This window comes from Pinus tabuliformis, chromosome 7 (genome assembly GCF_031772625.1).
Source record: "Pinus tabuliformis cultivar Carrire ecotype Pingquan chromosome 7, CPIR1, whole genome shotgun sequence".
NCBI classification, from domain to species: Eukaryota; Viridiplantae; Streptophyta; class Pinopsida; order Pinales; family Pinaceae; genus Pinus; species Pinus tabuliformis.
Genome location: NC_142293.1, coordinates 2,049,773,622 through 2,049,917,800, shown reverse-complemented (window position 1 = coordinate 2,049,917,800; position 144,179 = coordinate 2,049,773,622).

Below are 144,179 nucleotides of genomic sequence, written 5' to 3'. Positions count from 1 at the left end.
TACTATTCACGTACTTCAAGTAAAATGTTAGTTTTAGTTCATTTTTCATCCATATATATGTATTTCTAAACAATTTGATGGAGTTTTGAGCAGGTTGAATGACTGATGAAAGAATCTAATGTGCTAAACAGTGAATTGAACAACTTTGACCACCGAATCTAAGCATAGTTTTTTCGTTTCAAGCTTGTGTAAAAATGAAACTGACTTCCAGCATAGTTTTGTTGTTTCGAGCTTCTGTAAAAATGAAACTCACTTCAAGCATAGTTTTGTCGTTTCGAGCTTGTGTAGAAATGAAACTGACTCCAAGCATAGTTTGTTCGTTTCAAGCTTGTGTAAACATGAAACCGAATCCAAGCATAGTTCCCCATGGTTCAAGCTTGTCAAAAAATGAACCCATTTACAAGTAATTAACCTTTGAGATTTCCATTCTATCAACCTTTTGAACCTTAGTTGTGTACATCCCATCACCACCATCCCTTTGGCCGATCATACGCTTCCACTTGGTTGTTTTACCCTTTTTGAGGAATAGTCGCAATGAGTGGTCTTATTAGCCAGCCTCTTCATAGAAATCAACATGTTATGAGAAGTTCCAACATCACCAGAACCAGTTGCTACCCTAGATACCACTCATTCCTCAAAATAGATTCCTCTTTAAACACTTTTCAGACTCGTTAAATATGAAAATATTTTCGAGCGCTTGTCCTTTCCATCTCGTTAAAGTGATTGGAAATTTCATCCCTCCTGTATTGTTTTATCCTTTTTCGGACCTGAGGGATTATTTTACGAAAAAGAACTTATTGAGTTTTCTTTTTTTCCCTTTTCAAACTCTCTAAACATGAAAAGGACTGAGTTATCCTTGTCATTAAACTCGTTAAAACAATAGTGACAAACTTGTCCTTCTAGACGAGACCGAGTTTCACTGTCGCTAGACTCATTAAAACATAATGACAGGTTTTCCGGAAGGGAAAATTATAGAACAAGCATATGTTATCCTCCTCAAGCTTGAAAAAAATAAAGAGGTACTGGTCAGCAATGACTGGGGAAAACAGGGAAAAACTTGAAGAACTTATGGTAGTAGGTCGCTCTTGAACATGACACTTTCACTTCATCACCATTATTGAGTTGGGTTGGGTTATTCCGTTCACCGGTCATCTCAGCATTGGTCTTTCATACCATCCATATTTTGGGGTTAATGCTACCGATTCATCTCAGTGTCACCTATATGTTCAAGAGAAGTCATTTGGTTGAGAAATCACCATCCAGTTAATGTCTCATCCACTGTAATACCTCCAACCTTCAATTTTTCATGACCACCATTCTTGTACTGTGTGTCGTCAGTTCACTTTTCACCTTCAGAAATCATTTGCTTCATTTCGTGTCGTAGATGTGGGATACATCAAAGCCCTCCTATGACGAGTCACTTCTTGTCGACATCAGCTCATCATCCAAGAAGTTCACTTAGAAACAACCCTTTTAGTGCTTTGAAGCTTGCATGCATCAATGGCAAGTTTCTCACTTCCGGCGACAGGTTGACATCAATGGCCTTCGGTTGAAAGATTTTGCGTGGTGTTCGACATCAGATCATATATTCACACCACGTGAATTGTATTGTAGTACCATGAGGGTCATTATCATTATCGATGATTCCTCTCACATCTGTTAATAGCTTACATCATTGGCTAGTAATCAGGTGATGTCTTCCCATGTTCGACTTCAGAACATCTCTTCACATGGATTGACTTGTACATCAGGTAAACATTGAATGAGTTTGAAGACCCCAGATCTAGTTTCATCTATCCGAGCTGCGATATATTCAGGGATATGAAAACATCAAATGTACAAAGGCTCTACACAGATGGTCATCCTACCCATGGATGATGACTCTATATCTGAAGAATCACCAGTCTGTATCTACAGATGACTATCTGATCTATGTACATGAAATGAATTTATAAAGATGAGCATGGGAATGCATCCCTCAGCTAGATCATGAAAATTATGTTATGATGATGTATTGTATTGTAACTTATGTAGGTCACCTTCCAGTTCGAAACTTCGGATCCTCATAATAAAGCATTTCACCCGACATCAATATTTACGACTTCATGTTTTAGGGGGCAACTGTTATAGACATATTTGGGCACATAAACCCAAACTTATATGTCGATAAAATAGGGCTCATCAACCCCTAAAATAATTGTTTCATACCCTAAAAGAACATAGTCATCTGAATTGATCATTCCCCAAAAGTTCCATCTGAGAAACCATCCAGAAATGGCCTAAATTAAACCATGCCGACTGCTCCACTGGACAAGTACGATGCATACTGAGTGGTACATTGCCAGGGTGCGATTCATATTGATTAGGCCTTCTATAGGGTGTGATGGGCGAGGATGGAAAAATTTTCGAGACAGTTTGCTAGGAGGTTGCTCATGGAATCTTCTAGAAACTTCTCCTGTGCCACTTGCCTCTCTGAATTCGCCCAAGGATGAGTAAGGGATCTAAGAAATCTCCAAATGGAACCAATTTAACAAGTGGAATGACACTAATCAAACCCCATGGATGACTCACACCCTTGCACACATCTATAAATGGATCCCTCATCTAAGAGATCTGGAGGCAGGAATATTGTGAATTGCAAGGAAGTGCTAATAGTTTGTAATTGAGGAGAGAACATTGTATTGTTGGTGTGATCTTGCTATTTCATGAGGTGAAGAGGGATTGAAACTGGGAGGATGATGTTGGATCATACAATTGGGTTGTAATTCTGCCTTCTATTAATAAAGTTCTTCAAGTTTTCTTCCATATGATTGTGCAATTGTGAATGTTATCATTTGTGAATGCTATCATTTGTTCATTATATATCTGATTATGTAATGTTTATGTTGTAATAGATCATGATTCTTTGACGGTTCTTTGTTGCTGTACTTGTGCAGGTACTCTCCAAGCGTGTTAAGTATGGGGAGGAGTTGTTGGGTCTATCAAAGGGGAGAGAGAGCAAGCAAGGGATTAAGCGGAAGTTCCAGGTTGGTTCCATTATCTTTCTCTTATGTATTACACATAGAAGAAATCATTGGATTTCTTTAAACTGTTGTTTGTAGGGTAGCTACCAAACCTAGAGGGCTAGTCATTCGACAAGACACTAGTTTTCCCAAAAACATTCACATTCATGTATGGGTTGGGAAATCCATTTGCCTTATAGTTAATCAAACCTCATTGAAAATATGCATGGTTTTAGGTATTATCGTTGAGTCAAATTCTGCCAAATCATTATAGTGTCGTTATGTGTTCAAGAGAAGTTCAACCTTGGTTCAAATCCCTAAATTCTACCAAATCATTATAGTGTCGTTATGTGTTCAAGAGAAGTTCAACCTTGGCTCAAATCCCTTTGTAAAATATTTTCCTTCATTCGTGTCGGCCATCCTTGAGTCAGTCCTTGCAAACTATTTTGAAAACTTGACCACATGTTTCGTGTCGTAGGCTTTCCTACAACGGGTCACTTCCTATCGACTTTAGCTCATTATCTAGGAAGGTGATTTAGAAACCTTCAGTACCTTGAAGCCTGCATGCCTTAATGGCAGGTTTTTCACTTTCAACAATAGGTTCTCATCATTAGCCTTCGATTGAATGATTCTATGAGTGTTCAAACTCAAATCACATATTCACACTTCATATTTTGTACTAGGAGTACCTTGAGAACCATTTTCATTATTGGTGGTTTATCTCGTACTTGTTAATGGTTCACATCATTGACTGATAATCAAGTGGTTTCTGCCATGTTTGACTTCGAGACATTCAATTTATGAGAAAAGTGTTTTGGCATAAATCACATGAAAAAATTTTGTCGATGCATTTTGAACCAACTAGTTTGGTTCATCGTTAGGACAAGTTGAAGAGCCTAATCATGGATACATATTAAATAGGGAGAGAAGATCATCCAATGGTTAGGTTTGACCATCAACAGCTATAATAGAACCATAAATGGCTAGATTTGTTTAATGATATTAAAATGTGAAAACTAATATTATTATAATATTTATCATGTGTTATTAAGTAAAAAGTTAATAACTAGAAGGGAATTAATATATAATAAATAATATTATATTATTATTATAATAACATTCTTCAGACATGTGGTGTTTCCATGGGCTCACCCCTATACCCTATTGTTGCTAATCTTTTTATGGAAGACTTCAAACCCAAGGCTTTAGCCTCGGCCCGTCTCCTACCCAAGATTTGGAAAAGGTATGTAGATGACACTAATGTCATCTGGTCCCATGGCCAAGAGGAGTTAGATCTCTTCTTCAATCATCTCAACTGTCAATCCTCTGCCATTAAGTTCACCATGGAACAGGAAGTCAATGGTTTCCTCCCTTCCTTGATATTCTTATTTCAAAGAATAATGACGGTTCCCTCTCCCACCAAGTGTTTCGGAAGAAAACACATACAAAGAAATATCTTCATGCCAGTTTCCATCATTTCTCAGCACAAAAATTGGGCATTCTTAACACCCTCGCTACTCGTGCCCTAAGGATTTATGATGATAAGAGCTTCAATAAAGAGAAATCCCATCTCCTTAATGTCTTTGTGGAGAATGGTTATAGTATAAACCTTGGTCAGAAGGCTTTTCTTAAAGCCTCCAAAAATTCGGTAATTAAAAAAGAAGCTAAAGAACGAGTCCCAGGTATCCATCTTCACTTTGTCCAAGGAACCACTGATAAGATTGCTCAGATTCTTAAGAAACATAATATTCCCTCAATCTTTAGACCCCTCAACACCATTTGTAAATCCCTCCGATCGATGAAGGATCCTATCGACCCTAAGGACATGAAGGGTGTCTACATTATTCCTTGTTCCTGTGGGACCCCCTATATTGGGGAAACAGGACGCTCTATTAATCAAAGGATTAATGAGCACATAGTAGACCTAAAGCATGGGAGAACCAAGTCTTCCACACTAGTAGAGCATGTGGAGAAGAGCAAGCATCATGTTTGTATTGAAGAGGCCAAGGTTATTGCTAAGGTTGTGCAGTTCCATCACCAAAAATCTAGGGAGGCAATTGAGATTGAAAGAAGGCCAAGAAATCTCAATAGAGATGATGGCTAGAAGATCAGTAGTTTCTCGATCCCTACCCTCTCTTAGTAGTCGTGTCTTCCCCCTCCTCCCCACCCTCTTTTATTGACTTTTTCTAGCTTTCTAGGTTTCCCATTATTATCCCTTATCCTTCTTTATTTAGCCGTAATTTCTTCTATCCTCTTGGGAAATCTCCATTGGTTTATCTTATTTTATTTTAGTTTAGTAATAGTCATGTTCATGACTCTCTTGAATAACAAAATTGTCAGCTTTTCTAATATATTTATATTTAAATTACAATACCTTTAATAATATTTCTAATATTGTAACATTATTATATTAATATAATCAATCCTCGCTTGTACTAACACCCCTAGATCTATTAATATATGCTCCCATTAGATAACTTCACTAATAAATTGATATTAATTAGTTACCCTAACCATCAATAATAATTCTAATATTTTTATCATAACAAAGTACAATAATAACTAATATTATTTTTAATATTAATTCCATACGATTACTAGTTATACTAGATTAATATTATTATAAAATATTTCCCCTTTTCATGTCTAATCTGAATAACCTGGCACAAATAATATAAATAGGAATTAATATTATTTATTTACCTAGATCTAGTAACTCTTATCCCCATTGGATAAACTTCACTATTAAAATAAATAAATTAAATATATAAATAAATTAAATTAAATTAAATTAATAAGAAGATTATTATTGTAATGTTATTATAATAATAATATAATATTATTTATTATTTATTAATTCCCTTCTAGTTATTAACTTTTTACTTAATAACACATGATAAATATTATAATAATATTAGTTTTAACATTTTAATACAATTAAACAAATCTATCCGTTTCTGGGTCTATTATAGCCGTTGATGGTCAAACCTAGCTCTTGGATGATCTGCTCTCCCTATTTAATATGTATCCATGATCTGACTCTTCAACTTGTCCTGACAATGAACCACATTGGTTGGTTCAAAACGCATCGACAAATGTTTTTTCATGTGATTTATGTCGAAACACTTTTCTCATAAACTTGATATGGATCATAGAAGCCTCAATTCAACATTCGAGACATTCACTCACATGGTTAGAATCATACTATGGATCGAGAGATGGAGATCAAGACTCTAGATCTAGTTTCATCAATTCAGGTTGTGAGGAGATTTTATATTCATGATTATGTAGACAGATGGTTGTGCCCATGCTATGTCTACCATCTATATGATCTTAGTTTTTCCATGCTTGTTCATTGAGTTCACTTTACTTTGAGTATGGGAATGCCTACCTCAAAGATGATTTTTGATATATATTTTGCATTGTGTTCCCTTGAATGTCCCTTGCAGGTTTTTGACCATTGCCTCTGATTTGATCCTTGGAATGATAAAGAACTTCAATATTTAAACTTATTTTTCAAACTTCGCACTTTATGGAGAAATCTATTACATGTCAATTTTTCGCCATGACACTTGATCAGTTTATGGATATTTTTACCATCCATGAACACATTGAAACCAGCTTCCTTAGAAGTCAAACAACTCAAAATATGTTAAAGTACATGAGAAATTTGGGTCAAATAGCCCTTACACCTTGTTAAGTTCCATCTGCGCCAATTTCTCTACAGTTTCCCGTGCATGTGCTGAAATTGACTCTGAGAACAGCGTAGAGCTGCGCTCTGTCTCCAACTATAAACCCGTGCAGGTGAGTTCTAGAAAGTAAAAATAAAAAGTACATTCTAGAAACATAGTTGGTCGAATATTTCCCAACTGAATGCTTCCAAGTGATGATTATTCGAACTATAACCCTCATAAGATGCATCTCCATCCCTTTTCTCATGGTAACCTAATCCTTCATTAAAGGAGGTTCATCCTCTTCTTAGGGATCTGAAACTTCCCCCTCTTTGATCTATAAAAGGACTAGAGGGTTGAGGGATGAAGGAGGTCAGAATTCAGAGAATACAAACTTATGTTGTTGGTTTGAGATTGGAGAGCTTGTCATATGAGGAGGAGATTGAAGGCATTTGGGAGGGACCTCTCGGAATCAAGGTGAATGTTGTAAGCCTCCTCTTATCTTCTAATTAATACAAATGAGCACTTTCTCCTATTGATTTTTTCTTTTGTGAATGATGAATAGTTCACAATTGTTTATTATATTCATTAAGGAAAATTCAATCCCTAATTTCCTTGATCATTAGGCTAAGTTGTTTGAATTATTATATCACATCTGATTTTTATCCTTTTATGGTTTATGTTTGTAGGTCCTATCAAGAATTGAAGAGCTGCATCAAGTCACAATAAGGGATCTTCGTCTGGCATTTCGTGAAACTGGTAAGAGGTCTATCCATTAGCTAAACTGCTTATAATTCAGACAAGTTCAACTTAGGAAAAGAGTCAGTTCATTTGTCATGATTGTTTCTAGTTTCCATTTAGGATCTAGGGAGATTTCTCTTGTCTGCAAGAGGGATTGTCCAGTGTAACAAGAGCGTTCTGCCAGAGGCAGTCTCCAGGTGAAGCTCCTCACCTGTGAGCTGTATAGTTTGAGAATATATCTTGTTTTCTTCCAATTTTAACAGTTGTAATGTAATGTTTAACATTTTAACTAAGTCAAATTACATAAAAAAAAAATAAAAAAAAAAAATTTAAAAATAAAATTAAATAAAAAGATTAATGTAATGTAATGTAAACATTTTAACTTGGTCAAAATAAAATTAAAAAAAATGAAAATGAAAATAACCCTATAACAATAAAATAAAATTGGCCCATGGTATTGAGAACCCATGGTATTCATGTGGAAGGTAGCATATTTAAAGGGGGAAATTAAATCAGCCTAGATCCATCTTAACTCTGGATCTGCAAAGCCTAGAGAGGGATCAAATCTGTTGATATGCAAAACTTTTTTAGAGTGAAAGATGGATCTACGTTGGTAATAATAAAGTTATAATTTAGTTAGTTTTTATGGTATTTTTATTTTTTAACATGGTGAGATGTATAAGTGTTTTGATGTTTATTATGGATTATGGATTGATGTTTATCTACATTTATGATCAATTTAATTTATATGACTACCCTAGTTTGTAAAATTTCATTCACCAATCATTAAGGAGGTCAACGTATAAGGTAATTTCCTATCAAACTCCAACTCTATATGCTTCAAATGTTGTTAAATGCTTATAACCCTTTACAATAAAATTTTATAATTAAACCTCTATATAAAAACATGTCAAATATTTGGGTAAATGGTGTGGAATGAAATAATGTTTTTAAAAAATGTTTAACCAATACACTATCTATTATATCACATTCTTTCATCAAATAATATTTATGCAATTTCCATATATGGGTAAGTGTTATAGTCATGTAAGCTTGAAAATATTTAATAAAAATTGTATACACAAAATTTTATTATATAAAGGATAATGTAGCCTTTTAATAAATTTATATACTTATAAAAAAGGTATATATATAAATTTGTATTTTCATTTTTTTTCAAAACTGAGTTTAAATATAATTTTGGATTGATAAGAATATTTTTAATGGATGCATTTTAGTTTTTGTGTCATAGTATTTAATAACTAGTACAATTATTCATTTTAATTGTATTACGTAAATGTGAAAATGTAAACATGTACTCACATGATGCCATTTGTTATTTAATAATTTGCATGGTAATTTCATAATTGTACTAGGTAAATGTGAAAAGATAAACATAGATTTAGAGATGCAACCTAGTTAATATTTAAAATTCGATTCATTGATGTAGATGAAAAAACAAGAATATGTCAAGATCTTTCATTTATGAACATAAGACTAGTACAACCATATTGTTGACTTATTATCATTGATGTCAAAACAATGGTTAAGCATGGCCTTGAAGTCAGAAGAAAACCCTAATGTAAATATGGTTGAGGAGGATATTAGTGGCCACCTACCTATTCCACCTAGACCTCTAGTTGGTTTCATGTGTTTCCTTGTTTATTTCAGCATTTACTATTTTTAGCAGTTTTGCGGGTCTTGAATTTCGAAGACATTTTGACCCCCTAAACGATGTTTTTCTGAGGTCTGTTATAGGCACATAGCCATAGGCAAGGGCATTCTGAAAATCCTGTAGTACTCGGGAAGACCTTTCCAACAAGGTATCATATGCACCAAACAGATATAATATGATCGAGTTACAACCCAGGGAAGTTGGTTGCCCAACTAACCCCAACAGGGCCCACAAACTCTTGGCATTACATCTCCTAGGGTTAGGGTTTTGGTTTTTAGGGTTTTCTCTTATTTTTTAATAATAAATAGACCCTTGAAACTCATTGTATCATAGTTCACAGGCATGTAGCCACCTGTTGTGCTCCACAACAACCCCCCAATTCATAACATTTTATTTCCAAAATTATCATATGAAATGGGTCCCTTTAGAGTTTAATTGGTATCAATATTTTATTATTCAAAAGGTCCGACAACCAAATGAAAAAACTATATAAAACCTTTTAAAAAAACCCATTTTGATCAAATAAAACAATCCTTTTTCATTGCGATAAAGCGATCGCAAGATCGCATATCGCAATGACATAAGGGAGCATAAATAAGTGGCACATTGGTCTCTGCCGATGCGATATCGCTATCAGCTATCGGCAATACTTTATGCACATTTTAAAGCGCCCCATGCCATTAGCCCTGATGCGATGCGCAATCGGTGATCGGCGATACTCTACACGCAGTCTTAAATTGCTCCAAGCCTTTCACCCCGATGCAATGCGATATCACAATCGGCAATCGGCGATACACTATCGATGCACATTGTTATGACCATTCACCCCGATGCGATGCGATTTCGCTATCGGCGATCGGTGGTACGCTATCATATGTTTATATAATACCAATTCTCCCGATGCGATGCGATATCGCTATCAGTGATCGGAGTTTCAAAATTGTCAACACAAGGATTTAAGTGTTCCCGAAACCCGATTACGATATAGCACGGATTTCAAAAAAGCCGTTAAATGGAGGGATATTATGATCAAATCATATTTAAAGCTTAATCTGCTAAGCAATGATGCTCCTGCGCCCAACCGCCAAAACGCCCACAGCACGCTTAAATGGGTCATTCAGCCGAATAACGATATAATGCGCATTTAAGATTGCCAGGTTTTAAACGGCCATTTAATGAGATCGTAAGTCCTAAAATCCTCCCATAGATTGTATCTGCGCCAATTTTAAAAGCTAATTCTTTGTTACGCATCAGTCACCATAGCTCATTACTTTGAAGTTTTCATTGCAATTCTTCGTGTTACGTTTATTTGCGCCTCTGTGCAGAATTCATCCAAAGGAGAAAGCACAAGCAAAATGGGGAAGAAATCAAAGAAGACCACAGGCGCTTCCTCTACACCAGCTACAGGAAAAGTTCTCACTGACAAGAAGAAAGGATTAATTTCGGATACAACATGTTCAGGTCTCGGCAGAACTACATGGCAGGGTACCTATAACCTGATTGAGATCGAAGAACCAGCAGTGACAGTAGTGGAAGCTACTGCTGATTCTACTCGGAAATCCAAACGTACTCTCAAGGATTTGGCTGAATCCTTCCTTCACCGGATAGCAGCCAGGGAGAAAATTCTCCCATACACAGATGTAGTACATTGGGCAATTGAAGAAATACCAATTATGGAGAGAACCTTCAGCACCAGAGACGGGACAATTTTCGGGTCGTTCAAACCTGAGGACTTGAGGCAAATGTACCATTTGCCTAAGCCAGAGAAGATATATAATAAGGCGTTCCTGGAGAAATTCACGAATGAGAACGAAGTTGAATCCGAACCCATCCGGGATTGGAGATCAAATCCAGCGAAGCACAAGCATGAATCTTCCGGTAAGTACTCAGTTGATTCCCTGGCTTCTCCTTATTGCTATGCCGGAATTATGATGTGTAGATTGTGGGGATTGCATGACTCCTCTAATTTCACCATAGAAATGGTTCCCTTAATGGAAGCGGCAGTAAACAGTCAAATAATGGATTGGGCCACTATTCTCTTAGATAAATTAGCCAAAGTTGTTCTTGATTTTAGAAATCAGACTGTCATCTCTGAAAGGAAAATCCCCCCATTCTATTACAGTGCATATATTTTAGACACTTTGTGTTTTAATTCTGAATTTCCCGTTCTCGGCTGGAGGTGGACGCCACAAGACCCCACGGCTATCCACATATATCATCAAAAATTATGGAAGTCTTCTTACAAGCAACATTTGTACCAAGTCTGCAATGGCTTTATGGTGCCTATTTATTATTCTATTTTTGATAAACCCATTCCCAAGATTTCCTACCAAGCTTCGTTTGATTTAACAGCGGTAGCGAGTTGGTTTGGAGAGGAAAGATTCACTTATGTTAGAGTTTTCGGTAGCCAAGCCGAACCACATGTTCTCCCTTTGTATATACCAGATAAACTGTTGGATACAGAAATTTCTTACCAGATTACAGCTGAGAGTGTTACTCAAACTCTCAAGAAGAATAAGAAGTAGGGTTGGCCCTCATTTCCCTTAAGATGTGGTGTTTATACTCTACATGACCTCAAACATGCTGAAAAAGAAGCCACGAAGATGAAATCATTAACTCTGGCGACTCTCCCAAATAGGTCGTTTGATCCAAAGAAAGTTGCCTATAGAACACTAGAACAGGCCAAATTGACAAAATATGAGCATAAAGAAGATATGTTTGACGACCTATTCATTGCAGCCAAATCAATAGGTCATGCTAAAGAGCTCGCTAGAATGAAATATAATGACGAGGGGTTAAATGAGTTTAATAAACTTAGAGAACAGAGGTTGCAAACTCTGCCTCCAGATTTACTATCGACAACCCCTGCGACATCATCAAGCGAGCCTGATCGGCAACAATCAAAGGAACCTCCAGTAATAACAAAAGAACAACAGAGGCCACAGGAGGAAAATCAGAAGAAAGAACAGGAGGAGAAACAGAGAAGAGAAAAAGAGGAAAAGCTAAAGAAAGAACAAGAGGAAAGGCAGAAGAGAGAGCAGGAGAAAGTCCGAAAGGAGCCCCAAGTCGAAAAAGAAAAACAAACCACCATTGATGTCAATATAGATACTCATGTTGACCCTAAATTGATTAAAGAATGGGAGCAATTTGACTCCATTATCAGTGGTTTGGAATGCTCAAAGGACACAGACACTTCTAAGGTAGCTGATACACCAGAAATCACTTCACCACAGGTTCTAAGCGGAACCAGTGGCCCACCCATTTCTAAAGAGGTAGAGGTAATACCAAAAGACCCCTCCGACCAAATTATTTTCCAGATAGAAGATATTCCTCCCCTGGATGTCTTCTACAGCCCAAGGCATAAAGCAGTGGTTAAGCGACAAAGGAAAAGAAGAAGGATTGATCAACCTTCCCTTTTCCCAGAGCAAACTGTCACGGGCAACGTAGTTTGGAAGGAGGAACATGACCCCTCCAATAACCTAAAAAAATTGTCACAGTATGCAGGTGCTTATTCGGCGGCAACGATAGATAAGGCATCGGAGGTAAGTCTTCTACTGAAAACCAAGGATCAGGAAATTTTCTCATTACAGGCAGAGTTAGCTGAGACAAAGTAGAAGGCAAAGCAAGCAGAATAGCAATTGTTGACACAACAGCAAGTGAACAGTCAACTAACTCAACAATTGCAGGCAGAAAAGCAAAGGATCGACCAAAGTGCGATCGAGAAACAGAAGGAACTATCAGAGGCATTGGCACAATTGAAGGCAGCGAACGAGCAAATGATGAAAGCAAAAGATGAGCGAATTGCTCAATTATCATCACAGCTCGAAAAAGCGAAGGGCATTCCACAGGTGGATGAATTTAGAGCAGAAGCATTACAAATAAATAATGCATTAATATCCCAAATTAAGCACCTGTGTCAACAATTAGCCGAGGCAGAGCCACTGTGTGAATTAACAGAATCTATAGGTCAGCAAGTAGACAAGGCCAGGACAGAATTGGATCAAGCTGAAGAAATGTTAACTGCATTCATTGAATGGCAAGATTCTGACCAAGGACAAGTAGCCAATTTACCCAGGATCTTAGAATCACACAAAGATATACTCTTTACTGAATGCCAGTCCCAATTGATGAAAGCAGAGAGGGCGATTTCAAGATGTAAATCAACCTATAACAATTTAGTCGAGTTGGTCAATAACACCCTCTATCTGTCTAACATGATTTCCCAATGCACACTAGGAAAGTTGACAACAATGAAATCATTGGAGCTATCATGTTATCCAGATTTGGAAGAAAAGGGGAGGTTAATCGCTGGGATTAACAGTTTAACCTGGGACACGTATTGGTTCTTCCTGGTAAAGCCGCATACACAGAGAGCCGCCCTTAAGTGCCTAACAGATGCAATCGGGTATATGATTCCCGATATTCAATATGCCACCTATGCCACCCAACTCAGCTCGTGCCTCAACAAACCTCCTGAAGTAGAGCCAATGCTTGCGATAAGTCAGCTCAGATATAAAGGAAAGCAGCCTACCTGATGAATTATGCCACCGACTGCCAGAACGCTGAAGAAAATCATATCAAGATTGATTGATACCAATTAAATAGGATTTCTGTTTCATAGATAGATAGATTAGCTAAGTATTTATAGACCCTTTCATTGTTTTGGAAAGGGTCGTAAAGTTTTGTACCAGACTTAAAGATTGAAGTTTGCACTATTGTGCTTCAGTCAATATTCTTTTATGAAACTGGACCAATCGTTCTTAATTTGATAAGGAAGCTTTTTATGCAATTGTGCACTATTGTCTTTGTATGGAAATGTTTCTGCGTTGAAGGAGGAACTACAAGTAGCGATTGATATCGGGAGTGTCAAAGCAGCTCATATGGTATTTCTATCTATGTCTGAATTCATTCCTGTTATGTGAATTGTTATTTAATTATCCTTGCTGTTGTTGATTATATGCATGCGCTTTAACAGCAATTCTATATTCTTTCCACTATTGGATGTTTTATGAAATGCTTTCCTTTTAATCATGTATATGTCGATAATATAAATTATGAGTGTGGTAATATCACTTTAATCGCTTTGCTTAACTATTTATGCACAGCAATCTTGAATGAATTAACATCTATGTCTGATAAATGGAGTCATCTATATGCCTGTCTTTAGACATAGACCATCAAACGCTACACTCTAAAGCTCAATAGATTCCCAGGATAGGTTATAATTATTTTATTCTTGTCAATAGATTTAGTTATTCACCCATCGCTAGCTTAGTTTTATAAATCATCCATTCATCCCGTTTATCTACTTTTGGGAAATTGGTCCCATTATCCCCAATCGGAGCCACTATTCCAAACGGAAAAGGAGCTGTACTAAGGTCCGGACTGGGTGGTTATCCCCAATGTTGTTGCAGCGATTTTCGAGGCATCAACATTTTTGGCGCTAGAAGGAGGGCCATCAACTGTGAATGGCACATAAGCCTAAACCTATAAGCCATCCTAAGAGTAATTCTCCCTCCGAATCCCCTCTATCTTCCTATTTGCATACTGGTTCTCCAGTACCCAAACAAGAAGAAGAGGAATCCACTACCACTGCTCAAACCCATCATACTCCAGAGGAATTGAGTCTTGAGTCACCTGAAGTTCAGTCTCTTATCCATAAACTTGAGAGCTTCTCGATCTCACCACAGAAATCTGAGGTATCACAAAGCAGTGCGACTTCGCAGTTTAATTTACCTCACCCTCTCACTAGACTTCAGAGCGAAAAGCTTAGTATTGAACCCACCGAGTTCCCTTTACCCAAGAAGAAAAGGGCGAAGAAATATACTGAAGGATCCGACAGTGAAGGGCTCTCTTCAACATCCTCCATTGCATCTTCCCCCCTGCAAAGTCAACCATCCACTCCTCCATTACATATTGTTGTTCATCAGGGATTAGGTACTGTAACATCCCAACCTGCTCACTCCTCAACACTAGTTCCTTCCCAGACATCTGGAATTACAACAGTAGTATCATCTACTACCGCTGTTATAATGGCAGATCCATGGACCAGGCCTGGTGCAGTCAATATGCCTGCACCATTGCATCCATTACTAGATGCTCCTGAAAAATGGCTACCCAAATTTAATCCAAATGATGGGACCCAGGCTGAAGAACACATTAATAATTTCATGTTGGCAGTCAACCTGAAAGGAGTAACAGAACAAGATGTGGTAGTTAGACTCTTCCCTTACACCTTGCAAGGATCAGCAGGATCCTGGTATTTCTCTTTACCTTCTGGTTCTATTACCAGTTCGAACACTTGCCAAGAGCAGTTTCTTACCAAATATGGAGATGATAGGTCTTTGGCTACCCTAATAAACGATCTGTCCAATCTTAGGATAGAGCATCGGGAACCAATTAAGGAATTTAATGCTTGATTCAACAAACTCCTGAACAAAATCCCGATGGCCTCCAAACCAAGTGAACAAATTCGAAGCGAATGGTATATAACCGCCTTACCTGCCAATATAGCCATTTTTGTAGATAGGGCTGGCAAACCTACCTTAGCCGAAAACATGAAAGAAGCACTTGCTGTGGAGAAACGTATCAATGCTCTAGAGAAGAAGGCTGCTCTGGAAGACAAAAAAGCCAAAAAAGTCTCTTTTAAAGATGACTCAAAAAATAAAACCCCAAAAGACCCATACGACATGGAAGGTTTGCAAAAGGTCCTAAAAACTTTATCAAATGAAATGGTTGAAATAAAGAAACAGGTGGCCGAAACCTCAACCAAAAGACCCTTTAGGACTTATAAGAGAAATGAATCAAAGCCCCCAAATGTCATATGTAATGAAGACCCAGAGCAAGAAGAAGAAGAGGGAGAAGAAAAAATCGCACCGACTGATGAAGTAGAAGAAGTAGTAGAATGTCATGGAATGTGGGATTTTATACTCCCCAACTCCGACATCGATAATGAATAAGAAGCATTCCTGGTCACTACTAGGAGCAAAAGCACTTCTGAACCTGTTCAAGTAACGTCAAAGAAAAGAAGTGCAGGTGCTACTACAACCAAAGAAAAAATACCTCCAAAGAAATCACCTGTAGCAGTTCCCCAAAACCAGCCTTCAACTTCTAACACTCCTTCAACATCTAAAACATTAATGGTATCTGATTCAATGGAGTATAACATTGTTGATGACATGAAGAAAACTAAAGCAAACATTACTATGTTTGAGCTTAGTAAATTAAAGCATCAACAAAAATTACTTCTCAAAGAATTGAATGCTGTTCCTTCTACACCTCTTCCCAGTGCTAAAGCTACTAATGATTCAGGCCAACCTCCCCCAGGTATGGTTGAAGCTACCGATTCAGTTCTGATTGGAGACAGATCAAATTCTCACGCTCCACCTTTCCTTCTAACCTATGAGATCTATAACAGAAACCTGCACAATTGTTTGATTGACTCAGGGGCATCTTCTAACATAATGCCAGCTTCAGTTTGAGCTAAACTGAACATTGAACCCAAGAAGTCTACTATTCATAGTGTACAGTTGGACAGAACCAAAGTACAGGTTGTAGGAGAAATTAATTCCGTAACTATTAGGTTATCTGCTGATCCCAGAGTAGTGCAAAGAATTGATATACTGATAGCCGATATACCTGAATTTTACAGTTTAATTTTGAGTAGGGATTGGTCTGAGAAATTGCATGGGTATATTTCTACTGATTGGTCACATATGTGGCTTCCCTATAAGGGTAAGCCAAATCAAATAAGGATTGATCGCGAAAAACATATGACCCATACAGTTACTGAATTTGAGCAAGAAAACCAGCCCGTAGCATTTAACAACAACATTTTGGGGAATTATTCATCTGAGTCATTCTTTGGTAAATTTATTGCCCAGTCATCCCCTTTCTCAGTCAATCATTTTTCATCTCAGATTGAGAATCTTTCACAAACTGATAGGTCTAGATGTTTCAATGATGCTGAGAAAACTGTAAATACAATTGTTAATACTTCTTTATTTTGGTCTTTATATTTTGATGGCTCTAAGTCCAGTGAGGGCTCGGGAGCAAGTTGTATTTTGGTTAGTCCACTAGGAGAAAAGACAATGCTGTCATGTAGGCTTGAATTTGAATGCACTAACAATACAGCCGAATATGAAGCCTTAGTCTAGGGACTGTATAAAGCAATCGGTCTTAAAGTGCAATATTTGAAAGTATTCAGCGATTCTGAAATTATTGTTAAACAGGTGAGGAATGCAATCCATTGTCTTTCAAATCACCTCAAGCATTATCAATCGCTAGTACAAGATCTTACCTCGCACTTTTCCGCATTCAACATTTCCTCCATCCCGAGGTCTCAAAATTCGGCAGCCGATCTCCTAGCCAATGTAGCTTCCAAACTCCTACCCTTTGAAGACTACAGCCCAGATAGATTTTCAGTAGAATTGCTTTTTAGGCCTTCAATTCCTGACAATGTCACTAATTGGAGAGTATTTTACCATGATGAGGATATTTTACAATTCTTAACTTCTGAAAAGTCCTATGATAATCAAATTATTGAGGAAAATGAGCATGACTCACAAATGAGAGAAACGCCTCAGGAAAATGCAATTCCTAAGCCTGTGGTGAAGTTGGAGGATCTTTATGATATAAAATATAGGTTTAAACCTGTAACTAATGCAAAGCTCCAAAGTTCTACCCTTAGGTTTGAATTGATAAATCTTGGCACCGAGCAAGCTCCTCAAAACATTAACTTAGGACTAGGGCTTTCCTTGGAAGAAAAGGAGGTATTCATTAGACTGTTAAAGAAAAATAAACAGGTCTTTGCTTGGAAATATGATGATTTGAAGACATATGATACATCCATTATCCAGCATACCATTCCTATGCTTCCCGATCAAAAACCGATTCAGCAGAAGTTAAGAAAAATACATCCAAACTTAGAGAGCCAGATAAAATCGGAACTTAACAAACTCTTGAAAGCCAAGATTATTTTTCCTATCTGACACTCAAACTGGGTCTCTAATATGGTGCCAGTCAGAAAGATAAATGGCGACATTCGGATTTGTATTGATTTCAGAAATTTGAACAAAGCGAGCTTGAAAGACAATTTCCCATTACCTACTATGGAGCAAATACTCCAATCAGTAGCAGGCTCTGAACTGATGTCCTTTCTTGATGGTTTCTCAGGATATAACCAAGTCTTGGTCCATCCTGATGACCAGCTTAAAACCACATTCAGAACAAAATGGGGAACATATGCATATCAGAAAATGTCTTTCGGACTTATAAATGCAGGAGCAACATTCCAAAGAGCTATGGATACAGCTTTTAAAGGGTTGATTAATAGAACAGTAGTCGTCTATCTAGACGATATTACTGTATTCTCTAAGGAGAGATATAATCATTTGCATGACCTTAATCAAATTTTTCAACGTTGCAAAAGATATGGTATTTCTCTTAACCCTAAAATATCTTTCTTTGCTCTTGATCAAGGGAAGCTCTTGGGTTTTATTGTGTCCAAAAATGGCATTTATATCGATCCTAATCGGATCAAAGAAATCTCTGAAATCTCTTTCCCACACAATAAAAAATCGTTGCAGTCATTTTTAGGCCAGATCAATTTTGTTAAAATATTTGTTCCAGATTTTTCTCAAATTATTTTGCCACTTCAAACAATGATTAAGAAAAATTTAGTCTTTAAGTGGGGACCAGCAGAAAAAGAAGCTTTTGATCTAATCAAGCAATCAATAATCAATGCCCCAGCTTTAAATACTCCAAATTTTTCTAATCATTTTACATTGTATACCATCGCATCCAACTTGTCTTATGTTGCAGTACTCACGCAGCTAAATGATCACAATCTTGAAGCGCCCATTTCATTCTTTAGTTCAAATCTTCAGGGTGCCGAATTGAATTACTCCGAAGTAGAAAAACAAGCCTTTGCTGTATTTAAAGCAGTCAAACATTATAGACCCTTCCTTTTGAAAACTCACACAAAAGTTATAGTTCCTTTCCCTGCAGTTAGGCAACTATTAATCCAAAAAGAACTGGGTGAAAAAAGGGCAAATTGGGTCATGGCGCTGCAAGAGTATGACTTAGAAATTAGGCCAGCAAAGATTGTTAGGGGCCAAGGTTTTTGCAGGTTACTGGCAGGAGCATCCAATATTCCAGAATCAAGCGATACAGGTCAAACTGAAGAAATCAATCAGATAAGTGTTACTGATTCTGAGTCTCAATATGCAGACTTAATCTTTTATTTGAAAAATGGTTATGCACCCCCTAACCTGTCTTACAAAAACAAAAGGGCCATTAGGTTGAAAGCAAAGAATTTTACAATTATTGATGATGTGCTTTTTAAGAAGAATTATGATTCCATCTTATTGAGATGCCTTGAGAAAACTGAAGCACAAAAAGTTTTGCAGGAGTTACATGATGGACCAGCAGGAGGACATTTTGGAGCTAACACAACAGCTCACAAAATTATTCATGCTGGATACTATTGGCCAACTCTGTTTAGAGATGCCCACGAGTATGTAAGGAAATGCCTCAATTGTCAAACTTCGAGTGGAAGACAACGCAAACCAGCTTTCCCTCTACAACCTGTCAACATTGAACAACCATTTGAACAATGGGGATTGGATATCATTGGGGAAATTACTCCACCGTCTTCCAAACAACATAAGTATATCCTTACTGCTACCGATTATTTTACTAAGTGGGTTGAGGCAATCCCTTTGAAGACAGCAAATTCTGAAGCAATCATTGAATTCATAGATGAGTTCATCATTACCAGGTTTGGTGTCCCAAATGATCTTGTTTTTGATAATGCATCTTATTTCTCAGGCATTGCTATGTTTGATTTCGCTATTAAAAGATGATTTAAATTAAAATATTCTGCTAATTACTATCCCCAGGGTAATGGTCTAGCGGAATCAACTAATAAAAATCTGATCAAAATCATTAAGTGAACTATCGAATAGAATCATAAAAACTGGCACAAATCCTTAATGTTTGCATTATGGGCTGATAGGATAACACAGAAAGCTTCTATAGGATCTTCTCCATTCAACCTTGTGTATGGGAAAGAAGCAGTACTACCCACAAATCTTGTTCTTCCTTCTTTAGCCCTAGTACAGTTCATTGAGGAAAGTCCTTCCTCTTCTATTCAGCTTAGACATGATCAAATTCTAAAATTAGAAGAGGAAAGAGAAAAAGCCAGGCTTACTCATGCCAAACATCAACAAATCATCAAAGCAGCTTTTGATTCAGTCTCATCCGGTTCAAAACAATTCCAAGTCGGCGATTTAGTTCTGAAATGGGACAAAGCCCATGAGGACAACGGTAAACACACCAAGTTCCAGAAGATGTGGCTTGGACCATTCCAGATCTATGAAAAGATAGGCCATTCGACCTTTATATTGCAAGATTTATCAGGTTCGAAAGATTTTCTCCCTGTTAATGGCCTTATCTTGAAGAAATTCTTTAATTGAGGAGGTCACCCCTTCTCCTTTCCTTTTAGTTTGATAAAGTTTTGTAGTTTGTAGGATTTTGTTTGGAAAATAATGTTGTAAAGTATCTTCCATTGACCTTCGTTGTTTGACAACTTGATCTACAGAAGTACTATGGATATTTGCTTTTAAATAATAGAAGTCTCAACCAAAAGAGATAATTTCTTGGAAATTAGGTATCATTGTATTCTAAAAGCATACTTCAAGTTTTGTGAACTCCTCTCAAAGTATAGAAGTATTGTAAATCATTCTCTGTTTTTAAATGGGTCTCAAAAAGGTTATCAATATCAAGATAGAAGCTAATCCAACCTCAGCATCTTCAACTCTTACCCTGTCATCCATTTACTCTTAAGGAGAAAATTGTTCATCCCATTCACTAAAGTTTATGATTACTTAGAGTGTAATTCTAAAATATTTGATAGAAAAAGATAAGAGGTCTTATTACAAGCCTGCTTACCATGTTCATAGGGAAATAGTTTAACCGACATTACCAATACTACATACCAAAACAGGGTAATGGCTTAGAATTATAAGACAAGGGGTCTCATCACAAGCCAACTTGTTCGGTTAGATTACTACCAGTGATGGCATTGCCAATAGCTGGCCACCAAACCAAGACAATGGCTTTTTATCTTGTTAATAACAAAAAAAGGAAATGTAATACAAAATATGAAAACATGTTTTGAATTCATTCTGTTAATCACACTCTTAATTGGATGGGACAATGGACAATAACATGGTTAAAAGGTATCCCTGTCGAAACTATGAACGTTTGCTGGCAGCAGAGGCTCTACCTATGACAGATGAGTTTACTACAAAAAGTTGATTCGGAAAGGTTTTCTGTTTTATCATTATAAACCAATAAAGGCCTATTTAAAACTTAGAATGTATTTATTTTCTTAAAAAAGAGAGGAAGTTAGCAAAATAGTTTCATCTTACTCGGAATGCATATATACCTAGTTATATTAGAATTTTCTCCTTGGATTAGAACTCTATTTTGAAAAAGTTTAAGTATTTCTATGCTTTCCAGAGATAACTGGTTCTTCCAGCGAATCGCCAATTGTTGTGCTCCACAACAACCCCCCATTTCATAACATTTTATTTCCAAAATTATCATATGAAATGGGTCCCTTTAGAGTTTAATTGGTATCAATATTTTATTATTCAAAAGGTCCGACAACTAAATGAAAACATTATATAAAACCTTTTGAAAAACCCATCAAATAAAACATTCCTTTATCATTGCGATAAAGCAATCGCAAGATCGCATATCGCAATGACATAAGGGAGCATAAATAAGTGGAACATTGGTCTCCACCGATGCGATATCGCTATCGGCTATCGGCAATACTTTATGCACATTTTAAAGTGCCCCACGCCATTAGCCCCGATGTGATGCGCAATCGGCGATCGGCGATCGGCGATACTCTACACGCAGTCTTAAATTTCTCCAAGCCTTTCACCCCGATGCGATGCGATATTGCAATCGGCAATCAGCGATACACTATCGATGCACATTGTTATGACCATTCACCCCAATGCGATACGATTTCGCTATCGGCGATCGGTGGTACGCTATCCATATGTTTATATAATACCAATTCTCCCTATGTGATGCGATATCGCTATCGGCGATCAGAGTTTCAAAATTGTCAACACAAGGATTTAAGTGTTCCCGACACCTGATTACGATATAGCGCGGATTTCAAAAAAGCCGTTAAATGGAGGGATATTATGATCAAATCATATTTAAAGCTTAATCTGCTAAGCAATGATGCTCCTGCGCCCAACCGCGAAAACGCCCACAGCACGCTTAAACGGGTCATTCAGCCGAATAACGATATAATGCGCATTTAAGATTGGCAGGTTTTAAACGGCCATTTAATGAGATCGTAAGTCCTAAAATCCTCCCATAGATTGTATCTGCACCAATTTTAAAAGCTAATTCTTTGTTACGCATCAATCACCATAGCTCTTTACTTTGAAGTTTTCATTGGAATTCTCCGTGTTACGTTTATTTGCGCCTCTGTATAGAATTCATCCAAAGGAGAAAGCACAAGCAAAATGGGGAAGAAATTAAAGAAGACCATAGGCACTTCCTCTACACCAGCTGCAGGACAAGTTCTCACTGACAAGAAGAAAGGATTAATTTCGGATACAACATGTTCAAGTCTCGGCAGAACTACATGGCAGGGTACCTATAACCTGAACGAGATCGAAGAATCGGCAGTGACAGTAGTGGAAGCTACTGCTGATTCTACTCAGAAATCTGAATGTACTCTCAAGGATTTGGCTGACTCCTTCCTTCACCGGATAGCAGCCAGGGAGCAAATTCTCCCATACACAGATGTAGTGCGTTGGGCAATTGAAGAAATACCAATTATGGATAGAACCTTCAGCACCAGAGACGGGAGAATTTTCGGTTCATTCAAACCTGAGGACTTGAGGCAAATGTACCATTTGCCTAAGCCAGAGAAGATATATAACAAGGCGTTCCTGGAGAAATTCGCGAACGAGAACGAAGTTGAATCCGAACCCATCCGGGATTGGAGATCAAATCCAGCGAAGCACAAGCATGAATCTTCCGGTAAGTACTCAGTTGATTCCCTGGCTTCTCCTTATTGCTATGCCGGAATTATGATGTGTAGATTGTGGGGATTGCGTGACTCCTCTAATTTCACCATAGAAATGGTTCCCTTAATGGAAGTGGCAGTAAACAGTCAAATAATTGATTGGGCCACGATTCTCTCAAATAAATTAGCCAAAGTTGTTCTTGATTTTAGAAATGAGACTGTCATCTCTGAAAGGAAAATCCCCCCATTCTATTACAGTGCATATATTTTAGACACTTTGTGTTTTAATTCTGAATTTCCCGTGCTCGGCTGGAGGTGGATGCCACAAGACCCCACGGCGATCCACATATATCATCAGAAATTATGGAAGTCTTCTTACAAGCAACATTTGTACCAAGTCTACAATGGCTTTATGGTGCCTATTTATTATTCTATTTTTGATAAACCCATTCCCAAGATTTCCTACCAAGCTTCGTTTGATTTAACAGTGGTAGCGAGTTGGTTTGGAGAGGAAAGATTCACTTATGTTAGAGTTTTCGGTAGCCAAGCCGAACCACATGTTCTCCCTTTGTATATACCAGATAAACTGTTGGCTAGATAAATTGCTTACCAGATTACGGCTGAGAGTGTTACTCAAACTCTCAAGAAGAATAAGAAGAAGGGCTGGCCCTCATTTCCCTTAAGATGTGGTGTTTATACTCTACATGACCTCAAACATTCTGAAAAAGCATCCACGAAGATGAAATCATTAACTCTGGCGACTCTCCCAAATAGGCCGTTTGATCCAAAGAAAGTTGCCTATAGAACACTAGAACAGGCCAAATTGACAAAATTTGAGCATAAAGAAGATATGTTTGACGACATGTTCATTGCAGCCGAATCAATAGGTCATGCTAAAGAACTCGCTAGAATGAAATATAATGACGAGGGGTTAACTGAGTTTAATAAACTTAGAGAATAGAGGTTGCAAACTCTGCCTCTAGATTTACTATCGACAACCCCTGCGACATCATCAAGCGAGCCTGATCAGCAACAATCAAAGGAACCTCCAATAATAACAAAAGAACAACAGAGGCCACAGGAGGAAAATCAAAAGAAAGAACAGGAGGAGAAACAAAGAAGAGAAAAAGAGGAAAAGCTAAAGAAAGAACAAGAGGAAAGGCAGAAGAGAGAGCAGGAGAAAGTCCGAAAGGAGCCCCAAGTTGAAAAAGAAAAACAAACCACCATTGATGTCAATATAGATACTCATGTTGACCCTAAATTGATTAAAGAATGGGAGCAATTTGACTCCATTATCAGTGGTTTGGAATGCTCAAAGGACACAGACACTTCTAAGGTAGCTGATACACCAGAAATCACTTCACCACAGGTTCTAAGCGGAACCAGTGGCCCACCCATTTCTAAAGAGGTAGAGGTAATACCAAAAGACCCCTCCGACCAAATTATTTTGCAGATAGAAGATATTCCTCCCCTGGATGTCTTCTACAGCCCAAGGCATAAAGCAGTGGTTAAGCGACAAAGGAAAAGAAGAAGGATTGATCAACCTTCCCTTTTCCCAGAGCAAACTGTCACGGGCAACGTAGTTTGGAAGGAGGAACATGACCCCTTCGATGACCTAACAAAATTGTCACAGTATGTAGGTGCTTATTCGGCGGCAACGATAGATAAGGCATCAGAGTTAAGTCTTCTACTGAAAACCAAGGATCAGGAAATTTTCTCATTACAGGCAGAGTTAGCTGAGACAAAGCAGAAGGCAGAGCAGGCAGAACAACAATTGTTGACACAACAACAAGTGAACAGTCAACTAACTCAACAATTGCAGGAAGAAAAGCAAAGGATCGACCAAAGTGCGATCCAGAAACAGAAGGAACTATCAGAGGCATTGGCACAATTGAAGGCAGCGAACGAGCAAATGATGAAAGCAAAAGATGAGCGAATTGCTCAATTATCATCACAGCTCAAAAAAGCGAAGGGAATTCCACAGGTGGATGAATTTAGAGCAGAAGCGTTACAAATAAATAATGCATTAATATCCCAAATTAAGCTTCTATGTCAACAATTAGCCGAGGCAGAGCCACTGTGTGAATTAACAGAATCTATAGGTCAGCAAGTAGACAAGGCCATGACAGAATTGGATCAAGCTGAAGAAATGTTAACTGCATTCATCGAATGGCAAGATTCTGACCAAGGACGAGCAACCAATTTACCCAGGATCTTAGAATCACACAAAGATATACTCTTTACTGAATGGCAGTCCCAATTGATGAAAGCAGAGAGGGCGATTTCAAGATGTAAATCAACCTCTAACAATTTAGTCGAGTTGGTCAATAACACCCTCTATCTGTCTAACATGATTTCCCAATGCACACCAGGAAAGTTGACAACAATGAAATCATTGGAGCTATCATGTTATCCAGATTTGGAAGAAAAGGGGAGGTTAATCGCTGGTATTAACAGTTTAACCTGGGACACGTATTGGTTCTTCCTGGTAAAGCCGCATACATAGAGAGCCGGCCTTAAGTGCCTAACAGATGCAATCGGGTATATGATTCCCGATATTCAAGATGCCACCTATGCTGCCCAACTCAGCTCACGCCTCAACAAACCTCCTGAAGTAGAGCCAATGCTTGCGATAAGTCAGCTCAGATATAAAGGCAAGCAGCCTATCTGATGAATCATGCCACCGACTGCCAAATCGCTGAAGAAAATCATATCAAGATTGATTGATACCAATTAAATAGGATTTCTGTTTCATAGATAGATAGATTAGCTAAGTATTTATAGACCCTTTCATTGTTTTGGAAAGGGTCGTAAAGTTTTGTACCAAACTTAAAGATTGAAGTTTGCACTATTGTGCTTCAGTCAATATTTTTTATGAAACTGGACCAGTCGTTCTTAATTCGATAAGGAAGCTTTTTATGCAATTGTGCACTATTGTCTTTGTATGGAAATGTTTTTGCGTTGGAGGAAGAATTACACGTAGCGATTGATATCGGGAGTGTCAAAGCAGCCCATATGGTATTTCTATCTATGTCTGAATTCATTCCTGTTATGTGAATTGTTATTTGATTATCCTTGCTATTGTTGATTATATGCATTCTTTAACAGCAATTCTATATTCTTTCCACTATTGGATGTCTTATGAAATGCTTTCCTTTTAATCATGTATATGTCGATAATATAAATGATGAGTGTGGTAATATCGCTTTAATCGCTTTGCTTAACTATTTATGCACAACAATCTTGAATGAATTAACATCTATGTCTGATAAATGGAGTCATCTATATGCCTGTCTTTAGACATAGACCATCAAACGCTACACTCTAAAGCTCAATAGATTCTCGGGATAGGTTATAATTCTTTTATTCTTGTCAATAGATTTAGTTATTCACCCATCGCTAGCTTAGTTTTATAAATCATCCATTCATCTCGTTTATCTACTTTTGGGAAACTGGTCCCATTATCCCCAGTCGGAGCCACTATTCCAAACGGAAAAGGAGCTGTACTAAGGTCCGGACCGGGTGGCTATCCCCAATGTTGTTGCAGCGATTTTCGAGGCATCAACACCACCACATTTCTTCTTAGAGATAAGCTACCATTGCCCAAGCTAGTTTATTTACATTATGTTTGTAAGCATATTTTAGTATTCTTATATTAATGAAATGAAGTGTTATTTATTATACATCTCTATATTTATGGGTATATCTATAATTTGTTGTGTTCTTGTTTAATTTCAGATCATTCCAAATCAGAATGAACCTTTCCATCCTTGGTACCCTTCCACTCATCCTTCATGGCCCAAACATCCTCCTTGGGCTTATGCTCCTCAATATCCTCCTCATCATATTAACTCTCCTTTACAACCATATCCACCTCAATATTCCCAATGGGGCAACCTCTCACCAGGGTGGAGGCCTCAAACAACCCAACCTCCTGCTTTATTTCCTCCACCTCAACCTCAACCTCAATGACAACTCCCTCACCATACCCCACCTAAGCAACCCAAAATTCCTACTCAACCCAATCCGAACCCCAAAAATAAGAAGGCACAATAGGTTTATAGTGGGGAGACATCCTATCCTGCTTATGTTATGGAAATCCAAGAGATCAACCTTTCTTATGGGAAGGTTCTCCCATATAATCACCCAACTTCTCCACCTGAAGAGCTTGAAGAGGAGAAGGAAGAGAGTGCCCCTCAAGATAATGCACCCCCTTATCCTGAAAGGTTGGTCCAATCTAAGCAACACACCCAAGAAGAGGCTAAAATTATGGGATAATTGAAGAACCTTTGTGTCAAAATAACCTTTCTCGGGGCCATCAAGGATGTTTCCATTTACAACAAACTTATCAAGGAATAATGTTTCAAAAGTCTTGGGAGAAGAAGAAGAGATACCCCCACTATCAATGTTGTTGGACAACTATCTGATCAGATGCTTGGAAGGGTAATCTTCCCAAAGTACTTGGATCCTCGTATCGTAGTAGTGCATGTGCACATCGAAGAAATTATGGTCCCTAATACCTTGATTAACCTTGGGGCTTCCATCAATGTGATGACCAGGGAAACCATGCTCAAGCTCAACCTCCAAGGGGCCTTGAGGAAGACCACGACAATATTGCAACTTGCATATAGATCCACAGTAGCTCCTGAGGGATTTAATGAGGATGTACTAGCCTCCATTGACTCTTTGGAGTACACCACTGATTTCCTTGTCCTCCATCCCAAAACCAAGTTTAATGGTTATCCTCTCATCCCAGGAAGACTTTGGTTGGATACTCTTGATGCCTGCATTAGCTACAAGGGTTGCCTCATGACCATTAAGAATGGGCACCTGTCAAAAAAACTTGTGTTGTACCCTCCCAAAGGACCTTGTATTGAGCATGGTCTTCCCTTGTGGTTATAGGATGAGGAAGAGGAATAATTTTATCAAAAATCCCCCTACCCAGTTTGCACACTACACATTCTTATACGGGGGAAACCTAATGAAGATGACCCTATTCACCATATCTTATAGAACCAACCTCCCACTACCATACCAATTGATGAACTAAAAAAGGAACCTAAAAGTAGTCCTTGGATTGATTTTTGGTCTGCCGACTCTAGACCAGAACATGCCAAGTTTGTGGAAATTATCCCATCCATAACTTTAAAGACTAACCCCTCTCTCTGAACCGAGTAGGAAGAACAATTATGTAGTGTGTTGAGGCAACACCTCAATGCTTTTGCTTGGGATTATAAGGATATGAAGGGTGTGCATCCCTTAGTCTTTACTCATCATATCTACATCAAAGAGGGATGCAAGCCTATGCGCCAACCTCAAAGAAGAATGAACCCATCTCTTAAGGACATTGTGAAAGAGTAATTATAAAAGCTACTGGATGCAGGGTTCATATACCCCATTTCAAATAGTGTGTGGGTGTCCCATCTCATTTTAGTCACCAAGAAAAATGAGAAGTGGAGAATGTGTGTTGGCTACTAAGAACTTAACAAGGCTACAGAGAAGGACAATTTCCCTTTACCTTCATTGACCAAGTCTTATATGGCCTTGCAAGGAAGAAATTCTTCTCCTTTGTTGGGTGTGGAACCCGATTATCTTCTTTACTCAGAGGTATCACCGCATTGGACCCAAGTTCGTAATGTGGAGGCAATGCTGCCCTTAATATTTGCGCTATAAGGGGGCTCCAGGGGAGGGTGGGGGGGTAGCGATCTTTAGGAGGTCCCCCCCCCCCCCCCCCCTCTAGCGGGGGATCGGGGGAAATGCCCCCGAAGCTAAAAATAGATGTAAAATTGCCTTATGAAATGTTGTAATTTCATAGTCAATTTGGGTCGTTCATTAGGCGAAATCTAACGGTAGAATTTATGTTTAATTTATGGTTTTTTTCCCTGGAAGGCAACCCATTGCTATATATGAGGGAATTGTATTGCGTCTATGTAGATCTATATTCTCAGTGAGAAAGAGAGAGGAGAGTGTGTGAGAGCGAAAGGGAATTATAGTGGATTTTTTGTGGGTTGTATCTCTTCAATTTGCAAGGATAATATAAAAGGAAGGGCTAGCTATTTCTCTATGGATGTCACCCAAATTGGGTGAACCATGTATATCTATGTCTCTCTTGTTTTATGCATTTTCTATGTTTATATTTTTGCAAGATATTTTATGTGTTCCATTGTTCTATAATATATAATTTTATAACAACTGGTATCAGAACCGAAGGTCTATTTGGCTGATAAACGTGTAGGAGATAAGGGTTCCTTGTTCGAGTGGGAGAAATGGTGGAAGTTGGCAGGTTTAGGGTCGAAAAATTTAACAACCAAAACTACCAGCTATGGAAGATGCAGAAGGAAGATTATTTGTACCAGAAAGATCTGTACCAACCATTGAGTGGAAAGGAAAAGAAGTCGATAAGTATAATAGACACAAAATGGGATATTCTCGACAGAAAGACACTTGGAACAATACGGTTGTGCCTAGCGGCGTTGGCAGAATTAAATATTTCAAAGGAAACAACAACATAGGGTTTAATGAAGGCATTGGACAAACTATATGAAAAACCCTCGGCCTCAAATAAGGTATTTCTTATGAAGTGTTTATTTAATATGAAGAAGTCAGAAGGTGGATCTTTTGCTAATCATTTAAATGAATTTAACACAGTTACCAGTCAGTTAAATTCTGTAGAGGTAAATTTTGATGATGAAGTTAGGGCTCTATTATTTCTATGCTCATTGCCAGAAAGTTGGAATGGTTTAGTTATGGCCATTAGTAACTCTATCTCTGGATCTAGTACTCTAAAGTTTGATGATGTTGTCGGTGCAATCCACACCGAGGAAATGCGATGGAAAATCTCTGGTGTGCTTTTACTATAGAGACTAGAGGAAGAAAAATGGAAAGAGGAAAGAGCCCAAGATATCGTAGTAATTCAAGGAAAGGAAAATCATACTCCAAATCGGGGATAGTATGCTGGAAATGTGGGAAGAAAGGACACTTGAAGAAAGACTGCAAGTCTTGAAAGGGAAAAGAAGGAGACGTGTAACAAGAAAACAATCATGAAGAAAATGTGACAAGTGATGTGTTGCAAGATGCTTTGATTCTTTCATTAGAAAATATTATTGATGTCTGGGTCGTAGATATAGGGGCCTCATTCCATGCCACAACTGATAGGAAACATTTTCATGATTATGTTCAAGGAGATTTTGGATAGGGTCGATTGGGTGATGATAAACCCTGTAAAATCATTGGAATGGCTACAATTTTCATAAAACAGAAGAATGGAAATCAATGGCTGTTGAAGGAGGTAAGGCATGTTCTAGATCTGAAGAAAAATCTGATTTCAACAGGGAAGTTGGGAGGTGAAGGCTGTGTGACTACTTTTATAGATAAAACCTGGAAAGTCACTAAAGGAGCCCTCGTAATAGCAAAAGGAGAAAAGGTTGGTACATTGTATTTATGCAATGGTATTTCTAATTATGTTAATGCTTTAACCTTTACAGGAGAAGATATGGCATTGTGGCATCATAGGCTCATGCACATGAGTGAGAAGGGGATGCAAATTCTTCACTCAAGAAATTTGTTGCCAGGTTTGAAGCACGTTGATTTAAAATTATGTGAGAATTGTGTTTGTGGAAAACAGAAGAGAGTAAAATTCCTCAGAGTTGGGAAAGAAAAGAAGAGAAAAAAATTAGCTTGTGCATAAAGATGTATGGGGACTTGCTCAGCACCATCTCTCAGTGGCTCTTGTTATTATGTTACTTTTATTGATGATGCAACTAGAAAAACCTGGATTTATTCTATTCAAAATAAATCTGATGTTTTTGATACTTTCAAGAAATGGAAAGCTTTGGTTGAAAATGAGACAAAAAAAAGGTTGAAGTGTCTCAGATTAGACAATGGAGGTGAATATTGCAGCAAAGAGTTTGATAGGTACTATTCAGAGAATGGAATTCGTAGAGAGAAGACAGTTTCAGGAACACCACAAGAAAATGGTCTTTCAGAAATTATGAACAGGAAAATCATGGAGCATGCAAGGTGCATGAGATTGCATGCAGGATTTCCTTTACAATTTTGGGCAGATGATATAGATACTAATTCTTATCTAATAAATAGAGGGCCTTCAAGTTCCTTGGATGGTGGTATTCCAGAGGAGGCATGGACAGGTAAAAAGGAAAACTACTCATTTTTAAAGACTTTAGGATGTGAAGCCTTTGTCCACATTAATAAAGAAAATAGAACAAAGCTTAAGGCAAAATCAAAGAAATGTACCTTTATTGGATATGGTGTTAATGATTTTGGTTATCGCTTTTATGATTATGAAAAACACAAAATCATTAGGGGCATAGATGTCATATTCAATGAACAGGTTTTGTATAAGGATCAGATGTAGGAAAGGAAACATGAAAAAGAAAACAAAGAATACACAGTTCTTGATGACATCACAGAAAAAGTGAAGGTGCCTGAAAATCATAATGATCAACATCCAAAACAACAACATCAACCAAAAAAGCAACAAGCACCTCAAAAACCTGAAAGTAGTGTTAGAATATCTACCAGGATAAGTAGACCCCCTGAACGATACTCTCCTTCATTATATTATGTATTGATGAATGATTTTGGTGAACCAAAATGTTATGAAGAAGTAGTCCAGGTAGAAACCAGGAAGAAGTGGGAGCAATCCATGAAAGAAGGGATGGACTCCTTAGCACATAACCAGATTTGGGACTTAGTCAGGTTGCCTGCAGGTAAAACAAAATTGCATAATGAATGGGTTTACACGTTGAAGGAAGAAGATGGAGGTAGAAAAAGGTATAAAGCTAGACTTGTGGTGAAGGGGTTTGTACAAAAAAAGGGTATAGAATTTGATGAAATATTTTCTCCTATTGTTAAAATGACTTCATTCAGAACTATTTTAAGTCTAGTAGTAGCTAAATATTTGCATCTTGGGTAGTTAGATGTAAAAACAACCTTTCTCCATGGGGATTTGGAGGAACATGTATATATATATATATATATATATATATATATATATATATATATATATATATAGATATAGATATAGATATAGATATAGATATAGATATAGATATAGATATATATATATATATATATATATATAGATAGATATATATATATATATATATATATATATATATATATATATATATATATATATATATATATATATATATATATATATATGCAACAACCACAAGGATATGAGGTAAAACGAAAGGAGAAACTAGTGTGTAGGTTAAAGAAGAGCTTGTATGGCTTAAAATAGGCTCCAAGGTAGTGGTATTTATGTTTGAATAAGGTTATACTAGATGTCACTCTGATCATTGTGTTTGTTATGAAACTAGCGCACAAAAGGATAGAAAACATAGATGAACGCCTTAGAAATAAGCCTCTTCAAGGGGGCAACCTCCTTTATAATACACAAATGAACAGTTCTTTGATGATACAAATGACAAGACATCCTTTCTATATATAAGAGTCTAAGGGGTCATAATATAATCAGAGCCGACATAACAATAATAATTTAAGGGAACACTAAAAATAGTGGGCTTCTATGGGGCACAATAATAACAACATGGGGACTACATGGGTACAACAATATAATAAGGAGGTTGTACTAATAACAATATGGGGTTACACTAGTAGTATAGGGGCCTAACATGCCCCTCTCCTTCAAAAAGTGTTGTCCTCAACGCTTGAGTATTTCTTGATGCTTCTATATAAAATTCTTGTCCTCCCATGTGGAATCTTCAGTGGGTATGTTCTTCCACTTGATGAGATACTCTGATATTGATCGATTTCATAGCTATCGCATTCTTGTTTTTGTGACTTCTCCAAGTTCCAATATGATTTTTCCTTCCTCTTCAAGTTCTGGCAATATTGTTTGAATTGGTATCTTCTGCAACTTTTGGATGAGTGACCACACTTCTTCGTCCTTCTTCCATTCATCCCTTGCTTCATTTATCCAATCTAGTTGGATAATAGAAATAGAAAAAAACAATGCTTCCACATCCTCATCCTTTCTTGAGAGTGCATTTGCAACAAAATTTTTCTTCCCTTTTTTGTAGATGATGTCAAAGTCATAACCCAACATATTTGTGACCCATTTTTTCTGTTCTTCTAAAGATAATATTTGTTCTAAAAAGTATTTAAGACTATCATGATCCATTTTTACCTTGAAGTGTCTTCCCATTGGGAAAGGTCATCGTTTCTTAAGTGCATGTAGTATTGCCAACATTTCCTTCTCGTAAATAGCTTGCTTGAGATGTATTCGTAAAAATACCCAATCACCTATATCAAAACTTTTTTCATTGCGATGTTGATCTACCTGTTGTTTCATTCGATTTTGCACCAAAGTGGCATTATCCTTTAAAAGTTGGAGAACTTGTTGTTGATGCTCGATGTGATCTTTCACTTCTTGAACCTTTTTCTTCTTGATATGTCCTTCTATCTTGAGAGTTTGACGAGTGGTAATTTCTTCCAATGCTTTACAAGATTTGGTCGAATTCATTTCTTGATGCTCGATGTGCTCTTTCACTTCTTGAACATTTTTCTTCTTGATATGTCCTTCTATCTTCATAGTTTGAGGAGTGGTAATTCTGGCCAATGCATTACAATATATGGTTGGATTCATTTCTTCTTTCTCAATGTGATCTTTCATTTCTTGAACATTTTTCTTCTTGATATGTCCTTCTATCTTGAGAGTTTGAGGAGTGGTAATTCTTGCCAGTGCTTTACAAGATATGGTCGGATTCATTTATTCTTTCTTTGGGATTGGCTCCTGGTGTATATCCTCTTCTTTTGATGTTTCTTGATCCTTTTCTTCCTCCTCTTCATAATCTATGTAAAATAATTTCTTCTCAGCACACTTATGACCTTTAGTGCATTTGCTATCACAATTGTAAAAAAGCCCTTTTTCTCTTTTTTTCTCCAATTGTTGTGGTGTAAACCTTGTAGGTTGTGGAAGGCTAAGAGAAAAAACACTTCCATAATTATAGTTGTGAGTGGTGGGATTCCTTGTTTCCATAATTTCGCTTTCAATTTTTCCTGCCCACCTGAATGCCCTCTCTAATGAATCAGGTTCCCAAAGACGAACCTCATGTTGAATGTTGTCCTTTAAAGTACCTATGAAGACATCAATCCTTTGCTTCTATGGAATATCATTTACCCTTATATTCAATTTTTGAAAGTCCTCAATGTGCTCTTCCATTGAACACTTTTTTTTGAGATTTATCAATTGGCTAAAGAAGGTGTTTCTCTTTGTATCGTCATAATGTGCTATCATTTCCTCCGTGAAAATTGACCACGTAACAAGTGGTTTACGAGAAAAAATCCCTTTATACCATAAAAATTGATCTGGTTCTAAATATGAAGATGTAATACGTACCTTTTTTAACAGTTGCACCTCATGTAGATCAAAATATTGCTCCATCTGTAGTATCCAATTTACTGGATCCTTGCCATCAAACTTCCTCATATCACCTTTTCTTGATTTTAGGAGCTTGATCTTGAAACGACTGTAACTCTGAAATTTCGGATCTTCTAGTTTTGAAATCATGACCTGCAGTGGGCCTCTACATCCTCTTTCTAATGCCACCAGTCTGATCAAAATTGGATTCTCCAAGAAATAGTTATGCACAATCTCCCAAGATGACTTAATTATATACCTTTTTAGAAGAGAAAATTTGTATGAAGCGCCACATGTCACTATTTTGACCTTCGGATCTAAACAATATACACAGGAAACTACAGGTCATCCCCTTTCTATAACTTCTTATGAAATTTCAATCTAATGCTCAAAGAAACAGTTATGCCTATTTTTCCCAGGTCACCTGTTTAGAATGTAATTGGGAGTCTGCAAAAACCCTAACTTCCTCAGATCATATCTCGGCAAATGCAGCGAGACAAGCTCTGAAATTTGGACTCAAAGTTCGAAACATTTTTTTCTCAAAATGGGTTTTTTTTGTAGCTTCTAAAAGATTGCAAAAAAAAGGTTATAGAAAAAATTCCATGATGGCATGTTTGGAGCAGCGAAACCCTAGAATCCAAAGCTTTGATATCAAATGTTATGAAACTAGCTCACAAAAAGATAGAAAAGATAGATGAATGCCTTAGAAATAAGTCTCTTCAAGGGGGCAACCTCCTTTACATTACACAAATGAACAATTCTTTGATGATACAAATGACAAGACCTCCTTTCTATATATAGGAGTCTAAGGGGTCATAATATAATCAGAGCCAACATAACAATAATAATGTAAGGGCACAATAATAACATTAGTGGGCTTCTATGGGGCAAAATAATAACAATATGGGGACTACATGGGTACAACAATATCATAATGGGGTTGTACTAATAACAATACGGGGTTACACTAGTAGTATAGGGGCCTAAGAGTGTTTATCTCAAAAGGAAAAATGATGGCAACTATATTATATTGTTATTGTATGTAGATTGTTGAAAATGGCAACAAGAAATGCTAAAAACAGAAATGCTATAAATAGCAGTTCAGGTACCAGTGTCGGACATAGCAGCAAGGAATGAAAAATGGAAGTGCTAAAAATAGCATTGCTATAAATAGCATTTCGGGATGGATTCCAATTTTAGTTAGTCCCTAAACTAAAATTGAGAAGTAATATTCAAATTTGATCTTAATAGATATTTGATTAATAATTAATTAATTCATCTTGAGTTAATTAGTTGGAGAAAATCAAACATGAAGTCTATGTGAAGACATGTAACAGTTTCTTCATTGATTGAAGAATTTATCCCTCAGTTAAAGAGATAAGGATGAGTTGTAATTTGAGTTGTAATTAGTTGGCTCAGTTAACTGAGTCAAGTCCAGTTAGATTAGTTCTAACAGTTTGTAGAATTAATTGTGAGTTTAGTTAGTTAATTCTTGCATGCATGTAACTGTTGTACTTTAGATAACTGAATATTGTCTCATAAATAACTCATGCATCTCATTTCAGATAGAGACCCAGTTGAGATCAGATGGAGGGGTAGTGTACTATCAGTTGTAGGAATATTCCATTGTGAATATCTCTTACATGCAGAAGGAATTCTTTCCTTGAGGATTGCACAGTTACTTCTTCTTGTTTAGTGAGTGTGATGAGGCCAATTCACACATGTGGCTTCACTGGACCCCAAGAAAAACTGCGCAAGGAAATAGTAGGCTTGGAGGGCTGAGGAAAGGCATATTTGTTGCCTGGATAGTCTGTGAGCTGTATTGTCTGATTGTGCTGAGAGCTGGATAGTTTTTTGAGCTAATTCTTTGTGTAATCAGACATATTTTCCACTTGTATGATATACAGAGATTAGGGTTTTAGGTCGAGGCTTTCCCCTAGTTATTCTTCTGTGTTCATGTGATTGCTTTCTCTTCATCTGTTGTATGTTTTCTATTGATCTTGCTCATATTCGATTAAGCTTCCGCTAAATTGGTTGTAGAAGTAAATCTTGTATTTTGCTTTAGTATATTGCATAATCTGTTGCTCTACACTTGGAATTTCTACATGGTATCAGAGCAAAGGTGATCAAGGAGAGAATAGTATACAAGAAGGGAGAAGTTCGAAGTTTGTGGTTCCTGAATATAGAAATCTACTTCTTATCACATCTCAATTTCACCAATGGAGTTCAACAGTTTAAGGCTCAAGTATGCCTTTGATGGCAGCTCAAATTATATAGCCTGGAAGGATTGCATGGAAGCAGTATTAGAGGATAATGGTCTAAAGGACTTCATTGATCAAGAAGTCCCCAAGCCCATAATGGCTAATGCTACAGAATTAGCGGAATGGAAGAAATGTGTGGCTAGAGCAAGGAGAATCCTTCTGGAGGGAGTTCGACACCACATAGTCTTGAGTCTCCATGGGAAGGAGACACCGTTTTTGATGTGGAAAACATTGAAAGATCTATATTAGAACAACAGCGATCAGAGGAAGTTGGCATTGAAAGACAAGATTTGGAAAATAAAGTGTGAAAAGGGTGACACGATCTCTATGTATCTGAACAAGCTCACCTCCTGCAGGGATAAGCTTGGAAGTGTAGGAATCACGACTATCAATGATGACATGGTGAGTCTTGCTCTCCTCAGTCTTCCTAAGAGCTGGCATAGCTACCAACACCTGGTAAATGGAAGAGAGAAACTGCCAAATTAGGAACGACTTTGGTCGGATCTGATGCAGGAGGAGATAAGAAGAAGCACAAGAGATGATTCTTCATCTAAGGAGGATGAAGAAAATTGTACCTTAGTGAGTAAGACGAAGAAAGGGAAGGAGAAGGATTCTCATGCCAAATCAAGTTCTTCCCATGGTGGGAAGAAGTTTGACAAATCAAAAGTGCGATGCTTTTTTTGTCATGAAGTGGGCCATTTTTCTACAAATTGTCCACTGAGGAAATCCAAGAAGGGAGTCGTGGAAGGATGAGAAGGTGAGGCATTGGCCTCATAGTTTGAGTTGGATTTCACCCTCTTCACATGAATGGTTTCATCCATGGTGGGATGTGGTTGGTTTCTTGACAATGGAGCTTCTTTCCACATGACCGACGACAAGAGTTTGTTCAGTACCTTGGAGGAGAAAGATCTCCAGATACTCATAGTGATGGGTAATGATGAAAAGTATAGTGTTTGAGTTGTAGGCATGGTTGTTTTTGAGAAGGAGCATGGAGCTCGCATTACCTTGACCGATGTCAAGTATGTGCCACGACTAAAGAGAAATTTTGTGTCGATCGCAATGCTAGAAGACAAAGGCTATGATGTAGTCTTTAGTAAGGGAAAGGTTTTCCTTCGCCACATCACCACGAGACAGGTGAAGCAGATAGGTTCACGAGTTAAGAACCTATATGCCCTTGAGGTTCAAGATGCATGAAAAGCCTTGAGGAGCAAGGCAAATGTTGGATACTTGGTGGTTGAGAGGGAGAGTAAATTACCTGTCAACATGCAGTGCCAGAAGAAGTCTCAGACAATTGTGGAGGAGCCACAATTGGTGAAGCAGCTTCAGGAGGTTGTTGAGTAGCCACAACTGGAGAAGCCGAGAGGAGACTGAGCGGAGGCATCCACTCATGTAGAGACCTCCAGTAGGGGGGAATTTCGAGCCAAGTGGGCAGAGGGACCACATGCATCCATACCTCCAGTTTGGAGGTGGGGTGATGTGGAGTGACAGTCTCAAGAAGGCTAGAATAGGGGCATGATCATTGAGGTACCCAACCTATTTGATTAGACCTTGTTATGGGAGCCTCAACGAGGAGTAGTAGGACTAGCTAAGTGGGTAGAGACAGATGCAGATGGAGCGACATAGAGAGCTACAGTGCAGGAGTCCCATGATTGTGCAGAGCTAGCAAGTTGCAGCAATGCGAGAGGCGCGGGAGTGTTGCACCAGTGCAGGACGGCACAAAGAGGTGTGCAATAATGCGAGATGCATGGAGTGCTACAGAAGCTCAGAGGTCAGAGTGGGAGCACTTGTCAGTGGTAGAGGGAGCTTCAGCATTAAAGGGTGTTTCTAGCTCAATAGAGAGGTCAATTGGGATTTTTTTTGTTTCTAGAGTTGCTGGAGTAACAATACTTGGATGAATTGTTACATGCAGAACATTCCAAAGGTTCAAGATCGGGTTCAAGTTGAATGCCTTTCTTGTTGAAAGGGAGTGTTGAAAATGGCAACAACAAATGCTAAAAATAGAATTTCTATAAATAGCAGTTTGGGTACCAGTATTGGACATAGAAACAAGGAATGAAAAATGGAAGTGATAAAAATAGAATTGCTATAAATAGCATTTCGAGATGGATTCCAATTTTATTTAGTCCTTGAACTAAAATTGAGAAGTAAAATTTGAATTTGATCTTAACAGCTGTTTGATTAATAATTATTAATTCATCTCGAGTTAATTAGTTGGATAAAATCAAACATGAGGTCTATGTGAAGACATGCAACAGTTTATCCATTGATTGAGTAATTTATCCCTTAGTTAAATAGATAAGGATGAGTTGTAATTAGTTGGCTCAGTTAACTAAGTCAAGTCCATATTAGTTCTAATAGTTTGTATAATTAATTGTGAGTTCTGTTAGTTAATGCTTGCATGCATGTAATTGTTGCACTTCAGATAACTGAGTATTCTCTCATAAATAACTCATGCATGTTAGTTCAGATAGAGACCCAGTTGAGATAAGATGGAGGGTAGTGTACTATCAGTTGTAGGAATATTCCATTGTGAATATCTCTTGCATGCAGAAGGAATCCTTTCCTTGAGGATTGCACAGTTACTTCTTCCTGTTTAGTGAATGTGATGAGGCCAATTCTCACATGTGGCTTCACTAGACCCCAAGAAAAACCACGCAAGGAAATAGGAGGCTTGGAGGGCTGAGGAAAGGCATATATGTTGCTTGGACAATCTATGAGTTGTATTGTCTGATTGCGCTAAGAGCTGGATGGTTTTCTGAGCTAAGGCTTTGTGTAATCAGACATATTTTCCACTTGTATGATATACAGAGATTGGGGTTTTAGGCTGAGGCTTTCCTCGGGTTATTCTTTTGTGTTCATGTGATTGCTTTCTCTTCATCTATTATATGTGTTCTATTGATCTTGCTCATATTCGATTAAGCTTCCACTAAATTGGTTGTAGAAGTAGATCTTGTATTTTGCTTTAGTATATTGCATAATATGTTGATCTACAGTGGGAATTTCTACATAGATGACATGCTTGTTGCAGGTTCTAACATGCAGGAAATAAATGTGCTCAAAAGAAATTTGGAAAACTTATTTTCTATGAAGGATTTGGGTGCTGCAAAACAAATACTTGGTATGAGAATAACTAGAGATAGGAAGAATCGTAAATTAACATTGTCTCAGAGTCAGTACATACAAAAGGTGTTGAAAAGGTTTAATATGTAGAATACAAAACCAGTTAGTATACCTTTGGCTAACCATTTCAAACTAAGGAAATGTGCCCCAAGACTTAGGAAGAAATGGATTATATGTCTAAAGTTCCATATGCAATAGCAGTTGGAAGCTTAATGCATGCAATGGTTTGCACAAGGTCTGATATTTCACATGCAGTGGGATTTGTAAGTAGGTACATGAACAATCCAGGAAAAGAACATTGGATGGCGGTGAAGTGGATTCTCAGGTATTTGAGAGGTACCAAAAATAAAGCATTATGCTTTGATGGTTCAAACATTGCTCTACAGGGATATGTTGATGCAGATATGGTGGGTGATAGAGATAACAGGAAGAGCACAACATGGTATGTGTTTACTGTAGGTGGAAAAACTATTAGTTGGGTTTCAAAACTGCAAAATTTTGTTGCACTCTCAACAACGGAAGCAAAGTCTGTTGCTGCTATAGAGGCTAGTAAAGAAATGATTTGGTTACAAAGGTTTCTCGATGAATTAGGTAAGAAGCAGGAGTTGGGCAAGTTATACAGTGACAGCCAGAGTGCCATATATCTTGCAAAAAACTCTCCATTTCATTCCAATACTAAACATATACAGCTCAAGTACCATTTCATACAGTCAACGTTGGAAGATGGATAGTTGAAGCTGGAAAAGATACACACTAGCTAGAATCCTGCAGATATGTTAAAAAAAGTTGTAACCAAGGAGAAATTAAGATTCTTCTCAGTTTCAATTGGTCTTCAAGTATGACGATGAAGATGAGAAACAACCAGGTCCAAAGTGAAGTCATTTTCTAGCAAATGAAGCAGCGGTGGAGGTGCTATAATCAGTCTCCAAGTGGGGGATTGTTGGGTGTGGGGCCTCATTATCTTCTTTATTCAGAGGTATCACCGCATTGGACCCTAGTTTGTAATGAGGTGGCAATGCCACCCGTAATATTTTTGCCAAAAGAGGGGTGCAAGGGGGGGCAACGATCTTTAGGATCCTCCCCCTGGCGGGGGATCAAGGGCAGCACCCCCGGAGCTAAAAATAGATGTAAAATTGCCTTGTAAAATGTTGTAATTTTGTAGTCAATCTAGGCCATTTATTAGGCAGAGATCTGATGGTATAAGTTATGTTTAATTTAGGGTTTTTTTTCCCTAGAAGGCAACCCCTCACTATATATGAGGGAATTGTATTGAGTCTATGTATATATGTATTATGAGTGAGAAAGAGAGAGGATATTGTGTGAGAGCGAAGAGGGAATTACAATAGATCTATTGTAGGTTGTATCTTCAATTTGTTGGATAATATAAAAGGAAGGACTGGTTGTTTCTCCGTGGACGTAGCCCAAATTGGGTGAACCATGTATATCTGTGTCTCTCCTATTTTATGCATTTTCTATGTTTATATTTTTGCAATATATTTTGTGTGTTCCATTGCTCTATAATATATAATTTTCTAACATCCTTCCTGGATGGATTTAATGGGTACAACCAAACACAAATCAAACTTGAAGACCATGATAAGACCACATTCACATGTCCTTGGGGTACCTTTTCTCATAGGGTACTTCCATTCGGTATGTCCAATTCCCCTACTACCTTCGAGAGAGCAGTTCTAAGTAGCTTTGCTAAACTTTTTCATGAAACTGTAGACATATACATGGATGACTTCACTCCTTATGGATGTGACTTCCAAGAATCTCTTTCTAATATGTGCAAAGTCTTAAAGAAATGCATTGAAATGAATCTTTCATTGAGTCCTGAGAAATGTGATTTTTTTATGAATGCAGGGACTGCCCTTGGCCATTCCATACTCAAGGAATGGATACAAGGTGATCCAAACAAATTTTCCATCATTAAAAGGTTACCTATCCCTTAAAAAACAAAGAGATGTTCAAAGCTTCCTTAAATTAGCTGGGTATTATAGAAGGTTGATTAAAGACTTTAGTAAATTGGCTTCACCTTTGTTTGGACTACTAGCTAAAGATTCAGACTTTTGTTGGACAAACAACTGTAAAGAGGCATTCGAAATGCTAAAAGAAAAGTTGACCACTACACCCATCCTTAGAGGCCCCAACTAGGAATTACCTTTCCATATACCCACAGATGCATTAGATAAAGTTGTAGGGGTTGTCTTAGGACAAGTGGAAGACAAATTGCCTTATGCTATCTATTTCATCAGTAAGAACCTTTCTAATGCTGAGTTAAATTATACAATCACTAAAAAGGAACTATTTGTTGTGGTACATTCTTTGAACAATTTTAGGCATTACATCACTGATTATCAAACTTTTGTTCACACTGATCATGCAACCATTAAGTATTTAGTGAATAAACCTAATGTAATTTCTAGGATAATTAGATGGTTGTTGTTATTGCAACAATTTGATTTGACTATTATTGAAAAACCAGGAAAATAGAATGTGGTTGTAGATTTCTTGTCAAGATTAACCTTGCCTGCAGACAAGGAAGAAATGGTAGATGATCAACTCCCAGATGAGCACCTCTTTTCCATCTCGGTGCTCTCTCCTTGGTTTGATGATATAGCCAACTACTTGGTTGCTAGGATGTTCCCTCCTAATCTATCCTCCAAGGATAAAAGCAAGATTGTTAGGAAAAGTGCCCCATTCACTTGGATTGGGGGAAATATTTTAAAAGTGGGGCAAGATCAGATCTTGAGGAGATGTGTGAGGGAAGAATAGGTCTTTTACATCCTGTCATCATGTCATTATGGACCTTGTGGAGGCCATTTTGTTTCACAAAAAATGACCTTCAAGGTTCTATAGGTAGGTTACTATTGGCATACTCCACATCAAAACCCAAGAAGCTACACCACCAGGTGTTATCAATGCCAAAGGATGGGTAAGACCACTCCTAAGGGTGAAATTTCCTTATACCTCAAGTGACTCTAGATAAATTTGAGAAATGGGGTAGGGAATTCATTAGGCCCATTAATCCCCCAACCATTGTGTGCATAGATTACTTGACTAAATAGGCTGAAACAAAGGAAGTTAAGGCAACAACTGAGCAAAAGGTGGTTGAGTTAATGAGGGAGAACATATTCTACAGTTTGGTTTTCCAAGAGATTTGGTCATTGATTAAGGAACACAATTCACATAAAAAATGATCAAATATCTCATGAAGAAAACCACATCAAGCAGAAGAAATCCACTGCCTATCACCCTCAAGAAAATGGTAAAGTGGAGGTCACAAATTAAGCATTGGAAAACATCCTGACCAAGTTTATTAGCAGCAGTAGAAAGTATTGGGTAGATAGACTTGTAGAAGCCACTTGGGCCCACAACACCACTTGGAAGACCACCATTGGATTTACTCCATTTGAACTACTCTATGGGAAGAAGGCCCTGTTGTCCATTGAATTTGAGTACAATACCTTAAGGATGGAATCTCATTTAGACTTGGACCTCACTGCAACACAACAAGAGAGGCTTCTCCAACTCAATGGTTTAGATAAATTCAGGATGCAAGCTCTCCTACACACTAAGGTAATCTAGCTACAGAGGAATATTTGGCATGACAAACACATTAGGGAGAAGAATTTTCAAGAAGGTGATTGGGCCCTACTGTATGATTCTAGATTCAATAATTTCAAGGGAAAATTGATGACAAGATGGTTGGGTCCTTATCTGGTGGAAATATGTTATGAGAATGGGTATGTCCAAATCAGAATAATTTTTGGCTTATATGGGCCTGACCCATGTTTGGAAGAAGTATTTAGCCAAGAAAATCCCACAGCTTCCAGCCCTTTCAGCAACAGCCCGCGGAGTGTGGACTGAGGTCTTGTTACACTAAAAAATGTCACCTTGACTACTTACAGTTAGTATGGCTCAAATCAACAGTCATGCTACCCTCTTAGGCAAGTCTCATGCCTCTGTTATCCATCTCAAACTCAAAGAAGAGAGAAAGTCTTGTAAAAATTATGTTTATCTCTGGGGTCGCAGGTTCTCTCTAGTCTTACCTGCGGGGACGCGGACCTTGTTCACAAAATCTGCGTCCATGGACGCTCTGTATGTTAAGGGACAGGTGCGTCCCTCTGTAAAAGGCAAAATGCGCGAGTTTTATCTTGAAAAAGTTACTTGTGGTTACTTCTAGAACATTCTAGAGGTCGGTTTGATGAAATGGATGCGCCGCCAGTTGGTTCATGTATCTCTATTAAGGGGAGTCTTATCCCATCAATAAGGGAGCTATCCCACCCAAAGAGGGGGATGATCCCATTGATGGTGGACCAGAATAACCTCTTTACAGCACTATAAATAAAGGCATTGAGCCAGGAGGACAGGAGGTTGGAGCTATACATTTTCTTTGGGTAAATGCTGCAGGATTTAGGTCTTCCATTAGAGCCTTTGTGAGGAGAGATTGTCTTCACTTGATTCTACTTGGGAGAGGGTGAGCTTTGTCAAAGAAGAGGAAAACCCTTGATGGACCCTGGGAGGAACTTGCACAACACCAAGGCCAGGTTGTAAGAGTTTCTTTGTTTAGTTATTAATACAAACTGGTTTATTTTTCTCAATAGCTTATGTTAATGAGTTATTTCATGTGTTCCTTGGTGTGCATGTTGGATATATGTTTTATTATATGAAATGCAAGTGCTTGGTAATTGTTTGATCTTTTGTGGTTGCAGGAATTGACTTGAAGGAGGATCTCATCCGGATCGTCAAGAACGGACTTCAACAACAGCGTTTTGGAATAAGGTAAGCCTAAACACTTGTAGTTTTCATGTCATAAAAGGTGTATTTAGAGAAAGATCACTCCTTTTTGTCTTGTTTGTCATTAGAATGTCTTAGACTTCTAGGAAGGTCAGTCGTGTCCGCACCCTTGACAGTTTCCGTGTGACAAATTGGCGACTCCGCTGGGGAATCCATTAATGAGAGAGTCTTTTCCTTTATATGAACTTTGCTTTGAGAAAATCATTTTTATTTTTCTGGTTTTTGACTGTGAGAATTAGTATTTGGGTGGCTTAGCTTTAGATTTAGTTAGATTTGGTTTTTCTTAACTTTTCCAGAAGGACGCACCCTCTGAGTACTGCACAGTGCGTCTTTGGACGCGCTGTTGCCGTTTGCACAGAGCGGGCCCGCGCCTGTTCTAATGGGTTGCCTGCGTCTTCCTGTAAAAATTTAGGAAAACTCCATTTTTGCTTTAATTGCTTTTAGATTTTGGTTTTTCTTAGTGTTTTCTGCCCAGATCCTTTAGTACCCTGTCAAAAATTTTCACCTAAGCTTGTTCCTGCTCTTAGCTTTCATCAATTGGGTGTTTTGAGTCTCTTTCTTGAGAAATTCTTAATTTGATTTCCTTTGGTCATTACTTGGAGGTTTCTCTCAGTCTTTTCACAATTTTGCATCTTTTTGCTAAATTGTGTATGAGTGTTAATCGCCTTTGAGTGTTTTTATGTTTTGATCTTTGGAACTCTCACCCAATTTTCTCGACTTGCACTTGATTGGTTTTTAGATTACATTAGAATCATCTTGTGTTTGAGAATTCTCTTGCATAGATCACATTTGCATAATTAGAATTCTCAGTTTCAGAATATGAATGAAAAATGTGCATAGATTACATTTGCATACTTTTCATGTGAATTGTGCATAGATTACAATTGCATAGTTTACATTCTGAAAAAATCAATTGTAGATTTAGATCAGCTTTCTTTGATTTGAATTTACACAGAAATAAAAATAAAAATAAATTGTTTGGGAATTGATTTGCATTAGTTTTTCTTGATGAAATTAGTGCATTAGAGAATTTGTTATATTTTCTCTTAGTGATCAATTTTTTGCATTGTTGGAAGTGAATGGAAACTCTCTCCTTACTTTAGTTAGGATTCATCGAATTGAAAGGATTGCATTATCATATTCGATTGCATTCAGTTGAGTCGGGTCATAACACCATTGGTTTCATCTCCATTTACCCATTTGAGTAATAACAGCCTTAATAACACAGCGTTTAATTAAAATTCATCTAGTAATTTTTACATTTCTAGGGCTCTGAAACACCAACATAGCTTAGGTTAGGGTCTTGGAGTAGGTGAGTACTTAACTCTCCAAGACTACAAAACCAAACAGATAGTCTATCTTGAGTAGAACAAATCCAATTGTTTCAGTTACATTCTGGGAAAGCTCCTCTTAAAGGAGAAGCACGAGCTCGTGTCCGAACCAGTGAGGGGATCATTCCTCCCTCGTTGGGAACGACGCCAGACAGTACGTATTACAAACGGTAAACCTCGGATTAACCATTGTCGAGGAGCCAGGGGTCACTTATCGGTAAACCTTGGATTGTTATCAAGGAGCCGGTAAGGGGATTGGAGCTTGCTACTCTGCCCTTGCGTGCTGTTGGAGCCTAGACTGTTCCCCCAGGTGTGATTGTTGTGATTGGTAACCTTAGTGGCCATAATATCTAGGATTCTACCCAAGGTGACGGTGGAGGGAAGGTCCCACTGTACCTGGAGCAGACGTCGGTTATACTCACTTGGATTTTCCGGGGGGTTCACTTCACTTCGAGACGGTTAAAGTGGAGGAACTTGGTCCGGTCTATTCATTAAGCAGGTTGTTGGGGTAACTGTTCCACCCACCACTTCTGTACTAAATTCGGCGATGTTGGACTTCATCACCAACTAGTGTTTTCGGTCCGGAAGGCTACTGTTTATGTATGGTTTGACTCCTAGATTTGATAGCGCGTGTTAATTTGTTTGTTTTTACTTTTAGAGACCATAGGTGTGAATTGTGAATTTTAGTTGTTAAGTGTGAATTGTGAATTGTTAATTTTAGTTTTAAATTGTTAATAAAATTCACTGAAGTTGAATATAATGGCAAATGTTCCAGAATTTATCAACCTAGGAACCCCTCCTAATGAGAATCCTAGTACTTTTCCTTACTTTGGAAATGTTGGTCCTCCTTATATGGCTACTTTGTCATTACCTGGATTTACAATAGGATTACCGATATGGTTATTTTCAACTTCGTTGGCCCAAAGTACTCCAATTGTTCCACCTCAACCGGATGCTTCACCTCAACAGAGTTCACCATCTCAACATCACCAAGCTTCTGTTGACCCTTTACCTTCTTCGCCTAATTTTTCTTCCTCCATTTCTTCCTCTTCGCCTGGTAAAAGCCTTGATGCTAGTAACCAGGAGGTTAAGAAGAAGAAGAAAGGGAAGAAGAAGAAGAAGAAGAAGAAGAAAGATAAGAAAGAAGTCAACCAACCAACCATGGCTGTAAGTGTTAGTTGTGTTGAGGAAAATTCCGACATGCACCGTAAACCCAAATACCCTTGCAAGCTTTGTAAGGGTGACCACTTCCTTGTCAATTGTCCTGGTATTCCAAAGGTCTTGGAAGTATGGTCAGAAAAATCTCATCAACTTTCTGTTGATCCATCAACCAGTGATAGTCAGGTTCCTGGGGAAAAGGGTAAAGTTAGGCTTCCTTGTAAGTTATGCAAAGGGAGTCATCAAACTCACATTTGCCCTCACATAGATGAAGCCTCAACATTGTTTGAAAAACTTACTGTTCCACAGCAAGAATTTCCAACTGGTTACCGTAAACTTTCTCCCAACCTACCGTCAACTGACAGAGTGATTGATCTAAATTCAAGTACAGTCGATCACACTCTCCCATTGGAGAGTGAAACTCATGTCACTCAGGTTGATGATCCATTAGTTGATCAAGTGGTCGATTCAATTTCACATTCGGTCGATCACACTCTCCTTTTCGAGAGTAAATTTCATACCGCTGATGTTCTTCTTGTTACATCGGATTCTTCTATGCCGGGGGGCATTTCACCTGTTTCTACAGAACCCCCTCCAAGTACTGAGGTCTTTTCCTTTGATTGGAATAGACTGACAGAACCTCGTCTTCCTTCCTCCATCCCTTTCCAAATCATTGTCAAGGCTGGTGGTAGGGACATACATCGTACTCAGGTAGATGAAGGTGCTTCTGTTAGTATTTTATCCTCAGCTGTTTGGAAAGCTTTGGGTTCCCCTCAGCTTGCGCCTATTACGCAGAATCTGAAAGCTTTTAACAGAACAATTAGTGAACCTTTAGGGATCCTTCCTAAGTTTTCTATTACCTTGGAAGGTAAAACTGTTTGTGTTGATCTTATGGTAATTCGAGGTCCCTTGGATTTCAATTTACTCCTTGGGCGAGACTATGTTTATGCAATGAAAGCTGTCGTATCGACACTCTTTCGCGTGATGTCTTTCCCTCACAATGGTAGTATTGTGACTGTAGACCAGCTTTCGTTCCCTAGTCTTTTTTCAACTACCAATAATATGACACCCCTAAATGTTCCTGATTCTAAAGTGGTATCTACCCTGCCACGGGTTAATTATGTGGCAACCGGTCCCATGATTTCAGTTACCGATGTAAGTGAGCCTCTCACTGTTTGCTCATCTTCCTTTGATTTAGCTCCGGTAATTGACATGGAAAACTCTATGGGATTACTTGAACACGATGTTCTTATCCCTTTTGAGTCCCTTGACATGTGTTCCTTCCCAAGAAGTATTCTTCCTTCGGATGAAGACCTCTTGGAAGCCATGATCAAGGTGTGTCCATTGACATGTCTTTCCTCCAGTTGGAAGCCATGATCAATGTTACGAGGATAGTTTGTTCCTCTCTCAACCTCGTTAAAAAATGAAATTGGATGTTATGAGGAAAGTTCCTTTTACTGTGTCAACCTCGTTAAAAAATGAATCAGTGAGCGTGAGGAAAGTTCCTTCTACTGTGTCAACCTCGTTAAAAAATGAATCAGTGTGAACGAGGATAGTTTTTTCCTGTATCAACCTCGTTAAAAAATGAAATAGGCTAGTATGAGGACAGTTCTTTTACTGAGTCAACCTCGTTAAAAAATGAATCAGCTAGATTTTAGGATATGTAGGTAGATTGTAGAGAGTAATTATGAGCATAGTTCCTTATCTTGTGTCAAGCTCGTTTAAAAAATGAAACAAGGGTTTTGAGGATAGTTCTTTTCTTGTGTCAACCTCCTTAAAAATGAAACAACTCCCTTTTCAAGTTAAATATTGAAAGTAAACCTTCATTTCATCCAGCCGGTTGAATGCAATGAAGCCTGGGGGGCATGTACCTTGCTTTGCATCATTATGCTAGGGGCATGTGAACTTCTTGAGCATAGTTCCTTGTCTTGTGTCAAGCTCTTTAAAAAATGAAACAAGGGTAGGTTAAATAGGTAGATTGTAGAGAGTAGTCATGAGCATAGTTCCTTGTCTTGTGTCAAGCTCATTAAAAAATGAATCAAGGATTTAGAGCACAGTTCCTTGTCTTGTGTCAAGCTCGTTAAAAAATGAATCAAGGTTTTTAAAGTAACGTTTTTTGTTAGGTAGATTGTAGAAAGTAGTTATGAGCATAGTTCCTCGTCTTGTGTCAAGCTCACTAAAAAATGAAACAACTCCCACGAGTCTTTCCAAGATTTTGAAAGTAAAGCTTCATTCCATCCACCTCATTGAATGCAATGAAGCTTGGGGGGCATGTACCTTGATTTGCATCATTATGCCGGGGGCATGTGAACTTGTAACAAGCATAGTTTTTCGTTTCAAGCTTGCATAAACATGAAACTGAATCCGAGCATAGTTCTTTTCCTGTGTCAAGCTCGTTAAAAAATGAAACAAATCCTCCTCTAATTGAGTCGAGAGTTTGACTAGACCTCATAGATGTTAGGTTGTACGTTTAGGTTAGTTATTTCAGTTTTTGCATAATTTTCTTACAGTTTTAGGTCGAGTCTTTCAAATGATCTCGTTCTTGAACCTTCATTTCATCCACCTTAGTTGAATGAAATGAAGCTGGGGGGCATGCGCTCTAACAGTTACGCTTAGGGGGCATCAAGCATAGTTTCTCTCTGTTTCAAGCTTGTGTAAAAATGAAACTACTTTGAAGCACAGTTTTTATTTGTTTCAAGCTTTTGTAAAAATGAAACCTATTTCGAGTCAATTTCGGTTATTTTCAAGACTCGTTAAACTCATGAAAATCTCGAGATTATTTTGCTATCTTTCATTCTCGTAAAACAAATGAAAATGCCGAGTTCTTTCCGTCTTTTCCTGCTCGTAAATTAAATTGAAAGTCAGCCATATGAGTACATTTTTATCCCTTTTTCGAACTCATTAAAACTTATGAAAAAAAGAAAACCATGAGTACATTTTTATCCCTTTTTCGAACTCGTTAAAACTTAAGAAAAAGTGAAACCTTGGAGTCATCTTTTAAGCCCTTTTCTGACTCCTAAAAAATGAAAAGATCGCCGAGCGTTTCTTTTACACTCGTTAAAACGGAATTAAAAGACGGTCCCCTTTTAGCTCTTTTCTGACCGCAAAATCAGGAAAAGATTGCCGGGTTTTTGTCGTTTCAAACTCGATAAGGAAATAAAACGACGTGTCCTTGATCGCTTTTTACTTTTCAGGTCAACGACACTATTATGAAAGTACTCCTTGGTCGCGAGATCAAGCGGTTCCCCCAGGTATTATTTTATACTTTTTCGGGCTTGAGGGACACAAATATACGAAAAAGTTCAACATGGAGTCTCCTTTAGTTTTTTCAGACTCTCTAAAAATGAAAAACGCCGAGTTTCTCCTATACTGGGCTCGTTAAATTTTTACAGTAGAGGACCTGTTCAATTAGAAACAGGAACGAACCACTCCTTCCTAGGGTTCGAATTTAAACTAGGTTGGACTCGTCCGAAGGATGAGCTTATAATCAAGCATATGTTATCCTCCTCAAGCTTGTTAAAAATAAAGAGGTACTTGCCAGAAATGGTGGGGGAAAAAAGAGAAGAATGAACCTATTTGTCACCTTTTGTCTCAGAAGAAACTTTATTACCGCTCTTGAACACGACATTTTTCATTCACCTGGGTTGGGAAATCGTTTACCTCACAGTTGACCAAGTCACGTTGAAAGTCTTTAACCGGGTTCCGGGGATTAACTTTGAGTTATTCGTCACCAAGCCATCTGTTGTGTCGTTATGTGTTCAAGAGGTCTGCAAGAAAAAACTTTCATCTGCAAAATACTTGTCATCCATTTGACCATCCCTGAGTTAGTCCTTACAGCAACATTTCTTCAACTTGAACAATGATTTCGTGTTGCGGGCTTGCCTGCAACGGGTCGCTTTCTATCGACATCGACACATTATCTAGAAAGATGACTTAGGAATCGACAGTACCTTGAAGTCTGCATGCATCAATGGCAGGTTTCTCGCCTTTGACGTCAGTTTACATCATTGACTTTCGATCAGAGGATTCCGTGAAGTGTTCGACATCAAAACATCTATTCACATTTCACGGGTTGTGCTTGGTACTTTGAGAACCATTGACATTACTGGTGGTTTCTCTCACGCTTGTTAACAGTTTACATCATTGACTGGTAATCAAGTGGTTTCTACCATGTTCGACATCGAATCATTTAATCACATGGCTAGAATCGTACCAATTCGAGAAGTAGAAGTGAAGACCCTGGATCTAGTTTCTACCATCCAGGCTGCGAGGAGTTTTGTATTCATTATCTATGTAGACTAATCATAAACAGATGGCTGCGTCCATACTGTGTCTACAAAAGTCTATAAAAATGATGTACTGCAAGATCATTCCTGTATCAGAATAGTTAGTCCATTAGTTAAAGTTTTGAATCTGAGTATGGGAATGCCTACCTCAGTGGTGATATAATCTTATCCATGTATTTTGTGTTGAAAATTGCAGGTTCCAACCAGGCCATCCACAAGGCAATCCTTGAAATGATAAAGCGCTTCACCCTTCCTAGAATTACAAAACCCTATTCTATTTCAGGCTTCGCACTTTAGGGGGCAATCTGTTACACTAAAAAATGTCACCTTGACTACTTACAGTTAGTATGGCTCAAATCAACAGTCATGCTACCCTCTTAGGCAAGTCTCATGCCTCTGTTATCCATCTCAAACTCAAAGAAGAGAGAAAGTCTTGTAAAAATTATGTTTATCTCTGGGGTCGCAGGTTCTCTCTAGTCTTACCTGCGGGGACGCGGACCTTGTTCACAAAATCTGCGTCCATGGACGCTCTGTATGTTAAGGGACAGGTGCGTCCCTCTGTAAAAGGCAAAATGCGCGAGTTTTATCTTGAAAAAGTTACTTGTGGTTACTTCTAGAACATTCTAGAGGTCGGTTTGATGAAATGGATGCGCCGCCAGTTGGTTCATGTATCTCTATTAAGGGGAGTCTTATCCCATCAATAAGGGAGCTATCCCACCCAAAGAGGGGGATGATCCCATTGATGGTGGACCAGAATAACCTCTTTACAGCACTATAAATAAAGGCATTGAGCCAGGAGGACAGGAGGTTGGAGCTATACATTTTCTTTGGGTAAATGCTGCAGGATTTAGGTCTTCCATTAGAGCCTTTGTGAGGAGAGATTGTCTTCACTTGATTCTACTTGGGAGAGGGTGAGCTTTGTCAAAGAAGAGGAAAACCCTTGATGGACCCTGGGAGGAACTTGCACAACACCAAGGCCAGGTTGTAAGAGTTTCTTTGTTTCGTTATTAATACAAACTGGTTTATTTTTCTCAATAGCTTATGTTAATGAGTTATTTCATGTGTTCCTTGGTCTGCATGTTGGATATATGTTTTATTATATGAAATGCAAGTGCTTGGTAATTGTTTGATCTTTTGTGGTTGCAGGAATTGACTTGAAGGAGGATCTCATCCGGATCGTCAAGAACGGACTTCAACAACAGCGTTTTGGAATAAGGTAAGCCTAAACACTTGTAGTTTTCATGTCATAAAAGGTGTATTTAGAGAAAGATCACTCCTTTTTGTCTTGTTTGTCATTAGAATGTCTTAGACTTCTAGGAAGGTCAGTCGTGTCCGCACCCTTGACAGTTTCCGTGTGACAGGTCTCACCTGAGGTAGTAGGGGAGGGTGTTGGAACCAGGTTTCCGCACCCTTGGGATGTCTTGATGTGGTCTAAAAGGTTCTCACTTCATTCTGCAGTCACGCGCTGCTCTATTTCCGCACAGATCCGGGACAAGGCTATTCCTCAATGCTTATTACTTAATGAGTTATTATAGATGTGATTTACTTGTTACAGTCTTTAAGAAAACATTTAATCGAGATAACCAATGCGCGCATTCAAAAGAGATACATATTTGCATAAACCCATAACATATGAAATAACAAATAGAAATATTAACCATTCATTAATCAGATCCACAATATTCCAGATTTAACACACTAATTTGGCACCAACTTATCTTTATTCACTTTGTCAATACAACTAGATCTTCCCTGCGCACTCAGCTGCAGGGGTGCACGCACACAGCTGCAGACTCTACCAGGCCTCTGCGCAAACAATTGCAGAGCCTCTATCTACCCACAAATACCCTCGACTTGGACTTACAGATGCACAATATTCTTCACAAACCCATAGCACTATGATCATTCAAAAACTCCACTAGAAACTGCTCTCCTAACCATAAAGACTTGCTCTATTTATACATTCCCATGGTCCGTGGACCATGGGCAGGCCGACTCACTTCCTATTATTCTACATTATCTTTGGGCGGCCAACCCTTTGACTTGACTTGTTTACAGTTCGCGCTCCGTGCACTTTGCAGAATCCTTTACCCTGTCTTTTCCCAAAATTGCGAGCTATGAGCCCCAAAACTGTTGCGCGGGCCCTCTGCTACCCAATAGTCCCCCAACACAATCATTGTGACTCATCTCGAGTCACACTGCGGGTGCGGTGTGTAGGTTTTAGCCCCATACAAAAATTACCTGCATATGAATTCTAAAACAAAGAAAATAAACAATGCAAGAGCATAACACATAAAACACATATATACAGAGATTTTCCCCTGGATCCCAAAACTGGGACTACCAAGTTGATTTTCCATTATGTTCCTTTCAATGTTATAATACATATTTATTCATGTCGAAGCATCCAATACCATGGACCAAAAACCATGCACAAAACCATAGGTGGGTCCGCCCAACCTAACATAGGGTCCAAAACCAAAATTTTCTAGGGCACTGCCCCAAACCCCATAAAGTGGGGTTACGGGTATGCCTCAAACCCCCTGTGACCCCCCCCCCCCCCCCCCCACAACTACAAAATCGGCGCAATGAAGGGGGGCTCTGCCCCCCTCTAACTATGTGTGCTAGTCGTGGAAAGAATATAACACAACCCAACATTCTCCCACTTGTTGTTTTCTTTCAACAAGGGGGCCACAAGAGAGCTTAGTCATTTTTCCAGCCCTGAAACGCCCATTTTCTCTCTACACCAAGAGAACTTCTCAGAGCTCACAGATTTTGTGAATGCATCTGTAGTATTCTTCAAAGTGTCCACCTTTCCCAGCAACACCTTTTTGGCTTCTATCATATCCCTCACAAAGTGATATTGAACATTAATGTGCTTTGTCTTTGAATGATATGCGGGGTTCTTTGCCAATAAAATTGCACTTTTGCTATCACAGTATATCCTTATAGCTCCCTGTACTAACCCCATACTTGAACACAATCTCTGCAACCAAACTACTTCCTTGCTTGCATGAGTGGCTGCCATGTATTATGCCTTTGTAGTTGATAGTTTCACTGCAGATTGTTTCTTACTCATCCAACTAACTGCACCTCCAAAATAGGTTAAACACATACCCACTTGTAGATCTTCTCTGATCCAGATCTTAGGCCCAATCTGCATCAACAAAGCCATGAATATCCAACGTTTTGTCCAATCCTGATCTTCCTTTGCAGCACAAACCATAATCACTAGTGCCACACAAATACATGAAAACATGCTTCACTACTGTCCAATGCTCCTTCCCTGGTTTTGACATAAACCTACTCAATACTCCCACTGCATGTGCAATGTCTGGTCTAGTACAGACCATTGCATACATTAGCTTACCAACTGCACTTACATATGGAACACGGGACATGTCCTCTTCCTCTTCTTGTGTCTTGGGACACTGTTCAACAGATAACCTCACATCGACAGGAATAGGAACCTTCACTGGTTTACTATCCTACATATTAAACCTCTGTAGTATTGTCTCGAAAAACTTCCTGTGGTTTATCCAGATTTTCCTCTTTGCCCTGTTTTAACTTCCATGCCCAAAATACAGTTTGCAGCACCAAGATCTTTCACATTGAATTTGGAGGACAATTGGGTCTTCAAATCCTGGATAATTTCTTTGTCATTTCCAACCAGCAACATATCATCCACATACAAGACCAGATAAATAACATGGTCACCAATTAATTTAAAATACACACAGTGATCTACTTTTCTTTTGGTGAAGCCAAGTCCCCGTATAATGTATCAAATTTCTGATACCACATCCTTGGTGACTGTTTTAACCCATACAAAGACTTCTTTAACTTGCATACCAGTTCTTTCTTACCCTTCACCACAAATCCTTTAGGTTACTTCATGTATATTTCCTCTTCCAGATCCCTGTGAAGAAATATTGTCTTCACATCCATCTATTCTACCTAAAAGTCAAAAGTAGCAGCAACAGATAAAAATAATCTAATAGAAGTTACCTTGGCAACAGGAGAAAAAATATCACCAAAATCAATTCCTGGCACCTGGGAATAACCTTTTGCTACCAACTGAGCTTTGTATTTATCCACCTTTCCTTCTGCATTTGTCTTCTTCTTGAACACCCATTTTCTACCAAAGGGTTTCCTTCCAGCTGGCAACTCCACCAGATCCCAAGCCTCATTTTTGTGCAAAGATGCCATTTCATCAACCATGGCCTCTTTCCATAGTTTTCCATCCTTTGAATCTACTGCTTCCTTCACAGTTTTGGGATCATCGTCAGTAATAGATAAAGAAAAATTTGAACAGAAAGCAGATGGACTATACCTTTCTGGCTGCCTTCTTTCTCGAACTAATCTTCTCACACTCGGAGTTTGTGGCTCTTCATCTTCTGATTGCTCCTCTACTGTAGAGTCTGATTCTTCCTCCTTAAGCTCAAATTCTATCTTCTTAGGTTCCTTTGGTTGGACTTCATTTTTAATAACATATTTTACCTCTATGAACACCACATCTCTGCTGTACATAGCCTTCCGTGTGACTGGGTTCCAAAGCTTATAACCCTTTAAACCATCCTTATATCCAATAAACATGCACTTTCAGATTTACTATCCAACTTGGTTCGTTTCTCCTTTGGAACATGTACATATGCATCACATCCAAATACCCTCAGATGTGAAAGAGAGGGTTTCTTACTAGTCCATACCTCTTGTGGAGTCTTATCCTCCAACGCTGATGAAGGTGATCTATTGAGTAGGTAACATGTAGTATCCACCGCCTCTGCCCAGAATTCCTGTCCTAACCCGGCACCACTGAGCATGCTTCTTACCCTTTCCATCAAAATCTTATTCATTCTTTCTGCAACTCCATTTTGCTAAGGTGTATATGGAGTAGTCTTCTGTCATGCTATACCACACTTCTTATAAAATTCTTCAAATTCCGTGCTGCAAAACTCTCCACCATTATCTATCCTCAGCACCTTTATCTTCTTCTCTGTCTTATTTTCCACAAGAGCCTTAAATTCTTTAAACCTGTTAAAGGCTTCAGATTTCCTCTTAAGGAAATATATCCATGTATTCCTTGAGAATTCATCTATAAATGATACATAGTACATAGACTTACCCAGTGATGGAACCTTCACAGGTCCAAACAAATCATTGTGCACAAGTTCTAATATATGTTTCGCCCTCTTACTACCAGAGGGGAAACTCACCTAATTCTACTTCCCATATAGACAGTTTTCACAGAAATCAAAATCTAGAGAGCTATTACTCGTACCTTCTACCATACCTTTACCATGAAGTATTCAAAGGCCCTTTTCTCCAATATGTCCAAGCCTTTGATGCCACAACATGGTCTTCTCTCCAGAGACCACTAGATTTTCTGCTCCACTTTCAGGAACCACGGAACTGTTGCACCCATCAATAACAATACTACCTTATAGCTTGTACAATGTTCCAATTCCAACTCCCCGCATCAATACCAGTGCTCCCTGAACCATTTTGCAGGTATTCTTCTCGAACAATGTTTTATCATCTAGCTTTCTTATTGAAATCAGATTTCTGGCCAATGCAGGAATATGCAAAACACCCGGAAGTGTTCTAACCCTTCCACTTTGCAACTTCAACTTTACTCTTCCACGACCAATGATTCTAGCCTTCCTATCATCCCCTAAGAAGACATCACCACCATCGTATTTCTCATACTCGCAGAACCACTCTCTATGGGAAGTGAAGTGAAAGGATGCACCTGAGTCAATCAACCATGCCTCATGATCTATATGTGTACTTGAAGAAGCCAAGTACACATCCCCACCTTCATCTGAGGTGGTTTTTGCCTCTGCAGAAGGAACATCATCAGATCCCTTTCCTTTATCAGGGGCTTTATATTTACAGTCCCTTTTGTAGTTCACTTCCTTTCCGCATTTCCAGCACACCACCTTTATAGGTTTTCCTAGAGATTTAGATCTCCCTCTAGATTTAGATCTCCCACTCGATGACTTATTTTTGTTTTTGTTCTAGGACCGTCCTCGTACAGACAAGGCATCACCATTTTAGCTCTCCATATTTCTCTATCTCATCTCCTCCGTTAGCAAACATGAGACTATTTCATCAAACTACAAGGCAGTTGCATTGCTACCTATTCCAATAGCCAGACTATCCCACAAATCGGGTATAGAACACAACAAACTAATTCACTTATCTTCATCTGAAATTTTAATATCAACAGATGCTAACTGAATTACCACAGTATTAAATGCATTCAGATGCTCTGTTACCGAGTCTCCATCTTTCATCCTCAAGTTATACAGCTTTTTCTGTAGGAACAATTTATTCACTAGAGACTTAGATTGGTACAAAATCCCTAACTTGTCCCACAAAACCTTCGTCGTAGCTTCCCCTGATACATTCAACAATATTGAATCTGAGACACACAATTGTATTGTTCTCTTTTCCTTCCGATCCAACTTCTTCTATTCTTCATCGGACACTCTCGTTGGTTTAGTACCCAGATCTACCATGACCCACTGATCTTTGTCCACCAACAGATCGTTCATCTTGAGTTTCCACAACTCAAAACATTGACCATTAAATTTCTCAATCTCTATCTTTCCACTGCTCACCATCTTCTTTCACCACCAGAATCGATCTCATAGATCTCCCACTGAACAGGGTCTACCACAGGCCCGAGCGAAACCCCTCAGCAACAAAGGTGTCCCCTTCAAGCCAAAACTGCTCTGATACCAAATGTAGGTTTTAACCCCATACAGAAATTACCTTCATACGAATTCTAAAACATAGAAAATAAATAATGCAAGAGCATAACACATAAAACACATAAACACAAAGATTTTCCCCTGGATTCCAAAACCAGGACTACTAGCTTGATTTTTCATTATGTTCCTTTCAATGTTATAATACATATTTATACATGCTGAAGCATCCAATACCATGGACCGAAAACCATCGCGTCTAATACCATGGACCGAAAACCATCGCGTCTAATACCATGGACCAAAAACCATCGCGTCCAAAAACATGTGCGAAAAACCATGCACAAAACCATAGGTGGGTCTGCCCAACCTAACATGGGGTCCAAAACCCCCTCAAACCCCCCCATGCTACACAATTGGAGCAATGAAGGGGGGCTCCGCCCCCCCTCTAACCCCCCAGTTAACTACGTGGGCTAGTCGTGGAAAGAATATAACACAACCCAACATGGTGATCTTGGCATGTAGGTCGGTTAGCAACTTCTGCATGTCACATGTACTTTCAACAAATTCTACCACGAACCTCTGTACCTATTCCACGTGAGCCACAGATGCATCCGTACAACTTGCCGCGATATTCTGAGTTGCCTCCTGCTACGAAGCGTCCTTTTGTCCCTGGCATGTCTTTTCTACTAGTTGATGGAGTTGTTGCTGGCATTCCTTCTTCTGTTGTGGTGCTGCCATCTTGTCTAGAACGTCCTTGTCTAGGGCGCACCACTCTAGAGGCCATGCTGCGACTACCTCATAGATGGCATTGTCTATTGCAATGAATGGAAGGGTAACCCATACTCACTTTGGATCCTTACGCACCCAGATATATAGGTGGTGCATGTCCGCTTTGAACTCGGTTGTGCTTTGGAAATTGTGGTATATTGTTGGAGACATTCGTGGTCTGCAAGCGATCCTTGTCCGGATACTCCCTTCCATGAAGGTCCAAAAACCCTTGATGTCAGAATAGCTTGCTATTTCCTTGGTAGCCTAGAGCGAAGTATATCGTACTGCTTTAGGGAGGCTATCCTCAATGTTGGGGAACTAGCTTCCCTGCGGCAGGTCTCCTACAACTAGAAGGATTGATAGTAGCAACCATTCATAATGAAATGTCTTACCTTTATCCTATGCTTCCTGGCAATTTGTCAAAAATTCGTCACATAAAAATTGTGCCAAATTGAACTGAACCCCTTCTATGCATTGTGCTGCAAGTGCAATGACAAGAGCTAGCACCTCATCTGCGTGAAACTTTCTCATGACTTTACTGGCTAGAAGCTAAGTGGTGACTCGTACTGTGCGGTTGTTTATGCTTGCTATTAAATGCCCATGCTTTCCTTTTTCCAATTGATACTTGACCTTCATTATATTGGCGAGGCCTACCTCACTACTTGTGCTTGCTATGTGTGTGGGGTCATTCCCTTTACCCAACAGGTGCATAATTTGGTGGACTAGGTCAGCTATGATCAAAATCAGCTCTTCCAACCATAGATACCCATCGTGTATCAAACAGAGCAGCTGTCGAATCACAAAAATGGTGATGGTCGTGCGGTGATAATGAGGTATCCACCTTAGATTGAGTAATCTCGCGTTATTCACACCTAATAACCACTTCCGCGGTAGTAATTTTTCTTCAGCCAATTCAGGGAACTTGTCGCTATCTGCAAGGTCCCAATATTCAAACTTGATGCTTGGAACATGCCCCAATGGCAACCCATCGAATCTTATCTCATCTGAAAGAAGCGGAGTCTGGAACATAGTCTTTGCAGCATCCAAATCCTTCGGTATCTTGGTCGTCCCAGTCCATGGGGAGATATATGAGGGTTGTGAAGGGATTTGGAAGGCATCCTCTTCCTCCTCATGTTGAGCATCAATCTGAGCGATCAAATCTTGCAGGTTGTCGTCCTCCTCCTATGGTTCGGTGGTAATTGGTTTTCGCTTTTTTAGCTCCTTTGAACCTTGGCGATATCGTGACTGGCCCCATCATCTACTTGTTTTTCCAAGGATGTGGTGTGTGTGGGAATTTTGGAACTTCAGGGGCCCTGTCGTCCTCGTCAATCTCCTGGGTTGAGTATAGTTCTTCCGCAAACTGTGCTCGGGTTCTCGCCATGGTACTCATGGGATTCCTGGTAGCCACGTGTTTTCTGGTTGTGACTGGCTCGATGCTTAAATATCTCGGTGTTGTCCACAGGTCGGTAGAGGAACATGTAATTTTGAATGGATCCCTTCCCTCCACTTCCAGTTTATTAACAATGTCTGGACAACAGATCTTTTCATATCTATCTCGGAGCTTTCACCTTAATGTCCCGCCACCCACTCCTCTCTGACGTAACCCTACGTTCATGTCAGGAATAGTGGTGCTAATGGTCACCTCTCGACTGTGCTGTGCAATAGCGTAGTCCTTCAGGCGCAGCTGTGATCGTGTGAACTGATAGACTCTGTAGAGAACCTTTTTTCTATGGCGGCTTCCTGCAGACTTGTTTATAGTCCCGCGCCTTCTTTCAACTGCTTGGGGTGCTAAGACTATAGTTTCTACAGCTAGTGAGGTGGTCGCACCTCCGGTGCAATTTCTCACCTTCCTCACTAGCCTAGGCTGTGAGCACCTTTTGAGCGCCTTATTAGCCATGATTTCTTCATACATCGTTGTGTAGGGTTTGTTCTTCCGTAGGTGTAAGGGTAGCCATGATAGAAGGGTCATGGTTCATTTTTAGTCTGCGGGATACCCGACCAGGCCTAATCTCCTTATGTGCACACTGGCGCGGCTTTCCTGGGCATCTTAACTTGCCATCCTACTTATTTCTTCCCCTATTCACGCACTTGTCATTCTTAGTTGTGCCCACAGTTTGTTGATCCTGCAACTACCCTGCTTTTTCTAGGCTTCCTTTTATCTTCTATTATAGGCTCATCAAACTCGTTGTGGAGTACTAAAAAGGTATGTTTTTGATGATCATTTTAGTGGCTTTTCAGTGGAACTTGTGAACCTTTTTGCATCATGAACTTGGAAAACAATAAAGAATTATAACAAAACATGTGAGATTAATATGCAAGACTTAACCGCTGATAATTTTCATTCTCCTGTGCAGGAAAGGGTGAAAACGAGGAGTTGTTGTTCCAAAGAAAAAGACAAGAACAGGGTAACTATTGTTCCTTTGATGGGGGACCGAGTGCAAACAAGGCTTAGAAGATCAAAGCAAACCGGCCCCGAAAAGGAGTAGAAGACACCAGCTCGGCGGAGGAGAAAAGAAATGATTAAGGATTAACAGTTTGGCAAATCCCTCGGGATCTTTGATCCTAAGGGATCGCTAATTTATTTATCTTGTTACTTAGACATCTCCGCCGTCACCCTTATATAATGGGATGGCACTGTTAGCTTTGGGGGACTATGCTTTTATGTAACTTTCTGTTAAAGACCAAAATTTGATCATCGAGTCTCGTCGAGAATTGGTTCATTGTACTTTTGTTTTATGCATTAATCTAAACTTGGTGATTATCTCATTTCTGCGTCTGGATTAACTTAAAGCGGTGTACCCTTGGAGGCTAAGGGCCTGGCCCCAGAGGACACTTGCTTCTGTATCACTACGATTTGATTTCTGCGTGGTTTGCTTATCGTCGTTATTTGGTAATCTGATATGCTTTATAACTTTACATCACATGCTCTGTTAAGATTAATTCATTAAGGTTTTTATAGGAAGAACTGTGTATTGACTCTGAGTTATATTATTGATCCTTTCAGAGTTGATTGAATGTTATTAGTCTTGATCGAATATTATTACTATTCTGTTACAGAGCTTTTGTGCTGAACATTCATGTTATAGAATTCATCTCAAAGTTGTGTTCTTTACGATTGTTGGGTTCAGAAGTAATGTTGTTCTATTTTGAAACGCAGTCGTATTCCTGTTAATTAAGATTGATGCTAGATCAGATTACTCTTCAAGCGTGTTGTGCATGTGTATCATTTCCAAGCGCTGTTCCATAACTTATTAGTAATTAATGTCGTTCCATTAGTGTGTACTGCTTGATTTGCCTTGAGAATGAAAGATTGTTGTTTGATTACAATGAGTGCATTTGAGTTAGTAGATTAAGTTTGGTTACTACTCGCAAGACTTAGTTGTTTGATTGCTGTTCCATTTCAGAATTTCTACTCCATGTTAGCATTGCTGTTCCATTCCAGATTTGTTGTTCGATTTCTTATTTGCTGTTCCATTTTCCTATCTGTCATTTCATTTACTCGCATTTGTTGTTTTGGTGTGAGAGACGATATGTGGTTGTAGTGAGCCTTGGAATTTACTGTCTAGCTCCCAGACCCATGGTCCATGCTCTAATTTCCTTTCCATCAGTTTCCAAAGGGATGGTCTATCGCTTCCGAACCCTTGACTGATAAGTTGCCTAGTTTCTGAGTGCATGATTTATTCCTTTGAAGTAACTTAGTTCTAGACAAGCATCTGTTTACTCTTGTATTTTTGAATGCTGTACTACTAGCATTACTCTAACAAATGATAGCCTCAGACTGAGACACTCTTTGAAATAACAAAACGCTCCCGGATTGACATATTAATGTGAGGTAATTAGAGGTGAAAGAGACCCTTTTTATAGCTCTACATTTTGGCGCCGTTTCCGGGGAAAGAGTGTAGCCATTTTCCTTTTTCAAAGTAGTGTACGAACCTGCTAGGGAAGAGTTGGATCTTAAAAACGAAAGGTAAGAACCTGCGTGCAGAGCATGTAAAAGCCCTGCTCCATTGTTCGCTTTCCTAACAGATTTGTTGTTGCTTTGTTCGAATAGAATTTAGTAGTTCATTTGAGTGCATGACTAAGCAGAGAAAACCAGAAAAGAATATCAAACCTCCATCCAAACCTAAAAAAGCTAAGGGGCCGGTGACCCTTGGCCGAACGACCTTCATAGACGAAATCTATAAGAAAACAGAATCTCAGCCATCAGTAGGTCCTAGGAAAATCATTTCTAAATAGCCTACTAGTTCCCTTCAGGCCACAGGATCACCATCTATAGCCTTTGCTGAGGTGCATAGTCAAACGGAAGAGCGGGACTTTCAAGAAATTGAAAATTCTACTCCAGAACTAATGCAGGAAGGGAATTTCAACAACTTTTGTGAAGGAGAAGGAGAAACAGGGGAAACCAAGGAACTAAAATCTCCTATTGGAACAAATCAGCCATTAAATAGCCCAGATAAGGGGAGCGCTGCAAAAATCATTGTTGAAGGAATCCAATCTCCTCAGACATCAGGTATTCTCATTATCCCAGATAAAGGAATTGCTATTAAAACTATCCCTGTCAAAACCGTTCCCTCTCAACCTAGGAATACCCTCCTAGAGATCCCAAAAGGTTATTGGCATATATTCGATCCTATGGCTCAGAACCAGCCAAATGCTCAAACCTCTACATTACAATATCCTATAGTGGATTCTGCAGCAAATGTGCCCATGAAAGTTATCCCTCTTCAACATATCCCTACATTTCACGGTCTCACATCAGAAGATCAGGATGCATTTTTATTCGAATTTGATGTGTTGTGCAGGGGATATGATTACACCACCGATCCCCAGAAATTGAAATTATTCCCCTCTACATTAAAAGGGGATGCTTTACAATGGTTTATGGGACTAGGTGGTGGGGTTATAAACAATTGGGATCAAATGAAAGAATCTTTTTAAAAAAATATCAAGACTATTGTAGGTCTAGAGAATTAAAGGACAAAATATTCCAAATGACAGCCAAACCGAATGAAACATTAGAGGAGTATGTGGAACATTTTCAGTACAATCTACAAAGATCTCCTTATGCATCACTACCTTTACCTGATAATGTGTTAAAAACTGCACCGATAAGGGGCATGGAGGAACAATGGATTGAAACATTAAACATCATGGGAAAAGGGGATATTTATCAAGAGAATTTTGTTGACATCATTGATTTATGTATCAAGAGTTCGAGAGGCAGCACAAGAATAAAACCGGCAGAATATGATTGGTTTGCAAGAGACAACAAAATATCAACAGAAGGAGTAACACGTGTAGAGATTGGAAATTTATTAGAAATTTTTAAAACTGATATTCTGGGGACACTAACTACACAACTTGATATTATGCAGGCTAAACAGAAGCAGATGGAGGCAGAACAAAATTTGGCGATCTTCTGTCCCCGATGCAGGAAAAGGCATAGTCACAAGGAATGTTCACTAGATACAGTCCAAACATGCGCCATCTGTACAAAATATCACCTTATGGAGAACTGCCCCTCACTTCCTGGATTAAAAGCAGTATATAAGGAAGTGGAAGAAGAACTAGAATTGGTGTACTTGATCAACCACCACCGCCAGTGGTAACTGAGACAAACTGGTATGTTTCCAGACCCAACTTCTTCTTTTCAGCCTCCATAGTATAATGCTCAACAATATAGTATGTGGCAAAATCAATATCAACCCCCATTTTCAAACTGGTTACGACAGTCGTTTCCTTCTTCAAAGCCATGGCTGAATCAGGCAAGCCAATCTGGTTGGCCGAATTTCCCTTACACTCCACCATATTAGCAAAATAGCGCATATCCTCCACAATGGACTCCCCCTACTTCACAAAGTTCACCCTGGCAGACAAACTGGCAAAGATCGATGCACCAGCCAGTAGGAACTATTCCGCTCCCTCAACCTACTCTACCGGCTTTACACAAAATCCGCAGTCTAATCTGAGACCGCAACTCCCAGCCCAACCCAACCCCAATCCAAATAATAGACCATTCCAATCTCTTCAAATTGTAGAATCACCAGAAATGGGACCCGACCTGAGGGAGTGTAATGATCTTCAGTTACAATCTGGACATATTATTGAAACTGAGGGAGATAAAACAGTTCATATTGAAGATCAGTTACCAAGAGAACATCAGTTGCAACAAGAGGATGTAAATAAGCAGCAGACTCATGATCAAGCAACCACATCCTCTCCTCCGTTCCTAGAACGATTAGTCATACCTCGACCCTTACAGTATCCTGACTTCGACATTCTAGGAGAATTACAAAATCTGTACATAAAAATCCCATTCCTCCAAGCCATTCAAGACATTTCTATATACGCAAAAACTATCAAAGAATTGTGCATAAAAAAACCAAGGAGGAATATAACAACTAATCCAAGAGTCCAAGTAATCGGTACTTTATCTGATTTACTATCCGGGAAAGAAACACCCATTAAATATGAAGACCCAGGAAATCCAATTGTAACTGTTCAAATTTATGGTCAGACCCTGTCTAATGCCTTAGTTGATCTAGGAGCTGCAATTAATATTTTAACAACCACTACTTGCCAAAAGCTCAGCATTACATCTGTAGAACCCACTTCTACTTTGTTAGAATTGGCTGACCGATCTGTGGTTAGACCAGAGGGTACTCTACATGATGTCATGGTCTCTGTAGATTCCTGGGAATATCCAACCGATTTCCTGATAATTAATCCAAAAACCTGACTTGATGGACACCCGCTAATCCTAGGTAGACCTTGGCTTGCCACTGCCGATGCTTACATTGGTTGCTGGCAAGGAAATATGACCATAACCAAAGGACCAAATATCAAGAATTTAGTTCTATACCCTCCAGCGCAGCCAAGTGTCACAATAATTAAAACTAACAAGCACCATGTATCATACCTTACTGATAACATTAGATCTCCATTGACTATACAAGAGGCACTTGATTTTAAAGATCAAACAGAAGATGATGCCATTAACAACTTCATTAGTCAAACTGAATCCAGATCCTACACACAGTGTCACATGATAGAAGCAGCATTTGATAATGAATTAGAGGAAGATCCTCTGAAAGATACACATGACCAAACAATACCTGTTACTTCTGTTGCAAATAGTAAAATTGTGGAAATTGAACCGGGAAAAACTTTAAATATCAATGCCAACCTCACACCTCAACAAGAAACGAAGCTCATCCATCTGTGAAGAAAATATCAAGAAGCATTCGCATGGGATTACCCTGACATGAAAGGAATCGATCCCCAATTATGTACACACCACATTTATATAGAAAAAGATGCCAGACCTGTTCGTCAACCGCAAAGAAGACATAATCCTCATCTGAAGGATGTGGTAAAAGCTGAACTTCAGAAACTTTTAGATGTCAATTTTATTTATCCTATTTCTGATAGTAAATGGGTCTCTCTGCTTGTGGTGGTACCAAAAAAGAATGGGAAATGGAGAATCTGTGTGGATTACAGGGAAATAAATAAAGCAACACAAAAAGATCACTTTCCTCTCCCATTCATAGACCAAGTATTAGATACTTTAGCAGGAAAGAAATTCTTCTCTTTCCTGGATGGCTTCAGTGGATACAATCAGATTCAGATTGCCCCTGAAGACCAGGACAAAACTACTTTTACTTGTCCTTGGGGAACATTTTCCTATCGAGTTCTACCTTTTGGCCTAAGTAATGCTCCTGCCACATTCCAAATGGCTATCCTTAGCATTTTTGCAGATTTAATAAATGATGGACTTGAAGTATACATGAATGACTTTACACCATATGGAGATGATTTTGATCCAGTACTAGACACCCTAGAGAAAGTCCTACAACGCTGCATAGCTACCAGGCTTTGCTTAAGCCACGAAAAATGTTACATGATGATGACTGAAGGATTTATCCTAGGACACTATGTTTCAGCAGCCGGCATTCAGGTAGACCCGGCCAAAATCCAAATACTTTTGCTTATTCCCATTCCTACTACTCAAACAGAGGTACGTAGCTTTCTTGGATTTTCTGGTTATTATGGACGATTTATAGTACATTATTCGCACATTGCTGCACCTTTATATGCACTAACTAGTAACGTTGACTTTCTTTGGACAGAAAAATATGAGCATGCTTTCAAGGATTTAAAGAAGCTCATATCCACAGTCCCAGTCCTTTGAGGACCAAACTGGGATTTACCATTTCAGATATCATCTGATGCCTCAGATACAGCCATTGGTGCAGTCCTTGGCCAGGAAGAGGATAAAAAGCCATACGCTATCTATTAAATCAGCAAAAACTTATCCCCTGCTGAATTAAATTACACTGTTACTGAAAAAGAATTCCTAGCTGTAATACATGCTGCCAATAAATTTAGACATTATATTATAGGCTATCCTGTTATCTTGTATACAGATCATTCTGCCATAAAATATCTAGCAAATAAGCCTGTCACAAATGCCAGAATAACTAGATGGTTGATATTATTGCAGGAATTCGATATCACAATCAAGGATCGGCCTGGCAAAGAAAACCCTGTAGCTGATTTCCTCTCAAGGATGCCGAAGCCAATTGATGCAGCAGCAGTTGAAGATCAATCTGGATGAACATCTGTTTGTTGTTGCCGTTAAAACACCCTGGTATGCTGATGTTGCCAACTACCTTGCAGTAGGTAAACTACCAAAACACCTAACCCCTAATGAGCACAAATAGATTGTTCAGAAGTGTACTCGATTCTCCTGGATTGGGGGCTATTTTTTTCACACAGGGGCAGACATGCATATCAGGAGATGTGTTCAAGAAGATGAAATCTTTGACATCCTAAAAGCCTGTCATGATGGACCATGTAGTGGACACTTCGCTGACCGTAGAACTGGACATAAAGTATTGCAGACAGGATATTATTGGCCCACGATTTTCAAAGATGCAAAGAAATTTGTCCAAGCCTGTGACAGCTGCCAGCAAGCATGACGTCCTAGTCAAGCTGACGAGATGCCTCTGAAACCACAGCTAGTCATTGAACCATTTGAGCGATGGGCTCTTGATTTCATTGGACCCATCAACCCATCATCAAATCAAAAAACATATATCTTGGTGGCAACAGAATATGTCACCAAATGGGTTGAAGCAGAAGCATTGCCAAGAGCCACAGAGGACTCTGTCATACAGTTCATGTTCCATCTATTTGTACAATATGGCCTTCCAAGGGAAATAATTACAGATGGAGGAGCGCAATTTGCTAGGAATAGATTAGCTGCAACACTCAATAATTATCACGTCCAGCATAAAATCACGACTGCATACCACCCACAGGCGAATGGACAAGTAGAAAGCAACAATAAGGTAATAGAATCAATCCTAACGAAAACCATTGCGTCACATAGGCGTGATTGGGCTGCTAGACTACCTGAAGCACTCTGGGCCTATAGAACAACATGGAGGAGCACCACTAGTTACTCACCTTATCAATTAGTGTTTGGAAAACAACCCATTTTTCCCATAGAATTGGAAATCCAAACATTACGAATAGTACAAGAAGTTGGCTTAGATCTAAGCGAGGCACAAATTAATCGACTACAGCAGATCAATGAGTTGGATGAAATTAGGCTCTCTACACTTCAAAATACAGCACTCATTCAACAACAGCGAGCTAAATGGCATGTTGCACTCATTAAAAACAAAGTCTTCCATGAGGGAGACTTGTCTTTGTTGTACGACTCTCGGTTTCAGGACTTCCCTAGGAAACTCCAGACTCATTGGTTGGGACCATACGAAATCCAGAAGGTACATGACAATGGGACCCTTACTCTAATCACCATTGACGGTTCTAGATATGCCTTCAAAGTAAATGGCCACCGAGTTTGTCTCTATCCTAAACCACTCACTCGGGAATCCTTCTACCAGCAGCTACACCGAGACACTGATATGTAGATTTTAGGAGAGGAAGAGAAATCTTCCTCACATGTAATTCATTAAGGAATTCATTTCTTTTTACAATTTGTACATAAGTTCTTTTCTTTGAGTCGTTCTTGTACATATGCTTGAACTAATGTTTTCCTGTCATTTTTTGCTGCTCCTTTTCTTTCTCAAAATTTCGATTTTTGCCATTCTGTTTCTAAAAGAATGGCATTTGTGTGTTCTTGTTGTTCCTTTTCAAAAGGAACAGCATTCTTGATTTTCTGTTGTTCCTTTTCAAAAGGAACAGCATTCTTGATTTTCTGTTGTTCCTTTTCAAAAGAAACATCATTCTTGATTTTCTGTTGTTCCTTTTCAAAAGGAACAACATTCTTGATTTTCTGCTGTTCCTTTTTCAAAAGGAACAACATTCTTGATTTTCTGTTGTTCCTTTTTCAAAGGAACGACATTTGCTTGTTCTGTTGTTCATTTTCTAAAAGGAACAACATTTTGATTTTTGATGTTCCTTTTTCAAAAGGAACAGCATTTTTATTTTTGCTATTCCTTTTTCAAAAGGAACGGCACTACGGTGTGTTTGTTGTCCCTTTTCCAAAGGCGCAACATATTTTTGATTTCAGCTGTTCCTTTTTCAAAGGAATGACATTTTTACATCTTTTGTTGTTCCTTTTTCAAAGGAACAACATTTTTAATGACTGTTGTTCCTTTTTCAAAAGGAACGTCATTTCGAGTGTTTTGCTGTCCTTTTCCAAGAAAATAGCATTTTTTTAATTTTTGTTGTTCCTTTTTCAAAGGAACGACATTGGTGTGTTCTGCTGTTCCTTTTTCAAAAGGAACGAAATTTTCACTTTTGAGATCTATGCTCCTTTGTTGTTCCTCTTTCCAAAAGGAACACTTCTAGCATACTTTTTCTCTCCTTGTGAAACAGCTTATCCCTTTTGCGGATCTAAATTGAGGATGCTTCTTGCTCCTCTTCTTTCAAAGTCTTTAAGAGACAGCTATGCACTTATGTAATGAACACAAAATCACAACATATTGAAATCTGCAAATTATAAATTGCTATCTTTATAAGGCTATGTATTGGTAAGAGGACAAAAGGAAGGACACACTTATTCATCATCTTTTGTTGTCATTGTCTTACTAATTTTGCTTTGATTGGTTATCTTTATCATGACATTCCCTTTAATCCTCTTTGATTGTTGTTTAGGAATAAGAGCAAAGGGTTTATATATTCCTATTGAGATAATAAGACTTCTTCCACCATTCCTACTCTTAAGGAGTGTTGAACCACCCTTTGTGTATAAATAAGGAAAAGTGCTTTATGAAAAAGAAAAAAAGTAAAAAGATGAATTATAAGTTGTCAAATGCAGGATAGGGGGTGTCATCAAGAGCCAGCCTACCATGATCATGAGGATGGAAGTGAAGTGGCATTGCCACTATGGCCACCACACCAGGGATATGGTCCAAAAGGTATATCAAATAAACAAACCTTGGAACAGGAGGTCTCATCACGAGCCGGCCTGCCCACCTTTCACTCCTTCCTTGTGAATGGCATTATGGCTAACTGGTTACCAAGCCAGCATAATGGCCTACACTTTGACATTACATTCCTTAATATACACATAAAGGATCATGGTTCCAGGGGTGAAATAAACAACTCTGCCAAGGTTATGGACACCTGTTGACAGCAGAGCACTGTTAATGGTATTGAAGTCACATTGGTTACACCAATAGGTAAGATACTAATACTCTTTTGTTTCTTATATCCTAGGAACTAATCATATATTATTTCCCGACTTATATATTGCATGAACATTTATTACCACCAATCATGGCAAAGGAAGTGACAATGACCACTTGAGATTTGGCAAGTACGACAGACGTCCTATCCCCCAGCCACGCATCATATCATAGCAGCCTCTTACGTAATACGTGATCCAACTTTATGCCTCAATTTCGGTAATTCGTTGTTTTTCTAAACATGGCATATTTTCATACGCTGTTCCTTTATGACTCTGTTGCAGATCGGGTGCTGCTCCTTTCTTTGACGGTTGGGACAGCCTATCACATTGTGGGGGGGTCACGTTAACCTCATTATTCCCCGGATTGTGTGTCAGCTCACTATTCGGGAAAGATAGCGTACTAGGGTATGGCATGGCTTAACGGCATGATATTTCTATTTTTTACACAAGTTGTTGTTCATAAGCCATTTCTGTTGCATACTCTGTGTTTTTTCAAAATCTTGCGATTATTACCTCTCTGTGTTTCAAACAGCACAAGCAATTGCTGTTCCGTTGAGAATCCACAGTGAAACCATGGGAGGAAGGGCAATTCGAAGGGAACCTCAGGTGTTGACAGTCTCCGCTGCTGCCTGAGAGATCCTGGAAAGCACAGGATGGCTGACTTATCTCAACCGCTTGCGGGAGTCTAATGAAACAGTGGCAATTGAATTCCTGCAGAATCTGCAGGAGGATTACTCCATAGTAAGGGGGAAGCAGATAGCAGTCACCGACGATATAATCGCAGAAGTCTCGGGACTACTAGCCACCGGACCTGTATGGACACTAAAAAAGGAACGATTACAGAAGATTATAGAAATCTTCCAGGACGAAGGCCAGAGCTTGACGATTAAAGGGAAGGGAGTTCTGCCAGTAACGCTAGGAGAACCCTGGGCAGAATTAGCAAGAACCGTGCAAAGCTACATCACCTGCGAGGGGAGAAAAGACGTGGTAAGACCACAACATCTTAAACTCTTAGCTGTTCTAAAGCAGAAATGCTATGTAAATCTGCCTTCACTTTTGAATTCATTTCTTCATGATGTTGCACGAAGCCTAAAAAGGCACAGCATGTAGAGTCAGTTGTCAGTCACCATGGGTTAATTCGATTAATTGTTAGTCATAGCCTCACCCAGCAGCAAAGTAGCTGGGAAGAGATAATTGCAATAATTGAGGGAAGGGTGACAACACCATCCCCAAAACGTAAACATACTACAAGCACACCAGAATGTCGGGAAAAACGCAGAGAATTAGTAAAACAAAAACATGCTGCTAGCACATTTGAACGACCAAAAACACGCTAGGAATCGGCAAAGCGTAAGCATGCCACTGATACACCCGAATAGCCAGAGAAGCGCAGAAAATCAGTTCGGTTAGCTCGGATACGAGGACGGCTGGAAATGCTCCAGGAAATCACCAGCCAGCCAGTAGAAATTGAGGACGAACAATCCTCACGGCGAGAAGTAGAAGTAGAGAAAGCTGAAGGAGAAGAGAGAAAAGAGGCCGAGCAATCTGAAGAGGAGGCCGAGCAATCGGAAAAGGAGGCCGAGCAATCCGAAGAAGAAAATGAGGAAGAAGCTGAGCATTCCAAGGCAGAAGCTAAACAATCTAAGTAGGAGGAGGAAATGGTATAGCAGGAAGGTAGTCCACCATAGGACCCAGTGGGAGAAGATGAATTGGCCACAGTCTTGGCCAATATGGGTGAGTATGGCCAACCTTCCACTCCACCAGACCTCCACGGCAAACCCCAGGAAGAAAATGCATCTGAAAAACCACATTCAGAAGAGGCAGAAGAAGGAAATCTACCTGTTCATGATGAAGAGGAGATAAAAGATACCGAACGAGAACAATCTGTTCCCAAGGCACCAGAAGAAATTCCGGAGGAAGTAGGAGCAGAAAAATAAGTTTCCCAGGAAGTGACGGAACCAGTTAAGGTTCCTACCCCAGAACAGCCGGAGCAGAATAGTGAAGAAACACCCCAAGAGAAAGATCCAGGGACTAGTCACGGCCCAAATCACAGCGAACAACCTGCTGTTCCTTCTAATGAAACGCTGGAAATTAGGGAATTGCGAAAGGAACAACAGAGTTTATTGAGCATAATAGGCCAGCTCCACTAGCAGATCAAGATCCTGAAAGCAAGGCAGAGGGTAAGGAAGAACGCAGGGAAGAAAAAGGTGGCTACTGCAGTAAAACTCCTCAAGGCAAAAAGGTGGAAGACCAACAATCACCCTGCTGTTCAAAACCCTTCTGAAAATCCTGCTGCTGTTCCAAATGATGTTGAAAAACAAACTGTTGTTCCATTTTAAAAGGAACAACAGCAAGCTGATATTCGTGTTAAAAAAGAAACGGATAACAAGAAAATTCAGACGGAGGCACCACCCTCAGGGGTGATAAGGATTCTGAACTCGAAACAACCCAATAAGAAAGTTCAGGTAAAACTCCCGGCCTCCACTGCTGCATGGAGAAGAGATCCAAAGACAGTGACCTTGTGCAAGGGATTGAAACAGGCTCAGCAAGAAGCAGAAAATCTTAGAGAGAAAACGGTCCCTCGCGAGAAGTATGAAGAACTACAACAGCAACTAAGGAACGTCAATCAATCCGAAAGCCAGGCCTTTGAAGGTTGGCAAAAGGAACAAGAAAATGTTGCAAAGGTAACTCGTAGGCTAGACATTGTTATCAAGCAGATGGATACCTTGTGTTCTTTATACAATGACGTTTTAGCATGTAGGGCCCCTGCCAAAAACTATGCTTTGTTTTTACTGGAACGATATTTACAATTAAAAATAAAAGCTGTTAAAGCATGCGCCCCTATACAAATTAACACTGTCAATGACTTTATAGACTGCTGTAAACATTATGGGGTGAAGGTCCAGAGATTGTTGTGTGAATTCTATTTGCATAACCTCATGCTAGATCAGGAGACTGAGCTAAACCCTCGCCCTTTTGTTGGAGACATCCAATTGTAAGCATTCATCTCATTCGGGGTTAATCAGATTAAATGGCTCAAAGCCTATAATACTTTCCAGAGGCAGGAAAATGGCCTAGATTTGTGGGTAAGGGTTGAGCCTAGGAACCCAGTGCAGTTGTGGAAAGCACATAGAAACCTCATGAGGACTCCGGGTGTCTGTTGACACCTAATCCGAAACGGATGAGGTGAAGCCAGACAATCATCTAGAAGATGAACTGATCCGTTTTGTATTTGTATAAATAAAGTACTAGCTAATGAATAAAATATCAATCAGTGTTTTCTCTCGTTCAATGAGGAGTTACCCTGGCCTGACATGGTATCAGAGCATAGGTCCCAAAATAGTGTAACTCCTGCTGAGACTGCGCCCTCTGCTGAGGGATTCCTGACACTGCTGAGACTGCACCCTCTGCTGAGGGATTCCTGACACTGCTGAGACTGCGCCCTCTGCTGAGGGATTCCTGAGACTGCTGAGACATGGAGACTGCGCCCTCTGTCCGTGGAACTATGCGTTGATGCGTTTTCTGATGTTGGTAAAAAAAACCTATCTCCTTCCATTCAAACGAAACTGATGGTGACTGCGTTTTTCCTATGACTGAGTTGTTGTATTGAGGCTGTCATAACCATGACTGTATTTTAATAAAGACTGCGTTTGTATAGAAAAAGAAAAAAATGCGACTGTGTTCCTTGTAATGGTGGCTGAGTTCTTATGAAGACTGCGTTTTTTTAATGCTGGCTGCGTGCATCCTTATTTTAATGACCACTGCGTTTTGATGGTGCCTTCATGACTGCGTTAATGGTGTGTTTTGTGACTTCTGCACATCTGGAAAGCAACGTATTAATGTATTGAAGCAACGTATTGAAGCTGCGTTTAATGTATTTGAAGCAACGCAAGAAGACTGCGTTTTATTATAAAAATGCTACTGCATTTTTTACTGTAGACTGCGTTTTTTATGGTATTCAAGATTGCGTTGTATTGAATGCTGCCTGAGAGCTCAGAAGTGATTCTCCTTTGTGCCGACGAATTGTAAATGCCTTCATCGACTTTCTTGTAAAGATGACTGCGTTTTTTTTAAAAGCTTGAAATGGTTGACTGTGACTGAGATGGTGACTGTGTTTTTATTGAAGACTGTAAACTTCCAGCAATCCAGCGTTCATTCCAGCAATTCATTGCCAGACACTTGTGGCAACGAAGAGGTGGTGTGGTACCTGAAATATATCATTTTTGTAATCTGTGCATCATTTTTGAGATTGCGGGATTTGAAAACTGATATAGTCAAGTCATCTGAGCGCCCTCTTTTTTCAAAACAGTGATATATTGATATATGTAAAGCAGTGAGCACCCTCTTTTTTTGTTGAACAGTGATATATTGATATATGTAAAGCAGTGAGCGCCCTCGTTTGTGATATATTGATATATGTAAAGCAGTGAGTGCCCTCGGTTTTTGTTGAGATATTGATATATGTAAGCAGTGAGCACCCTAGTTTTGTTGAACAGTGATATATATATGAGCAGTGATATATATATGCTATGGAATGTTAGAAGAAAAATAAAATGCATAAGGCTATCATATAAGGATTTTTTTCTCTCTCAACAGAAGTGTTTTTGGCAGAGATATTTTTTTTCAGAAGGATTTTGTTTACAGAAGTTTTTGGCAGAGATATTTTTTTTTACAGAATGCATAAGGCTATGACATAAGATTTTTTTTTCCAGCAGAAGTCTTGCTGTGGCATAAGTATTTTTTTCTATCAGCAGAAGTTTTTTGTTTACAATATGCCTTCAAGAGAAAGAAGAAGATACTTCAGAGGCAGGGGGGGCAGACACCCTCAAGAAGAAAAGGCAGACTTACATTGCATTCGCTGCAAACAAAATGGATCTCATGATGCTTCTACATGCAAGCTACCATGGGAGAGGATTGAGCAGAGAAGAAATCAGCAGAAAGGTAAAACTGATGACACAGACAAAGGTAAAGCACCTGAATCCGCTCACTATATTGAGGCACAATGTAACATTGGAGTAAATGAAGATTTGTTTAATGCTTCACTTGCTTCTTCGAAAAATGACTGGTTGCTTGATTCAGGAGCAACCTGTCATATGACTTATAGGAGAGATTTCTTTAAAGATTTCACTGACAATGTTGATGGAGCAGTATACTTTGCAGATCAGTCAAAAATCAAGCCATCAGGGCTTGGCACAATCAGGCTTAAACTGCCTGGTCTTCCAGACTTTCTTCTGGATCATGTTCTATATCTCCCACAGCTGAAGAGAAACTTGTTGTCCCTGGTCCACATCCGCCAGCAAGGTCACTCCATTCACATGTTTGATGGCAAGCTTGAGGTAAGAAAGGAATATGACCACTCACTTGTCATGAGGGGTATAGAAGAAGAAAGACTCCTTAAACTGCAAGGAACCTCTGCTCATGCACAGCATTTCTCATATATTTCTCATCATGAAGAAGGTGCACTTCCATCAAGTTTATTATGGCATGCTAGATTTGGACATTTAAACTATGATAGTCTCCGCTTGTTGAAGAAAAATGGTGTTGCTGGTTTGCCTACAATTCCTAGAAAACATAAACAATGTGATGCTTGCATTCTAGGAAAGCACAACAAACAATCTTTTCATGATTCACATTCAAGAGCACATAGGAAGCTTGAACTTATTCATTCAGATTTATGTGGTCCAATGCCTGTTTCTTCTGCAAATGGAAATAAATATATCATGACATTTATTGATGATTACACCAGAATGTGTTGGGTTTACTTATTGAAGAACAAATCTGATGCTTTTCAAACATTCAAGAATTTTCATAAGTGGATTGAAAATGATGCACAATCTCATATTGGGTCTATTCGCACTGATAATGGAAAAGAATATACATCAAATGAATTTGAACACTATCTTCGCCAACATGGGATTAAACATCAAACAACTGTGCCTTATAATCCTCAACAGAATGGTGTAGCTGAAAGAATGAACAGAACAATTTTGAATATGGTACGATCCATGCTTTTCTTCAAAAATGTAAAGACAATGTTTTGGGCTGATGCTGTTCTATGTGCTGCATATATAAAGAATAGATGTCCATCTAGTGCTATAAGAAACAAGACTCCTTATGAATTGTGGTATGGACATGTTCCTTCGGTAAAACATCTCAGGATATTTGGTTCCACCTGTTATGCTTTAATACCAAAGGTACATAGAAACAAACTTGGTGCTAGAAGTCGTAAGTGTATCTTCCTGGGGTATTCAAACACATCTAAAGCATACTGCCTTTATGATGAAGTAAATAAAAAGTTTGTTTTATCTAGAGATGTCATTTTTCTTGAATCATCCAAATCTGACAGTGTTTTTGAGCGGCAACTTGATCACTTGGATAGATTCACAAAACCAAAATCATTTCAAGAGTTTGATAATCAGATTCCACATCTTGAAGGGGGGATTCCTATACTAGATCAACATGTGGAATCTTCTTCTGAAGAACAATCTCCCCTGCATGACACTCCAACAACGGATGATGCTTTAAGTGATGTAATTGATAGAATTGGGAGACTCAATCTTGATTCAGACCCAACTCCATCAACAGAACAGCCTGGACCATCTCAGAAAGGTCCCCCAAAGTGGCTGACAAAGACACTTGAAAGTGTTCATCCTGATGAAATTGGAAAAACAGGAACCAGAAATTCAAACCGACAAGATGGAGGTGATGTAGATAACTCTAATTCACCTGTTGATATGGATGTTACTTATGATTGTGAATTGAACTTGTCTATAGATTTTGAACCAACTTCCTTCAAAGAAGCTGCTTCTCATGATGAAGGGAAAGAAGCGATGCAGAAGGAGTATGATGCCCTCATAAAGAATGACACTTGGAAGCTGGTTGATCCTCCATTTGGAACCAAACCAATTGGCTGCAAGTGGGTCTACAAGAACAAGTACAAAGCTGATGGCTCACTTGACAAACACAAAGCTAGGCTTGTGGAAAAAGGTTTTGCACAGAAGGAAGGGGTCGATTATGAGGAAACTTTTGCTCCCACAGCAAAATGGGCCACCATCCGGACACTCTTTGCACTAGCTGCTCAGAACGGTTGGAAAGTCCATCAAATGGATGTAAAAACTGCATTCTTGAATGGAGATCTAAAAGAGAATGTTTTTATGTCCCATCCTGAAGGATTTGCTGTGAAAGGACATGAACACAAAGTATGCAAACTTGTGAAGTCCTTGTATGGCCTCAAACAAGCACCACGAGCCTGGTATGAAAAACTAACTGAGCATCTTCTGAAACTCAACTTCAATCATTTTGATCTTGATGATGCAACTTTATTTGTCAAGAAAGTTGGCAAAACAGTTGTATATCTTGTGGTATATGTAGATGATCTTTTAATGACAGGGAACAATGAAAGCTATATTGCATCCATAAAGAAAGAATTAGGAAATTTTTTTGAAATGACTGATTTGGGCTATGTTCATTACTATCTTGGCATTGAAGTAACCCAACATCCAAAGTCCATATTTCTTTCTCAAAAGAAATACATTGGAGATTTGTTATACAGATTTGGCATGACAGAGTGCAATCCCCTTTCTACTCCAATGGAACAAAACTTGAAGCTCACATCTACTGAAGGAAAGGAATTTGAGGATGCAACAAAGTATAGACAGCTTGTAGGAAGTCTCATCTACCTCACTACTACCAGACCAGACATTTCATTTGCTGTTGGAATCCTCTCCAGGTTTATGCAAAGGCCTTGTGAGGGACATTGGTCTGCTGCAAAAAGAGTTCTAAGGTACTTGAAGGGAACTCAAGACCTTGGAATCAAGTATACACAGGTGGACGACTTCAACTTGATTGGATACTCTGATTCAGACTTCGATGGAGACAAAGAAACTGGGGTATCTACTTCAGGATATGCTATGAGTCTTGGATCGGGAGTTGTCTCCTGGAGATCACGCAAACAATCAGTACCAGCAGATTCCACAACAGAAGCAGAATATGTGGCAGCAGCTGAAGCAACGAAAGAAATTGTGTGGCTCAGGAACATTCTTGAAGATTTGCAGGTAAAACAAATACAATCAACTCCACTCATGATTGATAACACATCTGCAATAAAGTTGGCCAAGAACCCAAAGTTCCATGATCATACTAAGCACATCAATACTAAATATCATCTGATCCGACATCATGTTGAGGCCAAAACAATCCATCTCCGTCATTGTTCCACAAACGAGCAAATTGCAAACATCTTCACCAAAGCGCTTGGAAGAGAAAAGCTTGAAAGATTCAGAATGATGCTTGGACTCACCAACATCCCTTCAGATTAAGGGGGGGAATGTTGACACCTAATCCGAAACGGATGAGGTGAAGCCGGACAGTCATCTAGAAGATGAACTGATCCGTTTTGTATTTGTATAAATAAAGTACTAGCTAATGAATAAAATATCAATCAGTGTTTTCTCTCGTTCAATGAGGAGTTACCCTGGCCTGATAGTGTCATTGAAACATTAGGACCCATGCATGAGGCACTCATTCGAAAAAGCTTAGAATATTTTATTTCTATCAAAGACCTCGCCATTGATGCAGCCAAATTTCGGTACCGAATCTCTAATCCAAACATCCAGCTCAGGGAACCATTTAAGTATGAGAATTTTCAATTAGCTGCCAACCATTTGAACCTCTATGGCGAAAGCATTTTGAGAGTAGGGCCATCCTGGTTAGGATATAGATTCCGCAGTCCAATTATCTGGCACCCTGCACCCGAATATCAAGCCCTGTATGAGATGCCTCAGGGTCAAACAGGCCAGTTCTTTGACTACCTAGTCACTCACCACGGTTGTAGGCCTCTGCATGAGATTCCTTCTCCAGCCTATTCTCTCACTGCCTTGCATGTCAAATACAACGTTTTCATGAGGGCATGAAACAGGGTAAGAAGGGGGGTGTGTGGAGTACTAAAAAGGTATGTTTTTGATGATCATTTCAATGGCTTTTCAGTGGAACTTGTGAACCTTTTTGCATCATGAACTTGGAAAACAGTAAAGAATTATAACAAAACATGTGAGATTAATATGCAAGACTTAACCGCTGATAATTGCCATTCTCCTGTGCAGGAAAGGGTGAAAACGAGGAGCTGTTGTTCCAAAGAAAAAGAAAAGAACAGGGTAACTGTTGTTCCTTTGACGGGGGACTGAGTGCAAACAAGGCTTAGCAGATCAAAGAAAACCGGCCCGGAAAAGGAGGAGAAGACACAAGCTCGGCGGAGGAGAAGAGAAATCATTAAGGATTAACAGTTTGGCGAATCCCTCAGGATCTTTGATCCTAAGGGATCGCTGCTTTATTTATCTTGTTACTTAGACATCTCCGCCATCACCCTTATATAAAGGGACGACACTATTAGCTTTGGGGGATTATGCTTTTATGTAACTTTCTGTTAAAGACCAAACTTTGATCATCGAGTCTCGTTGAGAATTGGTTCATTGTACTTTCGTTTTATGCATTAATATAAACTTGGTGATTATCTCATTTCTGCGTCTGGATTAACTTAAAGCGGTGTACCCTTGGAGGCTAAGGGCCCGACCCCGGAGGACACTTGCTTCTGTATCACTACGATTTGATTTCTGCATGGTTTGCTTATCGTCGTTATTTGGTAATCTGATATGCTTTATAAGTTTATATCACATGCTCTGTTAAGATTAATTCATTAAGGTTTTTACAGGTAGAATTGTGTATTGACTCTGAGTTATATTATTGATCCTTTCAGAGTTTATTGAATGTTATTAGTCTTGACCAAATATTATTACTGTTTTGTTATAGAGCTTTTGTGCTGAACATTCATGTTATAGAATTCATCTGAAAGCTGTGTTCTTTACGATTGTTGGATTCAGAAGTAATGCTGTTCTATTTTGAAACGCAGTCGTATTCCTGTTAATTAAGATTGATGCTAGATCAGATTACTCTTCAAGCGTGTTGTGCGTGTGTATGATTTCCAAGCGCTGTTCCATAACTTGTTAGTAATGAATGTTGTTCCATTAGTGTGTACTACTTGATTTGCCTTGAGAATGAAAGATTGTTGTTTGATTACAATGAGTGCATTTGAGTTAGTAGATTAAGTTTGGTTACTACTCGCAAGACTTAGTTGTTTGATTGTTGTTCCATTTCAGAATTGCTGTTCCATGTTAGCATTGTTGTTCCATTCCAGATTTGCTGTTCGATTTCTTATTTGTTGTTCCATTTTCCTATCTGCCGTTTCATTTACTCGCATTTGTTGTTTTGGTGTGAGAGACGATCTATGGCTATAGTGAGCCTTGGCATTTACTGTCTAGTTCCCAGACTCGTGGTCCATGCTCTAATTTCCTTTCCATCAGTTTCCAAAGGGATGGGCTATCGCTGTCGAACCCTTGACTGATAAGTTGCCTAGTTTCTAAGTGCGTGATTTATTCCTTTGAAGTAACTTAGTTCTAGACAAGCATCTGTTTACTCTTGTATTTTTGAACGTTGTACTACTAGCATTACTCTGATAAATGATAGCCTCAGACTGAGACACTCTTTGAAATAACAAAACGCTCCCGGATTGACATATTAATGTGAGGTAATTAGAGGTGAAAGAGACCCTTTTTATAGCTCTACACTTGTGGTATCCACAACTTCCCATGGGGTAGCTTTATCCGGTGGCCACTGTGCATGCTTCCACTTGATTCCCCCCTGACTTTGGCACAGGCCGCTAGTGAATTGGATGGCTGGGGTGACCTTGGGCTACTAATTCTTACCTGGTTGGGTGTCTGCACAACATACAGCTGTAGCCTATGCCGTCGATGGATGCTTACCCCATTTTGCCTTTCAATTCGTGTGCGCACCTGCCTTCGACCTCCGCACCTCTTCCTTTGCATTTTTGAGAATGTACTCTTTCCTGAGACAGTGGTTGCGTGTGGTGCCTCCGCAGATAATTCTGTCTGATTTGGTTTTGACGTCGTCAGTTCAAACTGATCGATTGGTTCTGTTTTTTTCATAGAAACCTCACCAATTGGCTACGCCTTTGCCCCTCTTATTACGCATCATGGGGATCTAACCATCCTATTACAATTTAGTGTCGTTACCTCATGTAGTCGATTTTTCCATCATTGAATTTCTTCATCTGAATCTGAAGTGCAGGAACTATCATGGTCCCATGGGATTCTTCTGTCCACTGTCGGATTCACCTGGTCCTGGTCTTGCACTGTGATCTAGTAAATGCAGTCCAATCCATCATCACTGTCCTTGTTGTGCACTGGCTCAGTATAGTGCATCCCTTCAGCTGGGTGCAACGAAACCACTACGTGGAGTGATTTCTTTTCGAATATCATTTTCCGTTTCTTTAGGTTAATGACTCCATTCATGTTCGTTGCCCAATCTATCCCTAACAATGTAGGATATGGCTTACTTTCATCCATAATTTCAATTACCTCAAAGTTAGTTTGGGTGCTTGCACCGTCGATGTCTGCCGTAACTCCTTGCAGTCTTCCCATGGGCATAATATTTTGTTGGTTCACCATCCGCAACTAGATAGGGGACCATTATAGCATGGGCCAGCTCATGCGCTCCCACATCTATTTAGGTAGGACATTCGTGTCTGACCCTAAATCTAGAACGACGTGATCCATCTCATAGCCCCCAATTTGGGTAGTCAATTGCATTTCTCATCCAATGTGCAATGTATGCTTGCCACGCTTCCGTACCATGTGACGTTCGTCTGCTCTAGCACACCTAGTTATCAATTCTTGCAGCCCCTTCACTACTTTCGCATCCCGAAGTAACTTCATACATGTCTCTAAGAAGGTGGTTAGCAAATACGTATCCTTCTCTGGCTCTATTTGATCCCTGTTGTTCAAGGTAGAAGCTTTTGTGAAGCTCTTCTTAGCCTCCATAAAAGTTTCCTTCGCATGCTCCAAATCAAATTCTAGCTGGTTTGTGGGGACCTTACAAACCCATGCAGCCTCCTCTGGCTTCTTCCCCTTATCTTCTCCTACAGTTGCGCCACTTCGGAGCACCATATTCACATTAGGGTCCTCCTCACATAGTTCGACCTTCATCATTTGGACATTCTGAGTGGGGTTAGCCAAAAGCACCCCTCTTCCCACATCTGAGCAATTAGTGTGGGGCAATCAACTACTTCGTGGTCAAACTAGTAACAGTATGGGCAACAGGCTTTGGTCGGGTTTGTGCAATCGCACGTGTAGTGCCCTAGGCCCCCACAATTATAGCAGATTAATTGTCCGCGTCCCCGTCCAGGTCTGATTCCCCCGCGGCCCCGTCCGCGTCCTTGGAAGCCTCTGTGCGTGATTGCTATGGTGGGATCCTGCCTGCGTGCCTCCATTTGCATCCTGTAAGTAGGTGTTCGATCCATCAACATCTCATAGCTACGACAATTTCTTTCATCATAGCCCACCGTCCTACAGAAGTTGCAAAATAACTGTTGAGGGGGGGTTTGTCAAAGGTTCTGCAATAGATGAAAATTATTTGTGGCATGCTTTCCTCCCACCTGGCAGATTGCGCACCAGAGTATGGGCTCCGCGCATGGCCCTTCTTGTACCTCCAGTCGCAACGGTATTGGTCCCCCCGCTGTTACATAGTTCGCGAAGATCAGATAGTGATCCTTATCGTGGCCCTGGCCCTTACATTTGATATACCATAGTTCTTCACATACTTCTGCCCAAGGCACTTGCCCTTGTTTCAAACTTCAAGTCTCTAGACATAGGTTTTGTATTTGCGCTTGCATTTGTTGAACTCCCAACCCTGGATCCTGTATTGGTGTTTTGTATAACCTCATAGCTATTTCCAATGCTTCGACTTGGGTTGAGATCTTTTGTTGTGACAGGGTTGTCCTCAGGTGTGGTGTTAATGACACCACAAACCAAGCGCAGTGTTCTGTATCTGACAGGATCATGTTTGCCTCATGGATGGTACTTTTCAACCTCTGATCAAGATCACATGAGGTTTCACCAGGCAACATTGCGATCTCCTTGAACCCAATAATCGACTATGCTTCTGATTTTGGTCGACCAAATTCTTTGTTTAATGCATCCTAGATTGCGGCTATTCTTTCATTCGAATGATCGCTTGAGTACTTCATGTACCATGTCAACGCACGGTCCTGTAGTGTGCTAACTACGGTAGCCCTTTTGATGTTATCATCTGTTATGCCTTGAGCTTCCCCTACAGATCTTAGTACAAACCAGAACCGACCTGGTTCCTCATTTCCTACACCCTTAAATATCAACAGCTTGACTGTGCTCACCATCCCAACTTTTGGTGGTGGTGGGGTTGGGGTTGGGATCGATGTCAGCGTAGATAGATTTGATGTAGGTGAAGCGGGTGGTGGCATGGATGGGGGTGGTATCACTGGAAGGTGTTCCTTAATCAACCGAACTGCACTTCTTGGTGAGAAATTCTCAAGCTCCTCCTCGCTCTCCTATGAGATAGAAATCAGAGGACTGTTCTCTACCCCTCTTGTTCCTCGGTAACATCTTCCACTCCGCGTTATGCCAGACATCAATAAATGTGCATAATATATTTTTCGCGCAACAACATTTTAATCCAAGTATTCAACGATTTGATATACTTACCCCACGTACCTTGGAGGAATCGCCTTTCTGCTTGACTATAACTCACAATTGTATCTATCGAGAACTCAGTGATAAACCCTCCTATTACCTGATCCAACCAGTGATCTACTGCACGCGCGATTTTATCTTCGGTGGCTTCTAGCTTGCACACTAGTTCTAGAGTCCACACAATAGGCTGACCTAGTCTGCACCTTCCCACATTGTCAACTAACCTTGCGATCCACTCGTACAACTCTATTGGAAATTTCGCGAAGAAGATTTCATGGATATCTGTGTATATGTAGTGGTCCAACCTATCCTCCTCCGATATCCGCAGGTTTCTATTTTCTTGAACCACGAACTCGTGGAGCTTCAGATCCAACCACTCTTCAAGCTCTTTCTTCATAGGGTTCCGTGTTTTGACATCAGATATCCCTTAGGAAGATCTCAGTCCCAGCAACGGAACTATTTGTTGGCTTATATGGGCCTGACCCAGGATTGGAAGAAGTATTTATCCAAGCAAATCTCGCAGCTATCGACCCTTTCGGCAGCAGCCCATGGAGCGCAGACTTAGGTCTCAGCCAAGGTAGCAGGGGAGGGTGCTGGAACCAGGTTTCTGCACCCCTTGGATGTCTTAATGTGGTCTGAACGGTTCACGTGTCGTTCTACAGTCTTGTGTTACTCTATTTCCATGCAAATACGGGACAAGGCTATTCCTCAATGCTTATTACTTACTGAGTTATTACAGATCCAATTTAATTGTTACGGTCTTTAAGCAAACATTTAATTGAGATAACCAGTGTGCACATTCAAAAGAGATACATATTTGCATATACCCATAACATATGCAATAACAAATAGAAATATTAACCATTCTTTAATCAGATCCACAATAGTCCAGATTTAACACAGTAATTTAGCACCAACTTATCTTTATTCACTTCCTTCATCAATACAACCAGATCTGCCCTGCGCACTCAGCTGCAGGGGTCTACGCACACAGTTGCGAACTCTTCTAGGCCTCTATGCACACAGCTATAGAGCCTCTATCTACCCACCAATACCCTTAACTCAGACTTATAGACTCATAATATTCTTCACAGACCCATAGCACTATGATCATTCAAAAACTCCACTAGAAACTACTCTCCTAAGCATAGAGCCTTGATCTATTTATACATTCCCATGATCCACGAACCATGGGCAGGCTGACTCATTTCCTATTATTCTACATTATCTTTGGGCGAACAAGCCTTTGACTTGACTCGTTTACAATTCGCGCTCTGCGCACTTTACAGAGTTCTTTACCCAGTCTTTTCCCAAAATTGTGGGCTATGAGCCCCAAAACTATTGTGCGGGCCCTCTGCTACCCAACAATAATTGATGAGGAAAGCATTCCCTTTCCTTTTAATGGTTATAGGTTGAAATTGTAAAAAATACCTCTATCAAAGAAGAGTTTATTAGTTCAATCAACAAATAATTTAATGTGATTGGGATGATCATAGCCCTTAGTAAATCAAACTTCTAAAAGAATAAAGGGTCCTAGATGAAAACCTCCATGAGGCATCTAAGGCCAACTCTTGGGTTGTAAAACTTTGTGAGGCAACCCAAGAGCAAGAAAATAATAGAAAAAATATATAAAATAAAAATATTATTGGGTGGAAACCTCTTTTGAGGAACCTAGGGTAGGCATGCAGGTTGAGAACATCTCCAAAGGTAATCTGCATGTCTCAAAAAAAAAAAAAAAAAAGAGAGAGAAAAAATAAAATAAAAGAAAACACGAGTCCTTACATCAATTCTGCTAACATTTCTTTTTTGCACGACTCCAGATAATCAAAGGGATAGTGGTTACAAGAAAGAGTGCACAACCTGTTTCTCCATTTTTGTCAACCATCCACTACATTCTCATCATCATTCATCCACCTCCGTACCTCTCTCCATAATCTAGCAAGCAACTTAAACATATTTTTCCTCCTTCTTGCATTGCTACAACAACAATCTGAGTTGCTATAGGAGAAACCTCAAAATGCTACAGGAGCGACCTAAAATGCTATAGGAGGGAGATCTACTTGGAAAAAGGGGCCAACAAATCATGTTGTCCTTGTGAAATGTTGGGAGAGGTTGTATAAATTCCTTGTAGATTCAAACTGCATATTGTAATATACTAAAACAATTGACTTGAATCTACTCTACTCATCAACAGAAACAATGAACGATCAATGAAATAATAATTCAATCACACATAACAAAATAATTTTCTGGGGAAAGGCACAACTAAAAACCCATGCTATTTGTATATTGCATTAATCAAAACATATGAGAAGATTACAATTCTTTTCTCAATCCCGAGCAACATATGCACTATCTCAATCTATCTCACTGCTTCACAAACAATCTCCAGCCAATACTTAGCTAAATTTTCTTCCTGCCAAGCTCCTATTTCCTTGAACAATTTCCTAGGGAACTATCCCATATTTAATTGGGAAATTCCTCAATAACGAACTGCACAATCCTCATACGCCTTCCTCTGATTTCATGCACCATTTGTACAGTTCAGATGATTATACAACTGATAGTATACTGTTGCTAAACTCCAATTTCAACTGGGTCTTTCTCTAATTTGACATGCATGAGTTAATTATAAGTGAATCTTCAGTTTACTGGTTGAGCATTGTTGGTTACGCCCCACTACTGGATCTCCAACTAATTCCTCAATTAGTTGGAACTAGTTTAACTGAATTTAACTCTGTTAAACTGAATTAAATAATTACAACTCAAACTAAACTCAACCTGGGCCCCTAAAATTGAGGAACCACTCTACATGACTCTAGATAGACTCCCAACTCGAATTAACTCAGCCAACTAAGTCAAATTAACTTAGTTAACTATTACAAGTTTCTATGAGAATTAGAATTACAATTTAATTCCTAATTTAATTCAAGGACAAAATTAAATAAAGGTTTTCTTTCGACTTAGTTACTGGAGAATCCACAGTAAGAACCATTTTCTGCCAACGTTTCAAATCCCAACTGGGATCTTACTATGGATTCTCCGGTAACTAAGTCGAAAGTAATAAACCACAGAGGTCTAAAATCCAAAGGTTTTCTTGTTGCATTTTCAACACTTCCGCTCAACAAGAAAGGGATTATCTGCTACCTTGATCCTATCCTTGTGAAACTCAAATTTGCATCTTGACAATGCCTTTGTCAAAATATTTTAATCTTACTCCTCTATAGGAATGTACTCTTTCAACATGATTCTCCTCTACACACAATCTCGTAGATGGTGATACCGGATGTCGATATGCTTGGATCGATCATGAAAAATTGGATTCTCAGAGAGTTTGATATAACTTTGATTATCATAGTAAATCATAGTAAGATCCATCTGCTAACCAAATAACCAAAAAAGGATCTTCCTCATCTAGAAATCATCATAACATGCTTGACTAGTAGCCATGTTCTCTACTTCTACTGAACTTAGTGAAACTGATTTCTGCTTCCTACTTTACCAAGAAACTTCTACTGACCCAACATTCAATATTCCTCCTAATGTTGTCTTCCTGTCGGATGGAATCCCTACCCAATATACATTTGTGAAGCCTTGAAGCTTCACTCCCTTTGTTCATATATACTAAAGATTAAACTATGTGGTGCCTTTGAGGTATCTCAACACATTTTTAGCTACCTTCCAATAAGCTTTGGTTGGATTAACCATGGCTTGACTATGTTGGTTAACTGCAAAACGCATTTGGTCATGTGTTCACCAAATACATAAGTGAAACCACAAGATGTTTATAAATAGTAGCCTCCACTACCGCACCTGAAGTAGCACCTTCCTTCTTCCAGTTACCTACTAGAGGAGTCTCCATGGGTTTACTACTCTCCATGTGGAACTTCTTCAATATTGTGTTGTCATACTTGCCCTGAGAGACAAACAATTCCTCATCTCCTTGCCATTCTTCCATACCAAGAAAGTAATGCATGAGCCCCAGGAACTTCATCTTCATTCTCTTGCAAGATTCTCTTTGCAAGATTTTATCAGCTTCTCATCACCTGTTAGAATCAGATCATCGACATATAATACTATAATCAACAATTTACATTCAACCACAATGTGGTAAAGGTTCGTATCTTCTTCACTTTTGGTGAATCCCAACCTGGTGAAATAGTTTTCAATCCTAGTGTAGGAAGCATGAGGTGCTTGTTTCAGTCCATACAATGCTCACTTTAGTCTTCACACATGCAAATCTCTATTGAATGTCTCAAATCCTTTCAGATGCTCAATATACACCTCTTCCTCAACCATACCATTGAAGAATGTTTTCTTCACATCCATGTGATGTATCTTCCATCCCATCTATGATGACAGTGTTAGAATAGATCTAATTGATGAATACCTTGCTACTAGAGAAAATGTCTCATCGTAATCAATTCCCTCCACCTAAGAGAATCCTTTAGACATAAATCTAGCTTTGTGTTTCTCCACACTCCCATATGCTGCTTGCTTTACCTTATAAATCCATCTGGAACTCACCACTGACATGTCTGCTAGTTTGGGACCACTTCCCAAACATTGTTTCTAAATATGGAGTCGTAATCCTTATTAGAGCCTAGATTGACCTCAAGCTGAAGGGAGGCAATCCTAGGATAACCACAAACCAAGCTTAATCTGGTAGCTAGCCATGCCAGGTCGGAAGAGAACTCTCTCCTTGTCAATCTCAGTTGAGATGACCAAATTAAATATGGATTTTAGGCTAGGTATAGTAGCTCTAGGGTTTTGGGTTGATTTTGATGGTTTGTTGTTGGATCAAATGGAGCACGTAGCTTGGGTCTGGGAAATCAAGTCAAGAATGCAGGGTGTTTTGTGGGGAGAGGTAGGTAGGTATTTCAGCACTTGAAATTGAGTTATATGGTAGGTCAAGACTGGTGAGGAGCTAAGGAGGGCATGAAAAGATCATGAGTCCTCTTCAAACAGCCGAAAACATCAAAAACTAAATGTATTCCCAAGGCAGAGCACTGTTACCAATGTATTCTACATATCTATCTTGATTTCACTTAGTTTAGAAGAATGAATTAGATTTTGGCACACATAACACATGAGAAAAACTATTGATAGAAGGAGAAACAATGCAAAAACACATTACCACAAGAATCCCATAAAAATAGCTGCAAATCCTAGTTTATTTCCTTGCTAAACTGCGGTAGAGATGTACAATGTAGCTCAGAGCATCCAAAAGAGTCAAACCTTTACAAATGACTATGAAAGTACATAATATAGGCATCAAACAACTCATGCTGGCCTTCAGGAGTCGAATCCATGAGAAAAGGGGAAGTTTCAACCATATCTAAACTAAGAACAGGAATATAGGCAGTGGAACAACTTGCCTCTAAAACCATGGAAACTGATTCATTCACCCCCAAACCACGTTAAAATGATGAATCTACCTTCTAGAGTCATTTTACAATTACAGTTACATAGCATAGCATCATTTACATTCATAATTTCATCAAAAATGAGAGAAAAAGTCAACTTGTAGAAAAACTAGGCAAAATTTGGATTTTTGAGCAAAACTGGTCCTATGCGTAGCGCCACCTGTCCTATGCATAATGCCACTTCTCAGCTGCTTTTGGAGGCCTTCCCCTTAGCAAAATTGAGCCCCAAATAGCTTGTTGGAAAGGCCTACCTGTCTAGCTTCTGGAACATATTGAATTTTTTCATTTGTAGGTCATTTCCCCCTTAAAAAGTGGAATCTCTCAAGACTACTTCCTGTGTGTCCAAAAAGAGGCAGAGAGGGAATTTTTTGATGGTTTTTTGACCTTTAGGTGGCCAATATTTGCTCCAAATTTGCTGAAACTTTCAGGGATTGATGTTCTTATCATGGTGACTCTGAATATCCAAGCCATTTCTCCAAAAAGTGTCCCAGTCCAAAGCGTAGTGCCGGTGGCGCTACGCACCTAATGCAATTTCCTATGTTGAAAATTTCAAAATGACAAAATTTCACCAAAACTTGCCCAGATTTGGCACAAGGCGCCCTCATTAGTTGCTTTGATGGGCTAGTGAGGCCTCAACCAATATTTTTAGCTTTTCATGCTCCTTTCTGCTCCTCCAGGCCTTCCTCAACCTTGCCTTAAGTTTCCTCATCCTTATATTGCATATTTTGTTCCGACTCATATAATGATAGGCCATGTGACGAAGCATCTTCTTTTCTTTATTGGCCTTTGCAAGCATATTTTCAAGGTGAATGTTGACCCTTTCAAGCCAAGTTTCCCAGTCATTCTCTGTCTCTTTCTCAATGGAGGTCATCTTGACCTTTGCCTTCTTTGCCTTTTGTCAGTTCTCCTTGATCATTTGCAACTCCATGAGGACTTGCTTGTCAGTAAATTGCTTGTTTTCTTGCTCAAGATAATTGATGATCCACTTCACCCTCCCAAATTGACTAACAAGGCTTGTATATCAGCCTCTTGCTCCTTGATGATCATGGCTTTAGTAATATTTGTACCTTGGGTTTCCAAATCAATGGAATCAACTCCTTCTGTCTCCTCATGGTCAACAAGGTCAAAATATCTCTCTTTCCCATCACTAGGATCCTTCTCATGCATTTTTCCCTTGCCTTTACCTTTGCTCTTGCTATGCTGCCCAACCTGTACCTGTTTAGCTGAAGATGAAGGAAAAGCCCCTCCCACTCCTTGTGGAGATAGCATTTTCCTGTGGCTTGAAGACGAAGGCCAGACCCCTTCCACATCTGGTCGAGATAATACTCGTCTGGCAGTTGCAAAGAGTTTCCTAGTGCCTCTTTCATAGTGTTATAGACATTTTTGTGCCTAACAACATGAAGCATGAAATGTCAATAATCTAAGGGATCCAAAGTCCCTAAACATGTTGTTCCTACCCCTAGAGGAACAAGGTCAGCAAACCACAGCACTGAAAATCAGTTCTCCACCTGAAAACACTCAAAAACAAGCTATTTCTGGATCATGTCAGCTGCTCCACTGAGCATCTGCGCTGAATGTCAACTGCTCCACTCTGTACCTGCGCTGAATGTCAAATCTAATGAAGGGTACCTGCGCTGGGCAAGATTGGCCAAGTGGCACAGTCATTCTGCAAGGTGTCAAATGCCCAGGAAGCTTCCAAAATGACACTTGGATCAAGGAATTCACCTTGTGATGAGTAAGAGGATCTAGATCTCCAAGTGGAAGCAAGAAACTCCAAGTGGACTCAAGAACTGAAGTGGGAGAGGACACTAGTCAGCTTCAGGCCAGCCTCAAGCTGACTCATCCTTTCTCCAAAACTCCTATATATAGAGCTCTCTCATGAGGTCTAAGGAGGCTGGAATTTTGTGAATGTAAGGAAGTGTTGTTGGTTTGTGCATAGAGCTATTGGGTGATTGCTTTGAAGGAGGTGAAGAGGAGATTTCTTTCTGCTGGGAGGTGTTGCTGGATTGGGCCTCTTATGGTTGTAACACTCTCAGAACTTTACTTCTTCCATTAATAAAGCATTTGAGGTTCTTCTATATGCAAGTGTCTTAATGGTGTATTGATGCTTGTATATTTGATTTATATTAATCCTTGAATCAATTATGGATGTATGCTTCTTGTAGTTTCCCTTTCTTGTGCTTTTGCACGATCTTTGTGTAGCTGGCCCAGTGAAAGAGCAAGGAGCTGGGAGCAAGCAGAAAAGAGGGAAGATTGGATCAACCATTAGCGGAAGACAATGGTTAGTGGATCCCTTTCTCCTCTCTCTTACATCTCATAAAGAAGTAATCTTGAATAGCTTTGCATTCAGTTGTTGCTGAGGTACTATCACCCTTAGAGTGGGATAGGGTCATTCCATATTGGATACTTTTCCCAACAACAAATTGGCGACCATACTGGGGACCGTATCTTTTTGGTTGTTTGTGTTTTTGCTATTCATTTCATAAACAAATGGAGTACCGAATCGAACTGTGTTTGAATCCTTCAAATTCAAAGTAGAGGGCAGCTACTCTAGCTCAGTTTCTGGGCAAGTTGATGATTTGAAGAGCTGATCCACAAGGACTCTAATAAGCTCTTAGTGATAGCTTTTCATCCTCCTTGTCATCCCTTAGTGTGTCCTTGACTGATAGCTTCTGATTTGAGCAAAAACTGTGAATTTTTGAGCAATCTGTGACCCGGAAACCAAGAGAAACGAAATTTTCGTTCTTCAGTGCAGGCTGTACAAAGTCTGTTTGCATTTCAGCGTAGTTCCTGAAGGGGCTACCTGCGCTGAAGGTCAAACAGGCAGTGTCCCACCTGCGCTGGACCAGTCTTGTCTTGTGCTACTGGGGTTTCCTGTTGTTTCTTGCCCTGTTTTCACTCTTGTTTTTGCTGTTTGTTACCAGTCAGTGGGCCTATCTGAAACCAACTTTCCTTGTCACTATTCCGCCTCAGTTGTATAAAGAAACTGTGTTTGTTCTTTGTGTATTTCTTGTATCATTTATAGTTTCCCATAACGAAAGTGAACTAGTCTTGTTGTGACCTCTTAGATCTAGACCTGTGATAAAGTGTCGTTTTGATCTTAAGAGTTAGTTTGTTTGCTGTTCATAGCTGATTGAGCTTTTGCTTTCATCATTTGGTTTGAGTTTATATATTTCTAGTGTCGAAACAAGTAAATCTTAAGGTGTCTTTTGATTTTGGACAAGCTTGTTTGCTTTCACTTGAATTTGAATTCAAAATTATACAACAGCTTTCTTTTTGCATTACGCCAACATTAAGAAAGAGAAAAGAAATACTTGCATTGTGCATGTGCATTATGACAGCTTGCATGTTGATTTAGGGAAAAGTGCATTAGTGTGTGCTCTATGATCTGTGTGAAAAGATGTTGTCTTTCTTTTCCCTCAGTAGTTAAGATTTTCAAAGTTGAAAGATTGAAAAGCTTGCTTATCATCTTAGACTGCATTTAGGAGTGTTACTATACATCTCGTGGTGATCCATAAAGGCAAACTGCTAAACAAGATCAACCTTAAAATAAATTGAATTTACATAACAATGCATTGAAACATAACGCAAACACATAGAGATCTAAGCTAGAGACGTGTTCCGGCGTCGTTAAACGTGATATCTTAGCGTTGAGTGGTTGGGTGATTCCTCCACGGTGAAGCGATAAGTATCAATACGGACTTGTGCTCCCATGTACCGTCGCATATATATTGGGAGACCCCTATAGGAATAAAGCCTTTATCCAATAGGAAACCGTGTCGGCCGCCCTACTGATCGCAATGCAGTGAACACAGCATTCACGAAGATCGACCACTCGTACTGTAAAACGTATTCTGTGGTTTTGCGAAAAGTTTGGCACACCCTCTGCCTAGAACTCCAGAGCAGTTTCTTTTGGCCTTTTTCAAACTCTATAACTGAAAAAGTCCATCCGAGCATTTTTCACCTCGGGCTCATTAAAACATCGAAGGAGACTAGAGTCATCTTTAGCTTTTTCTCGACTATTAAAAAGTGAAAAAGCAAGTTGTGTCTAAGCGTCGTTATAAAATTTATTTTAAACGGAACATAATCACCTCCTATTCCCGCATTGATCTTAAGATGAGAACATGGAATGCCCCAACCAAGGAATTCCACATGATGGAAATCCTAGTCCTTTCTCCTCTTGGGGAGAAGTTGGTGCGCCCCACATGGCCACATTGTCGCTTCCAGGACTGACAATTGGCCTGCCTATTTGGCTATTCTCAACTAATGTAGTTCAGACCACCATGGTTCCTGAGCAGTCGAGTCAATAGTTAGATCAGTCTAGAGCTACCCACCAGCCTTCTACTTCTTATAACTCTTCCTCCAATCCTCCATCTTCGCAAAGCAGAGCTGGCAAAAGCCAAGCTCCCATGGAGAAGAAGGAGAAGAAGAAGAAAGAAAAGAAGAAGAAGGAGCCTAAGGCAACTGGGGGTAAGCAAAAGACATCTGACAAAAATCCACACACAGCACAGACCGGGCCTAAATCGCCATGTGTCATATGTAAAGGAGACCACTTCCATAGAGATTGTCCCTGTATTCCCCGGATACTAAGGGACTGGTCCCCTCGTTTGTACAATTCGGGGGCATCAACCTCTGATAGCCATGTTGATTGCTTACCGTCAACCAGCGAAAGTGAAGGTTCAAGAAAAAGAGGGGGAGCAAGATCCCCCTGCAGACTGTGTGAAGGCGATCACGCCATCCACCGTTGTCCCTTCTTAGACGAAGCGAAGAGAGTTTTGGAAGATCGCCCAGTTTTACCGTTGGGACTTCCTCTTGGATACAAAAAACTCGTGCCAAGTCCTTCGTTGGTTGAAAATACAGCTGGCCCGCTCAAGTGGTCAGCTGAAGCGTCAGTCATTGAAAATGAACCTACTGAATCCAGACCAGACGAAAGTCTAAAGGTCGATACGGCAGCTGACCCGGTTCTTCCTTCGAAGGTTTCATCCTCAAATGACACCGTCACTGAACATTCATCTTCAAATGACACCCTCACTGAAGAGAATAAGGATGACACCATCCAGATTCTTTTCGTCAACATCGACTCTGATGAGCATCAGGGCAATGTGCCCATTCCTTTATCGCAGGAAGGAACATCGTCAAGGTCATATCCGACCGTGTATTCGGTCCCACCACCAAGCAACCTAGTTGTGTCCTTTGATTGGAACCAACTAGGGAGACCCCGGTTACCAGCCAGTATACCATTCAGAATCATAGTCCAAATTTATAGAATGGTGATGGCTGGAACTATCATTGATGAAGGGGCATCTGTGAGTATCCTTTCCTCTATTGCTTGGAAAGCACTGGGTTCCCCGGAGCTTTTGCCTGAGATAAGAAATCTCTCGGGTTTTGATAAAGGAACCAGTCGACCGTTAGGGATCCTCCCCAATGTGCCTGTTACATTGAAAGGGAAGACCATTCAAATGAACGTGATGGTCGTTCAAGGACCCTTGGATTATAACCTACTCCTTAGACGAGACTATATATATTGCATGGGAGCTATAGTCTCCTCACTCTTTAGAGTAATGTGTTTTCCACACGAAGGAAGAATGGTCAAGCTCGTAGACCAACTTTCATTTCCGGGATCACGCATCGCAAATAGTCAAATACCAACCCTGAATGGTCTATTCACCCAAGAAATGTCTCCACCCCCAGTTCTCCTTCCCGATGAGTGCGAGTGATTCGGAAAGATGGGACTGGAACCCAGGGGGCATGCATCCTGGTCTGCTTCGGGCAGAGGAAACCCTGGGTATAAGGTAGAATTTCCACGAAGGAATATGACTAGTCCGTACCCCGTCCGTAAAAGGAAGAGAGGGTTGTTCTAGAATAAGATTCTTTTGTCAAAGTTATGTGTTTGATGATTTCTAGTCATTCACCTTTGTCTAAATAGGTAGGCAATACCAAAGAAAGAGATTCCTTTGCGGCAGCAAATTGTAACCATCTTTGGGTAAAAAGGAAAGCCTCACCCGTTAAAACAAATGTTTTGAAGGATAAGTAGGGGCAGCCTCCAAAGAAAGAGATTCCTTTGCTGCAACAAATTGTAACCATCTTTGAGTAACCTAATGATAGACATCGCCGAAGAAAGAGTTTCATTTGCGGCAGCAAATAAAACCATTTTTTGGATAACCTGAAAGAGGCAAGCCTCACCCATCAAAACAAATGTTTTGAAGGATAAGTAGGGGCAGCCTTGAAATTGCACCTTATACCTAGGGGCATGCAAACCTTTTGGAGTGCAAGCAAAGAGCGGTCATTTATCCGGTTTTTTGGATTGATCGTTTCCTAACTTACATAAAGAAAGGATGTGGGGCAAAGGTCAAAATTTGCCAAATTAGGAGCATAGCTTCGTGAGATAAAGCTCCATAAAAAATAGCTATCTCACAAGAGACATTTCTTATCTTATGACTGGTATATCAAGCAGTTTTACCGCGGAATTTATGCTCGTTAAAAAATAGAAAAGCGAGATCCGAGCAGTTTTAGCGTCATAGTTCATGCTCGTTAAAAAATAAACATAAGCTCTTGAGCAAGTTTAAGCTCGTTAAAAAATGAACTTCCCGGTAAATAACCATTGTGATCGTAAATTTATTAGCCATAAAAAGCCTTGGTCGTGTTTGCGCCCGCCACCTCCATTTCATCTGGCCAATCGTTCACCTCCATATGATTGTTTACCCATTTTGAGGAACAGCTGCAAAGAGTGATTTCACTTAGCCATCCTTGTGACACTGTCGTGATTGGAAAATTCCAACCTGTATCTGGAATCTGCCGCTATCCCTGTTTATCACTCGTTCCTCAAAAGACGAGTCTTCTTTGAGATCTTTTCATCTGACTCGTAAAATATGAAAAGTTTGCCGAGTTTTGGCCTTCCAGCTCGTTAAAAGGACCGGAAGAGCTATCCCTCCTCTAGATTTTGATCTTTTTGGACCTGAGGGATTATTGCACAAAAAGGTCGAGCGCTTGTTTTATTCGGCTCGTTAAAGTAATCGAACTCATCCCTTCTGTATTGTTTTATACTTTTTCGGACTTAAGGGATTAGATGATGAAAAAGGAATTTTGGAGTTAACTTTTTGTACCTTTTCAGACTCTCTAAAAATGAAAAGGACCGAGTTTTCCTTGTCGCTAGACTCGTTAAAATGATTAAATAGCGACAAACTTGTCTTTAGACGAGAACGAGTTTCCCTATCGCTAGGCTCGTTAAAACATAGCGATGGGCTTGCCCAAAGGGCAGGTTATAGAACAAGCATATGTTATCCTCCTCAAGCTTGACAAAAATAAAGAGGTACTGGTCAGAAATGACTGGGGAAAAATTGGGAGAACCTCAAAGCTTTAATGGTAGCAAGTCGCTCTTGAACATGACACTTTGTCCTCCGTATCACATCGGGTTGGGTTGTTTCATTCACCGGTCTCATCACCATGGTCCTCACCAAACCATCCACATTTGGGGTAATGCTACTGATCCATCACATCAGTGTCGTTATATGTTCAAGAGATGTTGTTCAGAAAGAGTCAACCGTGTCCCATCCACTGCCATACATTATCCTTCATCCACCCATGATCGCCACCCTGAATCATATCTCACAGATTGTTTTCACCTCCACTAAAATCATTAGCTTCGTTCCGTGTCATTGATGTGGGATTCATTAAGGCCCTCCTTTGACGGATCGCTTCTTGTCGACTTCAGCTCATTATCCAAGAAGTTGATCTAGGAACAAACCCCCCAGTACTTTGAAGCTTGCATGCCTCAATGGCAAGTTTCTCACTTCTGGCGACAGGTATACATCAATGACCTTCGACCAGAAGATTTTGCGTGGTGTTCGACCCCAAGTCCTTTATTCACACCACGTGAATTGTACTGCAGTACCTTGAGGGTCATTGTCATTATTGGTGATTCCTCTCGCACTTGTTAACGGTTTACATTATTGACCGGTAATCAAGCGATGTCTTTCCATGTTCGACTTCAGCGCAATTCTCACATGGATCGACTTGTACTTAGAGTGAAGATCAAACGAGTTTTGAAGACCCCGGATCTAGTTTCATCCATCCGGGCTGCGATATATATTCAGGAAATATAAAGACATTTGATATGTACATCATTGCAGCAGATGATCATCCTACTCAAAGGATGATAATTTCAGCAGAGAATTATCAGTCTATCATTAGACGATCGTCTGTTCTATGTACCAAAATGAATTTATAAAGTTGAGCATGGGAATGCCCGCCTCAGCTAGATCATGAAAGCAGAATGAAAAATAATGTATTGTATTGTATTTTATTACAGGGCACCTCTCAGCGATTGAATGAACTTCGGATCCTCCTGATAAAGCATTTCACCCGATAAACGACCTCATACTTTAGGGGGCAATTGTTATATACATTTTTGTGCCTAACAACATGAAGCATGAAATGTCAATAATCTAAGGGATCCAAAGTCCCTAAACATGTTGTTCCTACCCCTAGAGGAACAAGGTCAGCAAACCACAGCACTGAAAATCAGTTCTCCACCTGAAAACACTCAAAAACAAGCTATTTCTGGATCATGTCAGCTGCTCCACTGAGCATCTGCGCTGAATGTCAACTGCTCCACTCTGTACCTGCGCTAAATGTCAAATCTAATGAAGGCTACCTGCGCTGGGCGAGATTGGCCAAGTGGCACAGTCATTCTGCAAGGTGTCAAATGCCCAGGAAGCTTCCAAAATGACACTTGGATCAAGGAATTCGCCTTGTGATGAGTAAGAGGATCTAGATCTCCAAGTGGAAGCAAGAAACTCCAAGTGGAATCAAGAACTGAAGTATAACTGAAGTGGGAGAGGACACTAGTCAGCTTCAGGCCAGCCTCAAGCTGACTCATCCTTTCTCCAAAACTCCTATATATAGAGCTCTCTCATGAGGTCTAAGGAGGCTGGAATTTTGTGAATGTAAGGAAGTGTTGTTGGTTTGTGCATAGAGCTATTGGGTGATTGCTTTGAAGGAGGTGAAGAGGAGATTTCTTTCTGCTGGGAGGTGTTGCTGGATTGGGCCTCTTATGGTTGTAACACTCTCAGAACTTTACTTCTTCCATTAATAAAGCATTTGAGGTTCTTCTATATGCAAGTGTCTTAATGGTGTATTGATGCTTGTATATTTGATTTATTCTAATCCTTGAATCAATTATGGATGTATGCTTCTTGTAGTTTCCCTTTCTTGTGCTTTTGCACGATCTTTGTGTAGCTGGCCCAGTGAAAGAGCAAGGAGCTGGGAGCAAGCAGAAAAGAGGGAAGATTGGATCAACCATTAGCGGAAGACAACGGTTAGTGGATCCCTTTCTCCTCTCTCTTACATCTCATAAAGAAGTAATCTTGAATAGCTTTGCATTCAGTTGGGAAAAGTATCCAATACGGAATGACCCTATCCCACTCTAAGGGTGATAGTACCTCAGCAACACATAGGTCACAAACACTGACACTCCCATAGTTTCAGTCTCTTGGACCTTTTTTTATCCTGAAGGTCCACCTTCTTCTTAAGTCACTGATGAAAATACTTGAGGGCTTTTGAACACTTCATGAGAAATGAAGGTCTCCCATGGTATGTTAAGTAGATTCAGCTGATGTAAGACAATGATTTTAATCACAGAGAAGTGGTAGATGCTGGTTAGTTGCTGGGGGTATGATTTCTTCTTTACAATGAATGCCATCTTCTCTATGTTTTTGAATATGAAGTAGGTGATATTCATCATTCTCACCCTAGTGAAATGCATCAGAAATCTAATGTGGTAGGCATACAGTCTGGAGAACCTACCTTCACAAGTAAAGTACTTGATGATGATCTTTATTAATGGAGCAAACCTATCCTCCAAGAATTTAAAGGGAAATAATCTACTGAGTTTGTTATGGTATTTAGCCTTAATGTAAGGCTCATAGTACTCCTTGTCAATGTACTGACCCTTGTTGTACTTTTTACCCACATTTGGAATACCTATAGCCTCTGAAATGACAACTGGTGACAAAGTGAATGTGACTCCAGCAAGGTTTACTTCATTGTTGTCCTCCAAATGGGTCACAAACAACCTTGCTAATTCATGATGGGATTTTACCCTTTCCACCATTTCACAAAAAGTAAAACATGACTGATGTCTGAAACAAGAAAGGGAAAATGGGTAGGCTTGCAGCTCTCTCAAACTAGTGGGCTCCTCTCTGATATGTTTTCCTCCCTTATGAGGCCTTCTGCCTTGAGTGTCTCTCTCTCTGGAACTGTCACTATGTGTCTCTTCCTCCATTACTGTTGTTTGTCTTTATGGTCAACAAGGAGTGATGGACTGGTGAGTGAGGGTATGATGAGTGAAGAGATTTTAAATAGGAAAGTCAGTGAGGGTGCATAAGAATGGGATAGGGGTGTGGGGAATAAGTAGGTTAATGAATGGTGTAGGGTTTGGGAGTATGAAAGGGTTTAGGAGTATGGTAGGGTTTAGGGTATATGAGTATAGGGTTTGGGAGTAATGGTAGGGTTTAGGGTATTGTAGGAAAAAGTTTAGGGAGGGGATTATGTATGGGAGGATGAGTTGTATGGAAACAACAAAAGATGATATGGGACAACAGTAGTAATGATTGTATTTGATAGATAGTAGCAATTAGAGTTTAATGATATGGACAGTAGCAATTAGGGTTTAATGTTTAGAGAGATAACACAACCCAAAAAATTTATGCAACCACTCTTGTCTGCAAGGAAAGTGATATTACTTACTTGGAAATAGAGAAATTTGGGTGTTTTGAAGCAATTTGATGTAATTAGCAGCTTTTGGCAGCTCAGATAATAGGTGCATAGCACATTTCCCAGATGTGTAGCACCTATCCTATGCATAGCACCCGTTCATAATAACAAAGGAGAAAATGCCCAGGTGCATAGAACCAAGTTTTGGTGTGTAGCACCGGGCAGTTTCCTCCAAAAACACAACAGTTTCTTCCTTTTCCTCAATGATCCCTCAAAATCATGATTTTTCTCATCAACTTCAATTCAAACAATGAATTAACTTGAGAATGAAATGGCCTTTATATGGTTTGGGAGCTTTTGATTTTTCACTCTCCAAAACCCACTTTATAATGTCCTTTGGCTTTTTTCAAATGCTCTGTTTTTTGGATGCTTGACTTTTTGCTTAAAATAGGTGAACTAATGCTTTGATGACCTTTGTTTTTGTAGTGGCATGTACTTGGAAATAATAGTAGGTAACCAGGATCAACATGCGACTTATTGATTACATATGAGAAATGATAAAATTACATGAATTTACAAATAAATACAAATGCTCTGTTTTTCACCTCAAACTGATTTGAGGTGAAAAACTTATTAAATTCACAAATTATGAAATTAAAAGTGCCTGATGGTTATTGTCTTCCTCATGTATCTGCTTACCATTATTGGTCAATGGTTACTGAAAATTTGACATGGTGAAACCCTGATACCTAATGAAACTGAAACCCTAAGACCTAAAACATATTTGATGAAATAAACTGAAAAGGAAACTGGACTTGAACCATTGATTGAATCACACATGTAAAATGGTCAGCAGATATGTGTCATGAGGGAAAAATTGAAATGTGCTTACCATCAGTTGATCCATGACCTAATGGAATGCAACTCATTATGAATGGGACTCCTAATATGAATGCAAAAGAGTAAAATTTTGATCATTGATGGCGGTGTGAAGAAACTAACACTAACATTGGATCCAATGGGGATGGTAGCTCCTTGGAGGTGCCAAGAACCATAGATCTATGGAATTAGTAGACTAGTGCCTCTTCCATTTTGCAATACAGTCAATAAAATTCAAAAACTGAAACTGACACTAAGAAAATAGATTCAAGGCTCAAAGACTGACTCAAGACTCAAAAACTGATACAAGACTCAAATACTAACTCAATACTGATACAAATCATTCAACTTTATAGCCTTCACTTTGGGCCCCAAGCTAAAATGAATTGTAACTTTTGAACACTTGCAATGAAAGGAAAATGGTATGTACAATGATCACTTCAAGATTTCAAAAATCACCTTAGAAGAAGTAGTGCTTCAGGAGCTTACAATTGACTGGTCCTCCTGAACAATCTTGTCCATCCATCTCTTTGAGCAGGAATGCATTTTGCCCTCTATATGCAACAATCTTATAGTGTCCCTTCCATAAGTTTTCAAAATTACCATGCTTGCCTTTGTCTTCATTCCTAGCATCCCACCGTAACACTACATCCTCAAGCTAGAATTTATCTGCTTTCGTTTTCCGATCATAGATCCTTTTAATCTTCTCCTGCAATCTGAAAGTATTTTGGAAAACTTCCTCCCTTGTCTGATGTAAATGTATCATCTGATTGATTCTTTGTTGAAAATCATCTTCCTCACTACCAACTTCCTGTAAAAGTTTCACAACCTGGACTACCAGAGATGTTGGAAAGATTGTGTCAATGCCATATACTATTTCAAATGGAGACATACCTATAGACTTCTTTTGGCTCACTTGTCTACCCACAAAGCATTAACTAACTTCTTATGCCAGCCTTTCTTATTTGTTTCCAACAGCTTCTTAATGATGTTCACCGATGACTTATTAGATGATTCGGCTAGACCATTACCTTGCGGGTAATATGCTATAGAGTGACCTAAGGTAATCTTATATGTGCTGCAAAAATCGATCATCTTCTTGGATTTGAATGCAGCTACATTATCTGTGATGATTTTACTAGGACAACCAAAACGAGATAAAATATTTGATTCCAAAAATTGAATGATTACCATGTTTGTTGCCTATCTAGTCAGGATTGCTTCAATTGACTTGGTAAAATAATCGGTTGCTGTTAGGATCCACTTGTGCTGAGCTGATGATGTTGGATGAATCTCTCCGATAAAGTCGAGTCCCCACTACTGAAATGGTGCATTGACTTCAACCGATTTCAAGGGAAGAGGCAACAAATTTCTTTTCCCTTGAAAGACCTGACATTCATTACAGCTCATGACTATTTTATAGACATCTGAAAATAAGGTTGGCCAGTAATAACCCGCTCTCAAGATTTTGTTTGTTGTTGTCTTCCAGAACAAGTGACTGCCACAATCACCCTTGTGAAAGTCACTCATCACCTGCTGGGCTTCATCTTTAAGTAAACATTTCAGCAAAACACCTCCTGGATCCTTCCAATAAAGGGCATTATTCAAAATGCAGAATTTATCAGCTTTAAGTTTTAAGATTTCTACCTTTATTTTTTGACATTTCCAGAGGTGGTGAGAGGTGCTGAAATACATACACAATATTTGAATACCATGATGACTGAAGGAAAATTTCAGACACTTGAATCAGAGAGATTTCTTCTTCATCCTCAGACATGGTTGAAATTAGATTTATATCTAAAGCATGCAAATTTGATTCCACCATCAACCTCGCCAAGCCTTGTCCTTTGATCAGCTTTGTAGGCTTGATCTCCAAATCGTATTCGAACATTGCTGCAATCCATTTTCCCTGCCTTCCTTCCGGATCGATTTGTACATGCACAGCCTTAACTGTTGCATTAGGAATGTATGCTAGGATGTGGGAGTGTAGAATATACACTCAGAAGTCCTTCAAGGCTTTGAGAAGAGCAAGAGCCTATTTCTTAATTATGTTGTACCTCAAAGCTGCATCTCTAATGGTCCTACTGAAGAATGCAATGGGCTTTTCTAGCTGATTTCGTTTTTGCATTAAAACTACTGCCATGGTATGCTCAGATGCAAAGGAGAATAAAATGAAATCTTGTGTATAATCGGGAATAATCAAAATTGGGGTTTTAGATAAAGCATAATTTACCAAATTAAATGATTTCATAGCATCCTCCGTCCACTTTACCACGTTTTCCTTCTTAAATATATTAGCAATTTCTCTCACATGTTCAGCTAGATTAGGTACAAACCTTTGTAGGAAATTCATCTTACCATTGAATGCTTGTATCTCCTTCTTGTTCCTAGGAATATCTATTTGTTGAATTGCTTCTACCCTTGAAGGATCAATGTGGATGCCTTCCTTTGAGATAATATGACCAAGAAGCTTCCCTTCATCCATAGCAAAGAGACTTTTCTTCGGATTGAGCGATATTCAAATTTCCTACATTGCTGAAACACAATACTCAAATGGTGAAGATGCTCATCATCTGAATTTGAAAACACTGTCAAATCATCCAAATATACAACCAAAAATACATCCTTTTCATTGGCAAAAGCGATGTCCATTGCAAGCTGAAATGTGGCTCAAGCATTTTTCAGATCAAATAGCATTTTAGCATAATGAAATGTTCCCGAAGGGATAGTGAATGCAGTCTTATCCTTGTCATCTTCATGCACTAAAATTTGATTATAACTGGAATATCCATCGAGCAGTGACATGCACGATGCTCCAACCACTCTCTGTGTGCTTCTTCCACCTCCCAAATCCCCTCAGCCCCCACGGAAAAGAATAAATTTTCTGCCAATGTGTTATAGACATTTTTGTGCCTTACAGCTCTGAGCATGAAATGTCCATAAACCGAGGGATCCAAAGTCCCTAAACATGTTGTTCCGACCCCTAAAAGAACAAGGTCAACAGACTACAGCTTCTCCTAGAAGTTCTCCACCAGAAACTGCTCAAAATCAGTCAAATCAGGATCATTTCAGAGGCTACACTAGCTGGCTGCGTTGCATAGCACCCAAATGCATTGCCTAGGTGCGTTGCAACGCACTTGAATGCACTACCAGGGTGCGTTGAGCGGGAAATGACAAATGGCAGTGTCATTCCGCAAGGTGGAAAGACAATGGAAGCTTCCAGAATCTTCTCCAATGACACTTGCCTCACTGAATTCGACCAAGGATGAGTAAGAGGCTCTCAGTCTCCAAGTGGAAGGTTCTCAGTCTCCAAATGGAAGCAAGAACTGACAGTGAGAAGCCACTAGTCAAATCATGAGCTGACTCATATTCCTTGCATACATCTATATATGGATCCCTCATCCAAGAGATCCGGAGGCTGGAATTTTGATATTGCAAAGAATTGTTGTTGGTATTGAGATATACAATTATATTATTGGGTGATTTATGCTTTGTTGGAGCTGAGGAAGGGACTTCTCTCTACTGGGAGGGTGATGCTGGATCAGGACATCGGTTGTATCTCCTCCTGAACCTTTATTTTCTATCAATAAAACTATTTGGGTTTTCTCCTACATACTTGTGTTTCATTGATGATTGTTGCATTAGTATGTTTAGCTTATAATCTGATCCTAAGCTTTTTATGTATATGAACCTATGTCTTTGTGTAGTATCTTTCTTCTTTGATCTTGCAGGTATTGTGTTGTTGGGCAAGTGAAGGAGAAAAGGGTTGGAAGCTATCAAAGAGAAGAGGAATTGGGCCAAAGGAACTAGCGGAAGACAACGGTTAGTTCATCCTTTCCTTCTTTGTTCATAATTCATAAAGAAGAATACACAAGTAGTTACTTCTGTTTGTTTCTAAGGTACTGTCACACCTTAGTGGGTTAGGGTCTTTCCGAATGGATACTTTTCCCGATAACAAAATGGCGACTCCACTGGGGAAGTTTGTTTGATTAGTTTATTTGTGTTTCCATTGTTGTTTATTTCATAAACTTAGAAGTAGCAATCGAACTGCATTTGCCATTAACAAATGCAAAGTAGACACCTGCTTCTTCAATCCATTCACTGGATCTGTTTATGACTTGAATAGCTGATCCACAAATGATCTGATTACCCTTTGTGATAGTTCTCAATCCTCCATTTAATTCACCCTCTAATTGAGCATTACTTATTGTTTTTACTCGGCCAAAAGCCATAGATTAAACTGCAAACCGTGACCCAGAACCCGGATAGAAGTCTCGTTTCTGCCCCAGCGCAGGCACAGTGAAGAGACTCTGCATTTCAACGCAGTTCCCGAGAGGGCCACCTGCGCTGCAATCCAGTTTCTCTGTGCTGCAGGTGCGCTGATCAGCTTTGCCTTGTGCAGCTGAGGTTCTTTGCTTCAGTTTTTCAGTTTTGATCTCTGTTTTTGCAGCCTGTGATCAGTGTGTGTTTCTGTTTCAAAACCCCTTTTCTTTGCCTCAATTCCGCCTCCGTTGTACAAAGAAACTGTAGGTGTTTTTGTGTGTTTGTTACATCATTTACAGTTTTCCCTTACAAAAGTAGAATAGTCATACTGTCGTCCTCTGATTTAGATCTGTCGAAAGTGTCAGTTTGATCATAGGAGAAAGTGTATTTGCTGTAGACAGTTGATTATACATTTACTTTTGTCTTTTGGTTTGGATTTATACTTTTCTAAGTGTCGAAACGAGTATTTTCCTTGTTTGTGTTAATCACTGAAAAGCGAATTCAAATTTGTACATCAACTTTCTTTTTAGGCATCAATATTAAGAAAGTGAAAAACAAATACATTGCACAAGTGCATTTGCATATTGACAGTCTGCTTGGCTTGATTTAGGAAAAAGTGCATTTACAGTGTGCTCTATGCTCTTTGAGAAAAGGTTGTCTTACTTTTCCCATTGTAGCTAGGATTTTCATTGCTGAAAAGAGATAAAAAGTTTGTTTATCATCTTTAGACTTCATTTTAGGAATTACATCTACATCTCATGGTGAACCAAAAAGGCAAACTTCATAAGAAAGATCAACTTAAAATAAATTCAATGAACTTAACAACGCTTTGTAACTTAACGCACAACATTTAGAGGTCTAGGCTAGAGACGTGTTCCGGCGTCGTAAAGCCTGGTAACTATACCGTCGAGTGGTTGGGTGATTCCTCCACTGTGAAACGGTAAGTGCCAGTACGGATTGTGCTCCCACGTACCGTCGAGTATATATTGGGAGACCCCTATAGGCTTAAAACCTTTTATCCATAGGAAGCCGTGTCGGCCACCCTACTGATCGCAATGCACCTACACATCATTCGGGAAGATTGACTGCCGTACCGTAAAACGTATTCTACAGTTTTGTGATTGGTTTGGTACTCCCTCTACCTAGACCTCTAGAGCAGTCCCTTTCGTTCCTTTTCAGACTCCTTAATGGAAAAGGTCCATATGAGCACTTGTCACTTCAGGCTCATTAAAAATCGAAGGAGACTAGAGTCATCTTTTGTTTTTTCTCGACTCTTTAAAATTGAAAAAACAAGTTGTGTCAAAGCGTGTTAAAATTTATTTTAAACGGAACAATCACCCCCTTTTCCTACGTTGATCTTTGGGTTGAGAAAATGGAGCCTACCAACCAAGGAATTCCCCTTGGTGGAAATCCTAGTCCCTTCTCCTCTTGGGGAGATGTTGGTGCGCCCCATATGGCCACATTGTCGCTTCCAGGACTGACAATTGGCTTGCCAGTCTGGCTCTTCTCAACCAATGTCGTTCAGCACACCACGATTCCTGAACAGTCAAATCAGCAGCTAGACGAGTCCAAAGTTGCCCACCAACCTTCTACCTCTTCTAACTCTTCCTCTCCTCCTTCCTCTTCGCTTGAAGGAACTGGTAAAGCTAAAAGCCAAGTTCCTAAGGAGAAGAAGGAAAAGAAGAAGAAAGAGAAGAAGAAGAAGGAGCCAAAAGCGAATGGGGGCAAACAAGCGTCGTCCAGCAAAAATCCACACACAGCACTGACCGGGCCTAAATCGCCATGTGTCATTTGCAGAGGAGACCACTTCCACAGAGATTGTCCCTGTATTCCCCGGATACTAAGGGACTGGTCTCCTCGTTTGCACAACCCGGTGTCATCAACCTCTGGTGATCATGTTGAAAGCACACCATCGACTAGTGAAAGTGAAGCACAAGGACAAAAAGGGAAAGCTAGATTTCCCTGTAAACTGTGCGAAGGCGACCATGCCATCCACTGTTGTCCCTTCTTAGATGAAGCTAAAAGAGTTCTGGATGATCATCCGGTTTCACCGTTACGACTCCCTCCTGGATATAAAAAACTCTTGTCGAGTCCATCACTAGTCGAGAATCCGGCTGGCCCGCTCAGGTGGTCAGCCGAAGCATCTATCATTGAGGATGAACCGTCTGAATCCATACCAGACGAAAGTCAAAAGGTCGAGGCGGCAGTTGACCCGGTCTTGCCTTCAGAAGTTTTATCTTCGAATGATACAGTCACTGAAGAGAACAAAGATGACACCATCCAAATTCTCTTCATCAACACAGACTCCGATGAACATGAGGTTAATATACCCGTCCCTTTACCGCAGGAAGGGAGTTCATCAGGGTCGTACCCGGCCGTTTATTCGGTCCCACCTCCAAGCAACCTAGTTGTCTCCTTCGACTGGAATCAACTAGGCAGACCCCGCTTACCAGCAAGCATACCATTCAGAATTATCGTTCAAATATATAGAATGGTCATGGCTGGTACCATCATTGATGAAGGGGCATCTGTGAGTATCCTTTCCTCGACTGCTTGGAAAGCGCTTGGTTCGCCATCGCTTTTGCCTGAGATGAGAAATCTGACAGGCTTTGATAAAGGAACCAGTCGACCTTTAGGGATTCTTCCCAATGTGCCCATAACATTGAGAAAGAAGACAGTTCAAATGAATGTCATGGTAGTTCAAGGACCCTTAGATTATAACCTACTCCTTGGACGAGACTATATTTATTGCATAGGAGCCATCGTCTCCTCACTCTTTAGAGTAATGTGTTTTCCGCGTGAAGGAAGAGTGGTCAAGCTCGTAGACCAACTTTCATTTCCCGGATCACACATAGCAAATAGTAATATACCATCCCTAAATGGTCTTTTCATGCAAGAAATGTCTCCACCCCCAGTCCATCCTCCCAATGAGCGCGAGTGATTCGGAGGGATGTGACTGGAACCCAGGGGGCATGCATCCTGGTCTGCTTCGGGCAGAGAAAACTTTAGATATAGAGTAGGTTTCCACGGGAGAATATGACTAGTCTGTACCCCGTCCGTGATTGGAAGAGGGTTATTCTAGAATAAGATTCTCTTGTCAAAGTTATGTGAGTAGCGGGCATCGTCACTCACCTTTGTTTATCTCGGTAGACATCGCCGAAGAAGTGTTTTGTTTGAAAGATTAACAGAACAATCTTTGGGTAACCTGTAAGAGGTAGGCCTCTCTCAGTAAAACTTTTGTTTTGGTGGACTAAAGTAGAGGTAACCTTGAAACTCTGTTTTAAACCTGGGGGCATGCAAACCTTTTGCAGTGCAAGCAAAGAGCGGTTATTTATCTGCTTTTTGGATTAGTCGTTTCCGAACTTGCATAAAGAAAGGATGCGGGGCAAAGCTTAGTAAGATGCAAGCTCCATAAAAAATGGAATCTTCAGTGAGACATTCTTATCATACGACTGGATATTCGAGCAGTTTTAGCACATAGTTCAGGCTTGTTAAAAAATAAACATAAGATTTGAGCAGTTTTAGCACATAGTTCAAGATCGTTAAAAAATAAACATAAGACTGAGCAAATGTTTCCACCCGCGTTTAAGCTCGCTAAAAAATGAACTATTCCCCAGTAAATGACCAGAGTGAATGTAGTACCTCAGCCATTAAAGCCTTGGTCGTGTTTGCACCGTCACCTCCACTTTTCATTGGCCGATCATTCACCTCCATTTGATTTTTTACCCATTTTGAGGAATAGCTGCGAAGAGTGATTTCACTAGCCATCCTTGTGACACTGCTGTGATTGGAAAATTCCAAACCTTACCTGGAATCAGCTGCTACCCTGTTTATCACTCGTTCCTCAAAAGACGAGTCTTCTTTAAGCTCTTTTCATCTGACTCGTAAAATATGAAAGGATTGCCGAGTTTTTGCCTTCCAGCTCGTTAAAGCGACAGGAAGCACTATCCCTCCTCTAGATTTTAATCTTTTTAGACCTGAGGGATTATTGCACAAAAAGATCGAGCGCTTGTTTAGTTCGGCTCGTTAAAACTATCGAAAATTCATCCCTTCTGTATTGTTTTATACTTTTTCGGACTTAAGGGATTAGATGACGAAAAAGGAATTTCGGAGTTAACTTTATGTACCTTTTAAGACTCTCTAAAAATGAAAAGGACTGAGTTATCTTTGTCGTTAGACTCGTCAACAGCATTAATAGCGACAAACTTGTCTTTAGACGAGAACGAGTTTCACTATCGCTAGGCTCGTTAAAACATGACGATGGGTTTGCCCGAAGGGCAAATTATAGAACAAGCATATGTTATCCTCCTCAAGCTTGACAAAAATAAAGAGGTACTGGTCAGCAATGACTAGGGAAAAATTGGGAAGAAAACTCAAAGAACCTTTATTGGTAGCAAGTCGCTCTTGAACATGACACTTCCACTCCGTGCCCGAGTCGGGTTGGGTTGTTTCATTCACCGGTCACATCACCATGGTCACATCATACCATCCACATTTGGGGTAAATGCTACCAATCCATCACATAAGTGTCACCGACATGTTCAAGAGAAGTCATTCAGAAGGAGTCAACCGTGTCCCATCCACTACCATACATCATACTTCATTCTTTCATGATCGCCTCCCTGAACCATATATCATCAGATTGTTTTCACCTCCATCAAAATCATTTGCTCCGTTCCGTGTCATTGATGTGGGATTCATTAAGGCCCTCCTTTGACGGATCGCTTCTTGTCGACATCAGCTCATTATCCAAGAAGTTGATCTAGGAACACCCCATCCAGTACTTTGAAGCTTGCATGCCTCAATGGCAAGTTTCTCACTTCCGGCGACAGGTATATCTCAATGACCCTCGACCGAAAGATTTTGCGTGGTGTTCGATGCCAAGTCCTTTATTCACACCACGTGAATTGTACTGCAGTACCTTGACGGTCATTATCATTATCGGTGATTCCTCTCGCGCTTGTTAACAGTTTACATTATTGACTGGTAATCAAGCGATGTCTTTCCATGTTCGACTTCAGAACAATTCTCACATGGATCGACTTGTAGTTCGAGTGAAGATCGGACGAGATTGAAGACCCCGGATCTAGTTTCATCCATCCGGGCTGCGATATATATTCAGGAAGATAAAAACATTGAAATGTACAGCAGTGCAGCACAGATAATTATCCTACCGAAAGGATGATGGTTCCATCAAAACCATCAGTCTACCATCAGACGATTGTCTGTCCTATGTACATAAATAATGAATTTATACAGCTGAGCATGGGAATGCCCACCTCAGCTAGATCATGAAATCAGTATGAATATAATGTATTGTATTGTATCTTATTACAGGTCTCCTCCCAGCATTGAAAGAACTTTGGATCCTCCTAATAAAGCATTTCACCCAATAAACGGCCTCATACTTTAGGGGGCAACTGTTATAGACATTTTTGTGCCTTACAGCTCTGAGCATGAAATGTCCATAAACCGAGGGATCCAAAGTCCCTAAACATGTTGTTCCGACCCCTAAAGAAACAAGGTCAACAGACTACAGCTTCTCCCAGAAGTTCTCCACCAGAAACTGCTCAAAATCAGTGAAATCAAGATCATTTCAGAGGCTACACTAGCTGGCTGCGTTGCATAGCACCCAAATGCACTGCCTAGGTGCATTGCAACGCACTTGAATGCACTACCAGGGTGCATTGAGCGGGAAATGACAAATGGCAGTGTCATTCCGCAAGGTGGAAAGACAATGGAAGCTTCCAGAATCTTCTCCAATGACACTTGCCTCACTGAATTCGACCAAGGATGAGTAAGAGGCTCTCAGTCTCCAAGTGGAAGGCTCTCAGTCTCCAAGTGGAAGCAAGAACTGACAGTGAGAAGCCACTAGTCAAATCATGAGCTGACTCATCTTCCTTGCATACATCTATATATGGATCCCTCATCCAAGAGATCCGGAGGCTGGAATTTTGATATTGCAAAGAATTGCTGTTGGTATTGAGAGAGACAATTATATTATTGGGTGATTTATGCTTTGTTGGAGGTGAGGAAGGGACTTCTCTCTGCTGGGAGGGTGATGCTGGATCAGGACATTGGTTGTATCTCCTCCTGAACCTTTATTTTCTATCAATAAAACTATTTGGGTTTTCTCCTACATACTTGTGTTTCATTGATGATTGTTGCATTAGTATGTTTAGCTTATAATATGATCCTAAGCTTTTTATGTATATGAACCTATGTCTTTGTGTAGTCTCTTTCTTCTTTGATCTTGCAGGTATTGTGCTGCTGGGCAAGTGAAGGAGCAAGGGGTTGGAAGCTATCAAAGAGAAGAGGAACTGGGCCAAAGGAACTAGCGGAAGACAACGGTTAGTTCATCCTTTCCTTCTTTGTTCATAATTCATAAAGAAGAATACACAAGTAGTTACTTCTACTTGTTTCTAAGGTACTGTCACACCTTAGTGGGTTAGGGTCTTTCCGAATGGATACTTTTCCCGATAACACAATGTTACAGGGTTAACTCAGGGAATCTCGTTTCTACCACTGTTGAAAGAGGAGTAGGAGATTGCAGAAGAAGAAACCGAAGCTGATTTCTCCTCATTACCGCAATGTTGGTGCCCAAAGAATCAAGAAAATGACAGTGTTGAGGTCGTGTATAGCGTTGCCAATAAAATAATTGGTAGAGTTGAGATTATAATGCAGCAAGGAACCCATGCGGGTTCCCATCTCCAAGTCACTGAGGGAGCAAGTATTCCATCGGAAAATGATTGATTCTGTTCAGATTGTCAAAGATATTGTAGAGTGAAATTGCAGGCAGAGTGAAATTGTGGTCTCCAACATAAAGTTATGAAGAATTGTGAGGTTTGATAATTCCAAAAGCTTTCAAAGTATATGCCAACATTAGATTAGAACCCATTTTCTTGCTAATGGGAAACGCTATATGGAATTGTATTGAAGTTTTATAGTATATACATTGAGATTAGATTGGTGAAGACCAAATTCAAATAGCTTTGTTTGCCCTTTCATGTAAAACAATTCAAGAACGTTGCAGAAAAATGATGAGGAAGAGATTTGAAATCTTTTGAGAATGCATAGCTGATTTATGTTTTATATTTTCATTAAAGACAAAGACAGTACATGGAGAGAATTCCCTTTTGAAATGTAAAAAAAAAAAAAAAATACCATCAGAAGTACAATTTTTTATTTTATTTTATTTTATTTTTTTATTTTTATTTTCTGCGTAAAGACTAATTCTATTAAAAAAGAGAAAAATATGTACATGGAGGTCGAGACCTCAGAGGGGGCAGAAGCCAGCCCTCAGCCAGAGATTCTGAGACATACATATCCTGCTATCTGCCCTTTCAGGATTAAGAGACTTCAAAACATGATTTGTTAGACCCTGACATACAAAAAAATAATCCTGTTCTGAGTCTAACACAGCATTACTATCGCCTACAATGGCTTTACTGGTAAACATTCTGTCATACCCGCCATGGACAAAATTGAGGCAAAAACAAAGCTTGCCGAACCAAGAATTGTTGTTGCACATCAGATCAAGTTGGCTCGCACCGATACAAGACGAGAACTGAGACCAGACCCGTAACCAGAGACCCAAAACATAGACACATAACATAAAATAAAACAGAGCAAAGGCAAGAGTGCCACCCGTAGGCAATGAACCAGCATCATTCGGCATGTTGCGGAGAGTCGGGTGCATCCTTGTCCACCTGGCTGGACGAGGCAATCCAAGTGACGAATTCATTGTCTGCATTCCCCTCGATACCACCATCTGGAGGAATTACCAGATTCAAGATGCTACCTGGATGATGGACCGGCCCACAAGCAAGGACCTCGCGCTGACTCACTTCTGCCGGAGGCTGAGGCACCTCAGGAACAGTGCTATCTTCCTGCATGTTGTCTTCATTAAACATGACCCCAACCATCTCCCCCTGAAGGACACTGTCATCCTGAGACAGAGAGGTGGTGGTGTGGGCCGAGCTACTGGGTTTATCCTCCTCCTCAGCAAGAATAACAGTGATACTGGCTGACAACACTGGCCTGTTGAGCCTGCTATGGAAGGTGAAGCGGGTTGTTTGAAAGGAGTTGTGCGGGAGAGGTCCAGCATGGCCGGAGGGCGGAGAGGACGGGGAGGCCGAAGAAATGGGGATTATGTTCTGAGGAGCAGAATGAGAGGCCCTGCCTCTATTACCAGTATTGCCTCCACGGCGAGAGACTCCGCAATAAAGAGGCATCTTCGAATTATCTGAGCAACCAAGTAAGGGAAAATGGTAGAGCTGAAGGGGGAAGGACTAAGCACATACGAACCAGGCAATACTTAAAACCCAAGCGTGCTTCCAGACTACCTAAACGAAACAGGGGTGCGGGAAGAAAATCAGGCAGAGGTGAAAAGAGCCAAGGGCAATGGCGTGAACCAGACACCAGGCCATGAATAAAACCTCGAGCGTAAACTCTCGAACCAAGCGCGCATTGAAGACGATCTGTGCGACCATCATTCCATCCTCTGTCCAATTGATATCGCATGCCATTGAGATATGCAATCCTCGTCCGCGAGCCAGGTGCAGGGACAGCTGCCTGCAATGAAAGAACCCTCATAAATGCACTGCATTAACACCCGCATCCGGGTGTGTATCATCCTCCTGAAGCATATCATCCTTCACAATATTATGGAACTCAGAGAGATGATCCTCGGAGGCTATGCTGGAGATTGAGCCTACAAAGAGATCTACCCCAATTTCCACTCCTATATTAGCAAGAAAATCAGCAAGCTTATTTCCTTCCCGCTTAGTGTGTTTGAAAGAAATTGCTTGATGTTGAGAAAGCCATTTGTCTATTAGCTCGAGCCTTTGAGCCATTCTCCAACTGCTACTGACCTTATGTATGGGGGAGCCCTGCATTAGTTTTGTGACCATGTTTATGATGATTTGCGAATCCCCTTCTATGATAAGCGGAAAAAAGCTTTTGTCCTGAGCCAGGGTGAGACCTCGCCATAGTCCTTCCAATTCCGCTGAGTTATTGGAGTCCCAACCTTTTGAGCCGAGAAAGATGAGTTGAGGAGTGCCATAATGATCCCTGAAGACTCCCCCGTAACCTGCTTTTCCCGGATTACCCTTTGAAGCTCCGTCGAAGTTGAGTTGGAACATGTTGCTAGGCGGCGGAGTCCATTTTGTTGGCCTTTGTTTATTCTTAGTAGGATTGTCTTTAAGAGTAGGCTTTTGATTTAAATGTATCTTCCAGTTGGCCCAGACTGATTGTTCCTGCGGCAGTGATGGAAAATCTTCTTGGGACCAGGCTTTAATAGATAGTGTCTCTTTAATGTTCTAATGTAATTTGGTCCATATCTACTCTATGGACATGCATTGATCCTTAAAAACTCTTCGGTTCCGCTCCTTCCAGATGTTCCACGTCAGTGGACAAGGAATAAGCTGCCAAAGTGTGTTTAGGAGTTTGCTTTGATATGGCTCTTGACTCCAATTACGAATAGTAGCTCTGATATCCCCTTGCACTCTGCCCTCTTTTTGGCATTGGAAGGTAACCTTTTCCCACAGCTTCCATCCTATTTGACAGGTTTGCATTAGATGTATAGTTGATTCCTCTTCTTGCTTACAGTTGAGACATATAGATGGGCCAGAGAAGCTTCTTTTTCTGAGATTATCCCATGTGAGAATTTTATTGTGACATAGGAGCCATAAAAAAGTAGACACCTTCGGCCAGTTTGAGGAATGCCAGATTTTATCCCATAAAGTGTCTTTGATTATCCTTTCCTTGATAATTACCTTATATGCTTCCCTTGTGGTGAAAGTGCCTTTCCCTTCATATCCTCATCTGAGAATGTCCGATCCTTCTGAGAAGAGAATTTGTCGTTTTTGTAATTCTGAGGAGAGAGAGAGCTGAGTTTGCTCAGAGCTGTGCACCATAATTTGTTTGGCATCCATCCATTGTTTGTATCCTTGTGTGGAAGAAGGGTCCCAGAATCTTTGGGAGTTGCTGCCAGGAGTCTTCCCAGAATCTTGTTGTGTTACCTCTCTTAACTTCCCTAAAACTATGCTGTTGTATTAGATCCCTATGTTGAATGGCCAAATTCCAAATTACAGACCCTGTGCTTACTTCTGACATTCGAATTCTTTCTTCAATAGGGCTATTGTTCGCATATTTTGTTGTCCAAAGGGAGGCCCAGGGGGTGTTAGGATTTGCGAGCCACCTCCACCAAATTTTAGCTCCCATTACCTTATTACTGTGCCCTGGATCTCTTATTCCAATACCCCCAGCCTTTTTCGGAAGACACACATTGTCCCATTTGACCAGAGCCCACTTCCGATTAGGGCCTGAACTGCCCCATAAGAAGTTGCGCTGGAGATTCTTTATATCCTTGAGAACCCATTTAGGAGCTGCTAGAATAGAGAAAAGATACAAGGGCATGGAATGGAGAACAGCTTTAATGAGAACAAGTCTGCTGGCCATGTTAAGAGCTCTATGAGTCCAGAGGAAGAGCCTCGCTTCTAGCTTTTCTAACAGGTCTTTCCAAGAGGAGTGCTTGAGGGCCGAGGCTATTAAGGGAGCTCCCAGGTATTTGGAGGGAAGGGAAGCAATGGTAAAACCAAGAATACGGGCTATGGCTCTTTGAGTGGGAGCTGGGGTATTAAAGAAAAAGATTTGAGATTTGACACGATTGATAAGGGCTCCTGAAGCTTCAGAGAAGTTCGCTAGGAGGGCTTTGAGAAGGCGAGCTTCTTGGACCGAGGGATGACCAAAAAGCATGTTATCGTCCACGAATTGCTGGTGGGAATAGGTAGGAGAATTGCAAAAAGATAGGCCTTTGAGACGCTGGGAAAGCAAAGTAGATTTTAGACTTCGACCTAGTCCTTTTGCCATAATAACAAAAAGAAACGGTGAAAGGGGATCTCCCTGCCTGATACCCCTGGAAGGACGAAACGTAGGCGAAGGGATTCCATTGATAAGCATAGAAAAGAACGAGGAAGACAAAAGATTGGCAATCCATCTAACCCAGGAAGGGGCAAAGCCAAAGGCAGTTAGGATTTTTTGAATGTAAACCCAGCTGATACTATCAAAAGCTTTAGACAAATTGATTTTAAGCAACATACCTGGTTTTTTTGTTTGCTTCAAAGAGTGGATTATTTCATGAGTTAAAATAATACCATCCATTATCTGCCGACCTTCTACATAACCAGATTGCTCGGGCGAGATAATGAGAGGGAGCAACGGTTTCAGTCTGGTAGCTATCACTTTTGAGACAATCTTGTAGATGATGTTGCATAGAGCAATCGGTCTGTACTTGTCTGGAGTATTGGATTCCTCTGCCTTGGGGATTAAAGCAATGAAGGTGGCATTCAACCCTGGGTACATCCATCGTAAAGTGCGAGATTCTTCAACAACTTGCCAGACCTCCACTTTGATAAGATCCCAAAAGTTATGAAAAAAGTTGGAGGTGAATCCATCCAGACCCGGTGCTTTCCCTGCTTTCAACTGATGCACAGCATTTTTGACTTCCTGCAGACTTGTGGGCTTAAGGAGGAGAAGATTATGCTCCTCTGTAATTAGTTTTGGAATGTTCCTTAGAACTTTGTTTATAGCAGACGTTCTATCTATGCTGGGTTCTTGATGAGCTTTTTTAAAGTATCTGAGAAACTCATCTTCAATGCCTTCATGCATCTCAATTCTGTCTCCCTGCTCGTTTTTGATGTGGGAAATGTAATTATTCATTCTGCGCTGCACTGTGGTTTTGTGAAAAAAAATTGTATTCTTTTCCCCATCCTTAAGCCATTTGATCCTCGATTTCTTCCTCCAAAGAGTTTCCTCCTGTTGTGCTCTATCTAGGATTTGGGATTCGATAGCTTGTTCCTGCTTTACGAGTTCCTCGGAGCGTCCTTCTATAATGATCCTTTGCTGGACATTCTTCATTTCTTGATTGAGGGCTGCCTGTGCTTTGAAAATATTGCCAAAAGTGGTATGATTCCAGTGTTTGATTTCTCCTTTAAGGTGCTTTAGTTTCTGCTGGAATATAGACATCTTGGTACCACTAGTGGGATTGAACTTGAGCCAATTTGATCTAACAAATTCATTGAAATATGGATGAGTTAACCAAAAGGCCTCAAATCGGAAGGGACGCCTAATACTGTTGCCTGGACGGTTCCATTGGAGAGCTATGGGCCAGTGATCTGAACCTGATACTGGAAGGATGGAAGCAATGAATTCCCCACCCAGGTGAGTTGCATTGTCTGATATTAGAAATCTATCGAGACGTGAAGCTATTTGTTGCAGTCCCTCTCTTTTATTGTTCCAAGTGAACATGCCGTTATTTGAAGGTAGATCTACCAGCCAGTTGTTTTGAATAAAGTCCTTTAGTAGATTCCCATCTCTATTCCTTCTGCTTCTGCCTCCCTGCTTTTCCTCCATTCTTGCTATCATGTTGAAATCACCTCCAGATATCCAAAGCGGGTATAGCCTATTTGAGTTAAGCTCCGATAAGGTATCCAAGATTTCAGCTTTGTGTATGGTTTCCTGAGGGAAATATACATTAGTCATATGGCCATGGGTATTGGTGCCAATTATATGAAATATTGCCTGGATGAAGTTCTTGTTTGCATGTATATTGTCGAGTTGAATTACTCGTGCATCCCAGAGAATTGCCAGTCCTCCCGATGCCCCTTGAGCATCAACAGCTGTTACTAGCCCTCCTGGCCAGGCTTTCGCTGCTATTTTTTCCAAGACTGTCGAGTTACATTTTGTTTCTTGCAAAAAGAGTATATTTGGTTTTTCCTGCATGAGCATATTTTTTAATAGTCTGCCTTTCCTAGGGCTATTGAGCCCCCTAATGTTCCATGATATCAGCTTCATTGAGAAGGGTTGGGATTGACATTGAAGTACTTGGTCAGCTTGGCGTATCTACCTGACTCAACTAGCACTTCGCCTATCTTGATAGTTCTTTCGAGGGTTGTTTTTCTTCCTCGCTTCTTGTTGTCTTTGGTGATGAACTTTCCATCCCATTGACTACCTATCTGGACTCCTAGAGAGTACTTATTTTGTGCACGATTGAGGACCTCCACCAGGTTGTCCACCTGCCGGTCTGGTATTTTGTCAAAGTTCCCTGTCTTGCATGCTTGCTCGAGTCCTAGAATATCCAGTTCACCAATATCAATATTCTCAGGGTCTTCCTCCATGATCTGGGGTTCTTGAGAGTCTTCCTCTCTTTCCTTCAGCACCTTTGTACTGGGTTCAGGATTATCAACTTCCATTCCTTGAAAACTCCAGGCCTGAGTTTTGGTTTGGGATTGAAGGGTTGATTTATTGAATAAGATTTCCCCTGGTTGCTGTGTAGTCCCATCCGGCTGCTCTTTGCTGGTTTCTTTGTCATTTTGAGGTACATTATCAGAATCTTGCACATCATTACTGGCCAGAGCAGCAAAGCTGTTACTCGTTGAGGGTTTTGACATGTTAACTTGATTGGTCTTGGTATTGGCTGTCGATTTCTTGTTCCCTCTTCTGCGGTTTACCACTTTGGTAAAACCGTCAGACGCCTGATTGTCTGAGTCCATTTGAGGAGGGGGTTTCCTGTTCAGAGGACAATCTCTGTAGAGGTGTCCTAGGTCATGGCATTTCCTGCATCTAAATGGTACATGCTCATAATCTATTAGTTGAATCCATTCAACATCTTCATGGAAGAGACTTACCGTATCTGGCAGGGCTTGCTTGAGGTCCATATAAACGCAGATCCGGGCATATGATGTGTATCTGCATAATTTTGTTTCCTCTGCAACCTTGACGAATTCGCCCAGAGCATTTCCAATCTCCTGGAGGGAGCTTTCTTCCCAATATTCCCAAGGAAGTGAGTACAGCCTTATCCGAACAGGAGCATAGCTGAGGTCTTCCTTGTCTCGATTGAATCGTTCAACCCACCCTTTGAGATATAGTCCTGCAAAATTGAAGAAGTAAGGACCCCCATCCAGAATCCTGTTGCGATCTTCCAAGCAGTTAAAAACGGCCGTAAAAAACCCCTTCGGTCCTAGATGCAAAGTGATGTGGCCGATTGGGTTCCATTTGGTATTTATCCAGCTCCTTAATGCTCTCTTAGTTGGCCATATTCCAATAAACTTGCCAATCAACGCATGATCCCTCATAAATTGTATTCTGGCATTGATTCGGTGACTGGGAAATTCCACTTTTGGCCTGTGAGTGGCCACCGGTCTACATGTGGAGGAACTTGCTTTATTTTTGTCTTTCTGATCTTGTTCATTGTCCTGTTGCTTGCTGTTGTTCGTATTGTCCTCATTCTGTCTGTCTTCCTTGTCAGTGTCTTCGATCTGCTGCTTTTGGCTATCATTTTTTGGGGGAGGCGCATCGCCCTCCCCCTGAGGGGGCTGCATGTTCCTTCGCACTTATGGCAGGACCACGAAACCTCCGATCCACCCTGGTTCTGTCAATACTGAGCTATGTCAGTGGAGCCTGCCGTAGCAGGGGCTACAGAAACCCTAGGACGGGTTGCAGAAACCCTAGTTCGCCTCTCTCCTCTCTCCCCCATCAGAAGTACAATTTTACTGTATATTAGCAGAAGTATTTTTCTATCAGCAGAAGATTTTTTTTTTTACAGAATGCATTCAATCATATCCATGGTGGGAATATTTCTCACTGGCAAGAAGAACTATCCTGAATGGTCCCAGATGATAAAACACACCCTCATTTTCAATGTGTTGTGGAAATGAGTATGTGTCGGAGACGAAGACAATGAACCAGTACAAAGAACTCGTCATTTGGGAAAGCAAGAATAGCAAAGATTATGCATTTATCGAAACATCTGTAAATGAAGAGGTGAATCACCATATTTCATCATATTCAACTACCATTGAAGCCTTACAAAAGCTGAAAGAACTCTATAACTCACATTTTGCACTTGAAGTTGTTCAACTCATGATTAAACTCTTCACTCTTGAACTGCAAAATAATGATCCTCTTGCTCTTGCATCTGAAGTAAAGTCTATAATTCATGATATCAAATCCACTGAGATTGAATTGGATATTCCTCTTATCACTTTTCTCAAGGCACTTTATCCTACTTACTCCAATTATCTTGAATCATTTCAAGAAAATGGAAATCTCAAAGATATCACCTTTGACTCTCTTGTGAAAAAGTTTGCTGAAAGAGAGAAAGCTTTTGGAAAGAAGACAGCCCCTGAATCTTCTGAAGAGGGTGTGTGCCTTGCTCACAAAGAAAAGCATCCTACTCAAGATTCTTCAAGAGGAAGAGGTGGTAAAAGAGGAAGAGGAAGATATTTCGGAGGTAGGGGGGGATGACATTCTCAAGGAGAAAATGCAGATTTGCACTACATTCGCTGCAAAAGAAATGAATCACATGATGCCTCTACATGCAAGCTACCATGGGACAAAATTGAGCAGAAAAGAAACCAACAGAAAGGTAAAACTAATGATACAGACAAAGGTAAAGCACCTGAATCTGTTCACTATGTTGTGGCCTGATGTAACATTGGAGTAAATGAAGATTTATTTAATGCTTCACTTGCTTCTTGGAAAAATGATTGGTTGCTTGATTCAGGAGCAACCTGCCACATGACTCATAGAAAAGATTTTTTTGAAGAATTTACTGACAATGTTGATGGAGTAGTATACTTTTCAGACCAATCAAAAATCACGCCATCAGGGCTTGGCACAATCAGGCTTAAACTGCCTCGTCTTCTAGACTTTCTTCTGCATCATGTTCTATATCTCCCACAGCTGAAGAGAAACTTGTTGTCCTTGGTCCACATCTGCCAGCAAGGTCACTCCATTCATATGTTTGATGGAAATCTTGAGGTAAGAAAATCATCTGACCACTCACTTGTCATGAGGGGAATAGAAGAACAAAGGCTTCTCAAGCTGCAAGGAACCTCTGCTCATGCACAACATTTCTCATACAATTCTCATCATGAAGAAGGTACACTTCCATCAAGTTTATTATGGCATGCTAGATTTGGACATTTGAACTATGACAGTCTCCGCTTGTTGAAGAAAAATGGTATTACTGGTTTGCCTACGATTCCTAGAAAACTTAAGCAATGTGATGCTTGATTTCTAGGAAAGCATAGAAAACAGTCTTTTCATGATTCACATTCAAGAGCACATAGAAAACTTGAACTCATTCATCCAGATTTATGTGGTCCAATACATGTTCCTTCTGCAAATGGAAATAAATATATCATGACATTTATTGATGACTACACCAGAATGTGTTGGGTTTATTTATTGAAGAACAAATCTGATGCTTTTCAAACATTCAAGAATTTTCATAAATGGATTGATAATGATGCACAATCTCATATTGGGTCTATGCGCACTGATAATGGGAAAGAATACACATCAAATGAATTTGAAAACTATCTTCGCCAACATGGGATCAAACATCAAACAACTGTGCCTTATAATCCCCAACAGAACGGTGTAGCTGAAAGAATGAATAGGACAATCTTAAATATGGTACGATCCATGCTCTTCTTCAAAAATGTAAAGATAATGTTTTGGGTTGATGTTGTTCTATGTGCTGCATATATAAAGAATAGATGTCCATCTAATGCTATAAGAAACAAGACTCCATATGAAATGTGGTATGGACATGTTCCTTCGGTAAAGCATCTCAGGGTCTTTGGTTCCACCTGTTATGCCTTGATACCAAAGGTACATAGAAAAAAACTTGGTGCTAGAAGTTGTAAGTGTATCTTTCTGGGGTATTCAAACACCTACAAAGCATATCGTCTCTATGATGAAGTAAATAAAAATTTTGTTGTATCTAGAGATGTAATTTTTCTTGAATCATCCAAAACTGACAATGTTGTTGAGGGGCAAATTGATCACTTGGATAGATTCAAAAAAGAAAAATCATTTCAAGAATTTGATAATCAGATTTCACATCTTGAAGGGGGGATTCCTATACTAGATCAACAAGTGGAATCTTCTTTTGAAGAACACTCTCCCCCGCATGAAACTCCAACAATGGATGATGCTTTAAGTGATGTGATTGATAGAATTGGGAGACTCAATCTTGATTCAGTCCCAACTCAATCAACGGAGTATCCTGGACCATCTGAAAAAGGTCCCACAAAGTGGCTGACAAAGACACTTGAAAGTGTTCATCCTGATGAAGTTGGAAAGACAGGAACTAGAAATTCAAATCGGCAAAATGGAGGTGATGTAGATGACTCTAATTCACTTGTTGATATGGATGTTTCTTATGATTGTGAATTGAACTTGTCTATATATTTTGAACCAACTTCCTTCAAAGAAGTTGCTTCTCATGATGAATGGAAAGAAGCAATGCAAAAGGAGTATGATGCCCTCATAAAGAACGACACTTGGAAGCTAGTTGATCCTCCATTAGGAACCAAACCAATTGGCTACAAGTGGTTCTACAAATTCAAGTATAAAGCTGATGGCTCACCTAACAAGCACAAAGCTAGGCTTGTGGCAAAAGGTTTTGCACAAAAGGAAGGGGTCGATTATGAGGAGACTTTTTCCCCCACAGCAAAATGGGCTACCATCTAGACACTCTTTGCCCTAGCAACTCAGAACGGTTGGAAAGTCCATCAAATGGATGTAAAAACTGCTTTCTTAAATGGAGATCTAAAAGAAAATGTTTTTATGTCGTAGCCTGAAGGATTTGCTGTGAAAGGACATGAACATAAAGTATGCAAACTGCTGAAGTCCTTGTATGGCCTCAAACAAGCACCGCGAGCCTGGTATGAAAAACTAACTGAACATCTTCTGAAACTCAATTTCAAACATTATGATCTTGATGATGCAACTTTATTTGTCAAGAAAGTTGGAAAAACAATTGTATATCTTGTGGTATATGTAGATGATATTTTGATGACAGGGAACAATGAAAGCTACATTGCATCCACAAAGAAGGAATTGGGGAAAAGTTTTGAAATGACTGATTTGGGCTATGTTCATTACTATCTTGGCATTGAAGTAACCCAACATCTGAAGTCCATATTTCTTTCTCAAAAGAAATACATTGGAGATCTATTGAACAGGTTTGGCATGATAGAGTGCAATCCTCTCACTACTCCAATGGAACAAAACTTAACGCTCACATCTATTGAAGGAAAAGAATTTGAGGATGCAACAAAGTATAGACAACTTGTAGGAAGTCTCAACTACCTAACTACTACCAGACCAGTCATTTCATTTGTTGTTGGAATCCTCTCTAGGTTTATGCAAAAGCCTTATGAGGGACATTGGTCTGCTGCAAAAAGAGTTCTAAGGTACTTGAATGGAACTTAAGACTTTGGAATCAAGTATACACAGGTGGACGACTTCAGCTTGATTGGATACTCTGATTTAGACTTCGATGGAGACAAAGAAACTGGAGTATCTACTTCAGGATATGCTATGAGTCTTGGATCAGGAGCTGTCTCCTAGAGATCATGCAAACAATCAGTTCCAACAGATTCCACAAAAAAAGCAGAATACGGGGTAGCAGCTGAAGCAACAAAAGAAATTGTGTGGCTCAGGAAAATTCTTGAAGATTTGCAGGTAAAACAAGTACAATCAACTCCACTCATGATTGACAATACCTCTGCAATAAAGTTAGCCAAGAACCCAAATTTCCATGATCGAACGAAGCACATCAATACTAAATATCATTTGATTCGACATCATGTTGAGGCCAAAAAAATCCATATCCATCATTGTTCCACAAATGAGCAAATTGCAGACATCTTCACCAAAGCGCTTGGAAGAGAAAAGCTTGAACAATTCAGAATGATGCTTGGACTTACCAACATCCCTTTAGATTAAGGGGGGGAATGTTGACACCTAAACCTTGTGATTGGGTGAATATATGTAAATAGATAAATAAGTAATATAAACAGTCATCAGGAGATGAACTGAACAGTCTCTCCCTCACATATATAATGAAGACCTACCTGATGGAATAATATATATGAATCATTTTTGCCTTGAGGAGTCACTGCCTAGCTTGACATGATCCATCTTTGGGAGCAGGTAATTGTCCTTCAATGACACTTTATTCAGATTTTAGAAATCGATACACAATCTGATCTCCCCGGTATTCTTTCTCATAGGAACAAGATTAGAAATCCAATCAGAAAATCTGATTGGGACAATTATACCAGCCTTGTATAATCTATTTACCTCTTTTTCAATGGAAGGCAGCAACTTGGGATTGATTCTCCTCAACTTCTATCGGAATGGCTTCTGATTTGGCTTGATGGGAATAGTATGCTGAATTATATCTTTTTTATACACCTTTAGATCTGAATAATCCCAAGCAAACACATCAGCAAATTTAGACAACAATCTAACATATTTGTATTTTCCCTCAAGAGATAATGTCTTCGACAATTTCACAAACTTGGGCTTCTCAGTTGTTCCAAGATTCACATCCTCAACAACTTCGTCTGTTGGCACCAAGCTTGGCTTCCTAGCCACAACATCTTGATCAAGAAGTTCTTCTAAAGGAATAAGACCTTTAGGAATGACATTGTCCTTCAGCTGCAATATTTCCATCTGATTCACTTCAATTTCTGGTTCATCATCATCACGATCGCAATCTATGGAAGCATCCTTGTATTTGCCTTCATTTTGCAAGAAATTCTTAATCTCCTTATTATCCCAAAACATCTGCCAATACCTTAGATTGTCAGGAACAACTGGGCAGTGCTTGACATGTATCTCAAACTTGTTATTGGAATTCATCGGGATCTTCAAATTACTAGCAGCAGTAGCAAGGAAATATGCAATTACATTTTGAGCACGAGGTACAGCTATCAAGGTATAATCTGGAAACATCCTTAAGATATCTAAAACTGCATTTCGATAGGCCCTCATTCGTGGATGTTTGGCTTGATATTCCCTCTTAACTTGGTTTATTATCAGCTCTGAATCTCCATAGACTGATATCTTTTTGCATTCATCTTTTTGAGAATCTTCAACCCTACGATCAGCGCTTCATATTCGGCTTCATCGTTAGAACAATCAAAGGCCAATTTATATGAACAAATTCTAACATTTCTAGGGACTTTATTTGGCTGGAAAACAGGGTTGCAAATCCAAATCCCTATGCCGACACCATCCTTACCCACGGCTCCGTCAAAATCCATGCTCCATGGGCCTGCTTCTTCTTCTAAGTGCTGAAATTTAGTTTCATCCTCTTTCTTACCTTGACTGATCTCTTCAATTTGTTGTTGTTCCTTACCTTTCTACTGCTGTTGGAATGTTGACTACTCAGAGGTACTTGCAAGTTTTTGTCTTTCTTGATCAAGGACAACTCTGAATTTTCTGACATCTCTGGCACATCTTCTACTTCAACTAACTGACTATCAATATCATTCAAACCACTATCAGAATATAATACAAATGAATCTAAATATGTATGTACAACATTAATTGGATGATTAAGTGGTTTCTCCTTGCTTGTAATCATGTACTTCATATTCTTCTCCCTATACAATTTTCTTAATTGACCAAACACAGGAATGGTAGCATAGGAGAAATCTAGTTGTAAAGTCGATTTAAGCTTTGCACCCCACAATTTGGACAAAAGCATACCAAACTGTGGCGGAATGTCCGCAACAACCGCATCCATGAGAACATTCTTGGCCGAAATTTGATCTAGAGACACCACCAAGTCTTTGATAAGACCATTACGTTGAACCCTACCGGAATCAAAAGAATAGAGGTCATGATATTTACGAGTAATGTCAAGGCCCAATTTCTCCATGATGGCTTTTGGCATGAGATTTTGGGAGGCTCCAGAATCAAACATGGCATTATGGAGGAAATACTCGTGCAATCTAAGTCTTATATAGAATGGAGGCACTTCACTATCCTCATACTGACCTTCTAAAGTAGGGCCAAAGACGAGCTCTGGGTGATCATCTTCTACATTGACCATATCAAATAAAGGATCTATGTTCAAAATTTTGGATACTTGGTTTTTATAACTGTTGTTCTTCATCAATTCATTCAAAGGAATTGAAACCTTTAATTTAGAAATCTCATTTTCCAAACTAAAAGCTAAAACTTTATCTACCTCTTTGACTGAAGAGTCCTTCTTTTCGACCTTGTCCTTTGCTGCACTTTACTGATTGGTCTTCTCATTTGCAGATGGTCCTTTACTGGAATTTGGGTCAGCAAGTTCCTTCCCTTTCTTCTGAGTGTTTGAGGTGTCATTCTTAGGTTGCGCTTACTTTCTCTTTTGAACAGGGCTGACTGGTACATCTCTTCTTCTCAATGAATATTGTTTATGTTGTGTTGTCAATGCATTCATATATCCCCTCTGATAATCATTCGACTCATCCTCTAAAACCCCTTCATTTGCTAGTATGTAATCTTCATCTTTTTGAACATCAGGGACCTCTAAATATTCTTCATCTTCTGTGAGAAAAGTGGGCAAACCATCAGCAGTAAAGAAATGATTTGCCTCCACCACCGGATCATCATCATCTTCACTCTCCATTCCATGTACATAGTTTTATTGCAAAGGAGTTTTGACTTGCTGCTATGATGACTGATCTTGTGTCTTCTGCTCCCTTTGTTTAATCCTGAACTGAGGTTGCTGCTGTCCCCTGAAGTTTGGATTTTTGATTGTGGTTTCAGGCTTGTCTGCAATTGTCAACCGATCAAACATCTTCTCAATTTTCTGGAGTATATGATCTACCTTAACATCTGAGCAAGAAGCTTCTTCCTTTATAGTCACCTTCTTTTTAGTCTTCATCCTTACTCTCTTGGGCAGCAGATTTGCCTCTACACTTACTGCGTTCTTCTGCATATCCTCAAGTATGGTAGGATCTCTTTCTCTCAATGGATATGCCATATCAGCATCGAAACCATTGGGAAATTTGATCAATGCTAACCCCATTGGTGGCTTAATGTCAGCCGGAATAGCATTATAAATTGTATTGAACGTTACATAGTAAGTTTGGACACTTTCACCTACATTCCTTTTTATATTTTCATACTTAGATAGAATTTGGAGTGGATTTTTCTTTACCTCCCATTGGTCTAGGAATTGTCTATGTAGAACTGGCAAAGTATTGATGGATCCTACTGGTAATGCCATGAACCACTTTCGAACCTCACCTCCAAGAGTTTGATATTTCTTTACGAATTTCCACTTTTCAACCTACTTAATTCTAAACTTATCATCCAAAAGTTCAAAACTTCTCAATTGTACTGAGGTGATTTTTCTTTATTCCCCAGTATGTTCGCCACTATGTTAGAGCCTAGATTGACCTTAGGCTGAAGGGAGGCAATCTTAGGATAACCACAAACCAAGCTTAACCTAGTAGCTAGACCTACCAGGTCAGGAGAGGCCTCTCTCCTTGTCAATCTCAGTTGATATGACCGAATTAAATATGGATTTTAGGCTAGATATAGTATCTCTAGGGTTTTTGGTTGATTTTGATGGTTTGTTGCTAGATCAAATGGAGCTGGCAACTTGGGTTTGGGAAATCAAGTCAAGAATGCAGGGTGTTCTATGAGGAGAGGTAGGTAGGTGTTTCAGCCCTTGAAATTGAGTGAGATGGTAGGTCTAAGACTGGTGAGGAGCTAAGGAGGGCATGCAAAGATCATGAGTCCTCTTCAAACAGCTGAAAACATAAAAAACTAAATGTATTCCCGAGGCAGAGCACTGTTACCAATGTATTCTACCTATCTATCTTGATTTCACTTAGTTTAGAAGAATGAATTATATATTGGCACACATAACACATGAGAAAAACTATTGGTAGAAGGAGAAACAATGCAAAAACACATTACCACAAGAATCCCACAAAAATAGTTGCAAATCCTGGTTTATTTCCTTGCCAAACTGCTATAGAGATGTATAATGTAGCTCAGAGCATCCAAAAGAGTCCAACCTTTACAAATTACTATGAAATTACATAATATAGGCATAAAAAAACTCATGTTTACCTTTAGGGGTCGAATCCATGAGAAAAGGGGAAGTTTCAACCATATCTAAACTAAGAACAAGAATATAAGCAGTGGAACAACTTGCCTCTAAAACCATGGAAACTGATTCATTCACCCCCAAACCACCTCAAAATGATGAATCTACATTCTAGAGTCATTTTAAAATTACATTTACATACCATAGCATCATTTACATTCATAATTTCATCCAAAATGAGAGAAAAAGTCAACTTGTAGAAAAACTAGGCGAAGTTTGGATTTTTGAGCAAAACTGGTCCTATGCGTAGTGCCAATTCTCAACTGATTTTGGAGGCCTTCCCCTTAGCCAAATTGAGCCCACAATAGCTCATTGGAAAGGTATGCCTGTATAGTTTCTAGAAAATCTTGAATGTTTTCATTTGGAGGTCATTTCCCCTCTCAAAAGTGGAATCTCCCAAGACTGCTTCCTGTGTGTCCAAAAAGAGGTAGAAAGGGCATTTTTTGATGGTCTTTTGACCTTTAGGTGACCAAGATTTGCTCCAAATTTGCTAAAACTTTCAAGGATTGATGTTCTTATCACGTGGAATCTGAATATGCAATCCATTTATCCAAAAAGTGTCCCAGTCAAAAGCGTAGCGCCACCAATGCAATTTCCTGTGTTGAAAATTTCAAAATTTCAAAATGACAAAATTTCACCAAAACTTGCCCAGATTTGGCACAAGGCTCTCTCATTAGTTGCTTTGGTGGGATAGTGAGGCCTGAGCCAAGAGTTTTAGATTTTCATGCTCCTTTTTTCTCCTCAAGGCCTTCCTCAACCTTGCCTTAATTTTCCTCATCCTTATATTGCATATTTTGTTCTGGCTAATATAGTGATAGGCCATGTGGCGAAGCATCTTTTTTTCTTTATTGGCCTTCTAAAGTAGCTTTTCAAGGTGAATTTTGAACCTTTCAAGCCAAGTTTCCCAGTCATTCTATATCTCTTGCTCAATCAAGGTCATCTTGACCTTTGCCTTCTTTGCATTTTGCCGATTCTCCTTGATCATTGGCAACTCCATGAGGACTTGCTTGTCAGTCAATTGCTTGTTTTCTTGCTCAAGATAATTGATGATCTAGTTCTCCCTCTCTAAAATGACTGAAAAGGCTTGTATATCAGCCTCTTTCTCCTTGATAATCATGTCTTTAGTAATATTTTTACCTTGGGTTTCCAAATCAATGGCATCAACTCCTTGTGTCTCCTCATGGTCAACAAGGTCAAAATATCTCTCTTGCCCATCACTAGGATCTTTCTCATGCATTTTTCCCTTACCTTTACCTTTTCTCATGTTATGCTACCCAACCTGTATCCATTTAGCTAAAGATGAAGGCAAAGCCCGTTCCACTCCTTGTGGAGATAGCATTTTCCTGTGGCCTGAAGATGAAGGCAGGACCCCTTCCACACCTGGTGGAGATAATACTCACCTGGCAGCTGCAAAGAGTTTCCTAGTGCCTCTTTCATAGGTCACAAACACTGGCACTCCCATAATTTCAGTTTCTTGGACCTTTTGTTGTCCTGAAAGTCCACCTTTTTCTTGAGTCACTGATGAAAATACTTGAGGGCTTTTGAACACTTCATGAGAAATGAAGGTCTCCCATGGTATGTTAAGTAAATTCAGCTGATGTAAGACAATGATTTTAATCACAGAGAAGTGGTAGATGATGGTTAGCTAATGGGGATATGATTTTTCTTTACAATGAATGCCATATTCTCTATGTTTCTGAATATGAATTAGGGGATATTCATCATTCTCACCCTAGTGAAATGCATCAGCAATCTAATGTGGTAGGCATACAGTCTGGAGAACCTACCTTCACAATTAAAGTACTTGATGATGATCTTCATTAATGGAGCAAACCTATCCTCCAAGAATTTAAATGGAAAGACTCTACTGAGTTTATTATGGTATTTAGCCTTAATGTAAGGCTCATAGTACTCCCTATCAATGTACTGACCCTTGTTCCACTTTTCACCCACATTTAGAATACCTGTAGCCTCTGAAATGAAAGCTGGTGACAAAATGAATGTGACTCCAGCAAGGTTTATTTCATTGTTGTCCTCCAAATGGGTCACAAACAACCTTGCTAATTCATAATGGGATTTTACCCTTTCCACCATTTCACAAAAAGTAAAACATGACTGATGTCTGAAACAAGAAAGGGCAAATGGGCAAGCTTGAAGCTCTCTCAAACTGGTGGGCTCCTCTCTGATATGTTTTCCTCCCTTATGAGGTCTTCTACCTTGAGTGTCTCTCTCTCTGGAACTGTCACTATGTGTCTCTTCCTCCATTTCATACTCACTGTCCCTCTCCATTATTTGTACTACTGTTTGTCTTTATGGTCAATGAGGAGTGATGGATTGGTGAGTGAGGGTATGATGAGTATGAAGAGATTTTAAATAGGAAATTCAGTGAGGGTGCATAAGAATGGGATAGGGGTGTCAGGAATAAGTAGTTTAATGAATGGTGTAGGGTTTGGGAGTATGATAGGGTTTAGGAGTATGGTAGGGTTTAGGGTATATGAGTATAGGGTATTGGAGTAATGGTATGGTTTAGGGTATTGTAGGAAAACGTTTAGGGATGGGATTATGTATGGGAGGATGAGTTGTAGGGAAACAATGAAAGATGATATGGGATAGCAAAAATTAGAGTTTACTGATATGGACAACAACAATTAGGGTTTAATGTTTAGAGAGATAACACAACCCAAAAAATTTATGCATCCACTCTTGTCTGCAAGGAAAGTGATATTACTTACCTGGAAATAGAGAAATTTGGGTGTTTTGAAGCAATTTGATGTAATTAGCAGCAATTGGAAGCTTAGATGATAGGTGCATAGTGCACTTCCTAGGCATGTAGAGCCTATCCTATGCATAGCGCCTATTCAGAATAACGAAGGAGAAAATTCCCAGGTGCTTAGCGCCGGGCAGTTTCCTCCAAAAACACAGCAGTTTCTTCCTTTTGCTCAATGATCCCTCAAAATCACAATTTTTCTCATCAACTTCAATTCGAACAATGAATTAACTTGAGAATGAAATGGCCTTTATATGGTTTGGGAACTTTTTATTTTTCACTCTCCAAAACCCACTTTATAATGTCCTTTGGCTTTTTTCAAATTCTTTGTTTTTTGGATGCTTGACTTTTTGCTTAAAATAGGTAAACTAATGCTTTGATGACCTTTGTTTTTGCAATGGGATGTACTTGGAAATAATAGCAGGTGACCAGGAGCAGCATGATACTTATTGATTGCATATGAGAAATGATAAAATTACATGAATTTACAAATAAATACAAATGCTCTGTTTTACACCTCAAGCTCGTTTGAGGTGAAAAAGTTATTAAATTCACAAATTATGAAATTAAAAGTGCCTGATGGTTGTTGTCTTCCTCATGTATCTACTTACCCTTATTGGTCAGTGGTTACTAAAAATTTGACATGTTGAAGCCCTAATACCTAATGAAACTGAAACCCTAAGACCTAAACCATATTTGATGAAATAAACTAAAAAGGAAACTAGACCTGAACCATTGATTGAATCACACATGTAAAATGGTCAGTAGATATGTGTCATGAGGGAAAAATTGAAATGTGCCTACCATCAGTTGATCCATGAACTAATGGAATGCAACTCATTGTGAATGGGACTCCTAATATGAATGCAAAAGAGTAAAATTTTGATCACTGATGGCGGTGTGAAGACACTAACACTAACACTCCTCAACCAGGGCATCAACCCATACTGGTTGCTACACTGTTTCCTCGAATAAGGATGGCTCAAATTCTACACTCTCGCTCATTAGAGCCATGCAGCCAGTGTACTGATCTGGTGACCTCCTATGCCTATGTTGTGATATGAGTTCTCCCACATTCTCTCTAGCATCATGCATCAATCTGTCAGCCTCTCTAGTGTGCTTCCTTCTATCTCTATAATTCTTTGCATGAGTGGGAGCTTCCATTCTCTTCTCCCCTACATGTGGCTTCTCCACATCATCCCAAGGTTCCTCCTTTAGAGCTAAAATCTCCTCATCTTCATGTAACTAAATCTCCCTCTCAAGGGAACATCTCATGGACTTCTCTTCATCGAACTTCACTTCTTTGTGAACCACTATCATCTTGTTGGATGGTAGGTACACCCAATAGTTGTGATGTGTATTAGTGTACCCCACAAATATGCCTGACTCAGTTGTTCTTTCCATCCTTGGTAACATGGTAGTAGACTGGTGAACCAAAGATTTTGAAGTGTGCCACATCTAGTTTCTTACCTGAAAACACTTCTTTTGGTGTACTCATCCCGAGAATTGGATGAGGGTTTTTGTTCTGCAAATAAACAACTATGTTTCATGCTTCTTTCCACAAGTGCAACAGTGTGCCCTGATTATGTAACATCACTCGTGCCTCTCCCACAATACTTATGTTATCCCTTTCATCCACCCCTTCTGTTGTGGGTTATGAGGTTCTATCAACTCTTTTCAAATTCCTTCTAAAACACAGAAGTTTTTGAATTGATTCGACATAGATTCTCCACTGTTATTTCTTCTGAGAAATTTAACTTTCCTGGTGGTATCTTTCTCAACAAGTGCTTTAAATTTACAAAATTTATCAAACATCTAATCTTTCTTCTGCATGAAAAAATCTAGCACTTACGAGAAAATTCATCAACAAATATTACATAATACCTATGCTTTTCTATGGATGCTATCGAGAATGGTCCACACACATCTGAATGAACTCTATCAAGGATTGATTGTGCTCAATTTTCTTTATCATGAAAGGAATATTTGGTTTACTTTTCCAATGTACACTCTTTGCATGTGTCTCTCTGCTCTAGTGTACCCTTGGGAAGTAGTGTATAAATTTTCTACATGATCTTCAAAGCTCCATGGTGCAAGTGACCCAATATTCTATGCCACAACTCACCAATTTCTCGACCCTGTACCTTCTCTACTTTAGTGCTCAACATAGTGTAGTCTTTTACATCCAATTTGTAGAGGTTCTTCACCTAAACCCTGATCGGCTTCACCTATCTTGAGGGTATGTGATGAAGGAAATCCTTTCCCTTTATAAATATCACATTGTAGCCACATTCCACTAACATGGCAACTAAAACCAAATTCTTCTTCAAAACCTAAACATACATGACATCTTTAAATGTGAGAGGAGAACTAGAATCCCTTTGAAAGGAAAAAAACACTAATGTCAGTCATGCTATACCTCCCTTCATCTCCCATCTTGATGTGCATCTAGAGGTCCTTCTCCTCCAAGTCACTAAATAAATCTTTCTTTTTGGTCATATGGAATAAGGCTCCACTATCCAAGTACCACACACTACCCATCATCGATGTCACCATACAAGCAATGAGGGTGAAATACAGCTTGAATTGTGAAGCAAGAGCTTCACCTTTTGATCCTCCTGAGGGATTCTTACTGACCTTCTTGTGTGGACACTTTGTGGCATAGTGTCCCAGCTCATGATAATGAAAACATTTAATATTTGACATGTCCTTCTTCTTGCCGCCCTGACTGGAATCTAATTTGGAAGGGGATGACTTCCCCTTCCCTTTCTTCACCTTTCTCACTAAGGCACAATTCTCCTTATTATCATGCTTGGATGAGGATCCATCTCTTGTATTCCGTCAGATCTCTTCTTGTATCAAGTCGGACCATAATTTCTCTCACTTTGGTAGCTTCTCCCTTCCATTAACTGAGTCCCGGTAGCTATGTCAGCTCTTGGGAATTCCTAGAAGTGCTAGTCTCACTAGATTTTCTTCAAAAACTATAACACCGGCACTTCCAAGCTCATTCCGACATTGGGTGAACTTGGTCAAGTACTTCGGTATTGTGTCGCCCTTCTCTATCTTGATCTTTTTAAGAAATATAGTTAGAATTACCCTCAAGGTAATATTCAAGTCTCAATCCATAGAATGACATCCTGTTGGCTCTGAAGTATGATACTGCAAATTTTATTTCTCCTATAAAATACAAACTCGTCTTCTCCTCTTCTATAGTTATTTTAGCTCTGATACCATGTAGAAATTTCTATAAATCTAGCTCTGATACCATGTAGAAAACTTATACCAATATAGCTCTGATTCCATGTATAAATGATCTAATTGGATCATTATGTTTGCTACTTAAGGCCTGACCCGGGTTCAGCAGTGAGTTTAGCCAAGAAAATCCCAGCAGTACTGGCCCTTTTGGCAATAATCCGCGGAGCATAGACCGAGGTATCACCTGAGGTAGTATGGGAGGGTGCGGGAACCCGGTTTCTGCACCCTAGGGAAGTCTTGATGTGGGAGATTGGGACCCGATTCAAGCTTTGCGTTTACTATATTATGTGCACCGGCTAGCTTCTGACATTCTGTGGGAGTGCCTTCACGCAACTTCAGTCGCAGTGCGACCAGTGTTAATTTCCTAAGTCTTCCTTAATTATTGTTTGTGCGTTAGAATATTTACATTCATAAGCATATATACAAGTGCGCGCATATAACTAAACAGATATCAACAATACATAACATTCAAATACAGGTCTATAACCCAAAGCTCAATATATCAAATCAACTGATCTTTATTTATGATGCTTTCAAAGTTATATCCAGTACAAACTCGAATCTACCCTGCGCACTCAGTTGTAGGAGTCTGTGCACTCAGCTGTGGATTCTAGGACTCCACGCACTCAGCTGCAAAGCCTTCTATCTACTACTACAACCCATAACTCGGAATTACAGACTCATCTTTCTTCTTTCATCGACCAAGACATTCTTATTACCCAAAACTTAGAACTACCGCTCCACTTAGAGCCTCGCTCTATTTATATAATCCCATGGTCCGTGGACCATGGGTAGGCTGACACAACTTATATTAAATTACATTATTTTAAGGTGGACAACCCTAGACTCTCATGCTCTGCGCTTGCATTTCGCGGGGTCTTTACGTTATATTGACCAAAACCCGGGTTCTAAGCCCCAAAAACTTGCTATGGGGGGATCCACTGTCCAACAGGCCCCCAACACAATCATCATGACTCGTCTCGAGTCACTGTGTGGCGATCTTGGCCCGAAGCCTTTCCAACTATTCCTGAGCTGTGCGAAGGTCCATAGCGCATTGTTTTGTCGTCTATTGGATGTGCTCTACCTGCTCAGCTAAATAATCGCTATCCTGGGCAAATCCCTATCTGAGAGCATATAATACCTCCATCTATGTGAGCTTTCCTTCGATGTCGGCGGTGATGAGGAAGGCCTCATCAATCCATGGCTGGATGCGGGCTGTAAGTACTACCTCTTTTTGGCGCACTGCATCCACTTGTTCCTTCAATGCTTTTGCCTGTTGTAGCCTCGCAAGCCGCTGGGTCAAGACCACTATCTGTCCCATCCCACGCACACTATCACATCGCAGTTGAAGCTCCCATGCCTCTATTTCCAACCGCTGTATGGTGGGGTCATCCTGTAAGGCTGTTAGGACCCAGAAGGATTCTTCCAGCAAAGTGGTACAACTCTGCACCGCCTGTTCAATTTCCTCTAGCCCCTTTTAGACAGCGCGAGTGCGTTGTTTCGGAACTTTTGGGGGTGTGGATGGCTGCGCCTTTAACTGTAGCTCAACAATATGCATGTTGAGGTTCAGCTAGATCCTTGTTGCTTCCACCATTTCTTCGCGGAATCCACTGGCCAGCTTGTGAATCTGCACTCCTATTGGTAGGTCGGTGGCAATTTCTAATTCTAGGGTGCAGTGACATGCTTCCTCCACTATCTGCTCCAACTGCTAATTTTGTGCCACCACTTCATCACACTATAGGCTAAGCTGCTCAATGTTGGTTTATTCATTAAGAATTTGCATGGCACATCCTTCCCTCACACGGAGTTCTGTTGTTGCTCCGTCCTGCAGCTGATACGGTATATCTTACGGAAGGGCAGCGAAGTTTAGGCCAAGTCCCTTGATCCGGCTCATCGTAGCTTTGTCTTCCATGTTGTCTGTTGTCAATGCAACTTTCAGTAGTACAACGGTGTTAGCTATTTTAGCCTGTAACAATTGTTCTGTAGCTGATGTACCCGTGGCACCATATACCATGATTGTTCCTGCTTGTGGGGCCCACACTTGAAGTCCCTGCAATTGTGCCCTGAGTGCCTCCAACACATTCTTTTGCTCCATCATTGCCTCCTGCAATGCTTCCCTGGTGACCTCGTGAACGGTGTCGCCAATGTTGTATAGGTCACCCTCAGTTAGCGTAATAGGTTCCCCATCCAATTTGGAAGCCTTGGTCTTCTTTCAACATCTTGTCCGTTCTGTACTATGTGGCCACTTTATCTATGTTGATGATGTGTTTGGGTCCGTGCCTTCCATTGTATCGTCTGTCCCCTGTCCTGCGGCCTGGTCGGGCCCATTTCCTCTTGCGTTATAGTGGCCCTGGTTACCGGTGCTACTACTGCTTTTCCCTAGCTTGGGTCTACTCTGCGGTAGCCTTTGCTACCTCGCGAGCAGCCCTTACCTCCTTGATGAACTACTCATTCTACTTCTATTGTTCCAGTAGCTTAGTGGCATCCTTCTGTTTTTGAATCGTCGTTTCATCATGTGCTGCCAGATCCAGGGCGCACCATTTAGGTGGCCATGAGTCGAGCACCACGAAGATAGCATCATCAATTGCGATGAAAGGGAGTTTCATCCATTTCAGTTCCAAATCCTTCCATGCCTAGATATACACATTGTGCATGTCTACCTTAAAGTCTGCAAAGCTCTGCGGACTGTCGTATACTGTGGGGGATAGGCGTGGCCTTTTGTTGATCCACATTCAAATGCTCGCCTCCATGAGTACCCAAAAAATCTTGGTCTCGCGGATCTTGGTGGCATCCTTTGTCACCTAGAGCGACGTGTACTTTGCTGCCTCTGGCAAGTCCTGTTCAAGAGGAGGAAACTGACTGTCCTCCGACAAGTCTCCAGTAACCAATAAGATCGACAAGAGCAACCACGCATAGTGGAAGGCCTTGCCTTGCTCCTGAGCTTCTGTGCAATTGGTTAGGAATTCCTCACAAAGGAATTCACCCCTTCTGCACATTGTTCAGCTAGCGCGATGACAGTTGCGGGTACCCCGTTGCCACAACATTTCCTCATTACTTTTCCTGCTAGAAACTGGGTGGCTACATGCACCGCCTTGTCTTGAATGCTAGTAATCATGTAACCCCTCTGCTTTTTCTCCAACTTGTATTTCTTTTTCATGGCCTTTGCGAGCGCCAAGTCTCCGCTTTTTCCAGCTATTTCCGCGGGGTCCCTTCCCATACAGGGAAGCCAAGAAATCCGATGAATAAGCTCCACCGTGATGGGAATGGGCTCCTCCAGCCACAAGTACCCATCATGCACCAGGTAAAGTAGTTGCCTGATGATGAGGATTGTGATTGGTGCCTGATGAAAGTGTGGAATCCATAATAGGTGGAGTAACCCAGCCTCCTCCACCCCGCGCAACCATTTTCGTGGCTTCAGTCCTGTAACAAACCCTTCCTTGCTCTGCTTCATGTGTTGACTGGTCTCCAAATGTGGGAAATTTTTGTTGTCCGCGAGGTCCCAAACATCAAATTTCATTGTGGGTACATGGCCCAGAGCCAATCCTTCAAACAGAATTCCCTCTAGGAGGAATGGGGTTTTGAGTGCACTCTTAACAATATCCAAATCTTTAGGTACTATTACCCGCCCTTTCCGCAGAGGGACATACTTAGGCAACTTTGTTATAGCACGCACGGGTTGAATGTCTTCTTCCATTTCTACCTCTGGTTCAACCTCTTCTATGAAGGTCTAGAGATCTTCCTCCTCATCATCTGTCTCCAGATTAACCGTCTTGCCCATATCTTCCATTGATAGCTTACCAAATCACAGGTTTCGCGGGACATACGGACCAGTCCTGCTACCTGTGGGTCCTTTTTGTGCCTCGGCGTCCTAGGCGATTGTGGAATTTCTGATGCATCCCCCACCGGTGGCATAGAGCTTGGTGTGGCTCCCTCAGTTGTCAACATTACTCTGTTCAAAAGGTCCTACATCTCTTTTGGCAATGTTTCAAACACTGAACTTGCTCTCAAAGCCTCCAAATTTGTCACGTCCATACACAATTGATAGTGCAATAACTAAAATCTCAAGATGCCAAGGGTTGTTCAGTAGGTGACCATCTGTGATTTATAGGCCTGCCGGAAATCAAATTCGACTGTTCCCCCCTTAATGTGAGAGTGGTGGCAGATCGTTCTAAATCTAGTTCTGACTTTGTGTCTTAATTACGAGCCGCCCGCTCCTTGTTGTCTTAAATTAGGTATTGTGTCATGAACAGTAACCCCAACGGTTACTTCCTAATCTATCCACGCAGTGGCACAGCCTCCCATGCGTGGTCGCGATCCTTGTGACATACTGGTCCTGCTTGCAACCTCCGTATTGCGTAGCTCCCCCACAAACTCCTTTATAGTCTCACGCTCTCTTTCAACTGCTTGGAGCGCTGAGACTGTGCTTCCTATGGATAGTCAGGTGGTTGCACCACTTGTGCGAGGCTTCAATTTACTTCCCATCTTGGTTTGCGAATACTTCTCAATTCCCCCCACGACAGTCAATGCTTCACATTCTCCCTTATCCGGTGTGCTCCCTTGGTTCCTTTGTCTAGTGAGGTGCGACCCCAGCCAAGGTAGTAGAGCCACAAATTCTTCTAATGCAGTAGTATGGTTGCCTACCTTTTGTCCTGTTGCGTTTAGTTTCCTAGTGCAGCCTACCTTTGTGACTTTGGTTTTCAGGTTATTGATTTCTTTGTCCAAGATCCTGCTTTTCTTCCTCAGTTGTACTCGATCTTCTTCAAGTTCGTGAAGTTTCAACTTTCCTTGCCGAATGACTTCCTGTAGCTGCATAATTCCATGACCCGAGTCCTCGCGTACTGGCCCAATTGTGGTAGCTATTACATGAGGATTCCTTTTCTTCAACATTATGGTGTCGACCTTGCTCCTCAACTTTGGAATTACCTTCATGTTCAAGTTTCTGCACATGGCCCTATAGGCCCATTGCACGGCTGGTACGCACAGGTCTGAATTAGTCCATTCCACCTGGTGACCATTGTTTAGGACTCTGCATACCATTTTGAATGCTTCCACATGGAGAGGTGCACGTCTCCCTTCCTGTTGTTGTGTCCTGCTCCGATTTTTGATCCTTAGATGGGGGAGTGCTTGTGTAGACTGCTCCGCGCATGTCTGTACCCATTGCCATAGGTGGGCGCACAAGCTGCTTCACCCTCGCTACCTAATCCATGTGTAACGTTGGGGACATCCAAATGGTAAGTGCATCCACCTTCTATATTTGCACCAGTTTACCATGGTCCCTTGATGTGTACTCCACCCTCATGCAAGTGTTGCGCACGACACCCCTTCTAGTATAACATACCTCTGCTATTCTGGTACTGCGCTTTCAACTTCATCCAGGAAGTCATCCGTCGTTGTCACTTCATCATATGTTGGTAGTTCCCTTGCCTCTATTGTTGCGTGATGGAGTGATCTAATCATCATGTTGCATTTTAACGTTGTCACCTCGTGCAACCAGTTTTGCCAGTGTTCTACTTCCTCTTCTGAATCCGAAGTGCAAGAGTTGTCATGCTTCCACGAGATTCTCCCATGGTAGTCAGGTTCACCTGATCTTGGTCCCACACTGTTATCTGGTAAATACAATCCAGCTCAACGTTGCTTTCATCGTCATGCATTGGTTTAGTGTAGCGCGCTCCTTTGGCTGGGTCTAATAGGACTACTACACGTAGTGGCTTCTTCTCGAATATCATTTTCCTATTCTTCAGGTTGATGACTCCATTCATATCAGTTGCCTAGTCTATTCCTAATAATGCGGGATAAGGATTGTTGTCATCGACAACCTCTATCACTTCAAAGTCCATCTGTGTGCTCACGCCTCCAATATCAACTGTTACTCCTTGCAACCTTCCCATTGGCACATTTTTCTGTTGGTTCGCCATTCGTAATTGAATAAGGGACCACTGCAACGTGGGCCTGCCCATGCGTTCCCATGTCTTCTTTGGTAATACATTCACGTCCGAACCCAGATCTAGGATTACCTGATCCATTTCATATTCTCCAATCTGTGCAATCAACCGCATTTCTCTTCTCGTACGCAATGCATGCTTCCCCATTTTCCAGATGACGTGCAGTTCTCCTGACCCCGCGCAGCTGGTGATCAGTTCTTGTAGTCCTTTAGCTACCTTGTTGTCGCGCAACAATTTCATGCACGTCTCCAGAAAGGTAGTAAGCATGGAAGGATCCATTCCTGGCTCTGGTTGATCCTTACTACCTAAAGTGGAGGCCTCCGTGAAGGTCTTCTTAGCTTCAATGAACGTCTCCTTAGCGCATTCTAAGTCAAATTCAAGTTCCTTCTCGGGAGCCTTGCGAACCCATGTATCTTCCGTGGGCTGCTTCCCCTTATCCTCCCCTATGGTCGTGCTGCTTCTAAGCATCATGTTTACATCTGGGTCTTCTTCGCATGGTTTAGACCTCATCATTTGGATATTCTAAGTTGGAGGCTTTTGGAGTACCCCTTTCTCGCGCATCTGTGTGATCAACGTGGGACAGTCTATCATTTCATGATCAAACTGATCGTAATATGAACAAGAGATTCTCATCAGGTTAGTACAATCGCGGGTGTAGTGTCATGGTCCTCTGCAATTGTAGCAAATTAACTGTCCGCGGCCCCTTCCCGGTCCCATTTCTCCTCGTCCTCGACTTCGCCCCTGAAATCCAGCACACGCCATCCCTGCAGCTAGGTCGAGGGCCCGCATTTTTGTCTGCATTCTATAGGCTAGGGTCGAATCCATCATTAGCTCATAACTACGACAATTTTAGTCATTGTGGCCTACTGACCTACAAAAATTACAAAACAATTGTTGTGGAGTCTGTGTATATTTCTACAGCAAGTGATAGTTTTCTGTATTATGTTTTCCCCCTATCTAGCAAATCGTGCACCATAGTGTAGATTCCGTGCTGGGCCCTGCTTGTGCCTCAGGTCTTAGCATCATAGGTCCTCCTACCACTAAGTAGTTCACGAATATAGGATAGTGATCCTTGTCGTGGCCCTGGCCTTTTCATTTTATACACCATACTTCTTCACACGCCTCTGGCCATAGTGCCCTATCCTACTTCAAACTTTGCATTTCCAGACATAGATTTTGTAGTTGTGCATGGATTTATTGAACTCCCAACCCAGGATCTTGTATCGGGGTCTCATGCAACCTCATTGCCATTTCCAACTCTTCAACCTGAGTTGAAAGCTTCTGTTGTGATAGCACCATCCTTAGGTGCAGGGTCAGAGAGGCCACAAACCATGTGTGGTGCTACGCATCCGTTAGTGTCATATTAGCCTTGCAGATCATATTCTTCAGTCGCTGATCCAAATCCCCGGGGGTCTCGCATGGGAGCATCACAATCTCTTTAAACCCAATGATTGATTGTGTTTCTAACTTCGACCAGCTAAATTCTCAGTTCAATGCATTCTAGATATCTGCTATCACTGCAGTTGAGTGGTCATTAGAGTGCTTGATATACCAAGTCAGTGCGCGATCCTGCAACACACTCACCAATGTAGCCTTCTTAATGTTGTCATATATGACCCCTTGCGCTTCCCATACTGCTCTTACCACAAACCAGAACTGGTCCAGATCCTCATTCCCGACTCCTCTGAATATGGGTAGTTTAATCGCACTTGCCATGCTGAACTGTGGGATGATAAAGGTGGAGTGTGAGGAGATGGAGGTGAGGGAGGTGAAGTGGGTGGTGGCATGGGTGGAGGTGGTAGCTGCGGAATGCGCTACATTATCAAATTGATCGCATTTCTCGGAGAGAATCGAGCGAGCTCTTCCTCGCTCTCTCGTGAAGGTGAAATTAATGGACTGTTTCCTAATTCCCCGCTACCTTTGTAGATCTTCTCGCTTCACGTCGTTCCAAACATTAATGTATTCGCATAACCTATTTTTCACATAACAACATATTAATCTAGGTATTCAAATATCTAATATACTTACCTCGTGGTCTTTTAAGGAAATGTCATTCTGCTTCACTGTAGCTCATGGTCGTGTCTACTGCGAACACAGTAATAAATCCCCCCATTATTCAATCGAGCCAGTGGTTGACAGCGCGTGTGATTTTAGCTTCTGATGCCTGTAGTCTGCGCACCAACTCTGGGGTCCACACTATCGGTTGGTTGAGCTTATACCTTCCCTGGCTGTCAAATAATCTCGTGATCCAATCATACAGTTCTAATGGAAAAGATGTAAAGAAAATCTCATGGATTTCCGTATACACGTAGCGATCCAGCCACCTTTTCTCAGATAGTTGTGGAGTTCTGTTTTCCTGTGTCACGAACTCACGAATCTTCTGATCCAACCACTCTTCAATTTCCTTCTTCGTTGGATTCCAGTGTTCCAACATCATACATCCCTTAGGCATATCCCCGTCTTGGCAATAGAACCACTTGTTGGATACTTGGGGCCTGACCCAGGTTTAGCAGTGAGTTTAGCCAAGCAAATCCCAGCACTACCGGCGCTTTCGACAATAGTCCGTGGAGCGCGGACTGAGGTCTCACCCGAGGTAGTATGGGAGGGTGCTAGAACCAGGTTTCCGCACCCTAGGGATGTCTTGATGTGGTAGATCGGGACCTGATTCAACCTTTATGCTTACTATATTACATGCACCAGCTAGCTTCTGACGTTCTGTGGGACTGCCTTCGTGTAGCTTTAGTCACAGTGCGACCGGTGTTAATTTCCCAAGTCTTCCTTAATTAGTATTTGTGCATTAGAATATTTCCATTCATAAGCATATATACAAGTGCGCGCGTATAACTAAACTGATATCAGCAATACATAACATTCAAATACAGATCTATAACCCAATGCTCAATATATCAAACCAACTGATCTTTATTTATGATGCTTTCAAAGTTAGATCCAGTACAGACTCAACTCTACCCTGCGTACTCAGTTGTAGGGGTCCGCGCACTCAGCTGCGGAGCCTTCTATCTACTACTACAACCCACGACTCGGACTTACAGACTCAGCGTTCTTCTTTCATCGACCAAGACTTTCTTATTAACCAAAACTTAGAACTACCTCTACGCTTAGAGCCTCACTCTATTTATACAATCCCATGGTCCGTGGACCATGGGTAGGCCGACACAACTTATATTAAATTAAATTATTTTAGGGCGGACAACCCTAGACTCTCACACTCCGCGCCCGCATTTTGCGGGGTCTTTACATTATATTGACCAAAACCTGGGCTATAAGCCCCAAAAACTTGCTATGGGGGGATCCGCTGCCCAACACATTATATTATTTGTCATCCATCTCGATGCATTTGGAGTGGAAAAAGTGGAGGGATCAACTCATGGGACCGTTTTTACGAGCGGGACCCAATTTGGCAAAATGGGGTCTGAAACCTTCCGAGAGCGTTTTGAGGCTTCAAACAATGTTTTTTGGGGGTAAATAGTTTCCCCTTAATGGTTCACCTTTTCATGCTATTCTACACACAAAGAGCTTTCCAACGATGCAAGAATCGTGTCAATCAGAGTCTATATGCAAAAGTTATGCCACTCAGAAGTTCACCTTCCTTTTTCCACACCTATAGTTCAGAAGGATGTTTTGTCCACCTACATTATTCATGGACAAGGGGCTAGCCACGTGTTTTTGATGTAAAA